The 109,763-nt window shown below is 52.8% G+C and overlaps 1 long non-coding RNA gene and 1 pseudogene across 1 annotated transcript; both read left to right on the top strand.

The window, feature by feature from the left end:
• Positions 1–7,714: 7,714 nt before the first annotated feature.
• On the top strand, positions 7,715–108,039 carry LOC122913993. Its single transcript, XR_006385761.1, has 6 exons — positions 7,715–7,769; positions 98,399–98,454; positions 103,618–103,708; positions 105,559–105,790; positions 106,153–106,255; positions 107,815–108,039. It is a non-coding gene; the product is annotated as an uncharacterized LOC122913993 (long non-coding RNA).
• Positions 64,721–64,875, top strand: LOC122914743 (annotated as a pseudogene).
• Positions 108,040–109,763: the final 1,724 nt, after the last annotated feature.

Consider the following 109,763-nt stretch of genomic DNA (forward strand, 5'->3'; position numbering starts at 1 on the left):
CTTTGGGATGTCATCTCCATGTCCAAGAGTGGGTATCTTCCCAGGGTTGAGAGGGTCAAGGGTAGAGTGGCGTCAAAGCAGAAATGGGAACAGTGGGTTGGAAGGAGCAAATGCAAGACCATCACAGGTGATTAGGTAACTGGGTGTAGGGATCAGAGCACAGTCCTGTGTTATTCTAAGAAATGTTCTGGTGGGGACTGCAGAGCTTAGAGTCCATGGATGTGAACCTGGTAATGTGTTTTGCAGAAAGTGGGACAAGATGTGGGCCATTCTCTATGCGTGTTGCAAAAATCAGTGTCAGACATTGGTGGATTTTGATCCACCAATAGTAAAAATAAAGACAGTGTTGATAATAAAGACAGTGACAATAATCATATTGCAACAAATATTTAGTGAACACCTATTCTGATTCAGGTTCGAAACTAGACCCAAGGATATAATGATGAAAAAGGTGTGGTCCCAGAGACCATGGAAATCAGAATGAGTGTGTGTGTGTGCGTGTGTGTGTTTTGGGGAGGCGGTAGTGGAGACTCCCACAGGGGCTCATGCCTTTATTAAGTCTACTGTAAGAGGATGAAAAAAGTGCTTGGGCTTGGGGGAATTCAGAGAAGTGGTTACCCAGTCTAGGTCTTAAGAATGACTTTGTTTGGGGCGCCTGGGTGGCTCAGTGGGTTAAGCCACTGCCTTCGGCTCAGGTCATGATCTCAGGATCCTGGGATCGAGCCTTGCATCCGACTCTCTGCTCAGCAGGGAGCCTGCTTCCTCCTCTCTCTCTGCCTGCCTCTCTGCCTACTTGTGATCTCTGTCTGTCAAATAAATAAATAAAAATATTAAAAAAAAAAAGAATGACTTGGTTTCACGAAGGATGGTGCATGCTTTTCCATCAGCTGGAGCTCATAGCCATAAGCAAGAGGAGTGACTCTGACTGATTAAGCAGAAAAGGACTCTATTAGAAGAACAGTGGGTGTCTCATCTAATCACAGGGAGGGCTGGAGAACCAGACTCAAGACTGAGATTTCAGGAAAGATGCTTTCTGTACCCTTGGCCCAGACTGATGGGGGAAACCCCAACCATTGCTGTTGTCCCACCAGATACCAGGGAACCTCAGCGGCTCCTGCCACTCCCCACCAATTGTGCTTCTGGGCCAGGAACTCAGTTCTACTATCACTTCTACCAAACCTGGACACCTCCATGTCTATCCTCATCAGCACAGTGGCTTCTGGGCAATGAACTTAATCAAATTCCTCCCTCTCAAGTGAAGTGTCCTATGGGTGAGTCTGATTAGTGGGGTCTGGATCATCAGTCTGTGCCCATCTGCTGCAAAGGAGGCTAGGTAAGGCTTATGAGGCTGGAGACTCCCAAACTCAGCAAGGATATTTGTGGGCAGCCAAACCAGCTGACAACAAACATGCTAAAGTCCACTGCAAGGATGGAGAGAGAGAGAGAGATGGTTGTATAGGGAGAATAGGAAATGTATCTTTGCTTTGCCAGTGAACCTCCTGCCCCTAGTTCGTGTCTGGCCAGGTAGATAGCTGTATAATGAATGAATAAATGGCAGTGACAGGTGCTGCTGATCATGGGGCATGGGTACACTGGCATTCGGTTATGGATATCCCAGGAAAGAATTAAGTCATCTGGACAGCACCTTGTGTCTTACTTGGGCCATCTTGTCAACCAGTCTGCTATCTGGGTAATTGATTTGATTCCTGACTCTCTGGAGTTGGGCAGTGATCTGGTTCTTAGGATTAGGCAGAAAGGAATTGACCCAGTTCAAACAGGGCAGGTTGAAATAGCCTGGTTGACAATTAAAACATGCATCGATTTCAACAATTTCTTGTTCAACTGTAACTCCAATGGATACTCTCTTAGCCAGCACCCAGTCTCCACGTCTTCCTCCCCATGTTTGTGTGTGCCTCAGGGAGTAGCTGTCCCTGCTCCTGCCCTGCCCCCACATCTTGGACCACCTGATTGGTCTAAAGTCATCTCAGTCCCTGTTGGCACTTGGTCAGGATGGGCCAGCGAGGTGCAAGGAGAGTTTTCCTGAGGGGTGAGGGGCAGGCTTTTGTACACTTCTGGAAGAGTCTCCGAGAGTTGCTTTCTTCTGGTTTTCTCTGAATAGTGTCATCAGTGGATATAAGGCTCCTAACTGCCCTAGCCATCTTGTGGCCTAGTCTGAGGATGATGGATACACAAAAAAAGAATCACAGGGAAACAGGAGCAGACTTCTAGGTCATGCCACATCTGCACCCAGACTCTGCCCTACCTCCAGATTTCCAGGGCTAGTCAATTTCCATGTATGTGAGCCACTTTGAGCTGTTCAGTGTTCAATGCACCTGAAAGCCCTCTAACAGCTACATTGATTGCTGGTTACTCATGTGTAATGGGCCCCTCTCCTCACCCTCAAATGCCTTCCCATTGGCACATGGGATGGTGTCCAAGATGTGTGAAGAAAGGTCCTTTCCTTTCAAGGAAGCTCTCTGCCTAGGGACCAACCCATCCCCCTTCCTCCCAGAGGAAAGACAGATAGAAAGACACTGGGATAGAAAGACACCGAGAATAGTTGTTAGCCCATAGTCACCTAGTATGAGGGGCTCTGAGCTTGAAGGACTTTGTCAGGGAGGTAACCACCCCACACCTCTGCTGGGGACTCAGATGGAAAGAGACCTTGGGCAGAAGTGGCGGGGGGTGGCTAGAGCTCCCTGAACCATTATCATTCTCCAGCAAACAGAGATGGAGGCATTGCTTTCTGCCCTTATCCATGGCCTGGTTTGACCATAGTTCATCAGGGACCTTTGTGTCCAAATCACCCCCCACAGCGACATGGGCTGGTCCCATATTGCTTAAAGAGAAGTAGAGGGCCCTGTGTTCCAGAGGGCTCCAACTGCTCCATATTTCCCTGGGAGGGGAGTCGGGTGGAACATAAATAAGACAATTTATTCAGAGAAACCATCTCCCCTATTTACATTTAAATTGAATAATTTAAAACACCTTTACCCATTTCCATAAATTATCCCCCATTGGACGGGCAGTCCAACTGTGTGGAGGGGGTGCTGTCCTGGGGGAAAGGCCTAATTACATTCTCGGCTACAGGGCTGAGGTGGGAGGGGAGATGGGGAGGTGGGGAGGTGGGGAGGGGTAGGCAGGCCCAGGAGGAGGAAGATCCAGAGGAGGCAGATGTTTGCCTGGCACTGGCAGGGAGAAGGAGGGCGCTAGTAAGAGGCAAGTTCCCTTTAAGAGCTTTACAGCTGGGAGGGGAAGGGCAAAAAAGTCTTCCTTTTATCAGAGGAGTAAGGTGTTTGGGACCAGCCAAGGACATCTCTCCGTTTGCTCTGGGTCAACGTTCCTCTGCTTACAGCTCCTGCAGATCCAGTGTCTGGCCTGGGGGCAGAGAGGAAGAGGTGGAAAGAAAAGGTTTCCCTGTTACTTGCCTGTTACTTGCCAGGGCCCGTGTGGAGTGCTGGGGACAGCAGGGCTAATGCCCTTTTGGGCTTCTGGAAAGAGAGGGAAAAAGTGCTTCCACGGAGGCTGGGAGGGGCAGGATTGAGAGAGGTGGGCGGAGCTAGGCTTACAGAGAAGGGGCTTTCTGGGTGGCCCGAAGGATGGGTGGATTTAGGGAGGTGCTGAGGAAGGCAGAAAGGTCTTGCTGACAAGGGACCTGTGTAGAGAACAGGCTCTGAGGGGAGAAGGCTTGGAGTCTAGGGCCTGAGAAAGTCAGAGTAAGTTCAGGGGAGGGGGAAGAGGAGTTGCTTAGAGGGTGAGGTGGGTGTTTTCCCTTCACAGCACACCAAGCCTGCGTGGGTAGAGCTGGGGCCTGGCCATCCTCTGTCACTAACTCTGGTTAGGCCTCTGAGGAAGGGGAGCCCTCCTAGTGCCCAAGTGCCTCAGTTTCCCTGCCAGGTGCCCAGGGAGGCTGCAGGCTCTTCCCAGGACCCCTGAAGCAGAGGGATCTGATTCCTAGCATTGGCTCAATTGATCCTCAGGGCACTGCGGTTTCCCTGCCTCCGGAATCTCCTGGGTGGTCTCCCTACTTCCCTGCCCTCCTGGGATCACCTCTGTCTGGCCGTCCCCAGAAACGGGGCTCCCTCCAACTCACTCCTCCCAATCAGGGTGGCTCTGGCCACAGAGTAGAGCCACAAATGACTCAGTCTTCTCCTCCATTAAAGACAAAGTGGCAGGTGAATCGCGTGGAGTAGGGGTAATTTGGCTTGGCAAGGGGGACAGTGAAGGAGGCTGGTGACAAGCCCTTTGATGCTTCTGACAGCCCTGGGAGGCAGGCTTGATTAGCTCTGCTTAAGAGATGAGGGGACAGAGGCTCCGAGCTGGAGAAACCAGAATTTGAACTTTGTTTCGTCTGCCTTGAAAGCCGCTGCTATTGATCACAGACTGATCTCTGTGGCTCACAAGGATGCTGACCAGCTAGTCACACTGTGCCATGGGCCATGTGAGCACTGGAAAAACAAATTAAAGTAGCTGTGCTGGAGCTGAAATCCGTGTATTCCCCTTGCATGTTAATGGAATCTAACCCAAGAGTTTCTTTGTCATCACCATGGGCCCTCCTGGGGGAGGAGGGGCACATCCAGCAGGGAAAAATGCCTGCAGGTTAAGGCACACCTGGTCCTTTCTCCCTACTTTCAGAGCTAAGTTTCTTGAAATAAGTTCCTCTATTCTCAGAAAGAGATGTCTCCCCCAGGGGCCTCTAAGCCTGTCCCCAGCAGCTGCTGTCCCCACTGGTCAAGCCAGTGGTTTTATCCTCCCATACTGGAACCAGACAGGGGTCGTTTCAGATCCTGAATCTGTCATTTGCTAGCTGTGTGACCTTGGGAAAGTCACCTGCCCTCTCTGAACCTGAGTCTCATTAGGATCAGAACTCTGATGTCTGAAAGTGGTTGTGAGAATCAGAGGAGACTGTGTGGTGAGCTTCACGGCAGAGAGCTCAGCACACAGAAGTTGCTCAATAAACGTCAACTTCTTTTCTGACAGGTCTGCCACCTGGTGATGAGGTCTTCCCAGCTACCCCTGGCCTTTTCTGGGAGACCTTCCACAGCTGGCTCCCTGTGGTGGCCGTCTCAGTGCTTGGTGTCCTTTAGAGACTGAGGTGTTTGTTTTGTAGCAATTGACTTAAAGCCATTTGTGTCTTCCTCCACTTGTGTCTCATTTTCCTTTTCTGTTACAAGATGCAAAGTAATACTTAACCTTACAGAGGCGCTGTGAAAATTAGGTTCAAAATAACGTGGATTCAGCGCCCAGTATGATGTGGGGCACACGGCCGTCACTCAGCAGGAGCACTGTTGCCTGTGGGTGGGTGGGGTAGGCTGGTCCCCATCAGGTAGGGTCCTCCCTGGTGGAGATGCCTCCTGTCTGACTTTCCCAGCACCCCACAGAGGAAGTCCCCATCCTGGAGGGTTCAGGCTCCTGGGGAAAAAGTCTGCCTCCCTGCCTTCATTGGCTCTCAGGACATTCCTCTTATGAAGCTGGTAACTGTGCATTAACAATTGACGAAGCGGTTGCAGGTGTGGTTGGGATGACAGTGGAGCTATTTAGGGATGATTTTCATCATCAAAATAGGGTGATCTTCAAAATAGGGATCTCCTATTTAATCAACAAAGAGCTTTCGAGCATCTGAATGATAGAGCAAAGCAATCTCTGAGTTGCATCCTGGACTCCTATTTGGGGACTGGAGACACCTCCAGGTCCCAGCCCAGACATGCCCCCCAATACCATTTTGCACATGCCAGCTCAGTCCCAGGGATGGTTAATTAGCCGAGTTCCATCACCCTGGGAGAAGGGGCCAGCAAAGGCTAGTGTCATGGGGGAATGGATTATGACGCGGACACAACTGGCTATTTGATTTTTTAAATGAATTTCTAATTTCTGACTTCTAATGAATTTCTAATTTATGTGGGCTTTAGTTTCCTCATAAAACAGGGGATTTGATTAGATGAACCCCAGGGTCATCTGTAAATTTTAGAGTTCAGAATTTTGAGGTCTCTCCTGAATCCCTCTTGCTGTATGTGAAACCAACAGAGACTATATAGACTTGGTATAGACACTTGTATTTGGTAGTAAGTGACCAACATCACATTAAGTCCTAGAAGGCTGTGGTTTTTAGTCTTTCATAGTAGAAGAGCTTTGGTGGGATTGTATTCTAATTAAATATTTAATGGGAGTTATTTGCCTGTTCAAATCACTGCTACCACCTTGGGGATGGTCTCCTTTGTGTTCTTATTTGCAGCTTGTCTGCAAATGGCAGAGCTAAGCCCAGCTGGAAATCTATCCCCCCACCCCCAGACCATGTGGGATCCAGGGATCCAAATAGGTTGTCTGAAGAGCAAAGGAAGGTTTCAGGGCTCTGAAGCTGCCCTTCCTACTCCACTTCCTAGAGCTGCTTATGGTACTGACAGCAGGATCCAGGGAATGGGCTCAAGTCTGTATTTGGGGCTGCTCTTCATTCGGCCTGCTCTCCGAGAGCAAGGGAGAGAATATGTGCTTTTTCTCTATGTTAATAAAACCCAAAATGAGTCTTCATTAAGGGCTCCATTAAGAAGCCACTGTTATTCTTGGCACTCGTTAATGTTGCTGCTTACTGCTAAGTTTCCACACTGGTGCTTTACTGGGGCTTCGCAGGGCCCCCTTCCCGTGCTGGAGAGCTGCCTGTAAGAGAGACCTCAACTGGCTGAAGCTCAGAGGCAGGGGAACTGGGGCTTCCCCAGTCCATTTCATCCATTCCCCTGTCTCTGGAAAATTGTCTGTCCAACTTCAAGAGCCTCTGGGAGCAGCTTGTGTAAGGGGTTTGTAGCTCTGCTTGGAAGTTCTTCTTCTTGTCTAACTGTCCTCTTTCACGGCATTGTGAGCCAGTTTGAACCCTTCACTAAGATGATGAAAAGTATCTTTTTTTCTAAGAGCATCTTGCTTTCTTTCTCCTTCTGAGTTCAGGTCCTAGATTAATTTCAATAACTTCCCTGTGGGAAGACCCATCCCAAGATAACAGCTATGGTTAAGCACGTCTCTTAGGGTCATGCTCATCTCTCCCCATTTGTGCCCTTCTTCTGTCTCTAGTTCCCATCTTTACCCTTGTTTTCTCCAGGCCTCAGGACAACTCCCAGGCCTTTATCTGGACCTATGGACTGCCTGACGCCTTCCCCCCAAACACCAACTAACATACATTAAATGCATACTGTGTGCCAAGCACCATGCTAGGTCTTCTATCTCATTTAGCCAGAATCACAATTCCGCCAGTAACTGGTATCATTTTGGAAATGAAAAAGGCAAAACAGACCATGACAACAAAACCAAAAAACTGAGCCTCCAAGGGATTCAGATCTTTGGCCACACAGGTGGTTAAAGGTCGAGCCAGAATTGAACCCTGGAGTCCTGACTCCAGGTAGAATGCCCCACCTGCTTCACTGAGCCACCTTTGTTTTCTCCCTTCTTCAGGTCTCAGCATAAGGACCAGCAGACATTAAAAAAAAGGCTTAGATCCACAGCTGGTGGTTCGCTGCTGATGTGACAAGAAAAAATTAGACTAAGTTCTTCTCTCATATGTTCGAACTTTCCCATCCAAGTGCATGTTGGTCCTTCCGTGTAGCCCACTCGGACAGTTTTCACTCGGACAGTTTGCTTATATGCCAATCATGTACCATTGTCGGCACTTCTGGAACTCCCCTATGGCATATGGTCTTGACTTTGAGTAAATATTTATCTCTTTTTCAGGGTGAACTGTATCTTTGGAAATTCCCCAAAGTCATGTGGATTCAAGTCGGAGGAGTCAGGTAAGGCACCAAAGTAGGTGATTCTACTTTGGCTCACTACCTTTTCAAACATTGCTCAGTGAAATGCAGTTTAGACAGTCACTGTTCCACAGGTCCCAGCTTCTTGCTGTGCAGAAGATTTCTTGAATGTCTCAGATCTTGACGCGTAAAATAAAGCTTGAGTGGCTATTTGATGGGGAAGAGGGGTGAGGGAAGAGTGGACACTGATGTTCAAAACCGAATGGCCCATGACCTTTCCTCATGATTTTAAGCCACTTTTTGGGTCTGGGGAGTTGGAGTTCTCCTGACAGATGCATTGGTTCTCAGATACTGGGTCAGCATGGCTATCAGTGCTACATGGTCTAAGACACAATACATAGAAATGATTTCTCTTCTGCCCATGACAAAGGTATGGCTAAACCTTTTATGAAACAATTCCTTGTTCTTTTTTTTTTTTTTTTAACAGGAATCTGTTTCTTTGCCTTAGCTGAGCAATTCAGTCATCATTCTCATTGTTAAGTATCCCTTTCAGTGAACTAAATCTTTTGCCTTTTTCAGCATTTCCACTAGCTTCAGGGAGGGCAGGAGAGGGGCTGGACAGTGGCTTTTGGCAATGCCCTGGTTATCATCTTTTCTTTCAACCTGGTGTGTCTGTGACATCCCATTGTCTTGGACATTATCTCACTTCCAGACACTTCTTTGAGCCTCTTAAGTGTCCTCTTTGCAAGCTTTCCATGCCTTAGGCTCCGTTTGGCCCTGTTTTTCAGGCTTCAGGAATACCTGCTCACTTTTTAATGAGCCACTTCCTGTCTCCATCAGGCCAGCTGGGCCCAGCTGTGGTAGAGATAGAGAATACATGATGGGTTGATACATGTCAGTCTCTCTCGTCTTCTGCTTTCAGGGAAAATCTGTCTGGTGAAGTTATTGTCATATGAAGATTGTGTAGTTTAACAGGGGCCCCTGGAGTTAGGTGCCTTTGCCTTTGTTATTTTAGACAAGTTCAATGAAAACCTTGGAGAATTAACCACCTCTGTGAGCTTCAGTTTTGTCATCTGTGGAGTGGGAGTAGTAATAACTCCATCCTGCGAGGTCGTGAGGACCAAAGGAGATGATTCACGCAAAGAGCTTGGCTGGTGGCTGATACAGACTAGAAGCTCAAAAATGAAAGCCGTTATCATGATTACCAACTTAATAGTGACTCCAGCTGGCTGTGAGCTAGAGCGGCCTTTGGGCAGGTGAACTAACCGAGCGGAGGGCGCGGGACGCTGTCCATGGTGCTGCAGCCGTTCGGTGGAGATCAGTAAATGTCAGCGATCGCCTATTTTGTGTCTGGTACTCTTCTAAGCACCAGATTCTTTACACAAAGGGAAAGCTTTTTATCTGGATGCCCAGTCTCACGTGCACATAGGTGAGAGTGACACACCCCTGTTAGTAAGCACAGGACTGTCTCATGGGCATGCATATATGTAGGCATTTAAAAAAACATGGTGTGTGTGACGTGAGTGTATTTTGTGTGTCCATGGGTGCGTGTGTGTGCATGTGCACGTGCATGGGGTGGGGATAAATGGTGAATGGGCGGGGCTGAAGTGAAGAAGTGAAGGAGGGGTACTGCTATAATGTAACTCACCTGGGTAAACTAGCTGGTGAGAAGGCCCCAGCGTGGCCACCAGGGAGAGGCTGACTTCCCAGAACTTCCTGGGGAGACTGAAAGGGACACTGGCCCCCATCCCATGCCCCTCCTGGCCTACCAGAACAGAATAAATCTGAAGCCAGAGTGGAACTGCTCTCCTGCAGGGCATTCCAAACTAATTTTCTGGTACATTATACACTTGGCCTTTTGAACAATCAATAGCCTTAAATGCTGTTTGGTTCCTGCAGCCAAATCCAAATGAAATAAGACATAATCCATCTGGCTGAGATGGCCAGAGCAGGAGGGAAAGGAGAAAGAAAGAGGGAAGCTAGAGCTGCCCTGGGGATCTCTGCTTGGCTCAGGGAAGCGGAGGACTAGAGGGACCTGCCAGCTCTTGAGGGAATGGACTTTTAAGAGATATTGATGGCTGGTTAATCACAGCCTCATTTGTCTCAATGCATCCTATCCATAGAGCTGTCACTACAGCAGTAGTGAAGTTCAAGTGGGGAAGGGCTAGGACAAGACGCAGGATGCGGGGTTGAGAGTGAGGGATGGTGTGGTTGTCTTAGAATCCTGGAGGGAAGGGTCTGGCTTGGGTTTTAATCTGAGGTTAGATTTGAGACATAATCCCCTAGAAGTCCTGAGATGGCACCAAGCAGGGTATCCCTGGGGGCAGGGACTGTGGTCCTAGAAAGGCTTGGGGCTGCTTGGAGGAGCCCATACCTGGCTCAAGAGAAGATAGTATGGTCTCTGCAGACCCTGTTCTGGCAGAAAGTAGGCTCTGCTCTGGAGCTCTACCTGGCAGAGGGTGGGATGTGAGGAGGTGGATGGGGTTTCTACACAGAGGAAGAGCAGAATCAGCCTCCTTCAGAGCCCCTGCTCCCATAGGGTGGAACTCCTAGGAGGACAAACAATGAGCATCTTATGTGTCCCTGACGCCTCTGACAGCCTAGCTGGGAAGACTGCATCCCAAGGACCTCCAAATGTCCTCTGCTTCTCCCCCACCCTCAGAGCTGTGCCCCACTCAGACCATCAGATTGAAGGAGTTGAGGCCCAACTCAGGGCTCAACTTCCCCATCTCTTTTAGAAATGGTCTACAGACCATTTAGACAGTCTAGAGACTGGTAGGTGGAGGAGGCAGACCTCTGCTGGACCCAGGGGCCTGGGTCATTTCCCTTGCAATGGGAGAAACAACATTCTCCCCAGTGGGAGAAACAATATTCATGGTGCAAAGTCAGTCATGTAGCAGCACGGCGAGATGTGGAGGAGGCAGGAACACATCTTCCCAAGGGGCTATCTGGGAGTGGTTTCCCTGGGGAAGGCATGTAGCTGGGGTGGGGTGGGAGGAAGGAAATGGCACCTCTCTTGTCCTACCATGTACCTGGTGCTGGGGAGTGGGACCCACTCTAACTGCCTATCTGCATCTTCAAGCACTGCAGGGGGCATCTCAGCCTCTGGGAGCAGTGGGGTCGGGAGTGTGGGAAGGCCAATAAGGGACATGTCAAGGGCCAGGAAGCTTAGGGTGGATACAGTCCCAATCCAGAGAGAGCCTCAAAATGGGCAGGCAGCGACTAATATGGGGAGTGGTGGAAAGGTGGGGAGAACCCAGGCTCAGCATTTCCTTGGGCTGCTGGAGGCTTCCCAGCTACTCACGCCCAGGGTCCTGGGGCAACCCTCTAGCACTTGGCTCTAGCTGGCCCTGCTCAGCTGGAGGACTGTTCCTGCTTCCGAGGTCCAGAGCAGCTCAGCCTTCAGCTAGCGGAGCGGCAACAATCCAGCGGTGGCAGCCGCTCTGTAATAAGGGCGGGGCCTGCACACTTCTCCGACTGGTAATTATGCTTAGAGCATGTTCTATGGAGATGCAGGGCTTGTCTGACAAGGCACGCTCTTGTTACTGCTGCTGAGGCAGCTTAGGAGCGGAGCGGAGAGGCCAGGGCCTGAAGGTGACGGTGCTGCTTGGGGAAACTATCAGGGATAATGAGCTGCTGATCCCAAGGGGCACTCGTCCAGTTGGGCACCTCTGTTCCTCCCCTGACCAGGGGAAGGAAAGCAAGGGGGTGGGGGGCTCAGCAGGAGGACTCCTTCAACACAGGGAGTGCTGGGGAATGTCATGTACATACGGTAACAGTTACAACAATTGATTGTTTATAATTATTATAATAACAGAGACACCAATATTTATATTGTGTTCTGTGATTTTCAAAGCATTTTCACATTTGCTTTCGCCACAATCCTTTCATGGAGGGACAGATCTTTATCCCCATTTGAATGATGAAAATGGGAATGGCTTGGTCATGATCACAGGGCAGAGCCATGTCCCAGCCTGGTTTCCTGACTTGGATGTCAAAGCTCCTTCTCTGTCTCCCAAGTTGGTCAAGATATCCATTACAGCCTGGCTCCCTGGTGTCACTCCAGAGGCTCCCGTGTGAGGTGTCCCATGGTAGGAGTTTTGGGAGGGGAGCCCTGGGTTCCTGCGTCGGGAAGTTCCTGCAGCAGGACAAGCCAGTCACCAGAGGTGGAGTGAAGCTGATATGAACGTGGGAGACAGTCCTGCTGAGTATTTCCACAGACTTAATGCCCTATCTGTGCTGCCATTCTGGGAGGGAGTTGTGACATGATTGTCACCTGCGTGAGCAGTTCTGCTTTAAAAGACGCTGCATGACAAACAGCCGATCCCATGCAGCACCCATGTGAAAATGGTGCCAAGGAACACCTCTTGGACTCTGCACTGAGAATCTGGGAACCAGAAACAATGACAGGATTGTTCTTTGGGGCTGAGGTCAACCAAGGAGGGCTTCCTGTCAGTGCAGTTCTGAGTGGAGTCTGGAAGGAAGCAGATGACAAGTGCATTAGAGGCAAAACAGAAGGCCTGGAGTGAAGGGATAAAGAGTTTGGGACGGTGAGCCTGTTAGCTTGGATGGGCCTAGAGGTGGAGCAGGTAGGTGGGTGAGGGGTCTGGAGAGCTGATGATGGAGACAGAAGGTCACAGGTGAATTTAATAAGCTAGAAATTAGAGAGACACTGAGGATTGTTAGACGGTAGAAATAAGATCAAAACAGAGTGTGGGATGCTTTGCAAAGCTTTGTGTAGAATGAAGGTTGGATGCAGAGACAGGACAGGTGTGGGCAGGTGAGCCCCTGAGATTTAGCCATGTCCTATTCTGACCTGGAGTTCGGATTGCTGACTGTGGAACGTGGAATTCTCTGGGTGGCTGCAGGGCTTGAGGACCCTCTGCACATTCTGACCCAAGTTGGACTGTGTTCTGGAACTTAGCAGGATGGAGGGCTCCCACACCCCATTGCCCCACCCCATGGCGCCTTCCTTCCCCCAGCCGGAACTCAGCCTTCCCTCTACAGGATGCCAGTTCAGTGCTGGATTCAGCCTTAGGCTCCAGGAAAAAGCTTGCCGCTCTGGGAAGGGACCCTGCTGCTCCTTCTGCTCTGCTCTGAGGTGATTGATGGCTGTGGGGAGGTGGGTGAGCAGCCTTCCCTTCCCCCCACCCCCAGCCTGGTTCAAATGGTTGGAATGGGTGGGAAGCAGACTCCCAGAGTCGCGAAACAAGAGTGGCAGGGAGGGTAGGCCGGGGGTGGCCCAGATGTTCCACAGGGTAGTTTTCTCGATGGAGTGGCTCATTCCAGGGGCCAGGAGGTGTGTGCAAAGCACCAAACAGTTAGCTTAATATCAGATTCTCCTGAGTAGACCAAAAAATAACATTTAGCTGCCTGATTTCTTGGGTTTCTCAAGCCCCTCCCATACTAGAGTGAGGGGAAACTGAGGCTCAGCAAGAAGGAAGTGGTTTATCCTTAAAAGGTACGCTCTATGAGCATAACTGTGTCTTCCCTCAAGGCTGCCCTCTCTCTGTCTCCGGGCTGCCACTGTGTAACGGGAGGGTGTTCTCTGTGTCTCTCTCTGCCAGGTCTTCCTCAGGAATTTTAAAGGGACAAATCCTTTTCTCCAGATTGGAGGTGGGGGAAGCCAAGAGCTATCGGCACCTGTAAAACCAATTTAAAAATCAGTCTAGCCAACCAGCCCCCAAAGGAACCAAAGGGAGCTATAGAGTAACTCAAAAGCAGACACTAATGGAGGAGAAAAGAAATGTAGTTACATATTCATCAGCTTTTAAATATTCATGAGGATTGTAAAGCAGATTAATTTTCATGCCTCATTTCTCCCGTGGTTCTCGCTGTCCATATTTTACCGCAGTAGCAGAAGAAAAAGGAGCTATGGATCACTTGGCCAGTGCCCTCAGCATCACTTAAGGGGCAGTGTGCACGTGTGTGCGCACATGTGCGGTGTGTGTGTGTGCATGTGTGGGTGGAGGGCAGGGGAACAGGAGGGGCTGTCTCTGTGGAAGGGAAGGTGTTCTTCTCCTGAGGGATCGGCCTCTTGGCCAAGCCTGGACGCTGGGAGGACAGCAGCAGGACAATGTGGGGAGGTCGTGGAGGTGTCTGAGGGAGGGGAACCATCTGGAGCAGAGAGGACTCTAGGGGCATCGAGTTAACTTCTGGCCTCCTGGGTGAAAAGGGAAAAGGACCTTCACCAGAGTCAGCAAGGTTTTCCTCTACACTCCCTTGAGCTAACTGTCTGAGACCAATGGTTCACTGATGGAGCAAGGTGAGAGAGCAGGGCGGGCACCAGACAGAGTGTAGAAGGTGCCGGAGACACAGAAGAACAGAGCACCTGAGAGGGAGCAGAACCAGAGAAGGAGACAAAGGGGCCGCTGGGGGCCCATCTGTCCCAGGGGGAGGACATTAGATAACAGGACAGAGGATGAAATGATGAGAATGGAGGGTAGACATCTGGAAGGACTTGCAGATCCCAGGGCTGTTGGGAGAGATCTTCTGGGGGGTGGGAGAGATCTTCCCCGAGTCATACCCCAGCTGCTGCTACCCCACAGAGTGACAGCAGCCTGAAGGGAGAGGTGTCTCAGGGGCTGCTTGGGAACCACAGTCAACAAGCGTCCTGGTCTGAGGGACCAGGCAGCGTTAGAGGGGAAGTAAGTGTCAAGTGCACACTATTGGGAACCATCCTAGAGACAAGAGCAGCAGATGTTGTTGTCCACAGTCATGGATGGGAACCAGGCAGCATGCAAAGGACCAAAGATGGGGCCTGGGGGACAGAGCCACGGATGCAGCCGTTCCTTGGGGTCCTGGTATATGGCTCCTGGGCATGGATGTCACCCGACAGCCCTTAATGGTTCAAGCCAACTTTCTTGGAATGAGAGGAGGGATGACCTGGTCTCTGAAGAGCCCATCCTGGTTTGCCAGTGGCTGCCCACTTCCGTGGCCACAGAAGGATATTCCCCCAGCTTCCCTCCTTCTGTGCTGGATATCTCCATGAGGGTGTCTAGTACACATCTCAGACCTAACGCGTCCACACTCCAACGGACTGCCCCCAGCACTGCCCCCTGCAAGCAGACCCGTTAGCTTGCAGCCTTCCCTGTGGGGTCAGTGGTAACTCTACCCTTCTGGCTGCTCAGCCCAAAAAACTGAGGAGCAAAACACCCAGAATCTTCTGACCCTACTGGCCACCGCCCAGGCCCAGGCTCTGGCCTTCTCATGTCTGGATGATCAGAGTAACCTTCTGGTCTCTTTCAGGGGCCTCTCGGGCTCCTCAGAGTCTGGCCCCTCCCCCTCTATCTCTCTGACCTTGTCTTTTTATCAGTGCTATACTGGTCTCCCTGTTGCTCCTGGAGCAAGCTGGGCCTGCTTCCACTTCACGGTCTTTGTTTGCACGTGTGTTTCACTCCTTCATTTCCTCTAGAACTTTGCTCAGTTTGCCCCCCTAGTGAAGCCTTCCCAAGCATGCTGTTGAAGACACTACTCCCTTCTTACAGAAGAGTGCCCCAGTGAATAGTTACTGCCCAGGGAGCTTCCGCTTCTGCCCATGGAGGAGTTAACTGCTACAGTAATTGCACATCTAATGAAAACAACTGAAAAGGGGATAAAAAAAAATGCCTGAAACTGTGAATTTCAGACAGTAGGCAACAGGTAGCCCCGGGTGGGGTCCCTGAGAGAAGGGAGGCCCCACTTGTGCATCAGTTTACCTCCAGGCCAGAGCAAAGGGCAGGGGAGAGTCCCAGACAGAGCCTGGGGATTGAGTTGGGACCCAGGTTTGAGGATTGAGATGGGGGCCGAGGAGACTAGAATTTATAAGGAAAAACACTGGAGAGGGGGAGCTGTCCACGGAGAGTTCTGAAAATCTGCAGAAGGGTCCTTGAAACTTTCACTATGAATACTGATCTGCACATAATTGGGGTGAAGTACCACGAGATTGGGGGAAAGAGCTGCTGGAAAGCAGAAGACTGAACAATTCCCGACACATGGGGCTGGGGATGGCTCAGATGTACATGTCAGGGTGGTGAGGGCTTGTGGTATGTGGTACAGTGGGTATTACCTTAGAGGCCAAAGGCTGCCCTGGACCCATCTCACAGAGCTTCAGAGCAAGCCTTCATAGGGTCACAGTGATTCGAAACAACTGGGAGCCAGAACAGAGTCCTGCTCTCTCTAAAGGTCCACGACGAAATCCAGAACCCCGTGCAAAATTCACAATTCCCATCACCTAGTAAAAAAAATAATAGTCATGCAAAAAAAAAAAAAAAAAAAAGGGAAACATGACCCATAACCAGGAGACGAGTCAATCAACAGACACAGATCCCCAAATAAGAAGGATGATGGAATTAGCAGACAAGGATGCCGAAGCAGGCATTACAAATACACTGCATACGCTCAGGACTGTAGAAGAAATCATGAACACAATGAGGAGAAAAATGGAAGATTTCAAAAACCAAATGGAACTTATAAAGAGGGAAACAGAATATCCAAAGTGAAAAATACCATTAAACAACTAAGTGATTTTTATTTCTGCCACAACTGCTACCCAAACCACATGGAGGGTGGCGCCATTTTCCCCTTCTAGCTTATTCTCCCAGCAGCCAATGCCTTCCTGTCCTATGAGGGCACTACCTTTGGTTGCTCAGTTCCCTAGGACTCTAGAAAAATAGGCGTCTTTTCTTGTTGATCCCAAATGCAATCTGGACTTCAGCAAGCAAGCAACAGCTTTTCCGAGCCTCGTTTCAGCTGATGATTCCTGAATCCTCCTGTGTCCTCTGATCTGAGTGCTCTGCTACCTGTCCAGCTCCATAGCGAACCCCACTTCTCCATCAGTCTCCCTTTATCTAAGTAGTTCCAGAGCTCTTGCAATGGGGTGATAAGCAGGAGCTGGCCTGCCCTGTAGAGTTCCACATCTAGCCCAGGTGGCACAATGAGAAGAAGGAAGTGACAAGGTTCGGGAGATCAGCAGGGATAAAGTACTTTAGAGAGCCAACTTCATCTGGAGGTCAGGGAAGGCTTCGTGGAAGAGGTGACATTTCTGCTGGGTTTTGAAGGATGGGTAAGGTTTGGGCTGCTGGGAATGAAGGGACAGGTGCTGTAGGTGAACTAGGGCATCATCTTGAACTCCCTCACATCTTGTCTTCCCTTTCTGAACCCCCAGGTTCCCCCTTCTCTAGGGGTTCTAATCAGCTCTTTTGCTCTCAGGAGTGAGTCCTGCGGGCTCCGGGGACCCAGATTTCCCCAGCGAACTAGTGACACTCCTGCCTGTAGCCTCAGATACACTTTACCTCCTTGGGCTCTGACCAGATGGAACAGCGCCCCACAGGGGCAGTTTGTGTAAAAGCCTTTCCTGGACAGGTTCAAAACCCAGGGGCGGGGAGCGGGTTTCAGCCGAGACTCATGACTCAGTCTCTCTGGCCCCCAGCCCCCCATTTGACTGCTCCTTGACACCCAGCTCAGCATTGCTGCCATGAGGTTCGGGGGCCTCTGAGCATCTCATTTCCCCTCTTTTCTCATCTCCTCTCCCCTCCGACCTCCCCCAGCCTCCATTCTGGGTGTGTGATACGATCAGTTCCTACAAAGGGCAGTTTTTCACAGGCTGCTTCCCACATATCGCCTGACCTTCAGGATCACTGTGGGGCCCAGTGGGCGTGTGCAAATGAGCAGGACCAGGAGAATGGTGCAGGTGCCTCTCCTTCAGGCATGTTTGGTATAGATAAGGCAGCGTCTGTTTGTGACTGTGATGTCACTGCACAAAGCCCGAGACGGGAGGATTTGGGAGTAGGGTTCCCCGACACAAGAGGTTTGAACATGGTGGGTGGGGAGCTCAGACTTGGGCTTCGAGGTGACGTGTGCGCCCCTCCTCACCTCCCACCTTCCTGGGTCTGCCACCTCAGAGTCTCCACCTGTCACCCAGGCCAGATGTTCCTCTTCTTCTTCCCCCACAAAAGGGTGGAGATGTGGTGGTGGCTATGGGGCTGCCAGAGAGTCTGGGTGAGCTCCCCATCCCCCAGGGCTTCACCCGCCTGTGACCCCAAGCCCACTGGCCCCAGCTGAGCCAGGGCTCCCTGTGGTTCCGGGGGGAGGGGGCCCAGTGGGCCCAGTGTGGGAACGCGCAGAGTGGGTCCCATGGTGGGTGGTTCTGAGTCCTGACTTTGGTGCCAGGTGGAGCTGAGCCTGAATTTCACCTCCATTATTTATACACTCTAGACAAGTGTCTTAACCTCCAGTCCTTCCTTATCTTATCTCTAAAGGTGAGACAATGGCACCCCCCCCCACCTGCTGGTGGGGGCACCTTGGGCACCTGGTTAATGGCACGTGTTGTTGTTGACGGGCTTGCTGAGAGGGGTGGAGGCCTCACCCCCACAGGCCTGCCCTGGCCCCCCTCTCCCTGACTCCCCATCCCAGCTGCTTTACTAAGCCCCCAGCTCCTGGACCCTTGTTCTGGATCCTTGTCTGACAGCCCCCCAGAGGGACCCATTGCATCTTTAATTGTAGTTCTCTTGCTCAGCAAAGCCATCAGCACCTAATGTCCCATGTCATTGCTGTTTCTCCGCCTGTGGACACCTCACTCCTGGGGGCTGCTCAGCCACCCAGGGCAAATCCATCTGGCCAGGAATAGCCACAGTGGGGAGGGGGGAGAACAGGGATAGGGACCTTCCAGTGATGCTTTGATGACAATTTGCTTACAAATATCTTACTATCAGAGGACAGAGTTCTCCACGACTCTCTCAGTCTGGACCTTCATTGATGGCCCCAGAGAAACCACAGTGGTCCCTCTGGTCTCTTGACACCAAAGCCTTATGCACCTCTTCACACAGGAAAGAACCCTGAGTCTGGGGAGAAACTGAGCCCCCCACCTCCCTGCCTCCCCGCCATCTTCCCCCCACCTCCCACACCGATGTGGCTCTGATGCCCATGCAGGATTTTTAAGGTAGGGCCCCACAGAAGGTCAGCACTGGGAAGTTGAACTTGGAGGAAGACATGGATCCTGGTGGAGACCAGGACCGGGGGAGAACTTGTCCCAGGGACTCAGGTTCCCATTCCTTGGGTCCCAGGGCAGGGCCCCCTCTTTTGTGCTAGCCCCTGTGTGAGTCTTGTCCCTGCCCAGTGCCTGAGGAGCAGGCAGGGGGCTCAGCTTCTTCAGGAGTTCACGGTCAAGACTGACCTGGGGGTGGCATTGGCGGATGGGGCAGATAGGAAGTGGGTAGCTCTGCCACTTTCTCAGTCAGTTCAGGACAATAGACTTTGTTCAAAGGAAGCTCAGGGCTTTCCCATCTTTGGGAGCGAGCTTGGAAAGAGGCCAGGGGAAGAGGAGCCTCTCAGCCATGGTCCTTGTCCCCCTTCCCGCCCCTCCCTTGTCCTCCTGGCCAGGTTCCTGCCACCTCCATTCCCAGGCTCCAGGATGTGTCTCTCTTACCTTGAGCCCAGGAAGAGACACAAACCCCTTTGCTGGTTTCCTCTCGGCATTGCTGGGATGCGCTGGCATTTTCACAAAGGACTTCCATAAATACTGAGGGAGAACAAAAGGGAAGTAATTACAGAAAATACAAACAGCATGAAAATAGTCAAGTTTCTAAAGTACAGGTTTCCCAGCCTCAGATAACCACCCTGGGGCCCAGGAGGCTGGCCCGCTTTCCCGGCAGGCCCCGTGCCAGGACTCCAGCCCTCGCAGGCCGGCCCGTTGCCGCACGCCTCAGCACCCATGGGACCAGGGGCCAGGCTGAGTCCCCTTTCCCTTCAGTTTCCTAGGCCCATTGGGTGTCCCTCTCCCCTCGGCTCCTGAGGGAGGCCTTGACCCCCTTGAGAGCCCCTGCTGAAGCCCGGATCTGCACCCCCAGGCCTGACGGCCACACACGCCCCACCCAGGGGTAGTCTCCCCGGTGTGCTGGACAGTTGTGGTGTTTCCGTTGGACTCACTGTGGCGGCCGAATCGGCCTGCTCCCATGCGGCGGTGAGCCCACAGCAGCCACCCTGTGACCCAGGTCGATGGGATGAGAACAAGCACCTGATCCAAGCTGAGCTCTTCAGAGTTCAATTGTGGGGGGCGGGGGTGCACGGTACGGTTAGTAGGGCCCAGAGGCTGTCTCTTCACACTCTTCTTTATCACACGGGGGCTTGGGGGCTGTGGAAGCCGTCTTGAGGGCTGAGGTCTGCCCAGGTGCACCAGGAGAAGCAGAAGGGTGAGCTGGCCAGTGGGAACCCTGGCTCCTGTGGGCTGTCCTATCTTTTAGAGCAGCCCTTGATGACATTCCTGCCTCCGAGCCACTCCTGTGTCCTTTTAGTAAACTTCCACTTTTATTAAATGCTGGCTTGAGTGGATTTCTATAGCCTGCAAGTCACCCCACATCTCAGTGCATCCGCCCTTCTGTAAGCAGGACAGACATGATGGGGCAGCCAGGCCCTCAGAGAACCAAAGGGGCCCACGGAGGGACTTGAATGAGGCACCGAGAAGTCCCTGGGGAAAGGCTGGGGGCGTCCTAGAGCATTGGCTTTTGGAAGCCCAGGGAGTCCAGGGAGCTCATGCGGGTGCAGTTGCTAGCAAGGGAGCTCCTTACTCTCAACATCGAGAAGCCGGTGAGTGGGCCTTAGCTTTCCTTCTAGCATCCCATTTTCTGCCCCCACCCCGGTTACTCTGCTCCATGGGGGTGCGACGCATAGGCCAGCAGTCTGAAGCCTGAGCCTGAGCCCCATCTCAGCCTCTCATGAGCTGAGTGACCTCAGCTCCCTGAGCCTTGCCTCCCCCACCAGAAAATGGTAACCACAACCTTTTGTACTTTGTAGGGCTCCTTCACACTTTTCCCTCCCTTGTCCCATCTTTGTCCTCTTGCCTAGCATTTGCATCCCCAGCAAGCCTTCCCTTCTAATGCCACCCCTTCAGCACCTTCCAATCCCCCTTCCTGTCGTTCCGGGCCACCATGGGTTGGTCATGGGTGTGTAGAGTTTCTTTGAGCCTTACTTTTGGGGATGGTGCTTAATCAGTCTCCTCCATCAGCCCGAGACTCCCCAAGGGCAGGGATCCTGTGCCTCCCCCTCCCTCTAGAACCGTCAATATGCCTGGAACAGCACAGAGCCCAGAGAGGGTGCCTGGAGGCAGTCTACCCAGCCAGCTGCCTTCCTGACCTGTACATCTGCTCTTTCCCTCCCTTCTTCTGGCAGGAAGGACATTCCAGAATCTACTTTCTAAACTAAGCCAGAATTAAAGGCTCCCCCAGCCTCTTTAGGAAACTAACTCCAGCTAAGGGAGAGTGCCTTCTGGCTAATTCTTCCTTGCATGGCTGTCCTTCCGTACTCACACCCTTCTCTCCGCAGGGGAAGTGGTGTGCCCCACCTGAGTCACTTACCACGCACCCACTGCCCTCACAGCAGGCTCCTTCCCTTCCTCTCCCACTCCCTGGCTCTCCCTCCCATTGCTGCCACCCGTCGTCGCCCCCCCTGCCTCTCCCAGCCTTTCTATTCCCATCCTGGCTTGTCTCCCCAGGCAGCTGGGAGCAGGGCGCCTTCGATTTCTCTATTCAGTCTGAGGCGTAGCAATTTTCTGCTCTCCCGTAATTAGGGGAATTTTAAGCAAACTCCCCGACGGATGATTACAGCAGGTTCAATCCAAGCTCCTTTGATCAGGGAAGAATGAGGACGTTGTTGGAATATTCCTCGACCTGCTGGCCAGACAGACTCAAGGCGGAAGTCTGGTTCTTGAGCTCCCCCTGGAGGGCTCTGGCCTTTGATCCTGGTGCCTTGCGGACCCTGGGCACTGGGGTCTCCCCAGGAGAGGAGTGGGTTCAAATCTGACTTTGTTAAGGATTATCCCAGATGTGGCTTCTCTGGCTTTGGGCCAACAGCTGGACTCAAAGCCTGGGTTGGGGCTGGTGACTTGGGTGGGAAGGGAAATCAAGGAGGCACATAGGGCAGTCTCCCAGGACTGCTGGGAATGGCTGTGCAGGCTCTCAATGGTGGGCCATCATTCCCACTGTGGCCCGTGTGAGCTCGGATGCCTGGGGCTTTCCAGTGTCCAGCCCTACACGGCATACCTCTAAGCCCGAACCTGTCCCTAGGAAGCTTGAATGACTACACTTTTCTTAACTGTCAGAGAGAGAGGGACCTTCTGAGAGTTGACAGGGCCTCTTTTCTTTCTCTTATCCATTTCTGTGGGGTCTTTTGTGGCAGTGAGTAATAACAGGAAGAGTTTGGCCTTAGGAACAGACTGACTAGAGAATGAATTACAATTCAGCTATTTCCTGACTGTGTGACCTTGGGCAGTTAATGAACCTCTCTGAACTTTAACATCTATCCTGAAGGATTGTTTTGAAGATTGAAGAAGAAACGGATTAAAACACAGCTTGGCTCATAATAGGTGCTCACTAAATAGCATCCCTTCTCCTTTCCCTACCTACTTCACACAGTTTAAACATCATCACCCTTCAGGGCAAACCCTCTTCTCCTCTGTATGTGCCCCCCAGCCCCTTGTACCCCCAATGCTGCACTCCCGAGCAGACTGAGTGTATTAGTAGACTGCTAATGTCTCCAGCATTCCCGAGCAGTGGGTCTGGCTTTTCCATAGGTTAATTAGGTCATATTTCAGGATAATTATGGCGGTATATTCCTACACTAATTAAGTGGCTTTAAACCATCTCCACAACGCAACTCCATGAATCATAATTAAGCCTTGCCGCCGAGTGCCTTCGCCAGCCGCGGAGCCCCGCACGCGGCCCGCTCTGCCTGCTCGGTCGCGGGAGAGGAAGCACCGGAACCGTGGGTTTGAAAAGGACTTATTTTCCTGGGATCATGTCAGGATGACTCCTAGTGAATATTGGATGAGGCTTTGCACGGGTCCTCTTGTTTCCACAAGAAGAGAGACGAAGAGAAATACAGGTTTATCCTCTTCTCCCTGCTGCTCTGCTGACTAGATCTGAATGGATTCCCAGGGCATGCGGGCGGGGTGGGGAGCGTGCCGGAGCACACGCTCGCAGGTGGCAGTGAAGGGTGAGTGTGCGGGAGAGTTGGTGTTGCAGCTGGTGTTCACTGGGGACCATGTCTAACGGGAGCTGGCTCAGCTCAAGGCTGCCCGGGAAGGAAGTCAAGGGCACCAGAGAACTCGTGTTTGGGAGGGCTGGGTGGACCTCCCCGCTCCTGACTGTTCTGTTCTTGGCGCACCTGGCAAGTGAGCAGCTCGCACCTCAGCGGGGACCACCGTTTTGGCTACTGTCGGTTCTAGCTTGAGTCATGGCGGGATTTTTGGCGCCGCTGCTGGGAGATCTGGTTCTGAGTCTTGGTGCTGCTGCCTGCTGGGGGCTACCTGGAGAAAGCCGTCTGGCCCTCTGGGGATGGGGCCAATGACTCCGTTGAGGAGTTAGCAAAGTCTGGGCTGTTCCTCCAGCCATGGAGAAGGACTCACAGCGACAGAGCCACACTCCCTTCCAGGACTCCTTGCCAACAAGGTGCATATTTATCTGATGGCTCTTGGGTCTGGTGTGGTCCATTCGTGTTCACGGAAGCCACAGATGTCCCTGAGGGAATCCAGGTCCCAGACCTCGGGTACGTACCACCATGTGTTCACCAAGGGCTTGCTGGAACACATGTTTTCTCCTGCCTCAGTGAAAATACAGAGGCTGCCTTATCCGCTCCTGCCACCGGAGCTTGGAGAGGCCACCATGGGTTGTGATGGCATGTGGAGGATGATCACAGGATGTCTGGAAAAATTTAGGAATCAACATCTGGAAGCCACGATCCTAGGCTCACAGTCCTCAAAACTCCTGACTTCTGTGGTTTTTCCTTTCCATGCTTCCCTAACCTCACCTGGACCACCTCCCCACCCTGCTCCCTCCATTCCTGCCTCCCGCACCCAGAGCTTCCCAGAACCAGCAGCTCAGGCAGCAAAGGGCACAGGGGAGATGAGACTTGTCTTCTTTCTCTCTCTCTCTCTTTCTCTCCTCCCCGCCACCCACCCCACCCCCTTCTCTCTCTGGAGAGATGGCCCCAGGCATTTGGAGTAAGGCACTAATCAGCTAAGGACAGGTGACAATGGACCAACATCTTCCATGGAAGCCAAGGCGATTTCCAGGGGAGGCTTGGCTGTCCTCAGCAAAAGGACAGGGGATTGGGGGTGGGCGGGTGGGAAGGAGGCAGCATTTAGTCAGCCTGGTTGTCACACACAGCCCCTGGCTCCTCTGACAAGAGAACGCCATGTGAAAGTACAGATAAGCCCAGCTGGAAAATTGACAGCCACTACGGCAGCCCTGACTCCCCACTCGCTACTGTGGCCTGTGGATGATGGCTGTGTTAGAGCAGAGAGCGGTTAGAGGCAAGAAAGGCATCTCCCGAACCCCTGAACCCCACCTGGAGGGGAATGAGCCTTGTTTTCCCCTGATGGGCAAAGGGCCCGTCCTGGGCTGGCAGGAGATGAGGGCTCCAGGGAAGGGGTGGGGGCATCCTGGTGAATTCAGATGGAGACAAGGGGCTGTTTCTTTAGGAGAGATGCAGGTCAGATCCAAGGTGAACTTCCTGCTGTCTGTGTCAAGGAAAGGACAAGAGCCTGGAGCTGCGGGCAGGGGCCCAGCATGCGGCGGTGTAAGTGGGACAGCTTCTGTGGGATGGGGCAGCTGCCCCGTGCCCACAGAGCTCTGCTGGCAGCAAGAATGGTGTGCTGGTGATCTCAGCCCAGGATGAGGACCTCTTCTGGAGGCGGAGGTTGGGAGGGGGTGGAGAGAATACTTGACAAGGACCGTACTGCAGATAATGGGCATGGCTAGAACTCCCAGGCAACAGAGTTGGGGGCCGTGGGGCCCGGCTTCAGGAGACAGCTCCCTCTGCATATGGCATTCACACTGGCTTCTTGTGCCCAGGAAGGCCGACACCATGGACATGTAAACCCCTAATGGACATCCGCATGTGAATGCGTTTCTGTGCGTGTACACCCCTGTAACCACCATTCGTCAGCATGAGGTAGTAGAGGATAGTCCTTGTAGACCACCAATTTGGGGTCATGGGGCAGCCTTTAGTGTATGACTTTACCTCGCTGGACCTCAGTGCCCTTGTCGACACAATAGGAAGGAGCAATCCTTTGCCTACTCACTTCAGAGAGCTATCATGGCAAGAGACAGAGGGTGGGAAAGCCCTCTGCAAACTTATGAAGTCTGCTGCAGCAGTCAGCCTAGTGAGGGTCATGCTGCTGTCCTGCCCAAGCCTCTCCTGACAGCGGAGGGACAGGCACAGTGGCGGCTCCTTGTGCCTCCTGCACCGGCATCTGGCCCAGCCCATGGGGAGGAGGATGAGTGGGAACCACTCCCTCCTTACTCTTGTCAGGGCCAAGGGGGTTGCAGGAGGGAACTCTGGGGCTGAAGCTCTTCTTCCCTGCAGCCCAGTGACCTTTCTGGACCAACTAAACCCAACTCTGTGGAGCTTCCAAGGATAATTACATCTCAAGGATCTCTCCCAGGGGTAGAGAGAAACGCTGTGGGAACGTTAAGACATGGAGGATGGGAGTACAGTCACTAATAGGTGTCTCTGAACCTATTAGAAAAAAAAAAAAGCATGCATAGAAAGGAGAAAATGTTGAAAGAGGCAGTAACTTAACTTTTCCCGAGTTAAAAGGACATATATACCTTCAGAGGGGAAGGGGTTAAGACAGTGCTGAACAAGATGAAGAAGAAAAACCTCATTCACAGACCAATTAGGGAGACATTTAAGTGCATCTCAGAGAGAAAACTTCCATGCAGATCACCTATAAATAAGGAGGAATTGTAGTGACATTGAGATGACGATCAGGTGATAGCTAGAAACTGTTGAAGTCTCTGTGTAGCTAAATATTTAAATGTGGGGGGAAAAATAAAGATATCCTCAGGCATAAAGAAGTATGCAGAATGTATTCCAGCAAATAAAAAAAGAGCGAATCTAAGAAGCAGATATAAAACAAATAGCGCAAAAGAATTTATTAGATTTTACTGTTGCTTATATAAATGATGACTCTCTGGCACAATCTGGAACTAAAATCCAGATCATGTCAACATGATAGCACTCAGGAGAGAAAAGAGGTGGGAAGAGACCAAAACCAAACCAAACCAAAATAGCTCAGGGGCACCTGCTTGGCTCAGTCTATTAAGCACCTGCCTTTGGCTCAGGTCATGTTCCTGGGGACCTGGGACTGAGTCATGCATCAGGCTCCCTGCTCAGTCTGCCTCTCCCTCTGCCTTTCCCCTGCTCATGCTCTCTCTCCCTCTCTCTCACATAAATAAAATCTTAGGGAAAAAAATGAAAATAGCCCAAATATCCCACATGTGGGAAAAATAAGAACATACTGCCAAATAGCCCTTGGACTAAAGAGAAAATGTTAAGGGAAATGATGAATTACTTAGAATTAAATGTCAAAGAAAGCTCTACCTGTCAAAATTTATGTACTACAGCTAAAGCAGTCCCGTGAGGAAAATTTATAGCTTAAATACATCTGTCAGGAAACAAGAAGGGCTGAAAACAAATGAGTCATGTATTCAAATCAAAAGGAGGAAAAAATAAAAAACAAAAACCAAGCAGTCGAGAAAGCCCAAGCAAGAAGAAAATAAGATTAGAAAAGAAATCAGTGAAATGAAGAATGATGCCAAGAACAGCAAAAACAGTATAAATGAGCACTAAAAACAGAAAATTCCCTGAAAAGACAAAATGAACATCCTTTAAAAGACCCGTAAAATAAACATCAAGAAAACAAGAGAGCAGATTTTAAAATACACTGCAGAAATAATTCAACTCTGTAGAGCCTCGGAGGGTGAGAGCCAAGGGTCCTCCCCCAGGGGCAGGAAGAAGGACCGTGAGGTAGAACTAAGATTTTAAAATATAAATACAATATTAGCACAAGATAGTGTATATACAAGTATATATATATATACAGTTGGCCCTGTATGAAATGTGCAGATTTCTGGAAAATAATGGTGAAATCAACACAAGAGAAACAAAAGGCCTGAACAGACTAATAGGATGTGGAGGGAAAGGATGTCTCGTGTGCTGTTGGTGGGGGTGCAAACTGGTGCAGCTGCTGTGGAAAACAGAATTACTGGAGGCTCCTCAAAAAGTTCATAATAAACCACCCTACGATCCAGTGATTCCCCTACTGGGTATATATCTGAAGAAAATGAAGACGCTAGCTCGAAAAGATATCCTTACCACCCCCACCCCAGTGTTGCTGTGGAGGGGAAGCTGCTGGGATGGAGATAACGCAGTCTGGACTGATTGTGGTTAAAATACTCTACTTTCTCGCAATTTTGCAACAGCACAGACACATTTCCAGGCCTCTCCTAGGGTCACCAGAGAGGATAGCAGACCTGTATCTAGATAATAGCCCTGAAAATCACAAAGGCCTCAAGCATTAACAACAAAGGCCCAAGACCACCAAGGAGGAAAAAAAAAAGCATTTAACTTTACGAAAACCATTATATGAGAGACCTAAATAAAAAGAAATACTATATCCATGTTTGGAATGACTTAATTTTGGAAAGATGTCTATTAGCCCCAAATTAATTTCTACATTCAATTAAATTCCAGCAGGAATTTTTGGGGAATTAAACAAAGTGAGTGTAAAATTTCTATTGAAGAATCGAGATCCACAAATAGCTAATCCAATTAAAAAAGAAGCAACAAAGAAGCAACATTTGTTCTGCTGATAAACCGATTACAATAAAAGTGTAATAATAAAAGCAGTGTGTTATTGGCATAGGGACAGACAAATAAGCCAACGGAACAGAATAAGGGACCAGAAACAGACCTAGACACACATAAATAAACTGGATAAAAACAAGTCTAGGGGCGCATGAATGGCTAAGTCCGTTAAGTGTCTGCCTTCGGCTCAGGTCATGATCCCAGAGCTCTGGGATCAAGCCCCACATTGGGCTCGCTGCTCAGTGGGGAGCCAGCTTCTCCCTTTCCCACTCCCCCTGCTTGTGCTCTGTCTCTCTCTCACTCTCTCTGTCAAATGAATAAGTAAAATCTTTAAAAAACAAACAAACAAAAAAACCCCCCAAAACCAAGTCTAAATAAAAAAATATATATATATAAGGGAACTCCCTATGAGAGAGAGGTGGTGTAACAAATCGGTAAGAGATTAATTATTTTTAGAAGTCATCAGGAAAAAAGATGCTTCACTGTTTTGGAAATGAATTAAGTTGGATTGGTACTCAACACTAGATTTTTAAAAAATTTCCAAGTAGAGAAAGACCTAAATGTGAAAAGTAAAGTTATAAACACAAATGGAAGAAAATGTGTTAAAAAAAAAAACCCTGAACCTTAAAGTGAGCATTTCTTGGAAACGATTTAAAAAATAACCAGACACAAAGCATAAAGCACAAAATAAAAAGATTTGATCACATTGATGTTAGAGATTTTTTTTTTTTTAAACAGTATAAACAAAGTTAACAGGAGTAGCAGACTGGGAGTAGATACTTTTTGGAAGTTGACAACTGACAAATGTTTAATATCCAGCATATGCAAAAAACTGCAGATCCATAAGAAAAACACAAGTATCTAAAAGAAAAAAAGGGAAGTGGGATATAAACAGGCCGTTTATAGAAGTGGCCATTTGAAGTGCTGATAGCTATACAAAAAGTTGCTTGGGCTGCCTGGGTGGCTCAGTGGGTTAATCCTCTTCCTTCAGCTCAGGTCTCAAGATCCTGGGATTGAGCCCCGCATCCGGCTCTCTGCTCAGCAGGGACACTGCTTCTCCCTCTCTCTCTGCCTGCCTCTCTGCCTACTTGTGAACTCTGTCTGTCAAATAAATAAATAAAATAAAATAAAATAAAAGTTGCTTAATTTCTTTAACACAAATCAAAATAAGAAGGTATCATTTTACCAACCTCCCCCACTGCCCCGCAAGATTGGCAAAAATTAGAAAATCTGTGAGGCCACAGGAAAGAGAAAGCCTTCGGTTCCTACTGATGCAAAGTGTAAGTCACGCACAGAGAAACCTGCTGACCTTGGTACGGAGGGTCTGGTACCCCATCGCTGCCCCTCACACGCTATGGGTGTACAGCTTCGTGGAGTCTCTAGCAGGTGCACGGGAGACATGTGCAAGGAGGTGTGAGCTGTGGTCAGGATCCGTACCAGCCCGGCATCCTTCACAGGGCGGGGTGGGTTGGGGGGTGCTTAGAGAAAATGTGGCCTCAGCGGATGATGGAATACCGTGGGGCAGTCAGCGGTAATGAACTGCGTCTGCGTTGAGCAACTTGGGGAGATCTAGCAAGCAACCCAGAGGGAGGAATTGTAAGAGACAGAATGGAATTGGTAGAGTGAAACCATTTATGTAAATTTCAAAGCGGAGCCAACACCGTGGTTTTCAAAGGTGCCCACATGTAAATAAAACTCCAAACATGAGAATGGAAGGACATTTGAACTCCTCAGGTGGGGGACAGGAGACGTTTTGATGCACCTGTGCTGGAAGGTAGTAGGTCTGTCCCATATTACCCAGAAATGTTTGCTGTGGAGAATTTTGCCTCTCACCTTAGCGCTGGGGTGGGGTTTGGGGCTGGGGTGGGCAGTCTGCTTTGCACGTAGCTGACAATAAGAACAAGCTAAAGGTTTAATCAAGTGTCTTCATTTCAAAATGGATTCATCATGATGTCACTTACCCTTCCAGAAATAAATTAAAAGGCCCTGTGTTCCAGTAAGTTTTCTGGCCTGTGGAGGGGCTAATCTTATCTTCTCCTGTGAGGGTCATTGGCCCTGTGAATCTCTGTGCTGCCGAAACAGGTCATTTTAAAATGGGAACATTGGTCTTTCCCGGGGGACCACATCTTAAGCGAGGACGCATGCTCTGGGGTCCCAGGTCTCATTAGACTCCTTCATGGCCTCATCTTGATGATGCTGCCACCTTTCCGTTTGCACTTAAAAGCAAAGGAGAAAAAAGAAGTAAAATAAATGAGATGAGGAATAAAAAAAAAAAGGCAAAATGATTATTTAATAAAATAGTAGAGATCAGAACAGTAAAAACAGACAACGCTGGTAAAAAGACAAAAAACTCCACTGGATGAGACCATAAAGAGCCAAGTGAGGTCTTTTGTCTAAATTAAAAATAACTAAGCCATAAAGTAGGGAGTCCAAGGTTCAGCGCATGGAGATTCCAGAAGCTGCAGCCCAGGGCCAAGCACGGGGGCTCTCCTGCTCTTTCTCTTAGGCTCTCTTTGGCGCAGGCTCAAAGGAGAGTTCCACAGTCCTGCGATTCCACAGTTCTGGGCTGGGAACACAGTTCTAGCCTCCCAAATCACCTTCCCTGGCCTCTGCTCATGCATCCACCTGCCCTTCGCCCAGGTGGTCCCCGCCCCCTTCCCCGCTTCTGCCCTCCTCACTACACCTGCCTGCCCAGTAGGGAAGGGCGGAGTGACAACCTGTGAGCTCCTGTCCCAATTCTGTCCCCTGTTGGCCACGGGACCCTGTCTCTCAAATGTACTCATTTGTTTTCAGCATAACATTGGCCTGGCCTGGCCTGCCTCCCAGGCATCCTCTGGAACCTGGGGTACCATGGAAGCCCGAGGGGGTTTTGCTGATGGAGGATCAGTTCAGGACTTCCTCCCCCATGAAGCCTTAAGCAAATACTCCCACCCAGACTGAGAGCATCACCTGGTTATCGGTGAACTGAGTGCTGTTAACACCCACAATATCCCCTCCGTGCCTGGAAACGTGTGGAGGTTATTAGTTGGTGCTTAATAGATATTGACTGATTGATCGAAAGGGCTTGCATTCTCGTTGTTTTCCTGCCTCTCCAACCAGACTGTGAATTCTTTGAAAGATCACCCTTTTCTCTCTCCTTCCCTCCCTTCCATTAGTCCCATCAGCTATGAACTGTTTGAGCATCTATTATGCGCTGAGCCCTGTTCTAGGCCTCAGACGCAGCCCTGCCCGCAGAAAGCCTGCCTTCTGGATGGCAGAGGAAGGGAGGAGGCTGTTAAAAATCAAGGAAACAAATAGCAAAAAATGCTGCAGATTCTACGTCACCAAAAAGACGGAGGCGGGAGCCACTGGGGGAGGGTGGCCAGGGCAGGCCATCAATGGGTAGGAGGGTGAGGAAGGGCTGGCTGGTGGCGGAGCTGAGGGGGAGCGTTTTGGCAAGAAGGAACCATGTCTGCACTGGCCCCCAGGTGGCAAAGGCAGGAAAGGGAGCCAACAGGACTGGGACAGGAGGAGGCAAAAGGGAGGGAGGTGAAACCGAGAGGGAACCCGGAGCCAAATTACGTGGCAGGTCCCTGTGAGCCAAGAAAGGGGTGTGGATTTACTCTCCAGGACAAGAAGGAGCCAACGGAGGGATTTTAATCCAGAGAGCAGTGTGATCTGTTTGATACTTTGGAGATGCTCTCTCTCTGGGGTTGAAGAGGAGGTTGGACACGGTGAGGATGGGATCCATCGGTCAGAATGTGGGACAGTCTACAGGACAGGCGGCCTGCTTGAACAAGGTCAGGGTCGGGGGTGGGCGTGCGTGGGGGACGGTTAATGACTGGGAAGGCTCAAGAGACATTGGCCAAAGGCAATGGACCGGCCTTGTTTGTGTCCTGACTTGAACCCACCAGCTGTAAAAAGTCGTTTTTGAGGCAATTGGGGAAACCTAGATTGAGTGTTAGATAATGCTATGGAGCCATTGCTAATTTTGTTAGGTGTGTTAATGGTATGGTAATTAGGAGAAAGGAAAAGAAGTCCTTATCTGCTAGAGATACAGATTGAAGGCTTTGCAGGTGAAATGAAATGATGTCTGAGATTTGCTTTAAAATACTGCAGAAAAAAAAATCTGTGTCTGGAAGAATAGGTGAAACGAGATTAGCAAAATGTTGGTAAGTTCTGAAGCTAGCTAATGGTGCATGGGGGTTCATTTTACCAGCTTCTGAAATTTTCCACAATAAAACTTGAAAAAAAATTTTTTTTAATGGGAAGAGTTGGAAGGAAACCATCTGTGGACACTTTGCTCACTGCCCTGGGTGTATGCCCAGTGTGCCTCAAGCAGACCTATTTGACCGTGAGCTGTGGACTCAGATAAACCTGGTGCAGAGTCTCAGTTGGTCAGTTGCTTTCTGTTACCTTGAGTCAAGCTGCTCAGTTTCTTATCTGTAAAATGTTGGGTTGTTACAAGTAGTAAATAAAATGGTACATGTAAAGCCCTTAGCTTAGCGCCCAGGCAGTGGTGACTGCTCAGTTCCGTGTAGCCATTCTGGATGTGGTGTAGACAGGGCTGAGGCACAGCATGGCTGGATTCTGGAAACTTCTCTTGGGGATTAGTCTCCACTATCTAGAAAGCTGAGGCCGAATACATGTGTTGGGGTGCCCATGCCGTCAGACGTGTGTACACACCCCTGGCTTGCCTTCATGCACCTGCCTCCACAGGGAGGCCTCCTCATGGCCTCCCCATGAGCAAGCTTGGAGTTTGACCTCTAGGAAAGACCGGGGCAGTCCTCCCCACAAGACCAAGGGTGAGACAAAGAAGGTTGTTCTCAGAGGAGACCAGCTGTGTGGCCCACAGAGGAACTGGGCACTGGGCAGCCCAGGTGGGAGGACACAACTGAAGGGAAAGGTGATGCGTGGGGGTCAGTGAGGGGCTGAGGAGACACTGTAGTGAGAAGGGGAACAGGCTGGGGCCTTGGGGGCCATGCAGGAGGGGCAAGGGGGAAGGTCTGACTGGAAGGTCTTCAAATACAGGAAGAACAAGGAAAGCCATCACCAAACCTACCAGCAGTGTGAAAATGGTAGTTTCCCAGGGGACTGTTTGTAGTTTCCGGGCTGCTAACCTTGAGCCTCTGAGCTGGATGACCTCAGAGGCCCCTCGCGCCCCCCCAGCTCCTCTCTCTGTGGTGGGAACAGAGAAATGCAGCCTGGCCAGGCCTCCTGAGGCCATTCCTCTCTGTCCTGGTTTTTGATGTGAGAGCCACGCAGCTTCCAGAGCCGAGCAGGGAACGCTCGGATCAGAGAGACAGCCCTTGTGGTGTGTGTGGGAGGGTTAGTCCCTACCTGCCCAGGTAGCGGAAGTAATCACTGGATCCTATGCCAGAGGGAGACAGGGAAGCCCAGAGGGGCCTGTGCTGAAAGGATGGGGAGTGAGGGAGAGGGCGGTGAGGGCAGGAGAGGCATCTGGGGCTCAGATATGTGGGGAGGGCAGGTGTACAGGGAGAAGTTTGGGGTGCTGGGGCACCTCCAGCTCCCAGGGAGAAAGGCAAGGAGGCAGGGCAGAGAGAGCCAGTGCCCTCCCCCCACCCTCCCTTCCCCCCACCACAGGCACTGGGGCCACAGGCTAGTCAGGCAATTCTGTCGTCCTTGCCAGGAAGATGCTTTTAATCAAATCCCAAGTTGAGTGGCAGGAGGGAGGGAGGAGACCCATTCTGCCTTCACTTGCTGTATTCCAGAGAACAATTCAGGGAGTTGCTAATCCTGCCCACATCACATTAACACCAATAAAACACGCCGACGACTCCCACTCTTCAGATGTCAACATTTATTAACTCCAGAGCCTGGCGCCAACCTCCAAGCGGCCTCCCTCGGAGTGCAGACCTGGCGGGAGGAGTGGGTGGAGGGGCCCTGGCCTGTGACCCTCGCTGCCTCCTGCCCTCCGTTCAGCTCTGAGGCCTCGGGGTCAGTGCTTGGAGTGGGGGCTCTGAGCCCCCAAAGTCTTGAGGACACCTGTGTCGGAAAGGGGGCTTCTCTTTTTCTCCCAATCCGAGGCAACTTGTCCCCTCTGTCCATCCTAGGAAAGAACAGTTTCCCTGCCAGCCTGGTCTCCTCACCCCCTCCATGGAAAGGAGTCCTCCTGGTGGCATGGTGGGGACGGGCTTGCTGGAGCCTCAGGCTTCCTTAGGCCAGCCGGGGCTGGGGGCGGGGGCTCCTTGGACAGAGCAGACCACCAGACACCACCAACTTAAGGCAGTTTTCTCAAGAGCTTGGGGTCAGGGCTGGGAGTCATATGAGCTTCTATTCTGCCTGGTCCAGGGTCCGTGGCCAGAACCGCCTCCCCTCAGGGCACCTCTCTGAGAGTCTTCAGGCTGAGGAATAGTTTCTGGGAAGCCCAGCAGGTACCAGGAGCTGAGCCTCCTCGTGGGATATCTGCAGAGCCACCTCCTGTCACTCTGGATTTCCTGCTGGGGGAGATCTCTGTCCACAGGGGTGAATGTGGACATCCCAGGCGATAGGGATCCCAGGGGCGTCTAGGAGCGGAGCCCCCAAATAACCCCAGCTTTCCATTGAAGCAACTTTTTTTAAAAAAAGATTTTATTTATTCATTTGACAGATGGAGATCACAAGTAGACAGAGAGACAGGCAGAGAGAAGGAAGCAGGCTCCCTGCCGAGCAGAAAGCCTGATGCGGGGCTTGATCCCAGGACCCTGAGATCACGACCTGAGCTGAAGGCAGAGGCTTTAACCCACTGAGCCACCCAGGTGCCCCTCGAAGCAACTTTCTTATCCGAAAAAATTTTGCACCCCCCCGCCCCGCCGCTGTTCACTGTGTGTGTTTCTTTGTTTTAAATTACCTTCCAGTCAAATCACTGAACTTTCTCCTGAGAACCTTTGAGTAAATCGGAGGCGAGCCACATTTGGCGGGTGTCTTCATGTGCTCACCAGAACTTTGAGGGACATAGGAGCCCGAGTTTGGGCATCGAGGCTTTAAGTGATCTGTGTGTGTGTCTCACTGGCCAGCCGTGCTAACGCATAGGAACACTTTTTATTCGGGGTGGGGGGGGTCTTCAGTAAGGGGGCTGTAGTTGTTTCCTCGGACTGCCGGGACAAATTACCACGCACTGGTGCCTTAATAGGACAGAAGCCAAGTCTCTCCCAGAAAGGAGACCAGAGGTCTGAAAGCAAAGTGGTGGCCGAGCTGTGCTCCCTCGGAAGGCTCTAGGGCAGGGTCTTTGCCTCCCTCCTCTAGCTTCTGGGGGCTCCATGTGTTCCCTGGCTTGTGGTCACATCACTCCCATCTCTGCGTCTGTCTCTACATCACCTTCTCCATTAGTTCAGAAGAGGAGCGACGCAGGCTTGTGGGGATGGAGTGTTTAGGGAAAAACAGCTCCCCCCACCCGGCCCCCACCGGAGTTGTTGAACCTTAAGCAGATGAGAAGAAGGTGGCTCTAGGTTTTGGAGGTAAGGGGGACCCTTAACCCTGAAGGCAGCTTGTACCCGAGGGTGGCTGGCTGGTGAACAGAGTGATGGGACCTAGGGGGTTCATAGGGCTGTGCTGTTCCTGAGAGGGTGTCCTGCTGGGATGGTGATATTAGCCGGAGCCTGGTCAGTCCCCTTCTGTCTCAGAACTTTGACCTGAGCTTCAGGGGCAGCTTGGTTCACAAGGAATGTGTCCCCTGCTTCACAAGGCCATCTCCCCTCCTGCAAGCATGGGTGGGGGGTGCGGGCAGCCCCCCCTGGGCATCGTCAGCTGCGGGCACCGGGGGCTGTGGCACGAAGAGCACTGTCTTCCTGGCACCCCAGTGAGGGGGGATGGAGTCAGCCTCTAGGCTTCCTTTAAGACACTGGAAAGTGCCACGGAACCAGCATAGAGGAGGGACTGGCTGGGGAGAGGCTGAGTATTTGCTCTCTGAGAGAGCCCTGCCCCTTACTTTCCCCACATGCTGCCTAGTATTATCATGCTCTACATTTGAATGCCTATTGTCCCATGAAAAATGCCCACATCTAAGGCATCACAAGCAAGGCCCCCATGACTTAGCGGGCCTCTCAGACTCTCTGAGGACACTGCCCTCAGAGCCCCTTTACAGTGAGGAGACGCTTTGCTTTACAGTCTCTCCTCACTGTTGACTTAACAGCAGCGCACAGCCTCGTGGCTTTCCATGTGCCAGGCCTGTTTTAAAACAAAAACAAAAACAAAAACAACGCGTCTGGTGCATCCAGTGGCCTTCAACCAAAGCCTTTGAGAATCCACAAAGGCAGGTGGTATTTGCTGTTTGAGGACGGGTCTGGGTTTTGGAAATGGCACTGAGACTCTCCGAGCAGAGGCGGAGAACCACGTAAGAGGGAGAGCTCTGCGGCTCGAGGAGTGAGGGCTCCCGAGGGGCTCGCAGGCTGCCCACCGCCATCCTCCGCTCTCGGCCTGCTGTTCTGCTGCTGTGGCACCCCTGGTGGCCACAGCGGACGTGGCCACGTAGCACCTGGCTTCGCTTGCTACCCCCTTCAGTTCTCTCTCCCATTCCTCCCTCGTCGTGGTTCGTTTTGCATGGTTCGCAGGCGTTCCCCGGCAGGACTGAGCCTCGGTTGCCTCTACCTGTAACCAGCTCATTTACCTCTGGGTTGGCCTTTCTCCTTCCCTGTTTCTCTCTTCCCACCGTGGCTTCTCCAGGGATCGCTTCCCCAACGAAGCTACCTGCACGGAAGTCTATGTTTGGGAGACCCAGAATGACAGCTGTCCTGTGGGATTTCTTTTGAGGTTTTATGAATGAACTATTTGCACAGACCCTGAAAAAGTGAGTCACGGCAGATATAGTGACATGTGTCCTTAGGCATTTGTCTCATAGGCCGTTTTTTTTTTTCTTCTCTCCTTTTTAAAAAAAACAGGTTTATTGAGATCTAACTCACACAGCATACAACTTGCCCATCTGAGGTGTGAAATCCAATGGTTTTTAGTATATTCACAGAGTTGTGCAAACATCACTCCAATCAATTTTGGAATATTTCCATCACTCTAAAAGGAAATATGGCACCCATGGGTAGTCACTGCCCATTTCCCCCTCAAACCTGCCCTCCACCCCAGGCAACCACAAATCTATTTCCTGTCTCTCTAGATTTGCCCATTCTAGAAGTTTCATTTAAACAGAATCATACAATATGTGGCTTTTTTGTGTTTGATTTCTTTCCTTTAGCATAATTTTTTCAAAGTTCATCCAGGTTTTAGCATGGATCAATAATTCGTTCCATTTTTTTTTTTAATCCCCTCACCTGCTTCACCCATCCCCCACCTGCCTCCCCGCTGGTGGCCATCAGTTTGTTCTCTATCGAGAGTCTTTTTCTTGGTTTGTCTCTTTCTCACTTTGTTTTTCCTTTGCGCCTTTGTTTCTTAAATTCCACATATGAGGGAAATCATATAGCAATTATCTTTCCCTGACTGACTTAGTTCACTTAGCATCATACTCTTAGCTCCGTGTCATAGCCTAATAATGCTGAGATGTGTTCCCTCTAACCTGCTTTGTTGAGGGCTTTTATCAGGAATGGATGTTGAACTTTGTCACATGCTTTTTCTGCATCTATTAAAATGATCATGTGGTCCTTATCCTTTCTCTCAAGGTGTGATGTACCACATTGATTTGAGTGCAATTTGTTCATTTTTATGGCCGAATAATGATCGGTTGTATTAGCTATACCACATTTTGTTTATACGTTCATCAGCTGACAGTTGGGTTATTTCTATCTTTTGCCATTATGAATAATGCTGCTACAAATATTCGTACACAAGTTTTGTGTGGATGTGTGTTATTCCCTTAGGATATATACCTAGGACTGGAATGGCTAGGTCAGCTCTTTCTACTTTTAATTTTTAATTTTATTGTTAGATAATACACATCCATATTATTTCACAATTTAAAAGGTAGAGAAGAATTCCTATTTTTTCCTCAGAGGCAAACAGTATTTCCCAGTTTAAGTGTATTTTGTCGGACATTTCTAGCATATATGAACAATTATAAATATGTGTTCTTCCTTTTTTACACAAATAGTGACATATAATACACAATGTTCAGCACCTTTCTTTATTCATTTAACCTTAAATCTTACAGATTATTCCATATCATTACAAAATAACTTTTTATTTTTTTTTATAAATGTGTAGTACTCCCTTGGATGGAAGGAAATAATTTACTTAATTTGAATAACTTATTTCACCAATTTCCTATTAAAAGACATTTAGTTTTCCCCCATCATTTATTATTACAAACAATGCAATGAAAAAACTTGAAGAAATACCATGTCCTGGGGCGCCTGAGTAGCTCAGTCAGTTGGACGTCTGTCTGCCTTTGGCTCAGGACATGTTTTTAGGGTCCTGGGATGGAGCCCCAAGTCGGGCTTCCTGGGGGGTCTGCTTCTCTCTCTCCCTTTACCCCTCCCCCAGCTTGTGTTCTCTCTCTCTAATAGATAAAATCTTAAAAAAAATAATACCATACCCCTTGTGTTGAGCTCATCCGTAGGATACATTTCTAAAAATAAAAGAACCTCATCAAAAGGTCTGTGAACTTTAAACCTTGACACCTGAAGCCAAATTGCCTTCCACAGAGTGATACCATTTCACTGCCCACCCGCAAGGTATGAGTGGGTTAGTTCGCCCACACCTTCACCAACCCGATGGGTGAAAAACGTGCAATTTTAAATTTGCAGTTTTCTTATTATGAGGGAATGAAAGCCTCCTTAATTCTCTTTTCGGTAAAATGTTCGTACCTTCTGCCCATTTTTCAACTCGTTGTGATCATTTTCTTGATGATTTGTGGATGCTTTTTATTTACCAGAGAAATTAGCTCTTTGTCTGTAAGATGAATGTCTAAAACTGCTTCCGATGGGCTCACCCTGTTGCTTTTGTAGATTACTGTTCATAAGCATGCAAAAGGTTTTCTCCCTGAGAAGGTGTTATATATTGCTCCCCTCCCCCGGCCCCTCCTCCCCACTGACCAGGGGTAGCTGTGTGACTTGCTTTGGCCAATTAAATGTGGGCAGAGACATGTTTGTCACTCTGGGCCGAAGTCTGAATTGCCAGCGCTTCACACATTCTCTTTCCTGCTGCCATGGAAATTGGCACCAGCAGATGATGGCTGTGCCACCGGCCGAGGAACCCAAAGTGAAGGTGGCAGTAGTGACAACATGGGAGCTGAGACCCCGGCCAGTCTGTGAGAGAACACAGAGCTTGCATGGGCAAGAAAGAATCCTTTGTTGTTTGATGCTACTAAGACTTGGGCTTTTTTCTTGCTGCAGCATAACTAGCCTATCTTGACAGAGATGATTTTTGCCACTGAGAAATTTTTTTCATCTTGATGAGGTTAAAATGATCAATTCTGTATTTCAAGACTTCTGGTTTTTCATCAGAAGATCTTTCCCCAGTTCTGGATCATTATTTTAAAAATTCTCCCATGGTAGGTTGAAAATCCATGATCTCTCTCCCAATTTGAAATGCCGTCAAGCAGATGTGAAGTGTTGTTGTTTCATGGTTAAAGAAGTAGGAGCCTGGGGTAGCGGCCGAATCAGCCACCATAACCAATGTTGGTTTATGTCTGGCTGCTACCAAGAGACTTGACTGTGGACACTGACTCCAATTAGGAGCTTGTTTTTTCACACAGGAATCTAGAGTTGGGCATTCTGTGGCTTGGAGGGCAATACCAAGGAACGTTAGAGACTTAGACTTCTTAGGTTCTTCTGTTTTACTCTCCTTAACATGTGGCTTTCTTAGACTTCATGGTCTAAGTTGTGTGCAGGAGCTCCAGCCATCAAGTCTGAGTTCCAGGCAGGAAGTAGGAAGAAGAGAGTATGATAAAAAAAAAAAAAAAAAAAAAACCCGTACCAATTGTTCATCTGTCTTTGGAGGATGTTTCTTGGAAGTCTCACTCAAAAACTTTTGCTTATTATCTATTGCTCAGAACTCAGTGATAGGGTGGTGACTTGTTTCATAGGGGCAAGAAATGTTTTGCTATGTATATATTTTCAAGGAGTGTTTTCCTAAGTGTATTTGCTGGGCAGTCTGGGTGTTGGTATGATTGAATGGTGCCAGCTGCTACTGGGGTATGGTGACAAAGTCCTCTGGTAGCCTCAGGGCTTTGGAGAAGCACCTGCTCCTCAAACAAGAGCTCCCTGGGTGGTGAATGCCGGCAGAGGGCATACAACTGGCAGCGTGCCCTCCTCGATTCTTCACCCTTCCTGGGCCGGCCCCGGCTTTGGGAGACTGGGATGTGGCCTCTCCTGTGTGTGGGAGAGGACCCCTGGGTGGGAGGCAGTGGCCTTCGCTCTGGGTGTCAGAGGTCTGGCAGGCTGCAGCCCATCCAGCTCCAGCCGGCACCGGCGACCTGTGGCTTCCCCTCCTCTGAGCCCATTTCTTTCTCTGTAAACTTGGGTAATGAGAACCATTTCCCAGGGCTGCTGTGATAACAGAATGAAATCATGTTTAGCAAGGCCTTTGGGGTTTGCTGCTGTTGACCTTGGGACAAGAAGAGAAGACTGCCCGAGAGTTCCCACCCCCCTGCCCCATGCCAGCAGCTGGCCCACAGAGCAGGGGTGGCCGGTGTCATCACAGAAAGGCCCGGAGGAGAAGGGTGTGCCGCTCACCTGTTTGCCTGCTCCCACGCTTGCCGCTGCTTCCCGACCGTCCTTCGGGATTTCTTCACCAGCCTCACAAAACTGGAGTCACTCACTTGCCATCAGAGCCAGCTTCCCTCCCCACTCCAGCCCTGGTCTAGCATCTCTCAGCCAGTGGCCTCACTGAACTCATCAGCCTCTTTAATACCTTCATCTACTTCATCCCCCCCTCTGCTAACATGTCTAGACACCTCTCTCTCCCAACCCTTTCTTTCTTCCCACCTCCACCCTTTCCCTGACCCGAGTCCCCTCAGCCTCCTGCTCTTAGTCACTCAGGGCCTTCTATTAGTCAGGAGAGGCTGGGCTTGCGCCCTGGTAACTGAAGCCCCTCATCTCAGTGGCCTCATTAGTATATACGTGCCTGTTTCTTATTCACAAAAATTTGCATGACTCTAGGACAGCTGTCCCCAGGGATCCAAGCAGCTCAGATCTGGCAAAGACTCCATCTTAGCTCGTGCCACACTTGTCACAAAGAGTGAAGGGAGACCAGGGGATTTGCTCGTCTGTGCTTCTAGCGGACGTGACATTCAGACCCGTAGCACACTGGCTACGAGGCGCCTGGCTCTGCTGGCCGCAGGGGGCTGGGAGATGTGGGGAGCACACTCCGCCGTCAAGTCTCTGTTTCTTGCAGAGACACATGCAGCAACCTCCTCTGCCAAGACCCTAGAGGAGCCTCCTCCCAGTTCATGTCCAAGTTCCTGCCAGCCCCTCAGTGATTTGGCCCCACCTGATGCTCCCCAGCCCATCACCCGCTGCCCCCAGTGTGAACTCTCTGCTCCAGGAGTCGCCGGCTCAGTCCTTCCTCCGCTCATGTGGCTCTCATTGTTCATTGGTCTTTGGCTACTTCTTTCCTGTGTTCTTCAGGGCCCAAGTCAAGGTCAATCTCTCGTGAAAAAGCCTCCTCTTGGCTCAGCCCCTAGTGCTCTCCCGTCTCCGAGCTTTTCCACGGCTTATTTTTAAGCTCTCACTCAGCCCTGAGCATATGTTCCTTCTGGAGCCCATGTACACTGCCACCCTCGGAGGTCCAGGGCTGCCTCATCCTCTTTGCCTTCTCAGTAAGGGCTCTCAGTGATTTGAACTCATGAATGGTTATTAAACACCTACAAAATGCCAGACACCAAGCTCGGCAAGGAGGATGCAAAGAACAAGGAAACATGATCCCGGAAGGAAAGAAACTGGCATTTTTATGTGCCTGCGGTGTAACATTTAATGATTAAGAGCACTCTGGCGAGGGCTTGGGGTTGAATCCTGCCTCTGGTTAAATTAGCTACGAGACCTCAGGCGAGTTACTTAACTTCTTTAGCCTGAATTTTCTCACTTCAACAACAATACTGATTGCTATCTCCTGTATTCGCTTCTCGGGACTGCTGTAACAAATTACAGAACTGCATTCTCTCTCCAGCTCTGGAGGCCGGCAGTCTGAAATCAAGATTTGGCGAGACTGTGCTTTTTCTGAAGGCTCTGGGAAGGAATTCCTTTCTTGCCTCTTACTAGCTCTGGTGGTGCCTGGCAAATCTTGGTGCTGCTTGGCTTCTAGGTGCGTTATTCCAATCTCTGCCTTTGCCTTAGTATGACATTCTTCTCTTGCTCTCTCTGTATGTCTTCTCCTTTTTTAACAAAGGCATCAGCTGCTGGACTTAAGGCTCACACCTATGCACTCTGACCTCATCTTAACTCCTTCCATCCGCAAAGCTCTACTTCCAAACACAGCTCGTATGCTATGGATGGCGGCAATGCTGTGTGCCAGCTCCCCACCCGAGGCCTGGGACAGTGCAGGAAGGCAGTAGATGCTTCCTGAAAGATTGCATGGATGGTGCAAGAAAGAACATGCTAGTCACCAAATCAGTTTGCTCATGTTTTTTCGTTACTTCCCGCAATAGCAGGCGAAGGAGGTATTATTATTTCCAGCTTGCGGTTGTAGAAATTGAGGCTTAAGTGATTGATCCAAGATGACAGAAGGAACAAATGATAGAGTCAGGATTCAGAGCTTGTGCGCGTGCTGTCACAGCATACTATCCTTGTCCCCCAGAATCACAGCCAGAGAAGAAAGAGTTTGAAACCATACTATGGCTTTTAGGCGCAGCAGTAAAATAATGCATTTCCTAGTCATCTTCTCACCATTTACCACTCCAGAAGCTGAAACTGCCCCCCCCACCCCGTTCCTTTGTCTGATCACTTCTTCTAATGTATTGCACTTTGTTACACTGGAATATAAGGCCTGGACTTAGCCATCTCTTCGGGTTTTCACTTCTTTTCCGTGAAGCTCTGTGCCTGTAGAAATACTAACGTCAGTAACACCTGTACCCCTTCTTCAGTTAATCTGCATTTAATTCGTTTAATTTGCAGACCCCAGTTACGGAATTAAAAGGGCCAAGGAAAGGTGGTTCATTTTCTACAATGATATTTAGGTTGTTTCTAGTTTTCAGTTATTAGGAACAAAGCCGCTTTGAACAATCTTGCCCATGTCCTTTGATGGACGTAAGCCAAAGAGCTCATTTCTGTTGGATACACACCTCGCAGTGAAATCACTGGGTCGTCTGGATATCTTCTCTCAAACAGTTGTTGCTCTCCAACTCCTTCCTCTCAGAGTCCTCAAATTGTGCAAAGCCCCTGCTTGCCTAGACCTCGCAAAGCCTAAAGGTAGAGGGTTGAAAAAAATGACCTCCTGGGACCTCTCAGCATTTCCCGCAAGGGTTTCGCCATAGGTCTCTGGCCCCAGCTCCCGCCAGTGCAACTGTTTGCTCATGAAAACGTTTCATGTGATTAGCCAAGTAATGACATCTTAAAACTGTAGAGCTAATATATTACGTAATAAAACACAGGAGCAAATCTCTTTGACACATACTGGTGATTTACTCTGCCAGCCATAAAGATAATTACATTTCAGGTTGATATATAAAAGGCGGCAGGCAGAGCTTATGACGAATTAGCATAGCTTTGTGTCGGACCTCTCCATCCATGCCGACCTGTTCATCCTTCCTCTCGCAACCAGCCCGCAAACCTGACTCAGCCGGGCCTGCCCAGCCACTGGTCACCGCTGCCACTAGAAGGACCTGTTGGCGGCATTGAAGGAACAGCTGAAGAGGCTCGGGGGTACAAGACATTTGTTCCTGCAGGCAGCTCTGGAACACTGCAGGGGGACCCCAGCCTGGGGGACAAGACACTTGGTCTCTGAGCCTGCTATGCCTCTTCTCAGTCACCAAGTCACCACCCCTCCGAATCAAAATATGCCTTAGGTAAAATGCTTCCCCTACCTCCTTGGCCTGTTACCCAGGAGAAGCTTAAAATGAACGCTCTGACCGAAGAAGTCTAGTCTCTCTGAGTTAAGTGTCAATGAACTTCTAAGGACAAAGGGACAGGGCCTTTGTACCTGAACCTGTCCTGTGTCACTGACTTCCGGGATTCCCTTTCCCCATGTTCACTGCTGCCCCAAACCAGGAGGCAGACACCAGAGGGAGAGACCAAGGAGAAAGGAATCTGGAAGGATAGGCAAAAGTATCCAAACGCCCTGCTGGAAACAGGAAACTGAGGAAGAAAGAGAATGTGTGGCCATCTGTATTCATAGAGAAAATCCGTGTCAGAATTGAGACTAGAAGCTGGGACAAAAAGTATAGAATCAGAAATGGGAAGCTTTTGCTACCATGCCCAGTGAGGGAGCCTGGAATCCCCCCATGGTATCTGCTGCTTTTACCTTCGCACAAACCAGGATTTCAAAGGGAACTCAGCCCCGTGCTGCTTTAGGGGAAGGTCCAGCTGTATGCAGGGGGATGGACAGAGTGAGCTCTAGAGGGCCTGCTGGCAAATCCTTAGACCTGGGGAAGGGGTAGGGGGGACCTTGGAGCTGATTATGGTTGGAGTAGCCATGCGGGTGACTCTCAGGGTTTCCTGCCACACACACACACACCCCGCTTTCCCCCTTAATCTTCTGAGGCCCTCACCTTTGGTTTTCCACTAGAAACCATCTTCATCTTATCAAACCTGGGCAGAGCGCCTCCTCCTGGTCTAGGGGCACATTCTTCAGTGAGCCCCAGAACCCTCAGAGTTTGGGAAGCAACAATGCAAATATGAGGTTCATCAAAACAAACAAAACCAAAAAACACACAAAAACAAAAACCCCTAATGCTTCCAAGGGATTGGCAGTGCATCCTCTGAGCCCCAGAGCCCTTCCTCCTTGGCATGAAGTCAGGCAAGGCAGGTCTGGGGTGCAGTTAGCTGGGGGCAAGCAGCGGGGGAAGCCTGTTAGCAGGCCCAGAAGAACTATAGAGTCCCTTCCATGTTCTGGAATGTACAAACTCAAACGCACGCACAACCCTGAGCAGCGGGCCCCAACCCCCCGCCGCGTCATTGGGGCAGACGGTGGGCGGTGTGTGTGTGGAGGGGTGGTGGTGGAGGAGGTGCTTCTGAGCCCGTGTGTGGCGGCGGGGGTCCCTGGAAAGCCCCAGACCCCTCCTCCCCACGCACCCGCCCCCCACCCCGCCCCGCAGATGGGCTCCCGCGCAGCCCGCTCGGCCCGCAGCCTGGGCGGGAGTTCGGCGAGCCGCGGAGTGCGGGAGCGCGGGCTCCATGAATGACAACGGGGCGGGGACCGCGGGGCGTCCATTTGTTCTCCTGGCGGAGGAGGCAGATAAACAGTGCCGCTAACGACCGCGGCGCCACGTCCCCGGCTTGGGGGAGCCGTCCCAGCGGGGAGCCCGGGAGAAGATGAATCGCGTTGAATGACACAGGACATGGCAGATTGGATGTTTAATTTGGGTATCTCTTTAGAACACCCCCACGCCCACCTCCTCGGCTCCCACTTAGCATCCTGCCGGAGAGAAAGCCCTGCTCCTCACAAATTGCCTTGTCAGGCGCAGAGAAAAAGCCCTACGTGACTGATGTCTGTCTAGGTGGGTCCCTCCAAGTGCGGGGAAAGGGATCGGCACGACAGCAGAACGCGCCTTCCTACGAAGACTGGGCGTGGTGCCGGGGCGGAGATCTGCCTTAGACCCCCGGAGGGATCGCCCGGGGAGGGGGGCGGGGGCGGGGGCGGCGGAGGGCCACTAGCAGGCGTGGGGGTTTGTCTAGGGATCCGTCGGAGGCAGAAGGAGGGCCAGGCGAGCTCTGCTGGGGTCTGCGGCGGGAGGGCCTGCGGGGCCCGGAGGGGACGGGACTGGGTCGTCGAGGGCGGGGCGCCCGGCGTGGGTTGCGGGGTGCAGAGGCGGGCACAGCCTCCAGCCACCAGCCAGTCTTCCCAAGACTCCTCTCCGGAGCAGCCTGATCACAGCCTGTCAGTCCCGCTTCCCCTCCAGCCTCACCTGCCTCCAGATCTTTCCAAACAAGGAAAGGAGCTGCAAACATGGCAATCACCTTCACTGGCGGCGGCAGACAGCTGCCAGGGCACAGCGAGGGCTGGAGCCGGGCCCAGCCGGGAGGGGGAGCCGCCCAGGAGCGGGGAGCCCGCCCGGTGGTCCGTGCGCTCTAGAGCTCCTGCGGAATGTGCGCCCCCCCCCACCCCCTCCGTGCGGGGATTGTGAGTGTGGCCGTGGACGCCCATGAGCCGGGCCAGGGACCCGCATCTGAGAGGCCACCTGCTCAGGTAGCAGTTCTGGAAAGAGCCCTAGGGGCGGGGGCGCGGGGTGGGTCTAGGACCAGATACTGGCATTTCTGCGAAGCGCTGTTGTCACCTGAGCAAGTCCCTTGTCCTCTTCAGTTGTACAAGGACTGGGGGCCTCCTCCATCCAGCCAGTCCTTCTGTGGTTCTGGAGATCCCTTAGGAGGACCCGGGGTGGCATTTAGTCCCTGAGGAAATGGCACTTGCTAGGCTGTGGAGTGGTCCTGCCCTCTCTTTACCGCCCCAGCGGAGGGCCAGGGTGACTCCTCCAGACTGTGCGGAATGAAGAGGCCTGTGGACCAGAATGCCCAGGCCTGAGGGACTGGGACTTCCCAGAGTCCCCAGAAGGCTGGAATGAAGAGGCTGATGGAGGGGCGTCTGGACCCTTCCCCCCTTCCCCCCTTCCCGTCAGCCTGTGGAGTCTTCCGGCACATGCCCAGGATAGCCCAGTGGGAACACCCGGTTCTCCAGAACTGTCTGCCTTCTTATTCCATGAGCTGGCTTTCTGAGGCTGCACAACTCCCTCTGAGTTCTTGAAAGCCTGGGGACAAATAGAAAGGGGGTGTTCTCCACATGAATGTGGGTTATTTGCCTCCAGTGAAGCCACAGTGTGGGTAATTTATCTGTACAAATCGAGACAGATTTTCCATCTGGTCTCCCCGAGATTTCCTCTCAAATCAGGAAACTACTCAAGCTCCCACTCCTCCACCAACCCTGCCTTCCCATCTTCCTCCCCTGCAGTGGTGGATGACTGTCCCCCCTGCCATTCAGGGAAGAGAGCCAGCAAGGTGGCCCTAGGACGGGAGAGCTGAGAACTGAGGGGTGGGGAGGGACTCTGAGAGAGAAGTGCCACTTAAAATGTTCCTTTGGCTTAAAACATGAGGTAGGTGGGGAAAGTACCTTAATCATATGGAAGTTAGGACAGTGAAGGGTGTCACCAGCTCATCCTGACGCATCACAAGGAGGATGTGGGGTCCCGATGCTGAGGCAGTCCCCAGAAAGCCATGTCAGAGCTCCCCTTCCTGTGCCTCATGCTTTCCCGGTCCTCTGTGAGGGGACTTATTATCCTCATGTTCTCTGCTCCCTCATCTTGTTCTTAGCAAAGTATCTCTAGAAGCCTTTGCACCTGTGTTGGAAGACAGATCACCAGGTGACATCGTAGGCAAATCTCTGGCTCATCTTTTCTGAAGGTTTTGTAATCAAGTTAAGACTTTAAAAAATCTAACTTTGGCCTTTGTTCCTTGGACAAGTAAGACCAACACTGATGGCCCTTGGAGTCTCGGGACCCCTAAAAGTAGCAGGCAGGAAGGATGTACTGGGTCATCAGATGGGGCAACCCTGTAGAGACTCTGATGGTAGCAAAGCCTAAAAGAAGGCATGTAACACAAGGGGCCTTTGTCCTTCCCTCCCTCTGCTCCAGGTCAGTGGATTTGACACCAAAGCCAAGCTTCGGCTAAGCCCTGACATTCCTTGCCCAGAAGGAACTTGAGGGAGACCCTTCCTGGTCCTCAGCCGTCTGGGGGGACAGATTACAGAGGCAGTGCTGAGGGAAGGGCTGCAGGGAGGGAGGGCAGCTGATGCTAGCTTCCTTCCCCCAGTCCCAATGTCTTCCCTCTGGGGGGTGCTGCTGGATAATGGGTGCCCATGTTTCCTAGCCACTAGCTCACCCCTGCCATCCCCACCCTTAGCAGTGCTTGGTGGAGGCCCATAAATGGGCCTCTGAGTTGGAGTAGGTAAATTAGGAGCCTCAGGTTGGCAACAGAAGAGAGAGGGGAGGGACTGGGCTGCTACCCCTCCCCTCTGCCTAGCCACTGTGGCCCCCTCTGTCCTCTGGGGAATCACATGGGCTGGAACAATTGCTCGAGGAATGTGCAGTGGGAAGACCCGAGGCCTCTTCTTTTGCTAACTGTCCCCTAACTTTATTTAACCTTAGTTTATTGTCTATAAAGAGGCAGGACAAGGAGAGAAACACTGGGCTGGAGGAGTAAGGGAGCTTTAGCTTGGGAAAGGACACGACGTCTGCAGAGCGATGTGCTGATGCAAGTTACTGTTGTGGTCCCAGTCCTGTGTAGCAGGAAGGGAGAGGCTGGCCAGGTCACTTCGCTTCGTAGGGACATGGCTCATCAAGGCACCACCCACCCAGACAGGTGTATGGTCCATAGTAAAAGGTGAAACAGCGACCACCGCCAAACACTGGGGGTGTGATGCTTATCCAGAGGGTTCCTCTCCATCCAACAGGAGGCTCTAGGGCCTAAGCCAGGTGAGGACCCTCTGAGCACTCATGGAAGCTTTCATGGGATCCTGCAGACAGGAGAGAGGAGGGAGAAGGGGAAGTTCTTCCCAAAGGACAGCAACCGAACCAGCCCATGCCAACCGGCCTGGCTTGGCACCCCCTGGGAGCCCACCCTGAGCTGAGTGCCTTAGGAAACTCTGGAGGGTTTTACAGACCAGTTGAGATAATAAGGTAACCCCTCGAACAGGGAAATAATAGGCAACAGAACTGCCATTCCCACGTGTAGAAGGAAGGAAGCTGTCACCTCCGAGGCCCTCCCTGCCACAGTGGCCCTCCTTGGGGAAGTGGAGTCCTCTTCAGCTGGGCAGGGAGCTCGAGAGGCTGAGAGAGGGGGACATGGGGTGCCTGGCAGCATGCGGGCCCGGCTTCTACCTTTCAACATAGTTCTCTGCCCACCAGCTGGCTCTCCTACAGTTCAGATCAGTTCTGACATGTCACAGGTCACGGGGCTCCGTCCCACGAGACTGCCCCCACCGCCGATGCCAGCTGCCAGTCCTGGGTCCCCGAGTCACCCACACTTCTTCCCAGCCAGCTATTAATTCTGCTTCCCACATTGACCACACCCCTTTCAGGTTCAACAGTTTCCTAGAATGACTCAGAACTCACTGAAAGCGGTATGATTATGAGGATCGTTTTATTAGAAAAGACCCATGTGAACAGCCAGGTGAACAGGAGTAGGAGACCAGGTGTCGAAGAGCTTTGAGCACAAGAGCTTCTGGCCCGTGGCATCGGGGTGTGTTGCCCTCCCTCAGCCCCGCTCCCCAATCAGGCAGTTCTCTGAGCCTCGTGGTTCAGAGTTTTAACGGAGGTTTTATTACTTAGGCACAATTGATTAAATCATCGGCCTCTTGATTGAGATCCAGCTCCAGCTTCTCTCTCCTCCCCGGGAGATCGAGGAGGCAAGTTTCGGCCTCCATCTATCGAGGTCGGTTTTCCTGAAGATTAGCCCAGCCCCCATTCTGAAACTACCACGTTCCTCCCTGTGAGTCACAGCCTTAGCATAGACTCAGGTGTGGTTAAAAGAAGCCAGGGAGAGGCAAGTTACAGATAACAAAAGGTCCTCTTAGCATTCAGGAAATTCCAAGGGTGTTAGAAGCTCTGTGCCAAGAACGGGAGGACAGAGACCAAATCTTTTTTTTTTTTTTTTAATTTGAACACAACCTTCCTAGTTACTGAAGGATCCAGATCCTGGCTGCCATTGGGAGAATTGCGACGGTGGTAGGGGTTGGTGGCTTCCCGGGGGTGGGGGAGGTTGAAGAAGAAAACTGGGAGGAAGACAGGGTCAGAGATGACCTTTAGTTAGCTAGAGGTCTGTCCCGAGGAGGATGAGACACTGCAGGGAGGAATCTGGACCAGGAGTGGGAATAACAGGGAACCAGGTTTTGGCGGGAGCTTTCTGGCAACGGGTGGGCTGTCTTGGGAGGTAGTGAGCTCACAGCACTGGAGACATTGGAACCAAGCTGAATGCAAGTTCCATGTGAGCAGGGACCCAGGTGTGAGCTCTGCTGTATGCCTGGGACCTGGAGAAGTATCAGGCAGAGAGTAAATATTTGGTAAATATTTGTTGAATGCCCATTTGTCAAGTCTAGAGAAGCTAGATTAAATACAGGAAGGCACAGCCCAGTGAGAAATCCTTCGAAGCTTCTACCATATCCAGCCATTGTGCTGTTTGCTGGTTTTTTGTTTTTGTTTTTGTTTTTTCCTGAGGCCAACAACAACAACAACAAAGGCAGGGGGAAAAGGGAGTCTCTTAAGCTACAGTTAGTTGAGAGAAAGACATTTATATCTAGAAAGAAGTTCAATAAAGAACAATGCAGTTCCCAGTTAAAGATGGCAAGTTGAAACCATCCATTGGTTTGTGTCTCCTTAAACCCCATGAAAATGCAATAAAGGGATTTTATTAAGAGCCGTGGGCCCATCCGTTCAGAGGTGAAAGGCAGATGGAAACTTCTAAGTAAAGGTAGTGAACTGAACACACACAATTAATTTTGCCTTTCTTGAAAACCTTACCAAAGTGACCGTAAATATTTTGAAAAGTCAGAAACCCACGAGGATGGAGAGAACGGGAGGGGCGAAATCAGCAATAGAAGTATGGAAACTAGAAGGCAATGATGAGGGGACCTAGCGGACCGGAACCACTGAGGGGGATGAAGCTGAAAATCCACTCCCTCCTCAAGCCCCTCCACAGTCTCAGGTGTCACTGGGAATGCAGCAAGGGAGGGAGCTAAATAAGGGATCTTGGTTGAAAACAGAGAACTTTGATCTCTGGGTCCCCTCCCTGAATTTGTGCAGGTGGATAGTTGCTTCCCCCTGGGGGCGGAAAACTGAGATTTGTTCCCAGAAATGGTAAAATAGAGGCTCTTGGATGGGGATACCAGGTTGAGGATCTATACCACACTGAAAAAAAGGGGGGGTATGAAATGAACACCTATAGGCGTTCCTATAGGGCACCGAGAACTCTGCACCCCCATTCCTAGAATGTGGGTGGCGAGGACTTTACTCTCTGGAGACTCAACGGGGGAGGCCTGGGAAGTTTTCTCGGGAGAATCCCATCAGCTCAAGAGGGAAGACTTAAAGATACAGATGTTGGGGGTTTCCCAACTGAACAGCCAATCACCTACATGAATCTCACTGTCCGCAAGTCCTATTCGCCTCCTAAGACTCCCAATCCGCATTTGGTGCTCTACTCTTAAATTGTTGCTGACAACTAAGGATTGCGATTTATATGGGAAAGTGGCCAATGTGACAGATAAGGGCAGAGACAAACGGAAATAAGCAATTCAGCAGAATGACATACTATGCAGGAAGAGGAAAACAGTAAAGTTACCACCAGTATCCTTTGCGAGATAAGTGGAGATAATTACAGGAAATAAGAAATGGGTGCTCTAAAAAAGGACAAAAAAAGAGTTCGTGTAAATTAAAAATACGATAGCAGAAATGAAAAATTCAACAGACGCAGAAGAGGATAAAGTCTAAAAAGTCTCCCAGAAAACAGAACAAAGAAGACAAAGGCAGAGAAAATAGGAAAGATAAGGAAATTGAAAGATAAGGAAACCTGGCCACTCCAGTTGGGGAGTTAGTGACTCTTGATTTCGGAGTTGTGGGTTTAAGTTCCCTGTTGGGTTCAGAGATGATTTAAAAATAAAGATAAAGTCTTGGGGCGCCTGGGTGGCTTAGTGGGTTAAGCCTCTGCCTTCAGCTCAGGTCATGGTCTCAGTGTCCTGGGATCAAGAGCCCCCCACATTGGGCTCTCTGCTCAGCAGGGAGCCTGCTTCCCCGCCTCTCTCTCTGCCTGCCTGGCTGCCTACTTGTGATCTCTCTCTCTCTCTGTCAAATAAATAAATAAAATATTTTTTAAAAAGTCTTTAAAAAAAAGAAAAAAATTGAAGGTGTAACTCAGGGGGTCCTCCACGTGAATCAAAGGGTTTCTGGTAAGAGAAAACACAAAGGAGGAAGTTGGGAACTAGCTGGAGCTGCTCCAGGCCTGAAGGATTCAAGTTTCCCTATGGAAAAGGCCCACCAGGTGCCGGAGAGTGGGAACGTAGCTACCACTAAGGCGCAATGTTGTGAAGTTTCAGGACACTGGGAAGAGTCTGTAAACTTCCTGCAAAGGATCCTACCTCAGATGGCATTCTTGTAGTCCAAATCATGTGCCCTGTGATCTACCAGAAATTAGCATATAAACACATAGTCAGAAGGGGGATGGTGAGAAGTGTGTGTGTGTGTGTGTGTGCGCGCGCGTGCGTGTGCGCGCATGAGAGATTGAGAGAGAGAGAGAGAGAAAGCAGGGAGGATAGCCAGAGCCTTATTCTACATAGTGGGAAGTCAATACATAATGCCCCAAATGGAAAAACAAACAAGTAGCAACATAAGCACATTTTAAAGACATGTGGAGGTAAATATCCAAAGCATCACCTAAAAGCAGTAAGAGAAGTTGCCCCTCGGGAGGGGTGCCTTGCCGGGGGTGAGCAGGGGATTGCTGTTGTGTTTTGTTCTGTTTTTAATACTGAGCCTGGTAGAAGTATGTAACTCAATTACGTACATTATAGTATTGACAAAACCCTAGAGCTAAAAAAAAAAATTGAGTGTGTACATTTTGTTACATTATTTTACATTTTCTTATGTCTGTAATCTTTCATCATAAAAATGTTTTAAAGGGAAAACCCCAGGCCGGGGATTTCTGTGGGTTGGAGCTGTCAGACAAGCCTGTGGAAGGGGGTTCCTCCAGTGGAATATTGAACTTAGAGTAGAGTTCTATAGGTTTGGGGTCGGGGAAGCAGGAAGACTTTGGGGGAGGAGCGAATGGCCAGAGCAATGGCTCAGGTAGGTCCTGAGGCAGGCGCGTTTCGTAGGTTCTTTGCTCTGATTGGGTGAAATGCCACCTATCTGTACTTTGCTCACAGGTGGAAAATAAGATAGATTGTTGGGGAGACTAGAAACCACGAAGAGGGATCTGGACTTTACCTGGGGGGCTGGAGCAACTGGATTTTGCCTTTGGTGTGTGTGAAGAAGGTACACAGTCCCCACCAAGAGCAGGACAAAGCTACTGGAGAAGCTGGAGGAGGGAACCAGCCAGTGACTTTTCAGAAAAATGGTGATAGGCTTGGGTGATGGCCGGGGGAGATGGAAGGAGGGGAGGGGAAAAAGCAGCCTTGAAAGTTGAAGAAGACAGTGGCGATGACTGGAGGGAAGGGATGGAGGAAGGAGCCTGAGGGGAAAACTTAGAGTCCGAGAATGGAGTCTGGGAAGAAACAGACAGCGGGAGAGGAGCTGCCGGAACCGGGAAGGTTTGGCCGTATGCGTGGTAGAGCGAGGGGCTGACTCCAGCACGGGCTGCTGTCTTGGCGGTTGCAATTCTAGAGGAGATCTCCCAGATGGTAAGACAAAGTCTACCATGACAACTGACATGTGTTTTGGGCTTTGCACTCAGAGTCCGTTCTCAGACCGGGTCTCATTCAGCATTGCCTGGTGGGGAAGGCAGGCACCGTTCTCCTCATTTTCTCATTTTACCAGTGGGAAACTGAGGCTCCTAAGCGGTTAGATAACTTAACTCCATGAGCTCACAAACAAAACTCATCTTTTACCCCCCAGTTCTGTAGCTTGCCCCAACCCATCCTAGTATATGATAGTAGGGGCAGTTGCCTTGAAGAAGGCTTGTGGAAGGATAGGCATGGAGGGTCCGGAGGACTGGGTTCCCCTGGAGGGGATGCAGGAGAGGCAGAGGAGGAGAAGGGGGGGTAGCTAGCAGACAAGAGAAGGAAGTGGTTAATCCCACAGGAGAGGAAGCTTGGGCTTCCAGATGATGTTAGCGGTAAAACCATGGGCAAATGAGGTGTCCTGGGCCCCTGCCCTGTGCCACGTGCTGCGCTCAGCCCTCACTTGCCTGTGCTGGCTCCTTGAAGTAGGGGAATGAAGCCCTTTCCAAGGCCATTTCATCCGCGGGTGGTGGAGCAGGGATTTGAAGCCAACCATCTCACCCTGAGACCTGGAAGCCCAACTCTGCCATGTCCAAGGCCTCATGGGGGACAGGAACCATCGTTTTCTTACTAGAACATCTTTTTAGGGGCACCTGGGAGCATCAGTTAAGTATCTGCCCTCAGCTCTGGTCATGAGCTCGGGGTCCTGGGATCGAGCCCCATATTGGGCTCCCTGCTCAACGGGGAGTCTGCTTGTCCCTCTCTCTCTTCCCACCCCATGCTTGCTCTCTCAAATAAATAAATAAATCTTAAAAAAAAAAACCCAAACCCCACATCTTTTTAGTATTAAAAAGATAGATTTCTTATTTACTGTTTACCCAAAGTAGTGATGGTCATCACACAAACAAGGAAAAGTAAATTGTTATTGACAGTTCAATTTCCCATCCCCTCCTCCACCCCGAACCTTCTGTGCACTCAGCCTAGTGAGGGCAGGACTAGGAGGGAGGGTCCCAGGACTGTCTGGGACCCTCCAGATGAGGGGACTTAAGCCAGAGACCCTAGGTGGGTTTCAGAAAGGCTGTAAATCGTCGGATTGGCATATGAAGGTTTGTGTGTCCATACATTTCCCTCTGTGGGGCCAACCATCCCTCAGAAGCTGATCAGCCCCTGACACCATCTTGCAGCCCGGCCAGCTTTGGGGTGTGGGGTTGCCTGTGCAAAGCAGAGACTGTGAGAGAGAATTCGTCAGGGCGTGTGTTCACGTGCACATGCACGTTTGTGAGTTTCGTTGTGTGACTGTGTGCGGGCCTTGTTTGGGATTATGAACTGCGTGTCTGTGGACAGACAGTTGTGTATGTGGTGCCTGTCACTCAAAGTGTGTGCAGGTGTGTGTGTTCATGTGTACACGCGTGTGAGTCTGCATGTCGATGAAAGTGTGGGATGTCTGTTTTGTGATTGTGAGTCACTTGTGAGAGAGCAGATTTATATAAACACGTGTGTAAGTTATGTGGATTTGTCCGTGGATGGAAGTGTATGGTGGTGTATGTGGGTATGAATCTTGTGTCCGGCAGGTAGATTTGTGTGTGTGTGTGTGTGTGTGTGTGTGTAATGGTACCTGGGAATGAATGAGTACATGGGTCCAGGTGTGTGTGTAATGGTACCTGGGAATGAATGAGTACATGGGTCCAGGTGTGTAAGTGCATTCTGTATGTTCTGGGAAGGAGGCACATCAGGGATTTGGGCCATTTTCCATCCCCTCCCCCAAGCCGTCAGGTCCTGCTCTCACTTGGGTCTAGAACGGTAAGTTAGAGAGAGAGGAGAACATCCTTTCAGCTGCCTGTCACCTGCCCAGGGAACAGTGACAAGAAAATGTGCTTGTTTATATCCAAATACCTTAATAACCATCAATTTCACATGTGTCGGGGGAGGGGCGGGGACAGGCAGCGTTCAAGTTGAAGGACACACAGATATTAAACTCAGTGTGCCAGTTAATTCGGGAGTCCCCAGGCCAGTGGCTGCTGGAGCCAGACTCCCAGGCTGCCCAGAGATCTCAGAGCACCATCTCTGTTTTCACTCCTTTCTCCCTTACATGCCTTTTAGCAGAGGCTTGGAATAACATTAATTTATCCGAGGCGTGCATGCCATGTTACTTTTTTAATTATTATGATCAAAATATTGCTTAAAATTGACGCCAGCTGCATGTGTTTCTGTCGGAGATCATAATTGCAATTGTAAATTGGGGAGCAGCTCGGAGCTGGGAGCTTCCCTGAGTAACGGCCCCGATACCATTATAGAGAGGTGGATAAAAATAAACCGGCAGATCGCACGGCAAAAATACGCCAGTGCGAGTTAAAAGGATAATTAGCAGAGCAGAAAGGGAAGACGCCAGGCTCCCCGTTCAGAGGCTCCCTGTCTGAAACTGGGTACTGTGTGTGTGGGGGGGTGAGGTCAGGGAGAAGGGTGGTGGGGAATGGGGAATAGGGGTGATGCAGAGCTGGGGTCTGGTGGGCAGGTGGGAGTAGGGACTTGGGGGAAGGGTACCGTAGGAGACTGGGATCTGGGGGGAGGGGTTGGAGGAGGGAGAGACAGATAGGCGGGGTTCCCTCTCTGGACCCCAGTTTCTCCTGTAAACTGGAGATAATAAAAACACGTATAATGGTTCAAACCAGGTGAGGCATGTGACAGATTTCCAGAACCCACAAATTCGGTATCTGGATAAAGGGTTCATTACTGATGTCACTGGAGAGACTGGGTGTTTTTTGTTTGTTTGTTTGTTTTCACCTTCTGGGTCAGGAACTAGTTAGGTTGCCTTTAGAAAGAGGCTGCAGGGCTGAGACCAGAAGAAGTTTTCTCAGAGCACAATGGCTAGGAGAACAAACCTTGGGCTTCTTTCATTCCTTCGTTCATTCGACAATGTTGACTGTTCTGGACCCATTCTAGGCATTTGGCGAAGGTACAGCAGGGAGGGAGCCCCACGGCGGTCCCCACCCTCGTGGCGTTCCCATTCTAGTTGCCCATAAACAAGGAACATAATAAGTAAACAGTGGGATTTTATAGAAGTAAGTTCTGAGGGCCAGTTACTTAACCCAGCGCTGCACAACCCGCCTGACTTCGTGGAACCTGCCATTGTCCCTGGAGCAGTACTAGAAATCACAATAGCTCCCATTTATGTCGCACCTGCCATACGCCAGACACTGTTATTCAAAGCACTTGTGGGTATAGTAAGCTATTTAATCCTCAGGATGAACCTGCGAGGCAAGGAGAAAATGATATTTTAAGGCCTGTGGGGTAGACCCATGAAGCTGCCGTCCTTTGGCTGTGCCATCCTCCCGTCCCCGCTTCTGCGCCGTCCGTATCAGCTCTGTGGGTCTCTGAGCGTGAATTTCCGTAGCTGAGAATGTGCCCAGCACACGAGGGTGGAGAAACCGCCTGGGAGGTACTCAGCACAGAGCGTGGCTGGTAAGCAATGTTCACGATACGCTTGCGTTTGTTGGGGAGCAGTAAGCCTTGACAGGGGCGTTTCTGGAGACTGGCTGGGAGCCGAGAGAGGGGAGTTCCCACCCATGAACCATTAACCAGGCTCCTCATAGAGGGGCTCAGGCGTGTGGGTCACCGGAGGTCACTGGGGACACATGGCCTCTGAAAGGGGGCCGGTCTTTTTTCCTGGGCTGTTATCCAATAAAGGCCAAATCAGGCTGAATCGAGGAAACACTTTATTTGAAAAGACAACTGCAGTGGGAGGAAGGGGCCTCAGCATCTCAAGGGTCAGACAGAAAGGACTTTTTTCTTTTTAAATAGAGGAATGTAAATAAGACAGTAGAACCAGACAAGGGATAGGACAGCAGGTGGTCTGGATGGGAAGGTTCTTCTCTGAGGTCAGCCAATTCCTGGGAGAGGTGGTTAAACCGAGGGTTTGTTCCCAGGTGCTGAGGCTGACTCGGGCTGTGGGAGGTGGGCAGGGGGTCAAAGTCTGGGGGAGAGCTGTGGGCCTGGTCAGGTCAGGTGAACAGGCATTTTGTTCAGATTGGCCAGTGGGCACAAATAGTTTGGCTGATCATTTATGAAGCAGAAAGAGGCAGTTTGCAGGTGTTGTGTCTGGCGTTGTCCTAGGTAAACAAGGGGTCATCTTTGAGTATGATCTAAGCCATAGGGGGAAGCGTGGTTTTCGGCAGTGAGCCTTTTCTGGGAACCCAGAAAGGTGGGGGATTTCTGTACAATTGCTATTTTCCAGGAACGTAGAACTCAGTCAAAACACTGTCACTGACCACGGCAGGTCATGGTGGGTGACGGAGAGAGGAGGCCGGTTGTTTGGTTCCTGATTGCCCTGATCCTCACTTTGGAGGGGGTCCCAGGTCGGGGACACAATGGAGGGCAGGAAACCATGGTGCTGGGCAGTTCACGGCCTGCTTGGTCTCCCCATCCTACCCCCCTTTGGTCCAGGTAGATGACAGTGGGGGGCTGGGAACTTGGGGGTCTGGGCCCCTCTGAACCTCCCTCTCTGTTTGTCACATGAGCTTCCCTGTATAACAGGAAGAGGAGGAGTTCTGCCCCCCGGGTCTGAGCAGAAGGCGAAGGTGAGAGCCCAGGTCCCACCAAGTCAATGGACAGCCAGCTCCGGGCCTTTTCCCTCCCGCATCCCTTCCCAGCAGCTGCCCCGAGTGCCGGGAGTCTGCCCTGCACTTGTCTGTGGTGCAGGGTGCAGGAAAGCCGAGCTGGCGCCTGGAGGACAGATGGAGGGGCGCCCCTTTGTCTGCAGAGCCCCCTGCACTGGGCTGGCTGCCTCTCCGCCCCGTCCTCGTCATGCGTATCTGGCTGTGCCAACTGTGGGCTGTTTTAGGGCGAGATGGATGCCTCCCTGCAGGGAGAGGGCAGGAGAGGAGCCTCGCCCCCTGCTCTTTCTTCAGGCTCTGCTCTCCAGCCTGAGCTGGCCCTGTCTCAGCTGCAGCCGCCTCCCCCTTCCAGGCCACCATGGTACCAGCCGCCTGTCTTCCTGTCGCTCCCGGTGACTCCCTAATGACTATAATCAGGGTGTGCGCTGAGAAGCAGGGGGGACAGCGAATGGAGAGTGCTTCTCAGCCACCCAGTCCATTAGCAGGGCAGCACCGGAGGCAGAAGACCGGGAGGGGCTGGGCAGGAGCCCCTGTCTCCCTTACCCCTTCTTCCCGTCCCTCCCCCAGCCTCCTGCTCAGAGCTCTGCTCTAATTATAAATGGTTTGACAACTTTAGGCCAGGCCCTGTAATTAAAAATAAAGAGGAAGACAGGCAGCATTGTCTTCTAACGACGCCTTTAATTGGTGGAGTTAATTTTAACGGGGTGGCTTGGAGGAGGGAATTCCAGAGTTGGGGCTCTTGCTGATATCCCCATAACGCTCACGCAAGCCACTTACCCATCTGTCTCCCCGCCGGAAGGGAGCTCCGCAGGGCAGGGGCTGTGCCTTTATTCGTTTTTATGCCTCGTGCCTGGCACACAGTAAGCACTTAATAGATACTTGTGGAATGAACAAAGGAGCGAATGGCCTGCTTAGAGGAAGACAAGTGTCGTCACGAGTGTCTAAGGGTGGTTTCCCCCCTCTTTATGCCCAGAATTCTTACTCTTAGAATCGTGCCTTTGGGCTAAGACATTCTTCTAGTCAGGGATGGTGACTTGGAACCAACAGAAAGAAAGCCACTCAGACCAGCTCAAGAGACAGGTGGGGTGTTGGAAGGGCAAGGAGGGGGCGTCTGGGTGGCTCAGTCAGTTCAGCATCTGACTCTTGATTTCTGCCCAGGTCATGATCTCAGGGTCCTGGGATCAAGTCCTGCCTTGAGCTCTATGCTCAGCATGGAGTCTGCTTGAGATTCTCTCTCTCTCTCTCTCCCTCTCTGCCCTCCCCACTCTTTAAAAAAGAAGAGGGTGGCATGGGGGGGGGGCTCTCATAGGTCCCCCGGGGCAGGAAGGGAGCTGCGATTGGAACAGGGGAGATCAGGAGAATCAGGAACCCAGCCTCACCCCATCTCCTGAGGCTTCCCCACCAGCCAAGACTCCTCCCCAGGTTTTCCTGTCTACTTGGGGACCAGCCCCTCAGAGGGAGGGGACAGCTTTTCTCTTTTAACTTCAGCTCAGGCTGAAGTTAAATCTTTTCTTTGGTTCTCCAAACATGGCCAAGGACAGGCTGCTACTTTCAAATTTAACTGTATTTTTTGAAAAGATGAAGGGTAGGAATAGAAATACAACCAGCAGAATCAGTTTACTTGAATGCTAGGAATCTTGATTGCATTCAAGTAACGGGCTAGTATGGGCTCACGTTTCTAAATTTCGAATCACACGAGGAGCTCACCATAGCCTCCTGAGAGCCTGGACCATTCTAAACTCCATCTCTCAGGTGAGGTCCCCACGAGGTGCTTTGGGCGGAAGTCACAAAAGCAAAACTGCCTCACTGTTTGGGAGAACCCTTTAGAACAGAGCAGTCACAGCATAGACACTCTGTTAATACACGCCATCCTATTTCCCACCAAGTGGAAACAGTTCAGCAGGCTGGCTTAGTTTCTCCTAGGAGAGACAAAGAAGTCCCCCCAAAGACAAACCTTTCTATAAATCAAGCCCCCCTTGGATCTAATCCTCCTCTCATGACCCATCCCTCAAGCCTCATCCTTAAATCCTGCTGGTATCCTAAGAGGCTGAATAATGTTTTTGAGATATTAAGCTGAAATGCAAGGCAGGGCACCATGCACCCACCGTGTCAATGGCACCTATGCCTCCGGGGAGAGCAGCTAGAGCCTAGAACAAAGAAGTCAGTTGAGTTGTGGGATGGATTTGCCAACTTGAGGCAGACGCAGCTACAATAGCCTATGAACAGAATGATTTTGATTGGCAAGATCTAGAGCTTAAGACAGAAACAGTTTAGCTTTAAATTCCAAGAAGGCTTAGCTGATCACTGAATTTTTAAAACTTAACCTTAGGGTGTTTAGGGAGGTGGTAGGTGCTTATGCACCGATTGAATTAACCTTTCTCCATGTGCAAACATCTATAGGACTGAACCTTTATTCTCATTCGGGGCTTTTGACATTAGATTGAAGCTTTAATGAGGGATAGTAGTTAACATTGTGCTTACACAGTAGCTCACTGCAAATGAGGCACCGGGTTCAGTGTTTGATGTATCTCATTTAATACACTGAGCAGCCTCTTAAAGGGGTCTTGGGGTTTTCCCCAGGTTACAGATGTACTCCTGTGAATTGCCTACTGCTGTGCCTTGTAACAGTGCCTCTCTCTTTTTAAATCAGTCTTGTGACTTTTCTCTTTCACTGTGGCTACTCTAGTCCAGGTTATCTTGGGTGCCATTCTCTAGGGGAAGCTCTGTTGACATTTTGTGGGCTTGGGGAGACCTAGCCTCCCTCGTCCTGAGGCTTCCTGGGAGAGGTGATCATTTCCTCTTTCCTGCTGTATCCAAGCCTGCACACACTGATTTTTGTGCTTTATATGTAAGACTTTACTATCATTATTTGGGTATGTTGGTCCCTCTTAATTGCTTGCTCCATGAGTAGTGGGTTTTTTCTGTGTCTCTGGCATCAAGCAAATGCTTGGCACAGAGTAGTGATCAAGGAGCATCTGGAAATAAAGGACTAAATGAATGTGTGAATGAAAACACAGGGCAAGGACTTGAGGGTAGTTGCCGAACACACAGGATAGCACTCCTTCCTAGGAAGCTGCAGAGCCCAAAGAGGTGGAGAGCCAGAGTTTAGAAGGAGTAGTTGAGCTTCTTGTCTGTCCCCCCCCACCGCCCCCAGCTTTCACTTAGGAACCAGAATGCCAGGGGGTGATAGAGGCCACGGGGTGAGCCTACCCTGCCCAAGGCAATTCGTGCCCTCTGTCCCCGCCCCTTCGGAACTGCCAGAACATCGTGCACTGGCAGGGGATAGACAACGCAGAGCAGGAGGGGACCTTCTAGAACGAGAGGGCCTGAGATCCCTTCCCGCTGCTGCCCCTGCTGGTTCCTGGCCTGTGGCTGGCATCCAGGAAATCCAGAGTGCCCCCAGCCTGCGAGAGGAGGGCTGGTGGCAGAAGTCAGGGCTAGCAGTAGAGGAGCACCTGTGTAATCGCAGGTCACCCCACCCACAGCGACTTTAGTGGCAAAGGTTGAAACGGCTGCCTGAGGACCACGGACAGAGAGCTAGCCCTCAGGGTTACATAGACTTAGGCATCCCGGGGAGGAGCAAGGGTAGAGAAAACCAGAAGCCCTAATAGGGACATTGAACTTTGAGTCTGGAACCAACTGCCTGTTGACCCTAAAGAGACTTAACTTTTAAAAGGGAAGCGACTCAATTGCCTTTACTTGGCGAGAGGAAATGATCTCTGCTCTCAGTAGAGGTAGGGCTTCGGAGCTGTGTTAGTTCTCTGCCTCCGCGCAAGAGATGATCTCAGCACGGGTGGCCTGGTGCACCAATGGCTTTGGTTATCTTTCATGGTTTCTGTGCGTCAGGAATCCAGGGAAGCCAAGCAGGTGAAGCTTTTCTCTGCTTGGTGACTACTGCAGCCACAGCTGAAAAACCCAGTGGCTGGGGTTCCCCTAGGGCCTCACTGGCTCTGCCGCTCTGCTTCTGGCGTGGTGCGCTTACGTGGCTGGCGAGTTGGTGCTGGCTGTTGATGGGAGGGCTCATTCCTTTCCATGTGTGGTCTTCATGGGCTTGCTTGGGTATCTTCATGACACGGCAGTGGGCTTTGTCCGGAGCGAGTAGTTGAGAGGGACAGAGAGAGAGACAGACATATCTAGTTATCATCTAGCCTTGAAAGTTACCTATGCATCTTCACATCCTATTAGTTAGAAGTAAGTCACTAAGTTTGGTCTACATTTTGAGGACATTTGCTTTTTTTGAAAATTAATGTATTTCTTCTAGTGAGAGAGAGAGAGAGAGTGAGAGTTCACACAAGTAGTGGGAGGGGCAGAGGGAGAGAGAGAGTATCAAGCAGACTCCCCACAGAGCACAGAGCCTGAGGCAGGGATCCATCCCAGGACCCTGAGATTGTGACCTGAGCCGAAATCAGGAGTCAGAGGCTTAACCAACTGTGCCACCCAGGTGCCCTGAGGACACTTTAAAAAAACCACTGCAAGAACGGAGTTCCATTATAGAGAGATAAAGAGAGTCATGTTTCTGCACACCTGTTAGGAGTGTGTGTTTGGATCTGTTCCATCCATCCTACACGTCTTTCTCTCTCTCTTTTTCTCCCCTCCCTCCCTCCCTCCCTCCCTCCCTCCCTCCCTTCCTTCCTTCATTCCTTCCTATCCGATGGAGAGAGAGAAAGCACATGAGTGGGTATGTGCAGGCTGGGGGAAGGGGGGAGTGGAGAGAGGCAGAGGGAGAATCCCAAGCAGGACCCATGCGCAGCGTGGAGCCTGATACAGGACTCGATCTCATGACCCCGAGATCATGACTTGAGCTGAAATCAAGTCAGACCCTTAACTGACTGAGCCACCCAGGCACCCCCATCCTATATGCTGCTTGATCTGGCCTTTTCTGTCCACCCCCACTGCCGCTTCCTTTGGGTGGCAGGATCTCTCGCCAAGACTATAACCGTCAGGGTTTCTCTGCCTCCAGCGTGTTTTCCACCCAGGGCCCAGAGCACATTCTTTCTCAAATGCAGACAGACCACATCACTCTCCAACTTAAAACTGCTCCGTGGCTTACTTTTTGTTTTTATCGACATATAATTCACAAACCGTAAAACTCTTCATTTTAAAGTATACAATTCAGTGTGTTTTTGTATTGTCACAGAATTATGCAGCTTTCAGCAGAATCCATTTTAGAAGATGTTCATCGCCCCAGAAAGAGACCAGGTGCCCATTTGAAGTCACATCTTTAGTCCCTCAACGCCCCTAGTCCTCGGCCTTCACTCGTCAACACTGTTCTCTGTAGATTTGCTGATTCTGGGCATTTCATCTAAATGCTGTCTTATGATACATGGCCTTGTATGTGAGTTCCTTCACTTCGCCTATTTTCAGGGTTCATCTGTATTGTAGCATGAAATCGGGACATCATTCCTTTTTATGGCTGAATAAAATAAAATAGGCATGGTACGGATAAACCATATTTGGTTTCTCTATTCATTAACTGAGGGACATTTGGGTTGTTTCCATTCTTTGACTATTATGAGTAATGCTGCTATGAATATTAGTGAACAGTTATATATGGACACATCTTTTCAGTTCTCTGAGGCATATATGTAGGAGTGGAGTTGCTGAGTCATATGGGAACTCTACCATCCTGGTGGGTGTAAAGTGGTGTCTCATTGTGCTTTTGATTTGCATTTCTCTGATGGCTAATAATGTTGAGTATCTTTTCATGGGCTTATTGGCCATTTATATTTTTCTTTGTTTATTCAAATCCCTTGCCCGTTTTTAAATTGGTCTTTATGTCTTTTTACTGCTGAGCTATAAGGGCTTACATCTCTATTTATATATGTAAGGGGTTTTATGTTTGTATTTTCTGTATCCTAGAGCCTTACCAATGGCTTTCTTTTGTCCCATAGGATGAACTTCAGTGCCCTTAGTCTGTCTGTGAGGGCCTTGCTGATCTAATCTGCTTTCTTTCCTGTGGTTCCATCTCCTTCCACTCCCTTCCTTTCGCTGATAATCTTTTTTCACTTCCTCCGAGAAATCTTTTCTGTCACAACTGGCTCTTTGCAGATACTGTTCCCTATACCAGAACACTGTTTCCCCTTCTTGTCTGGCTAATATCTATTCATTCTCTACTTAAGGTTCCTCCCTGAGAGCTAAAAAGATGGGGATGGCAGGCAGGTTCTGCGGCTGAGGGTCAGTCTGTGTACAGGTCCCAGCCTCGAGGGGACCCCTGCACCCTGGGGTTTTGGCAATAATAGCGAGGGCCAGGGCTCTGACAAGAGAGCTGTTCATTTCCTAGGGCTTTGGTAACATAGCACCGCAAGCTGGGCAGCCTAACACAGCAGAAATTCATTCTGTCACAATTCTGGAAGCCAGAAGTCCAAAATCAAGGTGGCAGCAGGGTCGTGCTCTCTCAGAGTTTCTAGGCAATTGGTTCTATGACACTCTCTTAGCTTCTGGTGGCTTCTGGAAGTCACTGGTGTTCCTTGGTTTGCAGAGTCATCTGAAATGGTTTGCATCAGCCAATCTGCTCTGTCTTCACATGGCATTCTGTCTTGTGTCTCTATTTCCAGATTTCCTTCTTCTTCAGAGGACACCACACATATTGGATTTAAGGACTACCCAACCCCATGTAAGTTCATCTGGACACAGTTACAACTGCAAAGACTTTATTTCCAAATAAAGTTCACATTCACAGGTTCTGGGTAGATGTGAATTTTGGGGGAGGAGTACAATATTCAATCCAATACATTGTACCCTGTGGTCTCCCCAGATTTGTATCTGTCTTCTATGCAAAATACATTCACCTGATCTCAACATCCTCAAAAGTCTTAACTATTATAACATTAGCTCTAAAATCTCATCTAAATATTATCAAGTTCCAGAGCTCCTCACACAAGTCATTTACACTGGGCGTGGATGGGGCTCTAAGGATGAGACTTCCTGGGGCGGAATTTCCCGCCATCTGTGGAGACGAGAACACAAGTTATCTATGTCCAAAGTCCAATGGTGGGCCAGGCATAGGATGGACATTCCCATTCTGAAGGGGAAAAAAATGGAAGGTATAAGGGGCGTGGGGTTACTGGTTTAAAGCAAGTTTGCCGTCTAGCAAGGAAAGTTTCGTTAGGTTTCAAGGCCCAAGAATAATTTTCTGTGTCTTGATCCTTGCTGTGGGCCCTCAGGGCTGGCTCTCCTCTTCTGGCCTAGGCCTCTGTGACTCTTCCTTCCAGGCCATTCTTCCTTCATTTGTCCCATCCTTATTCCTTCTGGTCTAGACTTCTAGCATTTCTAGTGATATAAAATCCTTTAAAATCTTGTGGGTCTCCAATGTATGTCAAAAGGATCCCTACCAGCTTCAGCTTTGCGCAGTGGCAGTATCATAGCCAATGAGGTTTATCCGAGGCACGATTATTGCTGATTATTGCTAATTGAAAAGGATCCCTACCACTAGCCATGAGGGGTCTCCACAGATCCTTTCTAATCACACCTCTATTCCTGGACTTCTGCTGAGGTGGTCGCTTGAATCCCTAGGTCACATGCCTAAAGTCTTTAGCCAAAGTCCTCCGGTCATACCCTTGACCCTGTCTCCAGAGCATACTGTTTAGATAGGCGGAGAATTTTCCACATCAGATGCTGGGAACAATTCATTCTTCCATTTATTTCTTTCCTCTTACATTTTCCTATAAATGGCAAGGGGAAACCAGGCTATGGCTCCACACTTTGTTTGGAAATCTCTCCACTAACTCTCCAAGTTCTACTTCTCCATCCAATGGTAGAATGCAATTTGACAAAGATTTCTTTATAATAAGGGTTGTCTTTCTTCCAGTGTCCAGTAACGTGTTCCTTCTTTCTTTCTGAGATCTCACCAGAAGTACCTTTAATGTCCATATTTCTACCAGCGACCTTCTCCGGCCAGTCTAATTCTTTTTTCTTACCTTAAGCCTCAACATTCTTCCAGCCTCTACCCATTCCCCAATTCCAGAGCCACTGGCACATTTTTAGGTATTGGTTCAGGCAGCACACCACTCCCTCATACCAAAATGTCTCTTAGCTTCTAGCTTCCTAGAGCTGTAGTAACAAAGTATCACAAGCTCCTTGGCTTAAAACAATAGGAATTTATTCCCTCCCAGTTCTGAAGGCCAAAGGCCCCCAACCAGGGTGACAGCGGAGTCATGCTTCCTCTCAGGTTCTAGAGAAGACTTTGTGACGTGTTCCTCTCCTAGCTTTTGGTGGTGACCAGCAATCCCTGGTTTGTTGGCTTGTAAAGTCATCTCCCCAGTCTGTCTTTCCACACAGCCTTCTCTCCTGTAGGTCTCGGCTTCCAAATTTCCGTTTTCTTAAAAGAACGCCAGTCATATTGGATTCGGGGCCCATCCTGTTTTTTCAGTATGATTCCAACTTCACTTATTACATCTGCAAAGAACTTATTTCCACATAAGGTCCTATTCATAGGTACAGGTGTGCATGAATTTGGAGGGGACACTATTCAACCTTGTATGGGAAACCATTCCTGCTCTCGGGGAGCCCATTGTTGAGTGGAAGGGGGTGCAGCCCTGTGAAGTTCCAGCAGTGATGCATAATGGGGAGAAGGCCGTGCTGGAGCAGAGAGCTTGTGTGTGGGGGAAGGAGAGTGTTGGAGGAGGGGGATAGAGGATTCTGAAAGGAATATCCTCAGGGATGAGTTAGTAAGTTGGTAAGGGAAAGGATGGGAGACCGACTCTCCAGGTGTGAAAACAGCATGAGTAGAGGCATGGGAAATGGCCCAATGTGGACAGAGAACTACCAAGAGTTGGTGGTGTTGGACACAAAGTGGGGGGCAGGGGGTGAAGACAGGAGCCTGGGGCTGTGAGCAGTGCTGGTGTGGCACGCCTTGCACATCATGGGCCTTACCCTGTAGGGGACTGGGGGTCAGAAAGTTTTAGGCAGGAAAATGACCAAGCTAACATGTCTAGAAAGATGGCTGGCACCTGGGTGGGATGAGTGGGAGCTGGCCAGTTGCAATGGACCCAGTATCTGTGTCCCAGTATCTGGACCTAGTATCTGTTGAAATCTTAGCCCCATCCCCACAGTGTGATGGCCTTTGGAGGTGGGGCCTTTGGAAGGTGATGAGGTCATGGGAATGGAGCCCTCATGATGGGATTGGTGCCCTTATAAATGACCCTAGAGATGTCTCTTGTTCTCTTTTCTATCTGACCATGCTGTTCCAGCCTCCAGAAGGGTGAGAAATAAATTTCTGTTGTTTGTAAGCCACCCCGTTATGGTACTCTGTTCCAGCAGCCTCGGCAGACTGAGACACCAGCCAGATGGTTCAAGGTTATTGCTAGTTCAGGCTAGAGATGGGAGCAGTCCCTTGTTGATGTGGATCTTGGCCAGTCTGCATGGACTGTTTTTCCAGAGATAAACACTGTGGATCTGCACCACAAACTCCGTTTTGCAGGTAGAACTTGGCCTTCATAAAAGGAAGGCAGAGAAAGACACCAGAAATTGTTTCCCAAGAGTAAAGTTTGGGTTTCCAGGGGATCTGAAGTCAGGATTGAATTTCCCAGTGAGCTAGCTGGGCTCTACCTTGCATGAGACATTCCAGGGTTCCCTTTCCATGGATTTTTCCTGTGGGAACCTCCTCCACACTCCTGTGCTTCCCCTTGCCTTCTCTGTCCTCTTTCAGGTGCAGTTTGTGGCAAGGGTTGAAACTTTCCAATAGCACCCACTCGGTAAGGAGCCCTTGGGGTCCAAGCAGCCTGGGGATGTCCCTTTCTAGCAGGACTGTAGAGTGCGCCCTCATTCCTAAGCTAAGCACTTCTTCCGTGGGCCAGTGTCAGTTGGGAGCAGCTGGCCCCAAGCACTGCGGGGCTCTCTTCTCCCCTGTCCACCTGTACCCTGGCTGTCAGCCAGTTGCTCAGCATTCAAGAACCGCCTCCTTTTAGGACATGTTAAAGCAACCTGCTTCTCCAGTCTAGACAAAGGAGATACTCCATTCCAAAGGAAGCTGTAAATGCGAATTTTGGCCCTTAGTATCACTGTGGGTGGGAGTCGGAAGACCCAGGGGCCCGACAGCAGGACCATCTCCCGGCGGTGGAGACAGAGGGAAGCATGGAAAAGCGCAGTCCAAGGGAGATGGCATTAGGGACGGCTGGGGAGGGGGCGTTTCCTGCCTCTGACACCAGTTTTCACTGATCACTCTATGGGGGAAACATTGCAAAAGGCCCCCACATTCTTGTTTTGTTTCATTTTCTTTCAACCTTTCATTGTCTTTGAGGTGTTTTACAGCTCTGGAAATTGTAATGCAAATTTTTTTTTTTTTTAAAGATTTTATTTATTTATTTGACAGAGAGAGATTACAAGTAGGCAGAGAGGCAGGCAGAGAGACATAGGAGGAAGCAGGCTCCCTGCTGAGCAGAGAGCCCGATGCGGGACTCGATCCCAGGACCCTGAGATCATGACCTGAGCCGAAGGCAGCGGCTTAACCCACTGAGCCACCCAGGCGCCCCAATGCAAATGTTTTTTGTCTTTAAAAATGCCCCCTGGGTTCCCTGGAATGCAAGCCTTCCGTTAGCGACGGAAAGCTTGAATCCCTCTCCCCTCAAATTCCTGTGTTGATGCCCTGACCCCCAGCGTGGCTGAATTAGGAGCTGGAAACTGCCAGGAGACGGGTAAGGGAGGTGAAATGAGGTCATAGGGTGGGGTTCTGATTGGGTAGGATTAGTGTCCTTATAAAACGCCAAACCAGAGAGCCACTGCCCTCACGCCCTTGCACACCCCAAGCCAAGGCCTTGGAGGGCAGAGCCAGAATGCAGTCATCCATGAGGCAGAGAGACAGAGGGAGAGCGCTCCTCAGACACCGACCGTGCTTACCCTGGCTTTGGACTCCCGGCCTCCAGAACCGTGAGCAGTAAATTCTGTTGTTTAGGCCACCCAGCCCGAGGTATTTTGGTGTGACAGCCCGAGCAGACGAGGACATTTATATTTGAGGTTCTTTTGAGTTTTTCTTTGAACCAATCTCAACACCTCGCTGATTCCCCCATTAACGAGGGAGTAAAATAAGATTTTGGAAACAGGTTGAGTTTATATTTGTATATGAGAGTCATGATTTTATCCTTAAGACAAAAATTATCCTTTGACCGGCTGGTCATTCAGCTGATGTTTGCCGATGCCTTCCATGGCCCAGGCGCTGTGCTGATGGTTGGGGACACAAGGAGCAATTTAATAGGGTCTGTGTCCTCGAAGAGCAGGTGCCCTAGGGCAGAGGCAGCCCGGGAGGGAAAGCAGCAACTACTGGGAGTCCCAGGGCCAAGGCTGTGGATGGGGGCATGGCTTTCAGGAGGACTTTAGGCAGGTTTGAGTTTTTCTTCATGTGAGAAGCACGAGTTTTGGGATCACACAGGGCCAGGTCCAAGTCCTAAATCCATGACCTCCAAGTTTTGTTACTTTGGATGAATTAATTCTCTTCTCTGTAAAGTAAGAATGGTGGCATTTTAGTCTGAAACCTCTGTGAGGAATAAATGAGGTCCCATGCGCACAGTGCTCAGCCGAGTGTCCCGTGTGTAATAAATGCTCATTAAACATGAGTCTTGTCATCTTTTCTTGGCTGGGATTTCAGAAGTGCAAGGAAAGCCTCCCACTCCTTTTTCTCCCTGTCAGAGGACACCTGACATTCGCGGGGAAGAGGAAAACCCTTTCATGACCCAGCTAGCGAAGGGCTTGCTGGGGGAAAGCTGGGGCCAGGGAACTCAGTGGCTGTGGCCCATGTGAGCACGTCATTTGCTGATGCCAGGACTTTGCGTGGAGAAGGTTCTGATCAGAGTCACCCCTTGCCCGTGAGAGCCTTTGAAAGCCCTTTTGCATCACCGACCTTTTTTGCTCCTTCCGGTGCCTTCTGGAGAGGGCAGAGCCCAGACGGGCACCCTCAGTTCACAGAGGAGGGGACCTGGGGTCCGAGCAGCCACTCGGACAGCCTGCTGCAGGCTACCCGGCTGGTGGGGGAGCCAGCCTCAGACCTGGGGCTCTGGACTCTACATGCCCTTCCCTCCAAAGGCTGGTTGGGGGATGGGAGAGAAGGAAGGAGGGAGGAAACAGAAGGAGGGGAAGGGGTGGCTCTCAAGACAGGAACTCGGAGACCCTGCACTAAGAGAAGCAGAGGGTGGGCTCTAGTGGAGACTCTGAAGCGGGGAGGGCAAGGTTCAGCCATTGACAAGCTGGGGGTCCGTTAACCATGTTGTGCCTTGGTTTTTTCTTTTAAAAAAGGGAGATGGTGGGGGCGCCTGGGTGGCTCAGTGGGTTAAGCCGCTGCCTTCGGCTCAGGTCATGATCCCAGGGTCCTGGGATCGAGTCCCGCATCGGGCTCTCTGCTGAGCGGAGAGCTTGCTTTCCTCTCTCTCTCTCTCTCTGCCTGTCTCTCTGCCTACTTGTGATCTCTCTTTGTCAAATAAATAAATAAAATCTTAAAAAAAAAAAAAAGGGAGATGGTGATGCCTATTTCATAGGGTTGTCATTAGAATAAATGAGAGAAAAGAAGCCAAGTTGGCAGGCTTAGTTCTGGAGGAGGTTGCAGACTGCACAGGGGCAGGGACAGATCTGTTGGCGAGGGGCTGGGCGTGGGGTGGGTGGTCCGCGCGGTGCGCTCCATGGAAAAATGAGGAAGCGGCATGGGTCACGAACGCTGCTGTCATCATGGCATAGAAACGGGTCTGCTGGTGGTACTGAGCAAACTGGGGACATGCAAGGGAGGCCAGAGGAGCTGGGTCTAAGCCGTCTTGCAGGAGGCTGTGGGGAAGACAGACTCAAGGAAGAGCTTGAGCTCTTCGGGCACCAGGGCTCTCGGACATTCTCTGCTATGCATCAAGGAGCTGGGAGCCAGGATGCTCTGCACCGGCTGGGAGACAGGTTAGTCCCAGAGGGCAGAGGTTAGTCCCAGAGAGCAGAGGGACCCAGAGGTTAGTCCCAGAGGGCAGAGGGACCCAGAGGTTAGTCCCAGAGAGCAGAGGGACCCAGAAGCCCAGGTCCATGCAGGCCAGCAGGAGCAGCTCCAGGAGGCCCACACAGGGAGGGCAGGCAGGGAAGATTTGCTGTGGGGGGGTCTGGGCGGCCCAGAAGGACCCGAGCTGCCACAGCATTTCCCGAGCACTGCTTCCCCATCCTCGGTCTGGCTCTCGGCCCTGCTGTGGGGCCAGCACGGTCCATCAGGAGCCATCTCTGCTCCTTCTGTGACCCTCCTGGGACCACGGCTAGTGCCCAGGCCCAGCTTTCCTAATGGATTTCTCTAGGTTCAGATGTTTCTGACAGAGGCTGTCTTTAGGAGAGGCTGGTGGGAGCCTCTGTCCCTGAGCCACAGAGGTCTCTGGTCTGTCTCCACCTGAGCCTTCCCTTCTGCCTTCCGCAGTGCTTCTGCCCATCATTGCTGGCTCCTTCCCATGATCCCCTGTGCTTGTTCGACCCTGTCCCTTCCTCCAACCAAACCCTCTCTCCTTCGCCCTCCCATCTCTTCAGACCACATCTAATCTTCCCCTCCCCACTCATCTCTTGCTGTCCTATGTTCCTACTTCTCATTTACTTTTCAAGCCAATAAAAATCGGCTTCCAGGTGTTAAGCCTCTGACTCAGAGGCTTTTTGACAACATGGAAGCCTTCCTGTTGGATTCCCTGTCCCTCCTTCCTGCCCCCTGACCTGAATGGCTGCTCTCCATCTCCCTCTGGCCCCCGCCATGGTCTGGTTGCTCTCCGGGGCCCCTTCCTTCCCCAGGAGCGCTTGTGGGCTGTATCTGAGGCCCCCTCCTCTCCCTCCACAGGCTGCTCTGCATGAGCTCATCCTCCCCTTGACTTTAATTATCATCCATAGGCCCATGACCGCCTCTCCAGTGCGGCAGCAACGCCGTATCCTGACATACATACGCTTAAGGACGTCTCTGCTTGGGTGTCTCCTAGGCACCTCCATCTCCCTGTGTGCCAACCGGGATGCACTGTAAACACGGCCCCCGCTTCCCACTATGGTCACTACCTCAGTGAAGAGAGACCTAGTTGCCTATCAGAAATCTGGGCGATTCCTGCCACCTCTCTCCCAACCCTCCAAGGTCAGTCCCCCTGTTGGATTTGACTCACTTGTCTATTTTTTCCCTCCTCCTTAGCCTCCTGATCGACCCCTGATCTCCTTCCCTGGGGCCCCCAGGCTAAGGTGGGGGGGTCTGCCTCTGTTCCAGCCTCCTTCCAGGCTCCCTGCCTCCGGCCCTGATCTGGCCTGCTGGTGGGCTCAGCTGGTCTGGGCTCCACGAGGGCCTCTGCTTTCCGTCTGGCACGTTCCCTGACCTCCAAGGTTCCCTCAGCCTCGCCTCTTTGCAGATAAGGTCATGGTTAAAAGGGGTGGGTCTGGGGCCAGCAGAACTGTTTCAAATGCACTGCAGCTCTGTGACTTCTCTTAGTGTGCGCACACTAAGCCTCAGTTCCTTCCTGTGTAAACCGTGGTCACTGTGTCGCAGATTGTCGTGAATCAAGCGTGTGTCTCTAGCTGCTTTTGCATTCTAGAGAAAGGCGCTAATGGCTGGCAGGGAGACAGGGATCCTTGTTTTGGAAAAGGACCCTTTTGAAGGTGACAGATAAAGCTCTCCAGGCAGCCCTCGCCCCCAGAGGAAATGTGGGCAAAGAGAGCCAAACTGGTGTGGGGCAGGTGTGAGAGGGCCCAACAGCTGGACTGGAGGGTAGAGGCTGAAGAGACAACTCAGGAGGTGTGGAGGGCAGAGGAGAGACTCGCAGGGACAGGAGGTCAGTTTTTAAATTTCAGGCTGTTTGCTAGCCTAAGAGAACATCTAGCTCTTCTCCAGGTACTCCCAACTTCCAGTAAAATTCTCTTATAGGTTCTGCCTTCTGATCAGTAATATTTGGGTTTGGGGGGAGGGGGATGAAGGAAAAGGCAGAATCACCCCCACCTCTTCCAGGCAGCCATCCTGGATTCTCCCTGCCCCCACCCCAGGTCTGGTTTCAGAATCCCCACTTCTGTAAGTCAGCATGTAGACAAAAAGACACGGACTCTGGAACTCAGAGCAAAAGTGAGAAAGAAGAGGAAATCAGTGTGTGTGTGCGGGGGGGGGTCAGGAGTGGGGGGCATTAAGAAAATGCCAGGTAATTCCTGGCAATTCTCAGGAATCTTGGAGAGCCGGCAGAGTGGAGCCATGTTTGAATATTAAAGGAAAGAGTGACTCCAGAGAGGGCTTCAAGAGAGCACGTGGCTCATTCAGAATCAAACTAGATAATGTCTCCCACTGGGCCCAACACATAGGGCACTCTTAGAAATTTAGGACTTACTATTCTTAAACAAACAAACAAACAAACACCCCCCATTATATAATGTCCTAATTTACATGTAGCAAGGATAGAAAGATCTCAGAAGTGAGGCGGGCACCAATCTGCTGGGGGAAGGTCATCTCCTTGTATCTTCCCTTGCTGCCCAGTCTCCCTGGTGACTCTCCCCAAGCAAGGGATGGTCTTCCTCTCTCCGGAAATAGCCATTTTTGCTGTTGTTACTGCCAGCTATAACTATTAACTAACTGTAGTTACGGTAATAACACTGCCTTTCTTCCTTGTGTCCCCACTCTTGTGCTGCTGAGCGCCAATCTTAAATGACTATTTTCCTATTTCGGCATGAGAAAGCTGGCTGATTTTCATGTGTGGTTTATGAAAATGGAATTACTATTTTTTGGTTCCATCATGTATTCCTGTCTCCTTCCTCCAATTATACTGTAAGCGCTTTGAATCAGGAATCAAATGGATAGTTCTCTTTGGATCCTTTTGTTTTAGGCACAATAGTGGCTCCGTAGTCATCTGTTGCAACAGTGGGTGTTAATTCCGTCCCAGGCTGGGCTGAGAGCCCACACTTGGGCAGAAGAAGGCTGGGATTGGCCCAGAAGCCCCTGCTCTGGCCTCGCTTGTGTTTTCAGGCCAGTCTCCTGAGAGGTCTTTGCTGCCCAGATGTGGTGGTGAAGAGGAAACTACTCATCTCTCTTCTGTCACCCCCTTTCCTCCTTCCTAACTCAAAACCTAATTTTAAGCAAGTACCCACCCCCTTCCATGTGCCAAAGGGAGAATCATAACTGGCCTATGGAGTCATAGGGAACCCGTTTCCCCTCCCAATGAATGATTTAGGCAATAGCCTAAGTGTGGCCTAAATATGGCCATGTGACATGATTCTGGCTCTGGAAGTGGAGGAGAAGCCTGGGGCTTCTGGGAAAGATTCCCTCCCTTTTAAAAGGACAGAAAAAGAGCTGGCCTCTTTTTCTTTTAGAAATCTGAACCTAGATGTGATGGTTGGAACTATGGCAGCCATGCTGTGACCACAAGGAGAACTAACTTGAAGGCAAGGTGCATAGACTGAGGCTAATGGGGGAGAAATATATAAAAACAAAACAAATAAACATACCTGCAAGCAAGCAAGCAAACAAACAAACAGGACATTGATGTGGTCACACCATTGATGTAAGCTGAGTTAACCATCTACCAACTTAAGCAAATCCCCAAAGCTGTTAACCTCATTTTAAATAGGCTGTCGATGAAATGATTTACATGACCTACAACTAAAGGAGGAATTTCTAATCCCAAATGCATGTGACTGAGTTTTGAACCTAAATAAAGGACTTTATATTCATCTCTGTTAAATTTAAATTTGGGGTTCTGATTTCACCTTACATCTTTTACAGACCTTTTGGATTACCAGTTTAACTACGGAATACTTCCAAATTCCTTTCAACTCTGTCTCTTTTGATGAGCACAATTTCTTCATTCAAAGAATCGATGAAGAAGTTGGAACTAGGCCAATGACAGAATTCTGTAAAACAACACTGCAAAGCTCAGGGCACCACGGTCCAGACCTTTGCAGTCCTCCTAGTGGCCCCACACAGCCCATTGCCTCTCTGTCCCACTCACTTTTGGACAAATGTCTTGTTGAAATCAGGATAGAGTGATTAATGATACAGTGATCCACCCTGTCTTATAATAAAAGACAGAACCCAGGTTACAGGCCTAGGCTGGGTCTGTATGTTTGCAGGTTTAGGACCTTCTCTATACAAGTCTGTTTGTGCGGGGACACCTAATCCATTTGTGGCCCTTCTGCAAACCTCTCGTAGCTGGGTACACAGTTCTGGTTTGGGGGTGAGGACTGTGCTCTGGTTGGTGGGGGCAAGGCTTGGGGATGGGATGCTGGCTAGAAATATGGGTGATGGCATGAACTGCTTTTCTCGTCCAAGGCCAGAATGGTTATATGGGCCCAGATCCTTCTTAGGCCTCTTCATCTACACACTCCCTTCTGCTGCTCTGGCCCTCTGCTGGGCCTTTCTCCTCCAGAGCTTCCTGAGCCTCTGTGAGGGTTGGCTTCATCTTCAGTGGATCCCCATAATGGATCTTGGGTGGGAGGGGAAGTGTTGGTGGGGAAGACGAAGGTCCCCTGAAGCCTCTTCAGCCCAGGGAGGCCTCGAAGAGATGGGGCATTGTAGGAGAGGAGGAGTTTATCCTATCTAGAAGATGGAGGCTTTCCTAAGCTGCCAGGGCTGACCCATTCCTGCCCCCTTCCCATCATTGTTCCCATGAGCCAGTCTGATCTGGTGTCCCCTGGCCCTCATTGGCCCAGGAGTAAGGAGAAGGCCGACTCAGGGCTTGGAGATGGCTGCCTTCTGGTCCAGGGCTCTGGGGACTGTGGCAGTCAGACCACACTGCTCCCCCATCCCCCTTGCCCTTCCAGGGTTTGGTAGCCTGTAGGCAGAGATGGCAACCTTGGTCCTGCACAAATGTCCCTAGGGCCCTCTCCATCAATGGCGCAGGAGCATGCTCTAGAGATGGAGCCTGTGCTAGGCCAGGAGTCTAGAAGGTGGAAGCCTCTCTCTGTGGCTTCCTGGGCTGGCTTTCCCCCAGTCCAGGCAGGACCTGATAGGCTCGGGACTGGCCTAGAGGCGTTGCAAGCTTCCTGCCTGAAGCTCTCATGGTCAAGGAGCCCTCAGGCCTCTTAGTCTTCTTTGTTTATGACAGTGGGCAAGGGGAGCTGAGATAGAGTTGACCCAGGCTCTGAGTGGCCAGCAGAAGCTTCTATCTGGTCTGAATTGCTTGGCTCGTTTAGGGGATCTGACCATATGCCTGAGACGGTGAGGAGTAGGAAGCAGGAGCTTGCTATTTGAGTTTGGAGGCGATTCAAGCAGTTCTGGAAAGCTGGGGGAACTGCCTCTTGGGGCAGGAGATGAAGGGTAGTGGTCTCAGCCCTAGAGGCCTGGATGCTGCTCTGTTTGAGAGGCTGAGGGGAGTCAGGGCTGCAGCTCTGTCTGGAAGCTTCTGTGAGAGGATGGAGAGTGTGTGGTAGGAGGCACGCACACCTGCACACACTTGTCCGTGGAGGGGGGTGGGGCGCGGACTGCAATCCGTCACTCACAAATTCACCCCTGTCCCTTCAAGTGTGGGGCCGGAGGGAAGTGGAATCTCGGGGCTCTGTGGGTCTGGGCGGAGGGGACTGGGATGCAGGATGAGGCTTCTGTCCTGGGCTGGCCTCGAGTAGCAGCTGGGGGCCAGGGTGAGTATGTGAGAGGGGCCAGAGTCTTCTATGTGGACGGCCATTAGAGGCAGGTATGGAGCTCAGGGAGGCCAGTGAAGAGGCTGGAGGAAGTGACCCCAGAGGTGATGGAGCGGGGGCAGGGGGGCAAGCAGCAACAGGAAGTGGTCTTCCCAGATGTGAGGGTGGCTCTGGAGTGTTAGGGGCCTGGCAGGTCTCATCCCAGAGTTCCAGGGAAAGAGGGGAGAGGCAGAGGGAGGGTGGAGGAAGGCTCCTCCCCCGCCCCCGTAACTGTCTGCCGGGAGGTGGGTTAGGAGGTGGGTTAGCCCACATCCCTGAGCCTGGCTGGGACATCTCAGGGTCCCCAGGTCCCTGAGACCGCTTCTACAGCCACTGCCCTAGTGGAGTTCACGCTGGGGGAGGCTGAGGTCATTTCCAGGGCTGTCCAGCAGGGGGAGCCCCGCCCCACCAACCCTGTTTCTTAGGGTCCACCAAAGACCAGGGCAGCTGAAACAGGGGAGGCCAGAGTGCATCTGCCTAATGGGCAGTGGAGCCTGACCGGCTCTGGGGAAGGCTTCCCTGCCCTCTCTGCCCCTGGCCGGCCTGGCCTGTCTGGTCGGGTTGGCCTGGGCTGCTCGTGGCCTCCCATGGTGTCGAAGATAAGACTCGGGCCTTTTGGCTCCCAAGCCCCTTCCAGGTGTGAGCCTGGGTCTCCTGCTCTCCCAGGTCTAGAGAGGAGGAGGAACACCTGAGGCGCCGAGGGGTTCCCCGGAGCAAAGGCCATCCCTGGGAAGGGAAGGGAAAACTCATCAGAAGGCCTGGGAGCGGGGCTCAGTCTTGGGGGCTCCCAGTCCGCAGACCACCACGAAGGGGTTTGTGGCGTGAAGCGGCAACTTGCTGCTCAGGGCGGCGTCCCACCCTCCGCTCGCCCGCCCTGCCCTGGGCCTAGTCACCACTGGGCAGTGGCTGCTCGAGGCTGCCCTAGCGTGTGGAGCTCAGGGGGCAGGAACTTCTCTTGCCCAGCCTCCCACCATCCCACAAGCCTGCTTTGGACAGTGCCCATGGCTGAGCGTGACTGCTGAGGAGAGGGCCAGAGGCCTGACGTTTCGGTGGCCGCTCCGTGCAGTTCAGTATGGCGGCGCCTTGCCTTGTGCCGCTGTGTAAGTTAAAATGAAGATGAGGTAACATATTGAGTAACAGTATGGGGCTCGCGCCCTGAAGGGCATAGATGTGGAGCTCATTTGTTATCATGGGCAACTGGGCAGCTCTGGTGTGGGCCCTCAGCACCTAGGGGACTCTGGTGTGTGTGTGTGTGTGTGTGTGTGTTTTGGGGGGTGGGGGGCTTACTGAGCCAGGAAGCTTTTCTTGGTGTGTGGGGACAGGCGATCTGGAGGGTGGGATGCTGCCGTGGGGAGCCTGGGGACAGGGGGTCAGGGAGGGGATTCGGGGGAAAGGGGGCAGTTTTCCAGGTTGGGGTGAGGAGGTGCCAGGGTCCCAGGCTGTGGGGTGGGCTGGTAGCACCCAGCCCGGCCTGGGTGCCTCAGCTCTCAGCTCCCATATGCCCCTTTCCATATGCCCCCATCACATCCTTGAGCCTCCGTCACTTGCTGGTGTGACTGGGAGGCTCTGGGAGAGGCAGCGAGTGGCCCCGTCTGCCCGCTGCGGGAAGCCGTGTAGACTACAGATCAGCTTCTAGCCTCCTGGTCCTGAGGGGCTCAGAAAGCCTCCAGCTCTGCCTTCTTGGTTCTTTAAAATTATAATGTATGCACAGCCTGCAGCCAAAGGGGGATTTGAAGCAGCTAACCCCTTATTTTACAAATGAGAAAACAAGCTTCAGGAGGCTTAGGGACTTGCTCAAGTCACGTCCTCCTTGAAGTTCCCTGATGTTCAGAGCCAAGAAAAGTTTCCTAAATGCAGCTTCGGCCTCCCAGCCCCACCTTTCACCCCATCCAGACGCCATCATCCCCTTGAGGGTTGTGGGGCTGGGCTGAGGCTGAGAGTGAGGACCCAGGCCAGAGGCTGGGCTGGGGAGAAGGGGCTGCCGGGCCGGGAGGGCCCAAGGCTGGCCGCAGGGCCGAGTGGCTGGGAGGGGGCGCGGGCTTCCAAGTGATCGCCACAGCCTGGTGAAGGCCCGGGCCGAGAGCGGGTTCAGATGGAGCCGGTCCTTCAGGGCCCCAAACTGAGATGTTTGGATCCCTGCCTTTCAGGGCAGCAGCAGGCCTCACTCCGTGGACACTTCCGCTCTTATCTTGACACATTCTCGTTTCTGGAGGACTTTCTAAGAGCAGTAATATTCAGAGCAATAATTTATGAGCGGCTATTGTAAGACAGGCATAGTACCGGGTACTTGACTTGCATCCCCTCCCTTAATCCACCTGTCAATCCCATAAGGTGAACAATAGTCCATTCAGACATAAAGTGGCTATGTGTCAGAGAGGTTCAGTGACCTACCCAAGGTCACACAACCAGGACCGGGATGGCTGTATTAGGTTACCGGCTAGATTTTTGAATCCCAAGTACTGGGAACTTTCCAACCAACACAGCAGCCTTTCCAACCTGGGGCTCTGGCCGAGAACATGCTTCCTGGGGTGCTGGGATGTGGGACTCTGGCCTGTCAGGGAGAGTTATAGTCTAAGGGGGGGGGGTGTTCCTGGTAGAGCCCAGGCTTTGATGGGGCAACCCAGCTTTGATCTCCTTTTGAAGTCCCGGCCTCTGGAACCGGCAGCTTCAGTGGGGTGAGCTCCAGGAAGGGGGAGATGAAAGGCCAGGAGAAGCCAGGGTGGGAGAGAGGAGGGAGGGTAGGGGGGGAAGTGCGGAGCCCAGCGAGAGAACAGATGTGTGAATGAGAATGGGGAAGCCAGCAGCTGGTGGAAGGGAGAGTGAAAGGCTGGTGGGAAACAGAAACCAGAAATGCTGTGGGCAGACAGGAACTGGCCAGGCCAGGGGCAGGGAAATGAAAAAGGCTGAGTTTGGTCTCGGGGCACGGGGTAGGGGGAGGCATGGGAGAGAGTAGCCTGGGAGCGGGGCGTGGGCAGTTCTGCCCTGGAATGTGGGCTCTGGGGTGAGCCTACACAGTGAAGCCCTCCGGTCCCTCACCTCCCATCCCCTCTCCCAGCAGAGGCACCTCTGTCTAGCTAGTTGGGCCGCTGGCTGATCATTGGTCAAGTGATCCAGGGGCTCCAACATGTTTCTGGCCAAGGTCTCATTGAAGGCATCAAATGGCCCTAGGGATGGGGTGAGAGGGAGGTGAGGTGCTCACCCCTGGACTTCTGGGGTTCATGGCCCAGGTTTGCCATGACGGGGAGGGTCTGCCCTTGTGGCTGTGCACCTGTTCCTGTCTGACATCGCAGTTACTCCTTCAGGGCTGCCGTAAGCAGGGAAGTGAGAACACATGGTGGGAAGGGGCCAGGGGCTGGGAGCTGGGAGAGGCCAATCCACCCCCTCCTGCCCAGCAGCCTCCTTCTCCTCCTAATCCAGCAGCTCAAGGCCCCGCCCTGCCCTGTGCTTTTGCTCCGCACTCCCACCCACACTGCCTAGGTACCGGAACCCAGCCCAGTGCCTTTCAGACCCAAACACAGGGCCTCCCTGGGATCTGACGGCACCCCTTAGCTCTGCTGGCAGTGGGAATGTTTGGCGGGGGGGGGGGGGTTGCCAAATGAAAGCTGATAAGGGCGGCAGCAGCAGAACCCTTCCCTGGCCTGGGTTCCTGCTAGGAGCGCCCAGGATTATACCCGCCCCAATTCCCTGTACTTCAGAGAGGCTGGGAGGGCTTCCAAATTAGGATTTATGGGATTAATGCCCTTTTTTCCTGTCCCCTCCCCACCCAAGCCGTCTCACTGTACGCGTCACACCCTCCTCCCGCTGTACCTCCCTGGGGCCCAGACCTCCCAAGAAGGCTCCACTGTAGCTCTTCTGTCCAGCCCGTCCTCAGAGAGGGGAACAATGCCAGGTTTTCCAGGGACAGCCGAACAGGGGCCTCGGGGAGGACCCTGTATCCCTCTGGGCCTTCACTCCTCCATACCTGATGTGGGCTGTGGGGCTGGGTGAAATTCTGGCTGTAAGGGTGGCTGGGGGTAGACGGGGTGCTGCTGAGAGGCAGCAGGGTGGAGAACACCCATGGGATGGTTGGGGAGCAGAGTCCTGGCCCCTCTGGGCCCCGGGACCCAGTAGAGGAAATGTTCTACAGGGGTCACCCGAGAGTGCCTCCTGGGTCCTCCCCGCAATGCCAGCCCTCACCGGCCTCCTGGGAGTTTTCTCATGCTCAGCACCACTGTGTTTCTCCTGGCCAGTCCCAACCTTCTCCATCCTGTCCCTTTCTCTGTCCTCCACCATCCTGCTCAAGCACAGGGCCTTGAGCTCAGGCTTGCTTACCTACCGCCGGAGCAGTGCGCCCTCGGATTAGAGTCTCCAGCCCTGTGATTCTAGTGTCTTAGTTTGAGGGGCCTTCAGCTTCCTTTAACCCCTCAGGGAGGCTCATATGTTTGCCAAATCCCCTATGACCATACTGTGTCCCTGATTCTCTGCTCCATGGCCTCCATGCCACTCCAGGACCCAGGCTGCAGAGAGAGCCCTGCTCACCCACCCCTGCAGAGCCTAGTAGTTCCCCTTCCTGCCCAGAGGCTCAGGGACCCTCCACCCTGCCGGGAGCCCCTGGGCAGGAACTTGCCTTGTCCCTCTCTGAAACCGGAGCCCTTAGCATGGTGCCTGGCACAGAACAGCTGCTCACTCAAGGTTGGTTGAACCAAGCTGCTCAACTGAGCCAAGGGAGGTCAAGAGGAGATGGGAGCTTGCAGCCTTGACCATGAGGCCCCGTGATCAGAAAATAAAGTGGAGCACCCACATGCCTGGTGAGGCTAAGAGGCCAACCATGATGCTGGCAGTGAGGCAGCTGCGGGAGAGGTGTGTGCCCATGGGAGCCACAGAAGGATAAATGGGGACCACTGGAGGAGGAAGGAGCCCTAAAGGTTGGTTCTAACCTCCTTGTTTCACAGGTGGGGAAACTGAGTCTCCCAGAGGGGAAAAGATAAGCTCGAGGTAACAGTAAATTGGTGGCGGAAGTGAGACTGTGTTCCAGCACCCCCCGGGGCAGCTGGGTGTGGGTACCTTCTCCTCCACATGCCTCACCCACCTCCCCTGCACCCTCCAGCCCTCCATGCATTTGTCCTGCCAGGGAGGTGAGGAGAGGCCAACAGGGCGGGAGGGTGGTGGGCAGAGGTACCTGTAGTCCGGTGGTGGGGCTGGGTGGCTAGGGGTCCTGTGCTAGGGTGGGCTCAGCTGGATGGTGGCATATTCCACAGGCTCTCTGGGCCCCAGCACGGTGGTCCGTGACTCTGACCCGAGCTCCAGGGCGGAGGTCTCCAGCTCTGCATAGTGGATGTCTGTGTCCTTTAGGTGAGAGCCCTAGAAATGAGGCAGAGAGAGAGGTGGCAGAAGGGGGCAAGGTGGGTAAAACAGGGACAGAGCGCCTCAGAGCCAAGCCTTGGGATGAGATGGGGAGGTGTGGGAGTGAGGGAGAAAAGGGAGCCATGGAGAATTATGAGGTATGGAGGGAGGGAGAGCGAGAAGCAGAAAAGCAGTCTGTCAGTGGCAACAGAGAACACAGGGCTTTGGTGAAGGTGTTAACAAAATTGGTCACAAAGCATTTATATGCGCTGCTAAGCTGTGTCCCTATGGATCACTGGGGGGCTTTTGGAGAGGGCCCCCCCGAGAGGCAGGGTGGGTCCTGCTCCTGGCCCCACTGTGGTTGGGTGGGTTGTCTCCAAGAGATTATTTCTGCCCACATTCTCATTTTGCAGAGGGCAGAGACTGAGGCCCGCAGAGGGGAGGTGATGTGCCCGGGGTGCCAGGGAAGATGCTGGCAGAGCAGCGGTGGCATAAAATGCAACTTAGGGTCAGAAGACCTGGCTTTGAACTTGAGCTGAGCTTCTTGCTGTGGCTGGTGAGATTCGTTGACCCAACTGAGCCTAGCTTTTCAATTATAAAATGGGGGGGAGCAAACGTACGTGGATTTGCACTATCATGGGAATCTAGGGCTCCAGCTTCTATCCCGAGCTCTTCAGTGGCACAGCATTACTGCTGATTCTTACCTGGATTTGGGAATTATCAGAACAAGAGTCATCTGAGGGCAGGGGCTGCTGCTCTAGTGATGACTCATGCTGTGGCTGGGCCAAGCCTCTCTCCCTCACCCGGCCTCAGTTTCCCACTTAGCGAGGCGGAAGGGTAGCTTGATGACCTCCAAGGCCCTGCCAGCTCTTAGCTGTAGAGCCTTCCTTACCAGCTCCTCCTTCTCAGCTCCATGAATGTTCAAACAGACGGACAGGTGGTCCTGTCCACAGAGCAGGGGTGGAGGCTCTCCCTGGCCAGGAGGGCAGGGGCCTGGGGGCAAGGAGGAGGGCTCCGCACCGTGGGAGGCAGACCCCTATGACCTAGGCTGGTGCCCACTTCCCCTTGGCTGGTCTCCCTGCATAGCAGGGAGGCTGAGTGTCCTGATTTTAGTTCCTTTCAGCAACGCCCATCTCGTGCCCATTGGTGACCAGTCAGGGACACATGGCAGGGCTAAGATTAGAGCAATTAGCCACTGATTTCCCAGAAGTGAAACTCACACCCTAACGCCTTTCCATCTGCAGCCCCCAGTGCTTCCAGAGCCAGCCTGGAGGCGAGGGGGGAGGTTGAGGGCAGAGGATACTGGAGCCAAAAGGAAGGGAAAGGGGGCTGGAGAGACAGGAGGTCTGGCTCCCAAGCCCTGATTTGGAGCGCCTAGGAGGGTGGGTGGTGGAGGGATGGGACGGTGGGCTCAAGGAAAGCCGGGCAGTGTGTGAGTAGCAGCTGCTGAGAGGAGAAGCTGCCGGAGGCAGCGCAGACCTGCCTCACCCCTGAGAGTCCCTGAAGCAGGAGGAGCTTGGTCTGGATAAGCGGAACCTCACACAGATGGGGGGGTGGCTCTGCCACTCTGGGATGGCGTGAAGACCATCCTGCAGAGGTGGGGGATAGACACAGTAATCGTGTCTATGTGGCAGGCAGACACTATCGTGTCCGTATGTCCACTGTGTCTGGTGGCGCAGCAGGATGAATGGACCCTGCATGTGGATGCCTTGGGATGGTGTTTCCAGTGGCTGGGAGGCCGGGGATGTTTGCACTGAGGCTACAGCTGAGAGGCCATCAGCGTCCAGAAAACTTCTCTATGTGGGCCCTTCCCAACTGAGTGCTGTCGGTACGGAGCGGTTTGGCTCTGACCCCCGCTGAGGCCAGAGAGACCGGGGGTGACGGCAAAAGATGGTTTGGGACCGTCTCACCCAGCTGGGTGGATGGGAGGTCTCCAGTTCATTCTTGGGTTCCGGCAGGGAGGGGTGCCCTGGGTGCTTTGCCTTCGGTCTTAATAGAACTGTTTTCAAAGGTAGAGCAGTGACTTGACCCCTGCTTGGGGTGGGGGATGCCTTGGCGACAGGTCAAGGAGCCTTGCAGGCCAGGATCAGGCCTGGGCACTGGCTTTGCTCTGCCTCTGGTCCCCCTCCCATCCCAGAAGGCATCTATCTCCCAGCCCAATTTCGGGCAATGGGCAGCAGTTGCGCCCTGAGATGGCCCCTGGGAAACTCAACTACCGGCCCCACCATGAGCTCATGGATGCCCAGGAGTTCCCATACTCCATTTTGTCTGAAGCAGTACTGACCATGGAAATCCACTGCTCAGCTCTGCTGTGGGGGGCACTGTCTGGGGACAACCCAGCAGCCACCATGGCAATGGCCGTGACCATACTTGCCCTGCTGTTCTCGCCACTGAGGAGCGCAGCAGGGCTCTGGTGTGGGCCCGTTCCTCAGGGGCAGGACCTCTCTGACTCAGGCTGGAGGGTACCCCACGGGCCTGGCTGAAGCTCTCACAGCTGGGCTGTGGTTTGAGATTCTCCCCACATGCTCCTCCTTCTCCCCCCGCCCCCTTTCTTGGGGCCTGACTGTGTCTGATGCCTGTCCCGGCCTTCTCCGGTCCCCTGCCCGTTATCCTTCACAGGCCTTCCCCACCCAGCGAAGTTTTTGGACATCAAATCTTGTCTTGTTGTCTCTTCTGGGAAGTCTTGAGCCAACACAAGTGATGCTGGGAACGGTCTTAGGAAGTAGGAATTTGGGTCTGCCAGCTAGGACCCACTCCAAGGGGAAGGCAGCCCAGTGGTAACACAGTCCCAGTGGAGGCCTGGGAGGGCGTCCTGGCAGAGGGGATCAGCTACAGTGGTTCAGGCCTTTGAGATACGCAGGAAACGGTGCCAGAGAAGCCATGGAGTTGGCTGGTGGTTATTTCTCTGGGCCCTGGTAGGGGGGTGATGAGAAGCCATGGGCCCCCGACAGTTAGAGGCTCAGTGTGAGAGCCAAAGGAATATCTTGGGGGGTTATGGAGAGCTCCTACTTCCTCCCACAGTGGAGTGGACCTGGCGGAAGAACAGATTCGGGACTGGAGAAGAAGCCTCACGGAGCTCCAGAGATGCCCAGCGGAGCCAGCTTTGTTGTGCTGAGGTCAGGGCTCTGGCTGGGGAAATCTGGAACTCTGCAGCTGAGGTGAGGGTAAATGGATGTGTCCCTCAGAGCACACAGGTGGCCCGCCTGTCCCCCGTTGAAGAGTGAACACCATTCCATATGGGGAGACGCTAGGAGGCCCCAGGCACATTCCCCAGGAGCTGCCCCACCTCTGTCCTGGCTGCCTGGCTGATGAGGGAAGATAAAGCCCAGCAGGAGCCAGGGCAGGGACAGCAGCCTGACGAAGGAGGACAGACCACACCCAATAGTGCATCACAGCAGAAGCCCAGCTAGCTAGGTTTTGAGTGTTCTTGACCAAAGGGGCCAGAACAATGACAGCATAAGCAAAAATGCATTCACTTGGTGGTACTTTCTCAGGACATGGGGTTCAACACTCTGGCAAGGACCCCAGGGAATGGGCCAGATCGTGGGTAAGGGGCATGGCATTTCCCGTTGCAAGTGCAGAATTGGGGTCGCGGTGCTAACACCACATTGGACCCTTGGTCTGTGGGACAAGAGCCAAGTGGAAGCTTCTAGAACTGCCCCCACCAGCCAAAGAGAGCCGGTCAAAAGTGATGTCATGGAGGCTGGGGAGAGACTAATGCCATCATGACAGCCCTGAAGGATGCAGGGACAGTCCCTGTCTTAACTCCTCAGTCTGCCTTGCAGAAAGGAGCCCAGAGAATGCTGACTGCTGTAGGCTTAATCAAATGGCAGCCCATCTAAATGCCGGGAGACGTCTCGTTGGGTGCAAGACTTGGAAGGGCCCCTCTGGAGTGCTGGGCCCCCAGCAGGAGAATATATAGGTCCAGGGACCCAAGGGAAAACAGGAGTGCCCCCCTGCCCCCTGGCTGACCATCATTCCCAGGGGCCCAGGGAGAATTTGTACTTCCCATCCTCACAACTGTGGGCTCTACAGGGCAGAGGGCCCCCCTGAACTGTCAGCTGAGGCTGTTACCGGCCCAGGGGGCTCCTCGTGTTCAGCCAATCCAGAAGGAGCCCCTCTTGGCGGGGGCTGCTGTCACATAGTGGGGAGGGGGCAAGGGGTGTGTGTAGGGCACAGGTGACTCCTGCGGCTTCTTCTCCTTTAATGGTGAATGGGCACAGGCCACAGCCTGGCTGAGGAGGGCATGAGGGTCTGGGGCTCAGACCCCCTCAGGAATGAAGATTTGGGTCGTAGCTCTGGGCAAGCTGCCAAGACCTGCCGAGCGAGGTGGTAGCTGAGCGAGGGGACACTAGTGGGGGTGTGGAAAGGAGAGATGAGTGCCAGTAGTGACCCTGAGATCTACTGGGGGTATGGAGGAGCCTGTGGAGCAGGGAGCAGACCCCCGACATCAGGACTCAGGTGCCAAGGTGGACCCTCCCATCCACGGACATGCGCATTTCGGGTCCGCTGGGGGCTGATCCACCACTGCGTGTGTGCTGAGCTCACGGTCCCCATCACTGTCCTCAGGCCGCCCCCACCAAGGATGGAGCATGGCAGGGATCAGGTGCAGGACTCCTCCTGCGGCTGCAGGACTCCTCCTGCGGCCAGCTGCGGCTCTAGGACTCTCTCTCTGAGGCCTGCCCCAAGCTTTTGCAGACCGCGCGGCAGCCCGAGACATTCCCGTCCAACGCTCCTTCCCTCCTCTCTCCCTTCCTGGGTGTCAGACCTGCAGCAGGGGATGCTGGCTCTCCCTGCCTGCTCCCTCCTGGTCCCTCACCGCCAGCCCCCACTGCGGCTCTGCACATCTCATCCCGTCGTGGTGGCTCCGTCTTGAGAGACTCCAACTAACATAATGGTCGTAGGGCTCCTCGGTGCCGTCTTCTGCTCCTGCTCTGGGCTTGGTCTTCCCAAGATGGAGGAGATGCAGGGCCCTCTCCTTAAATATCCCGCAGTGTCTCCTCCTCCCAGCTCTTCTAGATCTCTTGCTTTGGAGCCTCTGGACGTCCTTCCTGAGTTCTAGCCTAGAGCCACCAAGCTCTGCCAATGGTACCCGCCACCTGAGCAGTGTCCTAGCCCAGAAACCTTGATGGAGGTTGAGGTTTGCGCGGCAGACTTGGTCAGCGCCCTAGGGCACGTGTGCAGTATGGCGATGGGGCTGCCCAGGGTGGGGGGGTGCGCCGAGCTTGGGTGAGGCTCTAGTTCTTGGCCCTCTGGCAGTCCTCCCCCGCCCCTCCAGAGCCCTGCCTCCGTGAACAGTGCACGCTCTCGGCCTGGCTCCCTCTCACCACTTGTTGGGAAGGAGAATTGATGACAACATCAATAACATGAGTAGTATACAAGCTGCGGTGTCAACAGCCCCAAGGGCTGGGGATAAATCCGCTCCTGGCCCAGCAACTGCTCTGCGGGCCAAAAGGAATTACACTTCTTTTGGCGAGAACACCAGTGTCTGTCTCCCCAGGAGGCCAGAGCTGATCTCCCTAGGCCACCCTACAGGCCACGCTCATGCGCACCCATCCGCCTCAGTGCCCTAATCGCGTGGCCTCTGTTCAGGACATAGGGCGTCCCTGGCACCTGGCCCCGCCTGCCCGTGGCTGGTGGGTAGCAGCTGGCTCCCTGTGTTCTCTGTCCCAAGCGGTCTTACTGTGTTGCTCAAACGCACAAGCTTCATCTGGGTTTCCCTCAATCCAGTATGTGCGGAGGCCAGGGAGGGAGGGTTGTTAGGGAGCGGATGGGGTCAGAGCCACGTGCTGAGGTCGGGGGCTTGTATGACAGAGGAGGTTGCCAAGGGGAGTGTGTATTGGGAATGTGGGGCCGAGGTTGGCTGTCCCGGGGTCAGGGGCTTGTAGGAGAGAGGACGACGAGTGTGCATTGTAGGGGGCCGAGGCGGTGGGACTATCCCTGAGCCCGGCCCCTCCCCTGCCCCGAGGGAGGGCTGTGCATGCCAGGCTGATAGGGCAGCAGTCAGCGAGCAGGACTGGGAAGTCGTTAGTGGGGATTGGGGCCAGCTGCAGCTGTCCCCTTACATCAGAGCAATTTTTATGCCGAGCCTGGCCCCCCTCTTCAGAGGGTCCCACTGGAGTCTTCCATGATTTTCTGAATCAGTAACTTCCATCACTTACCTCTCCCCCTGTGCCTCAGCGCCTCCCTCCCCAAATCCCCCCCCCCCCCCCCCCCCCCCCCCGCCATTTCTGCTTCTTCCCCTCCCTCCCCCCCTTCTCAGGGCTCTGGCAAGTTTATGCACTCTAGACTAGGGGCTGAGTGAGGAACGAGGCAGATTTGGAGAATCCTGAACAGGGCATGGCTTTCTCTTTTCTGGAACTCTCGGCGTCTATGCACTCCCTCCCACCTCAACCACGTTCAGGCCTGGGAACGGGGTTCTTTCTCACCGTCCTCAGGAAGGGGTGGGTGAGCTGAATCTCTGTACTTATTATGTGGCCCAAAGTGACAGCCAATACCCAACTCAGGACACCAAACCCAAGCTCTGGGGGCTGCCTTGTGTGTGCTCTCTGGGCCCCCGGAGCTGAGGGACAGCCAGGCGGCAGAGCTGGGCGTTCTGCTGTGGACAGGAAACCCGAGGCCCAAGATGGCTCTGCCAGCCTCCTGGGGCTCCTCTGTCTTTAGGCAGACACCCCACAGGTATGCTCGTCCTTGTGGCTGCTGTGTGGTTAGGGCCCGGACTGGGGAGCCGGAGGACCAGGGGTTGGAATAGCACTTTTCCCAGCGCTCACTGGGTGATCTTGGACAACCCTCAATTCCACTGAGCCCCTGTTTTCTCCTCTAGAAAATGGGGGCGACATCAGGACTCACAAGATAGGTTGGTGTGAGGGTTGGACAGAAGAGGGTTTGAAACCTCGCCACGAAATGCCTGGCACACAGCAGATACTCACACTGCCATTGTGGTCTCTTCTGCTGGAATGGGCAGGGCTGCGCAGTGCATCCTGGGACACAGGGGTCGGTGTGCATCCCCACGTGGGAAGGGGCAGTCTAGTGGCTGTCTAGGGAGTGGACTCTGTGTCCACAGTGAGTTCTAGCTCACATTCATGTCTCTAGGTTGGGGGAGGAACAGTAAATGGCTGGTGGTCTCCTACCCTGCACAGAATCTCAGAGTAGGGCCTAGGTTGGTCCTCTGGGCTAGGCCACCTGGGAATGCTCGTTCCCTCCCTCCCTCCCCGGGGGCAGGATTTGGCTTCTCAAGATGGACTCACTTTGGCACTTCCAGCAGAGAGGGAGGATGGTTGTGTTGTATGAAGACAAAGGCCTGGCTCTCCCACGGGTGCCAGGAGAGAATGTGTTATCTTTGGGCCCAGGTGGTCTGGCCTGGGTCTCTGGGCTGGCACCGTACGGGCGCCGCCCAGCCCCACGTCTGCTGAAAGGCAGAAGCTGTGGGCAGAGGCAGCAGCCGTTCAGGCGGACACTGGCCCTCTGAGGGGCTGGGAGTGGGGCCAGGGAGAGGGGGTGCTGCCGGTTTTGGGTGATAGTCGGCAGGGCTGGGGACTGGGGACCGGGCGCAGGGCACAGAGCTGAAAGGCAGGGCTTGGGGCGAGTGCGGGGGAGAGCGGGTCCTCAGGTTGGGAAACCATACCCTCCTGGTCTGTCCAAGCCCCGCTCTGCCCAGGGCCCCTGCCCTGTGCGAACACGAAGGGCCACCCCTGCCCTCCCTGGCGGGTCGATAAGCGCCCTCCCTGCCTTGTCTCCCGGGCTTCCTGTGTCCACTTTCCTTCCAGGCAATGGGGCCCTGGCTCGGTGCAGTGGGTTGGCGGCACTCTCCCGGAGGCTGGGGGTCCTTACCAAGGGGCGGTAGGAGGGGGAGGTGCTCAGATCATAGTAGGGGGTCTGAAGGGGCAGCTGCTCTAGCTCTTCCTGCTCCTGCGGCTGCGGGGGCTTCCCCGGCTCCAGGTGGAGAATCTGAAAGAGGAGGCGAGCGGTTACACAGTCTGTTCCCCCTGTCCTGCTCCAGGCAGCCCTCCTGGACTACTCCCCCCCACCCCCAGCTTGTTCCCACACACCCCCATCCCAGCCTTCACCAGGCTGGTGCCTGTCTGGGAGGTGGGAGGCACAAGGGACCAGCACGGGGCCGGGCATCTGCTAGGTGCCTGAGGATTTGCTTTTAATGAACAAATGCAGCGGGAGGCTGAGAGATGGAGAAAGAGCTGTGGGCCCTGGCTGGGGCCTGACGGTCCTAGTGTGTCATTTTGCAGCAGTGGGGGAGGGGGAAAGTCCGGGCGGCGGCCTGTCGCCTAGGCCTGGCCTTTTGCGAGCTGTGTGCTGGGGTCCGTTTAGGGACCCGTGTACGAGGGAGGGCTCTGCTTTTGGGTTGGGTCCCACCCTGGGGCCATCTCCCATTTTTCCTCCCCACCCCCTCCTTCCAGGGACTCGGGCCCACCTGGATGTCCTCAGGTGCACTGTGGCTATGCCTGTCGGGAGAAGGCTCCAGCTTCTGAGAGGAGGGCAGGGCCGTCCTGGGAGAACAGAATGAGGCTCACACATGGGGTTTCTGTTCCTGTCAGGCCATCTGCCAGTTAGGGGTCCCCGAGCCTCACTCCCAGGGTGGCCCCCGGGGCTCTGCCCCCAGGCAGGTCAGAGCTTGGGGTGCTGTCGCCCAGCATTGCTGGGTGGAGGCTCCTGGGTATGTCTGCCCCAGCCCAGCCTGTCCCTCCCTCCAGCCTAGGCGCGGGAACCCTGTGAGTCTCAGGGGTCCTAGCTTGGAGGACAGCGGGAAATCCAGAGGCTGCACCTGGGCTAGGACCAGAGTGAAGGGAGGGAGGCCTCTATTGTGGCCTGGGGGAACCAGAAATCTCAGATGGCACAATAATTACTATTGTAATATAATATATTTAAAACCCATATTAAGGGCGCCTGGGTGGCTCAGTGGGTTAAAGCCTCTGCCTTCGGCTCAGGTCACGATCTCAGGGTCCTGGGATCGAGCCCCGCATTGGGCTGTCTGCTCATCAGGGAGCCTGCTTTCCCCTCTCTCTCTCTGCCTGCCCCTCTGCCTACTTGTGATCTGTCTGTCAAATAAATAGATACAATCTTAAAAAAAAAAAAAAACCAAATTCAGGCAAAAATCCACGAACCAAATATCAATGTGTTGAAAAAAAGGTAGGGTTGGGGTTACTGAGTTTTCCTTCGCCTCATGCTCCAGAATAGCTTGTGTGGCCTATTCTTGACACTGTTTTTTGGTGTTTTTTTTTTTTTTAAAGATTTTATTTATTTATCTGACAGAGATCACAGGTAGGCAGAGAGGCAGGCAGAGAGAGAGAGGAAGGGAAGCAGGCTCCCTGCTGAGCAGAGAGCCCGCGGGGGCTCAATCCCAGCCTGGGATAATGACCTGAGCGGAAGGCAGAGGCTTTAACCCACTGAGCCACCCAGGCACCCCCCTGACGCTGTTTTTAATTAACTCGCAGATATTTCGTTCCTCATGGACTTCTGCCCTCACCTGTGTCCGTGGCTAGGGTAGACTTGTGGGAGGTATTTAACCTATGGTCTCCTTGTCTGTAAGCCGCGGATTCCGGTCACACACCTGCTTCTCTGAGCAGCCCCAGCAGTTGAGGGGGCATCTGGGTGGGCAGGGGAGCGGGCTTGCCGCACTCACCCGCCGCTGTCTGTCTCCAGCTGGTGCCTCTGCGGCTGGCGATGCAGTAAGAAGACAGCAAGAGCCACAGCAAGGATGAGGACCACGGCCACGGCGCCCCCTAGGAACCTGGCCACGTGTTCTGGGCCCCCCCGGGGGAGGGGCTTTTCTGAAGCCAGGAGATGAAGGGAAAGAGAAGTTGAGAGAGAGAGAAGAAGAGAGAGGATTCTCAGAGTATGAGAGGGGGCACAAAGCACAAGAATCAGACCCTGAGGTAGTGCCCTGCCCTCACCTCCCTCCCCTTCCCAGTGGCTCCCCCCACCCCCTCCCCCTCTATGCTCCAGTTCTGGGAGGGGCTGCCCCAGTTAGGGTGGGTAGACCTCCTACTCCGCCTCCCCAGGGCCCTCTAATCCCAGACTCTGCTCAGATCTGGGGATCTGGGGCATCTAGGTGGGGTTGGGAAAGGGGGGAACCAGGGCAGGCAGAGGGGTGCTCAGAGATGGGGGTCCCCACCCCCACATTCTCTCTCTGGCCCTGCAGGGAGGATTCCTGTTGAGGAGTTTAATTTTCTTCCCCTCCCTACCCAATTAAACAAGCAAATGAACTAATTGGTGCTTTGCCCTCGTAACTCTGGAGAGGGAGGGAGGACGGGACGGAAGATGGAAACTCTGAGATTGCATGGGGACCCTGGGTGGGTGGCAAACCAAGTCTGTCCACTGTGAAAACGGAACAACCCAGAGGGCCACCGTCGAAGCCCTCTGTCTGGAAAGGCCACCCTCTGTCTGGGGGCACCTGGCCGTTGCCCCGGGGCATTAGCCCCAGGGGTAGGAAGTGGGGCTGGGGGACAGGCAGCCCCTCTCAGCCCGCTCTGTGATGGGTGGGGCGAATCACTCTGTCTCTCCGGGCGTCACAAAGCAAGGGTCCTGGGGGGTTGTGAAGGTTCATTGACCAATTTCTCAGTCTGAGCTGGAGCCACTGGCTGTCCCTGAAGATAAGAACACCTCGAGGCTGCTGGAAAGGAGCCTAAACCAGGGAACGGGGGTTGGAGCACAGGCTCCTCATACCCTAGGTTGGCCTGTGAGACCCCGGCAGCGCCAGGCCTCTTCCTTCCCTCCCTCTGCTGGGCTTTGTTTCTCACCTCTGCCCCTTCCAACGTGCAGGGAGGAAGGGACTGGTGAGAAAATCCTATGTACTTCCTCCCTCTCTCCTCCCTACACCGTATTATATATAATTAAACACAAGAGCACCTGAATAGAGGCGCTAAATTGCAGTTTGCAATAAACATCATGGAGCCAATTTTCCCGAAGCGGGATTGACAAGCACCTGCCTCTCTCTCTCTCTGCCATCCCGGGCCCTGACAGAGGCGGGGCCTGGGGGAGACCTCCACGCCAGCCGTGGCTCCCAGCGAGTCTGCAGTGTCTCCCTGGCCAGGCTCCTGTCTGTCCCTAGCATCTGTCCATCTGCAGCTGGAGGGCTGCGGCCCCCTCGGGAGGGCGGTGTCTGTGTGTGTGTATGTGATGGGGACTCCAGAGACCTCTCCTTAGACCCTTGGCTCTCCACCAGCACTGTCTCCTAACTGCCACAGACTCCCCGGGCCAGGATAACTGAGGTCACTTAAACGAACCTTGCCCCCTTTCCTGCAAACGGTAGCATCTCAGCATGGCCTTTCCTCTTTGTCCTCAAGCCTTCCTGCTTCTGCCCTGGTTTCCAGCCCTGCTGCTGCTCCAGTTCTGTGGGCCTGTCCTGCTCCTCTGCAGTGTCCCAGGCAGTGTTGGGCCCTGGGCAGCAGGGAGGCAGGAGGCCCGGGCCCTGCCTCTGAGCTCTGCTGCCTCCCATTCCTCATCCCATTCCTTCCTCCTGGCCAGCAGCTCTCCGGGACAGCCGCTCCTCCCTGCCTCTGATGCCACCAACCCTGGTTGATGCCACCAGCCTTCCTGGCCTCCCTGCCCCAGTCTGGTCTCCTCCACACCCCTCTCCAGGCCGCATCTCAGCTGCAAATCTTCTAAGAGACCCTCCCCTTCTGCCGGTGGGTGCAGAGGCCTCAGCCCCTCCCCCCACAAGGCACTGGCTCCTGGAATTCTGTTTCTAGGGGCACAAGGCAAACCTACATCCCCATGTCTCTCTGCATAGCCGAGGCAGGCTGGCCTCTCAGAGAGCTGGCTAGAGCAGCAGCGGGAAAGCGAACAGAGGAACACAAGCCTGTCTGGCTCACAGCGTTCAGGTTTCTTGCTTCCCCCAGCCAGCTAACCCTGGGGGCTGGAGGGCGGCCCCATGGAGCATCTGGGCAGGAGGGAGAGACCGGTTCCCGCCAGCCTTGCCTCCCTGCTTCCAGGTGAGCTCCCCCTGGGATTCTGGGGCCCCTTCAGCAGGAGAGGGAGGCAGCTGTCCTTGTAAAGACATGCTTACAGTGTAGACAGCGACATATGGTAGTGACACTGCGGATATGCCCGTGTGGGCATCAGGGCAAAGGGCCAAAGTGGACAGGATGCTGCGGGCAAGGCCACAAAGGGCCAGAGCCAGAGTGGATAACTCGGGTTTTGTTCCCTCCCAACTGCCCTCTCTGCCTATCCCACCGTCACAAAATAGGAGTGCCAGATCCCAAGAACCCCGGGACCCTGCTTGATCCCTCCGGAGGGTCCCACCCTGGTGGAAGAAAGACAGGCGGAGGGAATGTACACAAGGAATGAGACATGGCGACAAGGGAAAGAGAAGTTGGCTGGAAGTCTGTGCCAGGCACCTGTGCTGATGTGGGGTCTGTCTGAGGCTCATGTTGAGGCTGCGAAATTTGATAATGTTACTCCCAGTGAGAAAAATGGGGCTCAGGGAGGTTGAGTAATTTGCCCGAGGTCACCCAGCTAGTTGGTGGCGGAGCAGGCACGGGAGCCTGCGTCTGGGTGACCTTCTCTGATGAGGCTGCGGGTCGTATTATTGGTCCGGCCCCTCGTGTGGTGAGAAGCTGCGTCCCCCGCACCCCTCACCAGACACATCCCCACCGACCCCCTCGACCTGTGTTGTTTTGTGTCTGAGCCTCCCCTTGACAGCTGTGAGGCAGGGGCCCCGTGCTGGCCCCCGCTGGAGCCCTGGCGCTGGGCCCTCAGGCCTTCTCTGGTTACACCGGGACGAATCCACTCCCCCACACCCAGCGCCGCAGGCTTTGGGGCGGGACTGGTCACCTGCAGACAGCCGGGCCTGGCCGGGGCCTGGGAGAGCGGGGGACCTGTGTGTGAGCAGGGGGTCAGGCCTCTAGAGAGCATCTCCCGTGAGCCAGGCTGGATGCCCGGCTGGGGCTGGTTGCGTTGACTGAGAAAGCTTAAAGGGGTCGTGTGGGTTGTCCGTAGCCCCACTGCCAGGAACGCCACGGCTGAAATCTAACAGGGTCGACTTCTGAAGTCCCTCGTTTCCTTCTGTGGGCACGGCCTGGTCTCTCTGGGACACAGGAGTCCCCCTCCAGGCAGAGCGTGCACCTGCCTTGGCTCAGGCCCCGGGCACCAACTGCCTCCTGCTGGTTTCTGGGGCCGAGCCAGTGACACCTGGAAGTCTCAGTGTTCTCACCTGTCCCATGCTGACAACACACCCGGTTTGCCTACCCTTAGACTGAGAACGCGAGATTCCCCGGTTAGGAGGTAAACACAGACTGGGGTCCAGTCTGGGGGTGGGGGGGCTGCAGGCCAGGGAGAGAAGCCAGATCTGCCCTCCGCACTGTGAGGAGCTCGGATTCCAGCCTGCGTTCAGTACCCCATGTCTGCTTCTCCCTCCACCCTGACTCTGCACTTGTCATCAGTGCTCCTGAACCCCAGCCCGTGCCCGGTGGCGTCACAGCACACCCGCGTGCTCTACCCATCGCCCCTCAGTAAACGTGTGACGGAGCAAACAGCTCAGCAAACACATCCCCAGCACCTTCTGTGTGCAGGGCAGCGGGACGGGTGATGGCAGTCTTGCCTCTGGCTCATGGGGAAGTCAGAAATGTACACAAATAAGCACCCTATTTTGTGATTCCTCAAAGGAAGTCTGTCCCAGGCCCGGGACAGGCATGGAGAAGAGAGCGGGTGGCTCCCGGAGCTTGTGGCTTCGCACAGGAGGAGCCTTCTGAGCCCGGTTTTGAAAGGCTCATAGGAGTTTACCAGGAGAACATTGTCGACAAGGTGAGGAGTGTACCAAGGACCCGATGGGAAGCGCAGACTGTGTGAGAGATATTGCAAGTTTGGGATGTGGCTGGGAAACGGGAGGCAAGGGGAGACAGAGCAGGAATCTGGGGCAGGGGAGGAGCCAGACCCCACTCAGAGGCTTAGCTTTATCCATTGGTAACGTGACACGCTCTGTCCTGCTACCCCTGCCTGGGGACAGAGACACTGCTTTCTCCGGAGCTCCACAGACCAGAGCGTCCCTATAGCCGCCTCTTCCTGAGCTCCTTGGGGCAGCTCTTGGCCGTTCTGCTCACAAAGCTCTCCCGGGGTAGTCCGCCTTTTGCTTGCATCTAGTGAAGCAGGCAGAACAGGTGTTTCTGGGGGGCCAGGCTGGGAGTCCGGATGTGGCCCCACCCAATGCCGGGAGGTAGGACTGGCTGGGTGGGGGAGGGGATTACATTGCCTCGGGCCCACCCAGTGGGTCAGAGTCCACCTAGCCCTCTCTCCAGCCCAGGTGTGCAGGAGTGGCTCCTTCCCAGGTGGCAAGGGCTTGAGTGGGGATGCTCTGGATCATTCTCTCTTGGGTAGGTCTGAAGGCAGCCCAGCAAGTGCTTCACAGGGACCCGAGCATCCCTGAGTATCCGACGGAGGCAAGGCTCCTGAGACTTGTTTTAATCTCGTTGTTATAGGGACGCTCGACTGTGAGAATGCAGGTCCCCATCCACCCAATATAGGGAGCCTCTGACGGCCCAGGCCAGAGCACCACTGAGGCTGGGGCTGAGGGCAGTGCAGGACAGCGGGGTTTCAGGCTCAGCCCTCGTACTCGGGAACCAGCAGTTCTGGCCCTGGAGCCCTGTGGCCTCCGCATCAAGATGAACCTCCCAGCTGGCCCCCTGAGGCCCCGCATGAATTCCTTGCCTGGCTCTTACATTGGAGGTTGTGGAAATCTCTTCCCTTTGTCCAGGAGCGGACGCTTGCTCTCTTCCCCAGTTCAGCTTCCCTGAGCCTGGGTGGTGGGGGAACCCACCCAGAGGCCTTGAATGGATGCAGCCAGTCCGTGGCTGGCTGGCCATTGTGGCTTGGACTCAGCCAGGCCTCTGTCTTCTCCTTCCCTTGGGCTAGAGAGCTAGGAGGCCTGACGCTAGCCCAGGGCCAGAGGTGGGCCTGGACTAGCGCTGGGGCTGAAGCTGCGGGACTGGGCTGTGCTTCAGCCCTGTGTCTGCTCAGGGGCATCAGCGTTAGTGCAAATACCCTTTACTCTTGGCCACAGAATTTGCTTAGGTTCTGATCTCTGGTCACTTTGCGGTCACCTCATTCAGACCTCCTGGATGGAGACCGGGGGCTCCAGATGGGCACCATCCCTCTTCCCTCCCGAGTCCCGGGAGTGTGTGATCTTTTGTCTCGGGCAGATGGAGATTATGGAAGGGGCCTAGCACGGTGACTGGCTCAGAGCACGTGTAAGAAATGGTCACTTTCTGTCATCACTAGTCAATCAGTGTAAATTGGTGGTGGTGATGTTGGTCCCTGGAAGTTTGAAGACTTCTAAGCTATACCTGGGGCCACATTGTCATGATGTCACTCACATAGTACATGCACTTTTTCCTACATCGTCTCATTTGAGGCTTCCACCCCTTTGCCTCTGCTGTCAGATGGGTAAGTGGAGGCTCAGAGAAGGTCAGTAAAATGCTCAGGGTCACACAGCTCACTGGTGATGGAAACCAGGCAATCTGATCTTCGGTAAGGGGCTCTGACCAGCCCCCTTGAGGACCTTGTTTGGCGGGGGAGGGAGGGTGTGGTTCGTGACCCCTGCTGCCTCTGGTTGTAAGTTCAATTAGGGAGGAAGACAGGCCAGGTCAGTTTTGAGTCTTGAGCTTGCCATTTACTCAGCTGTATAATCTTGGGGCAACTCACTCAAACCGTCTGAGTCTCAGTGTCCTCGTCTGTAAAATGGGACTAACAACAGGTGTACATGAGGTTCAGGCCTTTAGCACAGTACCTGTGACTAGTCAATGCTTAGTAAGTAAGTGTTGTTTCTAGTAGGGCAGGGACATGTCTGCTCCTTGGGCATCTCCAGGTGGCTGGGGCTAGGGCCCCTTCTCTAATCCCACCTGTTGGCCTCTCAGCCTTGCCCTCAGCTTTCCCTTGTCCCTTGCCGGTCATGATCCACAAACCTCAACTTGTCTAGGCCTGCGTGAGCAGCAAGGGGTCAGGGTCTCGCTCTGTGTGTGTGTGTGTGTGTGTGTGTGTGTTTACACAAGCGGACAGTGTGAGAGGCTGTGACACTCTACTTTGCACAAGGTGTTCTGGTCATCTGGAATGCTCTCCCCAGTGTCACCAGGCCTCCCAGCCCCTCCCACCTGCTCTTCACACCTTGAGTTGTCGTTAGGAGAAAAAAGGATGGCGCACAAAAGAGACTAACTTTCCCAGAAGCTCACCCCTGCCACGGGGTTTGTCTCAGAGCCCTCTCCAAGGTCAGGTCCAGCTGGAGAGAGTTACTGGGATTTCACGCACATTCCTGGGGGGAGAGGGACTATCTCTCTGATGGGGATCCTGCCAGGCAGGGACCTGACCCCCAGTCCTCTCTGAGGGACGGGATGAGCATCCAGCTGGGGGATAGGGCTGGGGGCATGGGGAAGCCATTTATCTGCTTCCCACCCAGCAGGGATGGTCTGGGGTGTAAGTGGTGGGGGCGTAAGGGGTCTAACTGCCCCTCCCCCACTCCAACATTCACACTGCCCCAGGTCTCAGGAACAGCCTGTCCCCTGAGCCCCCCACTGCCTGTTCAGGGGGGGTCCATCACTCCCTCTCTGTCTTAGTGCTGCCCAAGGAGACCCTCACTCACCCCACAAAGCCCAGGGTTTCCCCTGCCTGGTTTGACGATGTCCTCTAAGGGGCTACATCTCCAGCTCTTCCAGGCCCTTCTCCTCCTGGTGCCCCTCTGGCTCATGCAGGATTGGGGGGCGGTCCTCAAAGCACCCTCCTTCCAAGGTATGTGGCCCTGGCAGCCTGGTCTGCTTCCCATATCAATCACTCCCCATAGGGCCAAGTCATTCTTGCACTTTATTTCGCTGGGCAAGCTGAGCATTTTTCAAAAGGAACGTTACTGAGAAAATAAGAACAGGCAATATAAAAACACAGGAGTGGCCGAGTTCATGGAGAACCTATTTCGTCTCCTAATGTAATTTGTCATCCAGTCACAGACTCACTAGAAATCTCTGAAGGTCAGCGCTGCTGGCAGAAAGCTTGGGCTTCCCTGCGAGGAAGTGAGGTGACTGTCATGGGAGGTATGCTAGCAGGGCCTTGATGGCTCCTGGGTGGGAGATGATTTTGAAAGGTCACCACATAATGATGATTCTTTATAATCACAGAGGGGCAGGGTTTACAAAGGGCTTTCACTTGTTTTCTCAGGTCTTTGGTATAATCCTAGGAAGCAGGCAGAATATGGATTGATGCCCTTTTTACAGGTAAGAAAACTGAGGCACAAAATCAAAGTGCCTTTTCCCGGGGCTCCTTGAGGTGCTGACTGCTCTCGCTGGGATTCACTTTCTGAGACCCTGGGAGCAGAGCTTATGGGCACCTGTGGTTCTGTCCCCCACCAAGCTGGAAGTAAGTTTGGGTCACATTTGCAAGGACTTAGGAGGTGGCCAGAGGCGATTCTGGAGTTAACGGGCCCTCAGCTGGGATCGTGGAAGCGTCACTCTCCCCCCAAGGACACGTTAGCATGACAGACTGGGGGTCCAGAAGCTGAGGGGCTGCCTGTCTCCCTGGGAGTGGTGCACGTTGATGGCCCAGCTGTCCATTCTGGGCAAGGGGCCCTCTCTCATCCCAGGACCCCACATCGTGGCTTCTCCTTGTAGAAAGTCTCCCAAATCAAATATATATTGTGAGTAATCCCAGCACAGTCTGGAGTTATTGAAATGAGAAGGGATTTCGATATGAAAATGCTTATGTTAAACTGTAATGAAACCTAATGGCTCTTCTCTGGGTCTTGCCAAGGTGGCAGGTGCAAATCTTTTCCACTCGGGAGGGGCTCTGGTTCTCAGATGGGGTGTGTTGGGGCGGGTTGGCAATGAGCTCCAAAACCCGAGAGGGTACGGAAGACTCAAGGATTCTGGAAGACTTTCAAAACCTGGACACATCTAGGGGAGGTGGGGAGTGGGGCAGTTTAGTTCTGGCAAGTTCTATGAGCAGCACTGTGGGGCGTCTCAGGGAGAGATGATTTGATTCATCTGTTTTCCCCTCAGGGGAAAACAATTTCAAGAAGAGAAATGGGGACACCTGGGCTCCAGGTCCTCTGTGGAAGAAGTGCTGGAGAGGGTCTGATGTGCACCGAGGCTGAGCATTTGGATGGACGTGGGGTGGGTGGGCGTGGAGATGGAGGGTCCTGTGCACAAGCTCCTTGATCGCGCCCTCCTTGACCTTCTCTGCGGCTCTCGAAGTGAGGGTTATCGCCTGCATTACCCTCCACGCCCCACATCACGGAGCTAACAAGAGACAGACTTGGAGGCTGCACCCAGGCCCATGAGCTCCCAAAGCAGGCCAGCCCACAGTGTTCGCTGGCGTCTGGGCTCCGCTTCAAGACCCCGGAGCACGACCTCACACGGGACTGCGTGTGTGCAGTGTGTTTTGCAAGTTACAAGCATTGCGAAACTGAGCCGCGGTGGCATTTTGGTTCTTTTAAATGTGATGTTTGGTACATTGCAAAGAGCACTTGGCTTGAAGTCAGAAGGCCTGGGTCCAAGTTATGAGTCTCCTCCTCACCACCTGGGTGACTTTGGGCAAGACATTTAACTTCCTGAGCCTCTGGTTAATCATCAGCTAAATGGGGCCAGAAAGACTCACCTCCAGCTTCCCTCCCCAGCTGCTCGTGAGAATCCTGGGGCACCGAGCTTCCCTTCCCGCAGGCCCAGGGTGCCTGGCCTAGTCTGGTTGGTTCCTGCTGCAAACAGTTACACGGAGGTCCTCCCGGGGCTGGGTGTTCGACAGGCCTTTCCAGATCACTTCCGTTTTACCAAGTCATCGTCGATACCATCTTTTCCAGGAAACCTTTCCCCAACGTGAGCCCCGCCTGTCTCGGATGACTCCATCTGATACCAAACATGGTTCCCACAAGCTCCGTTGTGCACCGCCTGGGGCTCTCGCTGCTTTGTGGGCATACTGAAACTTGTTTCAGGCCCAGGATCCCCCCCAGCCCAACAAGCAAGGCTGGTGGGGCCCCCTCTCCTGGCTCTCCTCCAGGCTTGCCGTCAGGACACGGCTCCGCTTTTCAGAGTCTCTATGGTTGCAGGCAGTGGGCAGGGGGTACAGTGGGCAGGGGGTACAGTGGTTGGAGACACAGCTTCCGAACACCCCCTCCCACCCCAATGCACTAACTCTGTGACTTGGGCAGCTCTCCTCATCTCTTCATTTCTCTGTCTTGGGCAGATGACCATAATACTGCGTCCCTCCCAAGACTGGGGTGAGGGTTTAATATTATCAGATGCTGCCCCTTCGTGGTATTTTAAGTCTTAGCTCCCAGTAAAAGATCTTGGGTCATTTTGTAACATTATAGAAACGTAAGGAAATTCTTACTGTTATTAGCCTTGTGGGACTCAGTTTCCCCATTTGAGGGTTGGGGCACATGATCTTTGAGGGTCCTCTGGTTTTAATGATTTATAATTCTAAAACAGGCCGGTGAATGTCTTGCTTGGGACCTGAGTGTGTGGTGGTTTAGGGCCAGATGTGTAGGGCTTGGGGTGACACCCAGGGGCCCAGGCTTGGGGAAGGGGGACCCAATTGCTGGAAGGTGATGACTGGAACCGTGCAAGAGGAGGGGTAGATGTTGGGTGGTGAGCCTTCCCAACCGGGGCGGCTCTGTGTGCGTCTCTATCCAGAGCCTGTATGAAGGCCAGTACCCCCAGCTGGGGGAGCCCCAGTTCCCAAAGGGGCTGGGAGGCCTCCTGAAAGAGCTGTGTGTAAGGGACTGACACATTTCATGGATTGAAACCCCCAATTTTTCTTTCTCTGGAGGAAAATACTGGAGACAGATAGCAGCCACAGTCTTTCTTGGGGGGCTGGCCTTCCCCTCCCCCTGGGACTCCCTAAGTGGGCTGTCAGAAAAGACATTCTCACCTATTCTTGTTGTGATCTCCCAGTGTGGCCCCTTTCTCTGCTCAGCTCGGGCAGGGGCTTGAGTCTTTGTTAGCCGGGCAGGTCCTTCACTCCTGTGTCGAGGAGCGCAGAGTGGGGGTTCTCCCCAGTGGGGAGAACGGCCCGACAGGTGTCCACCCGCCCTCCCACACAGCAAGCCAGACTCCTCCGGAAGCGGCCTTGACCGCTATCACTCTGGACACCTGCTCTCAGGATCGACGGCGGTAGATAGAAGTGAGATGGTGACCCATTGCCGTAGGGGCTGCCGAGGAGCTCCAGGGCACCTGCTAGTGCAGCCCCATGTGGTATCCGGGAAGCTGCCCCAGGACAGGCTGCCAAGCTCCTATCTTCCAGGCTCTTTGTCCTGCGTGCTATAGGCATGGACTCAGAGGTGAAGAGCCTTGCTTGAGAAGTGGCCATGATGGAAATAGAGCCCGATTCCCGGTCTGGCTGCTTCCAGCACCTACCTGCCTCCTGCCTGCCACCCGGCTCTGCCTCCCAGCCTGTCCTTTCCACCCGTTACAGTCGTCCTCGGAAACCGCATCAAGGTGTGGCTCACAGGCCCTTCTTGTGAAACAGCGGGAAGCCTGCTTGCTGAAGACTCAATCTGGGCCGTGGGGGACGGTTTCCCGGCCAGCCTCCCCCCGGCGCAGCCCCTGGGGTGCTCCATGCCTCATCGTACCACACAGGACATCTCTGTGTTGCGTCAGGATTGGAGTCGCCTGATGGCTGGCCCTTCTTGCTACTCCGGGACTCCCCCCCCCTCCGAGCACACACCGTTCTCCCTCCTCCTCTGGCTTCTTCCCATCCCGTCCTGCCTCCCCAGGGCCTCCTTGGCCTCCAGAACAGGGACTTGTCTGAGGAGCATGGCTGGACGGATGCTAAGCCCTCCTGGGAGTGCCCGACAGTGGGTTTTCACAAGGGGGATCCTTATAAAACCCCGAATCTCAGCTAGTCATGTGAAAACATGCTTGACATCCTTCGTTATCAGGGAAAGGCAAATGAAAATCACAAAGGGACACCACCATGCCCTTACCAGAGTGGCTGCCCCAGAAAGAACAGGGGACGCCACGCACAGGTGAGGAAGTAGAGTCGCTCGAGCACTCGTGGACCCCTGGTGGGGGCAGAAGTGGGCACAATCGCTTTGGAAGACAGTTGGACCGGACCTGTGAATGCGAGGCCCCCTCCAGGTATATGCCGATCAGAGATGAGGGTCGCGTGCCCCAGAGTTACCTATAAGAATGTCGTGGCAGCTTTATTCATAATTGGCCCCAACCGGAAACAGCACACCTCTCTGTTGGTGACAGAATTAATACATGGCAGTGGAGTCGCACAACGCAATGGTACACAACAAGCAGGTACACGCCTCGTGGATACGTCTCACAGGCACCCTGGGGGGTGGAAGGAGCCAGACACCCCAGGAAGTGTGTCCTTTGTAGGATTCTGTTCCCGTGAAGTTCCCAAAAGGGGGGATTGTCTGGGAGGGAGCTTGAGTGAACGTCTGGGTGGGGGAGCGTGACGTGGGTGTGTACGTGTGCAGTTGTACCCTTAAGGTTTGTACACTCTCGTTTGTATGGTATTAATTTAAAAAACCACATAGGATGCCTGGGTGGCTCAGTCAGTTAAGCATCTGCCTTTGGCTCAGGTCATGATCCCAGGGATTGAGCCCCGCATCCCTGCATAGCAAGGAGCCATAAAAACATACATACGTAAATAAAATCTTTTTAAAAATTTAAAAAAAAAAAAGGGAAGTTAAAGGCAACAAAGTGGTAAAACCTTACACGGAATCCTGGTAGGTAAAACAGACGGAAGCCGAGACCCATCCTCTTGCTTCCCACCTCAGGAGTCTCCTGGGGCATTTGGGCAGATGCCACTCTGGGGGACACATTGGGAGCCCTTCCCCTGGAGTAAACATGACCTCAGGCATCTCAATCAGGGCCATGCCTTGGAGGGACACATCCCAGTCCCTCCACATCTGTGTCCCTCCCAGGAGCTGGTGGGTCCTGAGGGAAGATGCAAACCATGGTGGTCACTATGTAGCCAGGAGGGCACAGAGCTGGGCTCCTCCCTGGGACTTGGCAAGTGTCCTAAAGCCTGACGTCATTTTCGTGACAGGTCCCGTTTCTCTGCCACAGTTGGCGGCTTAGGGCAGATAGGCCGTGGGGAAAATAATAGTAGGAGATAATTCCCGCCTAGCTTGACTCCACCGAGCACTCACTCTGCTTCGGGTGTTGTGTTATATCTTTACAAAGGGATGATTCTCCTTTAATCCCCGCAGCGGCCCTCTCTGGTAGGTGCCACTGTCATCTGCTTTATAAATAACTTTCCCTATCTACAATGGTTTTTATTCATCTCAGCAGTCTCTTCTCAGAGCTTGAGTTATAAAGCTCAGGGAAGACAAGCAACTTGCCTTAGGTACACACAGCTGAGAAACGGTGCATCTAGGGGTGGACTCAAGATCAGCTGGACCCTCAAGCCCACCTCTCTCCTTCCGCCAGGGCTTCAACAGATGTCTGCTGTGAACAGAACTGGTGATAGAATCATCTGAAAGGACTGTGCCAGGCTGAAACGCTGACCCCGCTCATTAAGGTAAATGAAGAGCAGAGAAACATGAAAATCACCATATTTAGGGGAGAAAATAGCCCAAGTACTGGGTGAGAGAGACCTGTCTAGAAGTAGCACACATGAAAAGGATTCAAAGGTTTACTCATCCATCCAGCCACCCATCCCCCCTTCACCTATCCACTCAACCAGCCATCCAGCCACTCATCTGTCCATCCATCCATCCATCCACCCACCCACCCAACCACCTATCCATCCATCTGCCACCCATCCATCCATCCAGTCATCCGTCCGTTCATCCATTCATCCACCCATCCATCCATTCAACCACCCACCCACCCACGCACCTATCCATCGATGTATCCACCTGTCCATCCACCCACCCACCCAGAAATTTAGCCACCAGGATTGAGCCCACGCCACCCAGTGTTCTGTGTCACTATCATTATGGAGGTCAGCTGGGTTGGCTGTATCCACCATGTAAGAGGGAATGGGCCAGGTTCAGGGAAGACAGGCAGATACCGCCCCCCCACCACTTCCATCTCCCATCCCTGCTGGTCAGATCTGTTCCAGGAATCCTATTTTATCCCTGGTCCTCAGAATGAGAGGGAGTTGGTGCTGTGTTGTTGTTTTTCCAAACTGTGGAGTATCAGGGACTTTTTTTTTTTAAGATAATTTTTAAGAGCGGTTTTAGGTTCACAGCAAAATTGAGGGGAAGGTATAGATATTTCCCATATACCCTGTGACCCCCTTATGCACAGCCTTCCCTACTACCAAAGTCCCACCAGAGTGGTACATTTGTTACAATCAACAGACTTCTGTTGATACATTATGACCACCCGAAGTCCATAGGTAGAGGGGGTGGGGGGAAGGGTAAACTAGGGGTTGGGGATGAAGGAGGGCCCTTGTCCTGATGAGCACCAGGTGATGTAGGGAAGGGCTAAATCACTATATTGTACACCTGAAACTAACATCACACTGAAAGTAGCTGGAATTAAACTAAAAACTTAAAAAAAGAGAGAAAAAATTCAAAGCCTGTAGGTAACCGGGATTTTTGATGTGACTTTGAGAGCTTGCTCTGTGCGGGTATTGGGATAATGCTCTTCTGTAATGACTGGTCAGCTGAGCCCAGCCTTGAACCCAGGTTTGCCTGACTCTCAAGTTCAGGCTCCTAACAGATGTGCTGCTAAGAGGCCTGGTGATTACAGCAGAGGGATAAGTATATGAAGAGGTTTGGCCAGGACTAACCATCTGCAGACATTTGAAGGGCTGTCTTAGGAAGGTCAAGGAATTACCAAGGGTGAAACTTAGTGGAGGGAAATTTTTTCTCAATAGAGGAGTTGCTCAATGATGGTGGGCCTAACTTGAGAAGAGGTAGTGAGCTACCCGTCATCAGAGGTAACTGGGATGCTTGAAGGAAAGCCCTACCTTGAGGGAGTTTGGGCCATTCCACCTGGTAGATCTTCTGACTTTCACTTTGATAAGTTCAGTTTGGTTCCACCATTTTGGGGTACCCAGTGTGTGCCTGCCTTGGGCCAGGTGCTCCCAGCCTTTAAGAGGCTTTCAGCCTAGTGGGGGAAGGCAGCTAGTGGGTTCTAGTCCTTGCTGACTCTTGTTGGCATGGAAGCTCTCTTGGGGCTGAGGGTCCTGGGAGCCTAGCACAAGGGGAAGGTACTGGCCACTAAGGGGAGCGTGGGTGTGAGTTCGGGCTGAGGGGACCCCAGCATGTGGTCTCTGAGTCAGCCATCCCCAAAGGCCTGCTCCCTGTGGAGCAGGATACCCTCCTCAGAGAAGACCTCTCGTACTCCCTGGGGCTGGTCCGCAGACAAAGGGCTTTCCGGGCACAGGCTGGCCATCCTCCCCTCCGTCTCTCCCAGCACATCCCCCACCATCTCAGAGAACTGCTACTGGCCTTCATCGGGGGAGGGGAACGTCCACTTCCTCCCAGGTGGTAACACTACGCCGCAAGAGTCTCCCTTCCAGGAGGGCCTGTTGGAGCCCCTGCCCGGTCTTCTACCTCAGAATCCTACTTTGCCTTCTGGCGTGGACTCAGACACAGGCGCCGAGGAACCGTCTACCTGCAGAGAGCCTGCGTCCCGAGGACTACAGGTAGGTCCCCATCCTGGCTCCCTACTGTCCCCCACTGCTGTCACCAGCAGCTGGGGCCCAGGTGTCGAAGCTGAAGGTGACGATCCAGGTGACTGACAGCCCAACGAACAGCACGTTTGGCGCCCCAGCTCTTACGTGCTTCACCCACCAAATCACCCACTTTGCCACCCGTCCGTCCGGTTTCCTAGCTCAGGCCCTGCTTCTTCCTCAGTGACACCTGGCATGGCCGGTGCTTCTGCACTATTAGAGTCTGCTGGGTGGCCTGTTGACGACGCGCCCAGAGCTCTGACTCCATTAATGGGGGCTGGGGCCTGGATGACTGATGTTTTTAAGTCCCCAGTGACTCAGGCATGTGTGTGCAGGGTTCACTTCTTTGGTTCAGTGGAGCCTGTGATGTGCGTTGATGGTACCCTGGAGCTGGTTCCCCAGAAGGGCTGTTCCTGAGCCTCCCTGGAGAAGATCAAGGTGAGCTGGGGACGCGCGGGGATGAGTCCCTCCGCTGTGGCGCGCATGCGTGCTGGGGAGGGTGTGGTTGGTGGAGGGGAGGGAGGGAAGAGGGCTGTGCCTCAGCCTCTCCGCTGGGAGCTGGTGGTGCGGAAATAGAGTGGGGATTGGCCCACTAGATGGGTAAATCAGGCTGTAAATCAGAGCAGAAAATTGGGTTTGGGGACCACAGAAGCCAGTACCAAGGTAGAGCTCCAGGACTGGGTCAGGGCCGAGGTGCCTCCAGGAGCAGGGTCTCCCCGCCAGCTTTCACAGAAGCCTTTCCTCCTGCACCCTTCCGCCGACCCACCTACCTCCCATTCTCCAAACACAGGGCAGATACCACCTGGGATAACTGAGATTTGTAATAAGAAGCATGTGTTTGGTCTTTGTCCTGGTTCCTGGCACAGAGCTCCTAAAACCCTCAGAATTTCCCGAGTGATAAGCGTGATAAAGGTATCTTGATACTCCTAAGAGATCCTTTCAACCACACCTGGGTTTAAGTGAATGAAGTTTGGAAAACACCGAAGAATGGGGGCTGGCTGCCAGGGCAACCAACCGTGTGATTAGAAGGTTGGAACTCTCCGCCCCACCTCTGACCTCCAGGGAGAAGTGAAGGGCTGGAGACTGAGTTCAGTTATCAGTGGCCAATAATTTAGTCAATCATACCTGTGTCCTGAAGCCTCCATAAAAGCCCAAAGGGACAGGGTTTGGAGAAGCTTCTGGCTTGGTGACCCCACGGATGTGGGAAGAAAAGCTCCCCGCCCCTTCCCATGCGTCTTGACTTAAATGCAGCTCTTCTAGGAATTACAGCTTTTTCTAATAAACAGGTGATCTACTGAGTTAACTGGTTTCCTAAGTTCTGTGAGCCACTCTAGCCAACTAATTGAACCCAAGGAACCTTTCATTTCTAGCCCGTGGGTCAGAAGCAGAGGTGACAATTTGGGTGTTTGGGGGGGGGCATTCTATGCCCCTAGCCTCTGGGATCTGATGCTCCCTCCAGGTCGACAGTGTCTGGAGTGAATTTATTGCTCGGTGGCGTGGAAGAAAATGCACATTGGCAGTGGCGTCAGAATCCTACCATCTTTTCTGCTCAACACCAAATGTGGCTCCCACAAACTCCGTTTATAACCCACGGGGGTTCACACTGCTCCGTGAGCGAACTGAAACTGGTGTCGGGTCTAGCATTCTCCAGAGTTAGGCTGGTGCCACCCCCTTCCCTGGCTTTCTTCCCCCTCCTGCTGCTTGAGGCCTGGCTCTGGGCCCCTGAGCTGGTTCAGCGCATGCGTTCTGATGGTCTCGTCCCCAAGCCTTAGCTTCCTCTCCTGGGTTCAGTTCTCATTGGGCCGAATGAGCATGTTGGGCTAGAATGATGTTTTAGAACTAATACAAGGTGCTAAATTCTCAAGTTAGCCTGGGATCCTCTTAAATACTTCTGATCTGGAGAACCCCTACACATCCTTTAGGCCCAGGGGAAACATCACAAGCCTTTCAGACCTTCCCAAGTAAAATGAAGACATTCTTGTCTGTGCTACCCATAGGGCTTTATGCACAGTTCTGCTTCGACTTGTGGCCAGCAGGCACTGGCTGTTTTGGAATTTGGGACCCCTGGACGCTTGGAATTTTTTGAAAGAAGGACTCTGGGCAGGATCATTACAGAAACTCAGGAGTGGCCTGGCCCAGAGTGGCCAAATGAATGAATGCATGCATGAGTAAAACAATGAATTCCTCCATTCATCAAGTTCATTCTCTTCAACATCCTACAATCAGAGTGGTCGAGGTAAGGAAGAAGGGAGAGGGGCCTCCATGGTACCCAGAAAGGAGCTCTGGCTGCCTAGCTATCTTAGTCCCAGGCCCACAGCTGAAGGCAGTGGTGGGCACACCCCAGGGGGACCTTAGCCACACAGGTAGGTCCTATCCCCAGGTCACCTAGCATTTTGTCCTCTGGATGTGGGGACAGGACTGAGGGTTGAGGTTTGGGCAGAAGGAGCCTAACGAGCAAAGTTCTTCCTGAGCCTAGCTCAACTAGTAACTAGAGAGTGAGATGTGCCCTGTACTCCTGGGACCCTGGGGGAAGGGGCGGAATCTGGCTTCCCTGGCCTGGAGAGCCTGTGCCTGGGACTAATTGGCTGGCCCTCCTTCCGCTACCGGGGAAAGTCTTGGCTAATTTGCCGGAACGCTCTAGTTAAATGCCAATTAGGACGTTCTGTCCACTGCTCTTTTCCAATATATTAATAATGTAATTAAGCATTTATTGCCTGCGCAAATTAAAAATTAACTTAAACGGACAGCCTGGAAAACTGAGGAAGTGACCACTTAAACAACCAATTTGCATCTCATTCGAGAACCAGCATCTAAACAGTCTAGGGTGCTGGTCTGGCCTCCCAGCTAGGGGCCCAGCCAGCTGCCAACAGCTGCTGGCTCCTTCTCCACGCCTGATTCCCCGATTCTGCCTGCCCCCGCCTCCACGCTTCACTGGATCCTAGGTGTGGAGGACGGGCTTCAGCCCAGATGAGCCAGACGGAAGGCTTTCTAAGTGGCCACCTTGGCCTCCAGCATCCTTCCCCCCCCACCCCCCACCACCTTCCTCAGGGGCAAATGGTGTGGATTTCAGTGAAAGGAGATGCTACTGGTGATGATGGGGGGGGGGGGTGAAGCCCCTGTCACTCCCACCCAAGACCGATTTGTCCTGCATTCCAGCCCAGGAGATGGGAAGCAGATGGTGCTGGAGTGGGGATGGGAGGTGACCAAGGAAGGAGGAGCCCTTCCCTGCAACCAGTCCCCTGGAGAGATGAGTAGCTGGGTCTCTGGCAGAGGACAGGTCCTGGTGGTCTCCTCGAAACAGATGATGAAAGGATAAAGCTCCCCATCTCCCCCCTGTCCCCAGTCTGTCTGACATGACAGGTGTGCCAGTGCTGGTTTTCTCCTCCAAACAACAGCAGGAGGGGACTTGGCAGGAAGGAGCAGGACAGCAGGGAGTGGGCGAGAGGGGGAAGTGTGCTGCTGTGGGGCAGGGAGGCAGGGACTAGGGCCAGCCGGGGCGGGGTTGGGGGAGGGCTGCCTCAGCCAGCCCCCAGCCTCTCAGGCTGCGTGGCCTGAAGGCCTCCCCACCTGGGCCTGCCACTGCTGCCCACAGTCTTCCCGGGGGTGGGGGAGGCTTCGTGGCAGCTTGTGCGCTGGGACAAGGTCTCAGGCAGGCCCCTCACACCAGGGACGGGCTCCCGGAGGGCTCTGCGTCACTATCCCAGAACACGGGCCCCCTGGTGCGGGGTGGGGTCTCCTTTCCCTTCACTTCCCTGCCAGCCTGTCTCTAGCTTGACCCTGTCCCCACACCCATGGCTGGGGACCAGGGCACAGCCTCCGTTGGGAGGTGAGGAGTGACACAGGCAACCCGGGTTGTTTTAAACACTTTATTTATAAAAAAGTACATTTTTTTTCCTCAGTACATTTTTCAACCCATCTTTTTTTTTGTTTTTTTAATACAAGTAAA

This window comes from Neovison vison, chromosome 7, assembly GCF_020171115.1.
Source record: "Neovison vison isolate M4711 chromosome 7, ASM_NN_V1, whole genome shotgun sequence".
In the NCBI taxonomy this organism is placed as follows: Eukaryota; Metazoa; Chordata; class Mammalia; order Carnivora; family Mustelidae; genus Neogale; species Neogale vison.